Raw genomic sequence first — 136,962 nt, forward strand, 5'->3', positions numbered from 1 at the left:
TGCCCCAGTGAAACCTCCTCCGTTTGGTTGTAATTACAATCCCTTAGTGACTACAGCCCTGATTTCTTACTTACATGTTGGGGGAAGACTATATACATATAGCGCATAACATCTGAACCCCAATCATCTTTAGTGGGCAATATATAGTGTGTAGCTTCACAGTCTAAGAAGGGATTTTTTTGACTCACAGCGTATTACAGAGTTCGGATCTCTGCTTCATTCACCCTGTGGACATCTATAACGTGTGTGCTGTTACATACCTCATATGTTTGAGGGTGAATCCTGTAAGTGTACATCTTTTTGAACTTTTAACAATAAAGTGGAACGTTTTATAATCTGCACTTAGATTGGTCTGTGTCCCCCTGGTTGCGCTCCACCCTTTTTTGTATCTACAGATTCCACTTTTCCTGCTGCCTTTTCACGGAGATCACACCAGTGTTTGGAAAGGAGCTGCATGGTGGACACACAGGATACAAACTTTTCAAGAAATATAAACAAGTATCTGTTCCTCTTTTTACATATTATGTTTTAGAGACTATTTTTATCCACTGTGCTAGTGCACTTTGTACTTGAATTTGACTTTTATTAGCATATTACACATTATTATTTTTTATCTTTGATACACTTGTGATTACAGGTTTTGATTTTTTATATGCATATTTACAACTGTTTTTTTCTTTTTTCTTTGTAATGTGATGTGGCGCTACCTGAATATTGTGTAACAACAATAGTGTGGGTCAATTAAGCTACTGCAATAAAAAATATCTTTGCTAAAATCTATTTAATTGTAAAAACATTAAACCGTTATATATTACAAGTTAACCAATTTGAGAGTTCATCTTTTCCATTTAGAGTTCTTCTATTGTCATAAAATTGAATATATTGCACAATTTGGGAGAGAAGAGAGACCAATAATCTCTTGTCCAGAAAAAGGGTTCCAATAAGGTTTGTCTTACGAAAGACTGTGTCCGCACACTCGCGTCTCTCTGTAAGCAAAATGGTAGCAAAGCAGAGTTGCAACTAGATAGCAAAAAGGGGCAACCACAGGCAAGGCAAGGGTCAGTCAGCAAGCGGGGCTTCACCCTGTGCAAAGAGTTTTATCTGTGACAACTCCACCTCCATTTCTAAATCATTCAATAGAAGACGCTCTGAGTCTGAGCTCTCCTCTCATTGGATATTGGTAATGCATAGGTAATTTTAATCCCCTGACAACCAAAATACCCTTTGGCTGCACTACCTCGTATCGACCAGCGGGGGGCAACAGAAATTGGAACGTAGTCTTATTAGTAAAATTCTTAACTACAGAAAAATATATTCCCTACAAGTTTCCATTTAATACATTCAAATATACCTATGATTTCCTAGTATTGATAAAACAAATGGGTCAATTGCATATGGGCTTATTTAACCCCTTAGTGACCAGAGCACTTTTCCATTTTCTGTCCGTTTGGGACCAAGGCTATTTTTACATTTTTGCGGTGTTTGTGTTTAGCTGTAATTTTCTTCTTACTCATTTACTGTACCCACACATATTATATACCGTTTTTCTCGCCATTAAATGGACTTTCTAAAGATACCATTATTTTCATCATATCTTATAATTTACTATAAAAAAAATGATAAAATATGAGGAAAAATGGAAAAAAACACACTTTTTCTAACTTTGACCCCCAAAATCTGTTACATATCTAAAACCACCAAAAAACACCCATGCTAAATAGTTTCTAAATTTTGTCCTGAGTTTAGAAATACCCAATGTTTACATGTTCTTTGCTTTTTTTGCAAGTTATAGGGCCATAAATATAAGTAGCACTTTGCTATTTCCAAACCATTTTTTTCCAAAATTAGCGCTAGTTACATTAGAACACTGATATCTTTCAGGAATCCCTGAATATCCCTTGACATGTATATATTTTTTTTTTGTAGACATCCCAAAGTATTGATCTAGGCCAATTTTGGTATATTTCATACCACCATTTCACCGCCAAATGCGATCAAATACAAAAAATTGTTCACTTTTTCACAAATTTTTTCACAAACTTTAGGTTTCTCACTGAAATCATTTACAAACAGCTTGTGCAATTATGGCATAAATGGTTGTAAATTCTTCTCTGGGATCCCCTTTGTTCAGAAATAGCACACATATATGGCTTTGGCGTTGCTTTTTGGTAATTAGAAGGCCGCTAAATGCCACTGCGCACCACAAGTGTATCATGCCCAGCAGTTAAGGGGTTAATTAGGGAGCTTTTAGGGAGCTTGTAGGGTTAATTTTAGCTTTAGTGTAGTGTAGTAGACAACCCCAAGTATTGATCTAGGCACATTTTGGTATATTTCATGCCACCATTTCACCGCCAAATGCGATCAAATTAAAAAAAACGTAAAATTTTTCACAATTTTAGGTTTCTCACTGAAATCATTTACAAACAGCTTGTGCAATTATGGCACAAATGGTTGTAAATGCTTGTCTGGGATCCCCTTTGTTCAGAAATAGCAGACATATATGACTTTGGCGTTGCTTTCTGGTAATTAGAAGGCCACTAAATCCTGTTGCGCCTCACACGTGTATTATGGCTAGCAGTGAAAGGGTTAATTAGGGAGTTTGTAGGGAGCTTGCAGGGTTAATTTTAGCTTTAGTGTAGAGATCAGCCTCCCATCTGACACATCCCACCCCCTGATCCCTCCCAAACAGCTCCCTTCCCTCCCCCACCCCACAATTGTCCCCGCCATCTTAAGTACTGGCAGAAAGTCTGCCAGTACTAAAATAAAAGGGTTTTTAAAAAAAAATGAATTTTTTTTTTAGCATATTTACATATGCTACTGTGTAGGATCCCCCCCTTAGCCCCCAACCTCCCTGATCCCCCCCAAAACCGCTCTCTAACCCTCCCCTCTGCCTTATTGGGGGCCATCTTGGGTACTGGCAGCTGTCTGCCAGTACCCAGTTTACAATAAAAAAATGCTTTTTTTTTGTTTTTTTTGGTTTTTTTTCTGTAGTGTAGCTTCCCCCCCCCCCCACCCCCCACAGACTAACCCCCACCACCTTGCTTATTGTTTAACATTTTTTTTTTAATATATTTTTTATTTCCCATTTTCTGTAGTGTAGCGGTTCCCACCCGCTCCCTCCCCGTGCACGCGCCCGCCCCCACCCTCCCGTGCACGCGCGCGCGCGCCCGTGCGCGCCCCCAGCCACCCCCCGCCCACGATCCCGCCCCCCTTCACATCCACATGGCCATCGATGGCCGCCACCCGCCTCCCGGTCCGGCTCCCACCCACCAACGCAGGTAGCCACCGATCTCCGGTGCAGAGAGGGCCACAGAGTGGCTCTCTCTGCACCGGATGACTTAAAAACGTTATTGCAGGATGCCTCCATATCGAGGCATCACTGCAATAACCGGAAAGCAGCTGGAAGCGAGCAGGATCGCTTCCAGCTGCTTTCCACACTGAGGACGTGCAGGGTACGTTCTCAGGCATTAACTGCCTTTTTTCTGAGGACGTACCCTGCACGTCCTCAGTCGTTAAGGGGTTAATTTAACTGAGTATAGACATATATTTAATATTAAAACACATGTCTAATTTTATATCTGATAGTGTATAATACACATATATATTCAGTGTATATCTTAAAGGATGTGCCTTGAAAGTTATATTCATGAAATTTAATAATATTTCATTTCATATTCTGCTGTTATATTGTTACATTTTATTTTAATTTTATATCATACACATGCATGTAATAGAATGATGTAGTAATTAAATCATGACAGATATATATATATATATATATATATATATATATTAGCATTATTATTATTGTTTATTTAATATATATCTTATTTCCTAATTGCACATGTCTAATTTTAGTGCATACAACATAATTATGATATAAATCATAGGACAACTTATTTAGTACGTATGTCATCTCAGAGGTATATCATATTTCTGAAATCGAAGAAAATGTTGTTGGTCAAATGTTTTAAATCAATACAGCTACTTATTTAATTCACTTCATATTTAATATATTGTGCAACATGTGTGAGACATGAGATATATCTTTCAGAATCCATATATATACATTTATACATTACTGAGGTATCAATGAAACATCTGAAAATTATTTAAACAATTTATATTTTAAAATTTAAACTCTTATATGGATTCAACTTACACCAGATTAAGATACTTTCTTTGCTATATTCAATAGAGACGCAACATCTGGATTTTGTGTATTGAGAAGGTTCAAAGAGACTTTATTGCCTTATACTTGTTTATGTTAATTAGCTATTTTGCTGAGATTCTGTTTGTGCTTCCAACACTGACCACTGACGACAGTCTCTATGTCATTACAGGGGATATCCTATCTTTGGTAGGAAGTATCTCTCTTACACAGTGATCAAAAGGTTCTTTTGAAATTACATTATCTCTTACAGCTTGAGATAAATGTTTGCTTTTGGGAGCAAATGCATTACATCTTGATTCCTTAGAAGTATTGGTTAGTGAACATCTGAACAGCAGGATGTCTGAGTAAAGATACTTTCTTTCTGTCAGGGTGCCAGAAATCAGACTGAGACGAGAAGTGCAAAAATAATCACACCTTTATTAATAGCAAAAAATAATAAAAAAGTCCACAAGTCAAATAACAAGCCAGGAGTCAAAACCAGAGCTGGTAGTCAGATGAGCCGAGTCAGGAGCCAAAGCAAATAGTCAGACGAGCCGGAATCAGGAACAAGGAAAACAGCAGAGTCAGGAACAAGCCAGGGATCAGGAACCAGGAAGGACGTCAGGCAGCCAGGTAATACACAGGAACTCTCAAAAACAGGTCTGAGACAACGCAAAGGCAAAGCATACTGAACAGAGGCCCTTTAAATAATAAGTGATGACATCACAATTCTGAGACTGCATCCTGTCTCACACAGATGATGCACACCAGTCTGGCTATAAAAGGAATTGCAGGAGATGAGCATCATTCCCCACAATGCACCATAGTCAGGAAGAGAGGTGAGTAAAATGGCTGCCAGCAGCATATGGCAAACACAACAGGGAAAAAACCCTGACACGTTCTGTGTACTGACATGTCAGATTTGTGATGTCTCTCTGACAACAAGAGGGGGGTTTGGGTCATGTCTGATTCAGAACTTAATGACAATCTGTGACATTACAGTACAGAGATTATATCACAGTTTTATTAATATAAAATGAAATATTAATATGAATAAGATATATATAGTTTTATAGTGTCCCTACCGCTCACCCAACACTGTTAAACCATTGTCCCAAAATTGGAACAGTCAAGATTTTCTAGAGGAGAGGTTTGTGTCAGAGAAATTTTTATAACTTATTCCATACTGTAAACTCTGGACGGAATGAATAAGAATGTCTCCCATGACCTGGAACTGTAACTATGATAAGATACTTGTTTTACAATGGAGCCTTTTTCCATCACTCTGTTCTAGTAACCAGTTGCATTATTATGGCTTTTTGCTTTACAGGTTATCTTATTATGATAGTTTTATTGTTCAATTGTCCAATATACATTTATTATGCAATGATGCTATTGTTCTGATATCTACTATGTTTTCATATATAATGTTCAAATGTTATTCCTACAAGATTGTAATGCATACTCCCATAGATGCTAGTTCATATAGTAGATTTAAATGCCACTTCTGCTACCCCACAAATTTCAGATTAAGCAATGTGGAATGTTATTTTGAATATACCCCATGATAACTTCATGTCATGTCCCTTCTGACATTATAAGCCAGGCTCTGTTTTAGCCTTTAAGTGCAGTTTACATTTTAATGTTTCACTTAAGTGTTATTATATTAAGTTTCTTAGTTTTATTTTCTACTCCACATTATCAGATACTGTTTACCATAGTCACAGTTTTCATTAGTCATGGAGGTTAAGAAACATATTTGAAGTATGTGTGAAAGGGTGGTTGAAGCTGCTTAGTATATTTGAAGGTATAGTTTGGACACAAACAGCTGAGTTATAGTTTGGACACAAACAGCTCCATTATTGAGAGGACACAGAGAAGATGTGCAGATTTAGTGCTCCATGTGTGGAACAAAAGAACTCTGTTACTGGCAGGACCGGTGCTTGTGTAAGGCAGAATAGGCAGCCGCCTTAGGTCATTACCAGCAGGGGTGCACCAAGAATGGGAAATCAGGAGGTGGATATGCCTGGCGCTCACATACAGTGGCAGCCTGTAGTGCTCACATAGGTTAAGCTGTGCCTGCAGCTTCCAAGCTATGTGCATGTGGGGGCGTGGGGCTGGCACTAAGGCTATCTGTACAGTGAGCCTTAGTGGGAAATGACTGATTAAAAATGAGCTATGTCACATGTGTAACGCCCGGACCGGTACTTCTGAATTGAAGAGGCAGCTAGGAGGACTGGGGTCTGGGGGCAGGCAGAGCCCATAAGAACTGGTAACTGCGCTGTCCAGGGTTGCATGTGACATGTGACATGACACAGGGGCCAACGTTGGCAGACTGGCAGACAGTGCGGCACTGAGCAATCCAGTGAACTGCACATGACTGAGTGACACAGCAGGGGCCAATAGCAGTTGTTGGGGGGATGGGGTGGCAGCAAAGCACACAAACTAAAAACACCATTTGAGGTTTCAGGTTTCAGGTTTAGGGCTAGTGTTTTCAGTTAACCATCTGGATGCCAGAAAAGGCTTCAAGCAGAAATGTCACCTGCAAAATGAAAGTACAGCTGATATTACTGTGGTCACATATTGTGAACCAAAACCACTAAAAAAAACCCTGATCTAACATTTAAAAACAGACTATCATGTCTGCAAAACAGGGGTTAATTATAAGTGACAGACAACAGTTTAACACTTGGAACTTCCACATTTATATCCAGTGTTTAGAAATTATTTACATGTTGCAAAATTAAACTTTTAAAGATAACACTTGAACTTTTAATATTTTTTATGTAATTTGTCAACTCAGAAACCTGCTTACTAGGCATATAAGCTGAGGCACCTGAGTAAACATTTGTAACCTGTCCTATAGTTTGTATTATTGCACGGTTGGTAAAGGAATAGTTTTTGCAGTCGTCTCCTAGAGCTCGGCTAACTTTGAGGCACCGGAGCAAACTTTTACCGTCCATTAAACAACTGTAAAAGCCCTGTTATTTGCAGCTAATCCCTAAAGGAAATGCCTTCTGGAGTAGAGAGATGGAACCCAGATGCAAGCACAGCCTGGGAAGGGGGGTGCAACTCTCAGTGCTCAAATCACACTGAGTAACAGAAAGCAGAGCAGACAACAGGTAATCCCAGTCAAATGTTTAGAACCATAACAATGGTTACTACAAACACATTTCTAATAATAATACTTTGGAATTTTTCCATTTACTGTCTGAATTTAGTATAGTCACTGCTTTTAGTTGTTGTTTAATCCAAGTGTCACCTAATCTGTTATCACAGAGATGAGATTCAACAAAGTTTTTTTTTTTTTTCACTGTATCATTTTATTATAGTTTATTTTAAAAAATTTGGCTGTTAGTGATGTCTGTGATGTAATATTATTTATGAAGGATTTTATCTTGTCTGATAATAATATGAAGTTTCTATGATGGGAAGATTTGATAGATATCTACTCAATAAATAATACCATGGGCTGGTCCACTGGAGCCGATATTTCAGCACCTTCTGAAACGTTAGCATTTTTTCTGCACTTTCTGTTTAGCATTTTTTCTAAAAGTACATTATATGGATGGAATTGTAGATACTTAAAGATACAGTGTACCCAGGCAAGTAATAGATAAGTTTATATTATTTTTAAAGGGACAGTATACACTAATTGTCATATAACTGCATGTAATATACACTACTATAAAGAAAAATATGCACAGATACTAATAATAATCCAATATGACACCTTTTAAAAACTTACTTACAAGGTTCCAATTAAGCACTGGTGATAAGGTTAGGCTGGGACACCCACTGAAAAGGGTTTGCGAAAAGCAGGAAGACCATACACTCCCCTGCATATGAAAAGACAGATTGAGCAAACAGGAATCTGTAGACATCAGTATACATCTGAAAATCAGCACAATGTTTAAAAATAAGCAAAATTATAAATTTTTACAAAACCACTCCGAGATGGGCTATATAAATAAAAAATCTACAAAACATTTATGCAAAGAAAATTATAGTTTACAATATCCATTTTAGGCTGGTGCATGAACACCCATTAAAAATGACTGGGACCCATTTCCCACCCCACTGGGTGGTTGATTTCTACTGATACCATTTTGTTTACTTACGCCTAGATTACGAGTTTTGCGGTAACAGGGGTGCGCGGTGCTAACAAGCCTTTTTTTCCCACCGCTCCCTTAAGACAACGCTGGTATTACAGTTTTTTTTAAACCTGGCGTTAGCCGCAAAAAGGTGAGCGTAGAGCAAAATTTAGCTCCACATCTCACCTCAATACCAGCGTTGCTTAAGTCAGCGGTGAGCTGGCTGAACGTGCTCATGCACGATTTCCCCAAAGGAAACAATGGGGCTGAGCTGGCTGAAAAAAAATCTAACACCTGCAAAAAAGCAGCGTCCAGCTTCTAACGCAGCCCCATTGTTTCCTATGGGGAAGTAAAAGTTATGTGTACACCTAACCTAACACCCTAACATGAACCCCGAGTCTAAACACCCCTAATATTACACTTATTAACCCCTAATCTGCCGCCCCAGCTATCGCTGACAACTACATTATATTATTAACCCCTAATCTGCCGCTCCGGACACCGCCGCCACCTACATTATACTTAAGAACCCCTAATCTACTGCCCCCAGCATCGCCGACACCTACATTATATTTATTAACCCCTATTCTGCCCCCCCCCAACGTCGCCGCAACTATATTAAATTTATTAAAGGAAAGAAAACGGACACAGTACCTTAAATAATAATATATCCCAGTGCATGACACATTCCTGGAGTCACAGCTGAGACAGTTTTATTTCTGCCCCCAAATTATTTTGATTATAATCAGTAAATGACTGTCCATTAGTCATACATAACAATACAGTAATAAAATGCTCTAATAACAAAATACATTGTATTCTCTAACAAATGCTTCCATGTAATTATGTGTTTACGTTAACCCCTGCAAAGAGATACAAAAAAAAACTGAGTGTCCAAACAACTATTCACCTGGAGTGGAAACTGCTTGGTTGATTAAATTTAAGTCACTGGAAAAACACACACATATATATATATATATATATATATATATATATATATATATATATATATATATATATATATATATATATATATATAATGTATGTATGGGGGTGGGTGGCATTGTCGGGGGTGTTATGGTGTCGTGGTGGGGGATCGGGGGCGTCAAAATGCACCTTCGCCTGTGTAGGCCAAAATCCTTGCACCGGCCCTTATTATTGGACTGAACCAACACCCGAAACTGTTCTGTAAGACGTGCAGACAAGAAGTTCCCTGGACAGAAGTATTCCTGAGTATTGCTGTAACCTGAATCCACTGGTGTATTGAAACCTGAAGCCATCACTCATAGCTAAGTATAATCTTAGTGTAACATTGTTATCTATAATAGTTGTAATTACACTTTTTGATATATTGCTAATATCACTAGAGATTTAGTAAAAATATATCATTCTATATTACAATTGTGTGTGTGTATTTCTTTCCATATAATCAATCGTAGAACCAAATATTATATATATATATCATTGATTTATCAAGATACCAGATATATATAAAAACAAATATAAATTTAATGGTTTAAGGTTTACCTGATTAATTTAAAGGGACACTGAACCCAAATTTTATCTTTCATGCTTCAGATAGAGCATGCAATTTTAAGCAACTTTCTAATTTACTCCTATTATCAATGTTCATTCATTCTCTTGCTATCTTTATTTGAAAAAGCAAGAATGTAGGTTTAGAAGCTGGCCCATCTTTAGTTCACAACCTAGGTTGTCCTTGCTGTAAAGTGGATAAATGCTGTCCAGGGTCTAAACCAAAAATTGGCTGGCTCCTTAGCTGAGATACCTTCTTTTTTAAATAAAGATAGCAAGAGAACAAAGAAACATTGATAATAGGAGTAAATTAGTCACTGTATTAACCCTTTCATTTTAAGAATCAGGCCATGGTCACAACATATATCATTAAAATTATTCCCTAATGGGCCCCTCACAGCAAAAAATGTTGGCTGCTCAAAAGTCATGTGGTGCACAACAAAACAAATCTTGCAACATCAAAGCAATGTTTCTTCCAATAAAGTGCTTAAGTGGTTGCACTAGAGAAACTGGACTTTACCAATTCATCAAGCAATCCTTAACCCAACATGTAGATAGGCCAATAATCTTTGTATTTTGATTCAAAATATGAAATAGTTCAACTCTAAATGCAAAAGTGCTATCTTTTAAAAGCTTGTATAGGAAAGGCCGATATTCTGTATAAAGAGAATATCGGCCCTTCTTTTCCAAGCTTTTAAAAGAACCTAAATATTTTGGCAATCATTTCACTCAACACTATCATAATTCAGCTAATGTTAAGAAAAGGGGAGTTATCACTTTCATAAAGAAAACAAAAACTTTTAAATTAATTCAGGTAGATTTCTAAGAATAACAGCTCTGATCTTTGGAAGTCCAATAACTTTAGTCAACATCCATGCCCCCAATACAAACCATTTGCATTTTTTTAAATAATCTCTTTCAAAGATAGATATTAGATATTTCCAAAGGCACAATTTTTGTAGGTTGTGATTTTCATTTCCCCAGCCAGCTCTAGATAACTCCAAAGTATAAAACAACAACAACCTCTAACCTCTGGAAGGCACTTAAAGATCATAATTCATATGAAGTATGAAGATTCTTACACCAAATACAAATAATTACACATTTTTATCACATCCCTCATATACTTAATAGGATTGACTACATATTGACAATTGAGGGTGGTCTGTCATAAATAATCAATTTGTTCGTATCTCTGAACTCTTGGTCTGATCATTCTGAAGTGTTATAATCAAATGATCTAATACTCCATCGGGGGCTTTCCCCTTAATACCCCACCTACACACCATGTCCAACAATGCTTATTTTACTAATAATTTCCAGCTTCTATGCTGGAAGCACATATTACTGTATTACCAAAACCCGGGAAAATTCCAGACTCTGGGGCCTATTTATCATGGTGCGAGCGTACATGATCCTATACTGCGGATCATGTCTGCTGCACATCGATAAATGCCGACAGCATACGCTGTCGGCATTTATCATTGCACCAGCAGTTCTTGTGAACTGTTGGTGCAATACCACCCCCTGCAGATTCTCGGCCAATCGGCCACTAGCAGGGGGTGTCAATCAACACAATCGTATTCAATCGGGTTGATTTCTGTCCGCCGCCTCAGAGCAGACGGACAGGTTATGGAGAAGTAGTCTTTAGAACTGAAGGCTCGCCAGAAACATAGGGCATCAAGCTCCATATGAATGAAAATACTTCCACAATTCATGCACACTACCTAAGTAGGATTCACACCTTGTAGAGAGGACAGGGACAACATCCGCATAAATTATCAACCTGATGGAATATGCTACAAATGTTTAAACTCCCCTCCATGTTTATATCCATGGACACAGCAAAAGTTTTTGTCCGGCTTAATTGAAATTTTCTTAAAAAAGCATTAACCAATATTGGATTTGTAGATTAGGAAAATGTTTGCTCTTAATAATATGCCAGGTGCTAGATACATGATTTCCTCTCTTCTACTTTTTTAACATACAACGGCACAAAATTGTATTGTCCATTATCCCCACTATTGTTTGTCCTGCCAGTGGAGATCTTGGCCTCAAGAATTAGGCAAAATGATGAGTGCAGTATAAAATTACACAGACGATATCTTTCAAACAATGACTATGCCAACACTTTCTCTGAAAGAGTTACATAAGGCGTTAAATCTCTATGACCTATACTCTAATTTTAAGGTGAATAGCCTTATCATATACAGACATTTGCCAAATTGAGAGAGAGTATACATTTGCATATCACAAAGACTCTATAAAATACATAGGCATTCAAATATCTCAGGTCTAAAAGTGTTGCTTGTTGATAGCCGCTGGGACCCCAGAGTGACAGACATTTATTGCCTTTTTATTATGCAAGGACTTTGCTTTTTAAAGAATCGTTGTTTTAAACACGTCTGTATTTTTGTTATTAAATATTGGAACCCCCTACAACAAATACAGTCTTAGATCCATTTGTACTGAGCACATAACTTAGAGCTATAGTAGCCTTAAAATCATGTGAGTAGTTTTTCTATTGTGCTTAAAGGGATATTCTCATATTGTTTAACACTATGAAAGTTTCCCCCAATTTTTTTAAATACGAAGAAGATCACCTTTAGAATATTATCCCATGACCTTACAGTGCACGGTGTTGTATGGTACAATTTCCTTCTTTTATCACTTTTATTGTTTGATTATACACACTGTTATAATTTTACTATATATACAGTTTTTATTCAAATATCTCATGACCACCACTTACTATTCTCATTAAATTATATCATTTTGCTGAAGAATATCAAATAAGAGTTAAATAATTGACAAAACAAAATGCTATTGTGGCTTGGCAGAATAAATGCTATCAAAATGTCAGTTTTTTTCAAAGATTCAATATCTCTTTCAAACTGTACCAGTCTTACTTCTAGATTCATTCCTCAATAAACTACAAGTCATTACAAACATATTTAATTAGCAGAACCGATGCCATAGAATAGCAAAAGCAACAATGTATAGAATAAAAGAAAAGGGAGGTCTTGGTGTACCAAACCTAAGATATTATAAACTGGCTGTCTCTTTAGTCCACATAATAGATTGGTGCAAGAATTCCACACACAAAGAATGGGTATTGTGACAGTATTCCTCTTGTTTCCTGTCTTGGGACTTTACACTGTCACACAGTCTTTTAGGGAATAAGTTTCTACACACACAGTCTGCCTGTTTATTTTGCACGTCACAGGCATTTCAAATAAAAACAGCAGCAAAAATATAAAACAAAATCCTGCACGTCTAGGCACTAACTAAACATACAACAACAGTGTCTAACTAGTGACAGGCAGCTAGTCTGGAACTGACAAAACTAACATAAAACAAACACAGTTAAAGGCAAAATATTTTTAACTTAATGTATAGGGCCTTCAAACAGCAGACAGCTACTCCTCTTTCCTGCTGTGAGGAAGTGAAGGCCTTTAACTAACTCAGACTTCAGGCTTTATAGTAACATAATTACACACCTGTGTACTGCTGCAGAGTCTGAGTAACTGATTAGCTGCAAATACTGGACTGGAACCTAAAGTAACTAAACTATGTGACAGAACCCTTTACCTCACATACCTGCCTTCTATGACAAAACCATGGGATCTGTCACATATTCCTCCCCCCTGCTCAGACCTAGAGGGCCAAGCATCTATGGACATCATAGAGTGCATTATAGACAACCCATCCACGTTGCCATGGCTGGACCCAGCTCTGTGCTCAACAGTAAAATTAAAGGGCTGTAAACACAAGAAACACTTAGTGACGCTTGCATTTTTTGCTTTATTTTGGCACATCCAGGTTAAAGGAGCATGATCAGTAACCAGACTGAAGTTTCTACTAAGCAAGTAGTATTGAAAAGTCTCTAAGGCCCACTTAATTGCCTTAATTGCAAGGCACTCCTTTTCCACAATAGAATAATTCTGCTCTCGTGGCAGAAGCTTCCGGCTGAGATAAATGACAGACTGCTCTGCCCCTTGATGTTCCTGGGAAAGGACTGCCCCTAAACCTACTTCTGAAGCATCTGTTTGAACTATAAACTCTTTAGAGAAATCCGGTGCTACCAGAACAGGAGTAGAACAAAGGGACTCTTTTAGCTTCTGAAAGGCTTGCTCTGTCTCTGTAGTCCACTTAACTTTAACTGGTCTTCTTGCCTTAGTTAGATCTGTTAGTGGGGTTGCTATTGTTGAAAATCCAGGAACAAGCCTCCTGTAGTATCCTATAAATCCCAAAAAGCTTATTGTTTTTTGGTTACTGGCCTTGTCCAGTTCTGGATGGCATCTATCTTTGCAGTTTGAGGTTTCACTAAACCCCTTCCAATGAAGATACCTAAATATTTTGTTTCTTTAACCCTGTAAAACATTTAGCTGGGTTGGCAGTAAGACCAGAACTCCTGATGGTATTGAGAACAGCTTGGACTTTTGGGAGATGAGACTCCTAATCCTAACTATGGATGACCATGTCATCTAAATAGGCAGATGCAGGGGGGCGGAGTTTGACCGCAGACGAAGATGGAAGCATAACCGCTTAGCTCCGTGCAGGATAATACAAAAAGGGGATTTTAAACCTGCAAAAGATGACCAACCTGCCATAGGCAGGCAGAGACAGACCTCCAGGATAATCGGAAGGTGATATTGAAACTTTTAGTGGCCGCAATTAAGAATAACCATGAGACACAGTAAAGAGGCCGTTCTGAGAGCAGCTAAAGGCAGCGCCATATTGCCAGACCACGTGGAGTAGCGTGTTGGTAACGAAAGCAGCAATTCAGAGCAAATGTACTACAAACTCCACGGAGGTAATATGTAAAATCCTGGCTAGTTATATATGAAGATAGAGGCGGCAGAGCTGTTTGAAAGCTACCGGGGTAGGGAAAGGGGATTCCCCTTATTAACCACATTATCAGACACGCTGTCACCCTACCCTGATGACAGAGTTACTAAGTAGAATAACGGAATGGAAATAAGTCCCTTTCCTAGCATTAGAAGCTCCCTTATTTGAAGCGGAACCCAAATGGTGATTACATTAACACTGTGATTGCTGTTAGGAGGAAAATATAACAGGATGCAAGGGACCAAAATGGTATATGAGCAAATAAAGCCCACGCTGACTACAACAGAAGTTTGGAATACATTATAACTGCTGAGATCTGACCTTAGGAACTCTGATACAGACACCCCTATTATATTTACACAGCCACTACTTCACGCATTATACTATATAAGGGGACAGTTTGTTTCACTATTGAAGTAAATTCTGGGCCCATACATAATGGCGGCCAGAAAGATGAACAAACCATCTGCAGCAGGAAAATCGGCAGCGGCTAGTTTATTTTTTAAATCTTCCAAGGGGGAGAAAGCAATGGCACCCCAAGATGTAGAACAAGAGGAGGAGTCAGATGTAGAACAAGGGACACAGGTTAGCACTGATGATACCACACCGGTCACGAAAGCAGATATTCTGTCCCTAGTTTCAAAAACGGACATAGACAAGAACTTTGAAAAAATGTGGCATAAGATGGATTCCTTCCAAACCACCATCACCAACAGTCTAGCGGAATTAAAACATGAGATGCTTGACTTAGGCACTAGAGTGTCCGCTTTGGAGGACAATGAAAACAACGTAGAGGAGATGGTGACCACATTAGCACAAAAGTCACAAGATCATCAACAAGAGCTAGATACTCTCCAGGATAAACTGGAGGATCTAGAGAATCGCTCACGCCGAAGCAACCTGAGAATCAAAGGAGTCCCAGAAAGCATACCACAGTCCGATCTGCAGAATTACCTAAAGCAATTATTTAAGGCTATCACAGGATGTACAGAAGAAGACTCTTTTCAGATGGAAAGGGCACACAGGGCCCTTAAGGCAAAGCCGAAGGGAGACTACCCCCCCCGTGATGTAATAGTTAAATTGCTCCGATTCCCGGAAAAAGAAGCAATTCTTCAAGCTTCAAGAAAGAGTCCTACTTTCAAATACCAAGGGGTGGTAGTACAATTCTATCAAGATCTATGCATCCGTACTTTACAAAGGAGAGGTGCACTCAGACCTCTCACCTCACTGCTCAGGAAAAATCAAATAACTTATCGTTGGGGATTCCCTTTTGCATTATACATCCTCCACGAGGGGAAAACTCTGACAATAAAGGACAGACAAGACATCCCAGAAATATGCTCATATATTGGATTAGATACACCAGATCTACCTAAAGAAAATGGCGACCCCGAAGAGGAGCGACACCCCCGAGGTGAAGACAACAATAAAAGAATAAAGTGGACCAAAGTAGCAAAGAAGAAACCAAAATGACATCAGAAAGAAAAGGGGACTGATGCTTAGCCTACTGCCGTATCCGCAGGCCTTTCGGACTGACAAGTAACAGATAAGTACTTAAAGTGATGTTTGGTTAATAATTGTACATGCTTTAAAGACTGCAAAATGGCTACGGGACTCTAGAAAGATCATAAGAGGGATTAAGTAAGCCATGCTGCCATAAGACTGGACACTAAGAAAGGTCTTCAGGACTCACACCATGATAGAGTCAGGTTGAAATAACCTTTGTTATTTTAGCTTAATCTATATAATACTACTATCCTGCACGTAGTATTTAACTGTTTTTTCTTTTTGTTGTGTTTCTCTCTATTATTTTTCATCTTACTTCCTGTGCTAGTAAGATATATAAGGAAACCAAGTGTAGTATACAGGCGTTAAGCCTAGTTAGTTATTGTTATAAGTTCAAAATGTTCAAAATTTCTTTGTGTTGTTCTTTCTATGTGGTCAGCTGGGTTACTGATTTTTCAATGAAACTATGTCAGTCTAAGATAATGAAACATATGGTATGGTTTAAGAGATTGAAAATTTTTACCATTGTATGCAATGTCCTCCACACTTACTATTCTCTCGCATAATGTGAGAGGCCTAAACACAAATGTCAAACGCAAAATAGCCCTTACTCAATATTTACGAATGAAAGCCAAGATTATTTTCCTTCAGGAAACTCATTTCACACAAACATTAACCCCAAACTTCTGGCATAAGTCCTTTCCCACACACTTCCACTCCACCATTGATCAAAAAAAAAGAGGGGTCACTATTCTCATTCACTCATCCCTAGATTTTGTAAAAGAAGAAGTTATAACTGACCCAGAAGGTAGATTTCTTATAGTTAGGGGTAGAATACACAACACGAAGGTTACACTCTGCAATGTCTATGCCCCGAATGAGCAACAACACTCCTTTTTTAAAAAGATCTCTCACCACCTCACTCAATGGTCCCAATCCAGAACAATCATAGCTGGAGACTTTAATATTTCTTTGCCATCACATAAAAGGAACACAGAGCAAACATTTACAAAAAAACAACAGAGACAAAACTCGATTGCCAAATCAGTGAAAGATTCTTTAGACTCACACAACTTAGTGGACACTTGGGAGATACTCTACGGTCAGACGTCAGACCACACTTTCTACTCACATGCACACAAAACGTACACTAGACTGGATTATGTGATGATTAGCCAGATCATGGTCCCCAATCTCATAAGCGCGTTCATACACCCATGTGTATGGTCAGATCATTCGGTGGTGCAGGTAGACCTGACAGACATACTCAACTTTAACAGACAGAGATCGTGGACGTATGACCCAAATACACTTAATAACGAACATACACGTAACCAAACTATTAAATTAATAGGGGAATATTGGCAGCGTAATGAGCATTCCACCAACAATCCACTGTCCTCTTGGGCTGCGCACAAACCTTATGTAAGAGGGATTCTCATACAGGAAAAATCAAAGCTCATTAGAACCTCTCACAAACATATAGATCAGTTACAAGCAGAAATACGCACATTAGAGGCTATGCATAAACAAAATCTGTCAGGAACCACCTTCAGACAACTTCAGACTAAAAGAATGCTTCTTGAAAAGTTATTAAATGATTCGGCGCTGAGAGCAATCCAGAGACTGAAAACAACTTACTTCATACATTCAAACAAGCCTGACAGATATTTAGCCAACAAACTCAGAGAAAGAACTAAAATGCACTCTATCCCATATATACAGATCCAGGGGGGGAAACAGACCTCTAACCCACAAGAAATAGCAGATACGTTTGCAAATTTTTACGAAACATTATACGATGGTAGAAAAGTTATAAGATCAGATCAGACACAGAGACTGTTGACGAGATTTCTACAACAAACCAAAGGTAAGACTCTTGGTGTTACTGATATAGAGGGACTGAATGCAGAGATCTCAGAGCAGGAAATAGTTAACGTGATCAAGGAGATCAAGACAGGCAAAGCAGCAGGACCGGATGGCCTGCCTGGCGAGTATTACAAATTATTCAAGATGGCATTAGTTCCCCATTTTAAGAAATTCTGTAATGACATTATGAAAGGGGCAGAGATCCCAATAGATATTCTAAGAGCCAAGATAATTGTTATCCCAAAGCCAGGGAAAGACCCCACACAGTGCAAAAACTATAGACCGATTTCCTTGATCAATCAAGATGTAAAAATCCTTACGAAAGTATTAGCCAATAGACTCAAATTAGTACTCCCAGACATTATACACCCTGACCAGGTGGGGTTCATTCAGGGGAGAGAGGCCCCGGATAACATCAGAAGGACCATAGATTTAACGGAATACTTGAAGATGACAGGGACGCCTTCTCTGCTCCTATCACTGGACGCGGAGAAGGCGTTCGATAGAATAGATTGGACCTACATGTTTGAAGTTTTATCACATTATGGTTTCAAGGGAGAGTTCATACAGGCAGTGAAGGGAATCTATTCGGCACCCTCAGCAACAGTCAGTGCTGCTGGCTACCAATCCAGATCCATAAGTATTTTAAATGGTACGCGACAGGGCTGCCCCTTATCCCCATTGCTGTTCGCAATTTGCATCGAGCCGTTGGCAGCTCGAATAAGACAGTCAGAGGATATTAAAGGAGTTAGATTAAGTGGTTCTGAATACAAGCTCTCGCTGTTTGCAGATGATGTCTTGCTGACATTAACTAAGCCCTTAGACTCCTTGACACACTTATATCAGATTCTGCAGGAATTCTCGGAAATCTCAGGATACAAGGTTAACCTAGACAAATGCGAGGCCCTGCCATTGTCGATCCCCTCTCATACAAAAAAACTAATAGAAACTAATTTTGAGATCACATGGGCTAAACACTCACTTCCCTATCTGGGAACCAAATTAGCAGACTCAATAGATAAATTATATAAACTAAATTATATTCCACTATATCAAATTATTAGACAGGACCTAAAAAAGTGGAAAACGGGAAAGTTTTCATGGTATGGTCGTCTGTCCATTATTAAAATGAATGTATTCCCCAGGCTGCTGTATTTGTTCAGGGCACTACCTATCACTATACCCCCCCTGGATCTGCAGAAATTACAATCCGACCTTCACTCCTTTCTACGAGGAGATAGAGGGGCGAGAATAGCATCCCATGTCCTGGCCCAGCACAGACAATTGGGAGGAGTTGGGATGCCAAATTTGACAGATTATTACAGAGCCTCAAGGATATCTCAAGCCTCGCTTTTAAGCAAGCAGACACATAATGTTGTCTGGACAATAATAGAGAAAGAACTACTTGGCCAAGACAACTCAGATAGTATACTATGGGACTCTGGACTGAAACTGAAACGAGACAGTAGCGGGACTCCCATTATCTCAGACACAATATCCCTGTGGAAATCCCTCACAAAGACCCAAGAACTTTTGCCTACACATACGTGGGTTAAACCCTTGAGATACCTTCTACCCAAAGAAACAAAGAGACAGATAGGTAAATGGATAAACAAAGGGCTTTATAGAGTAGCAGACTTTATGATAAGTGGTCGTATAATCACCTTCAATCAGCTACAAGAAATCCTACAACCAGATAAATTACACTGGTACATTTATTTACAGATTACATCAGCCCTAACTACATACATTAAACATTATACACGACAACCAAATACAAATCTTGAAAGGGCCTGCAAGTCGACGGATAGGGAAAAACATATGATATCCAAACTCTATATTGACATTCAGGTAGGCAAACATAAACCTAAGCCCGACATAGTCTTAAAATGGGAAGAGGATTTAGGAATTATACTCTCAGAGGAGGAGTGGTGCCAGACTTTTTATGAATCATGTAGAGGCTTGATAAGTGCTGACCTTAAGGAAAATGCTATCAAAACCACATTCAGATGGTACCTGACCCCGTTACATACATCCCATTACTCCAATAATAAAACCAATCTATGTTATAGGGGCTGTGGAGAGAGGGGCACATATAAGCATATGTGGTGGGAATGCAGGTTAATTAGACCCACGTGGAACAAGTTAAATGAGCTACTGAGCCAATTACTAGAAGAAAACATAACTTTGACCATGTTTCAGGCACTTCTAAATAGAGGGCATCCGAAGTTTATACCACCAATTAATAAATTTATTAAAATTATATGTACAATAACTAGAGTCTGCATAGCTCGTTATTGGAAAGAGGGGGCCCCTACATGGAAGGAAGTAAGAGATAAGATCCAAGATGTTTACACAATGTCAGAGGGAGCCTCAAGGATTCAGGGCACAGCAGACCAGTTCCAGAAGATCTGGTATTATTGGAGCTTAAATGGTGCCACAAGGATCAGGTGAACTAGGAATAAGATGGGTAGACATAAAATAGTGGGACAGATGGACGGACGTGTGAATTGAGTTACTTGTTTAGAAACCCAGATGAAGATATTCATAAGAGGCTGTAAAATGAGAGATGACCACATAGAATAGTTGCATTAGTTTATTCTTCCTTTTTTTTTTTTTATTTATTTATTTTCTTTTTTTCAGTGTTGTTAATTTACATAGTTTACCGTTTAATTGGTTAAAATTGGAATAATAATCCTAAGGTATGATCCCGTGTGTATAGAAGGGGCATAAACCCAACTAGATTGTAAGTCACATCAGAAAAGACAGGGTATTAGAAATATTTATGGGTGTTAATCACCAACTAAGATTGAAATGACCCTAAAAGGATAATCAGAAAACTGTTTCAATGTATATGATTATTGTATTGATTTATTATGCATCTGAAATACAACCTGAGCTAGATCAAAAGAAACAATGTGATTGCTCATGAATGTAAACTGTATTTGCCTTATGGATTGAAATAAAAATTCTTTTAACATAAATAGGCAGATGCATAGTGAGAATTGGGTTTTATGACTTTATCCATTAGCCTTTGAAATGTAGCTGGGGCCCGATTCAAGCCAAAAGGCAATTTGTGTATTGGAAGAGTCAATCAGGGGTTGAAAAGGCAGTCTTCTCTTTTGCGCGGTCTGTGAGGGGTAAATGACAATACCCCTTTATCAAACCCAAAGTAGAAATATAGCGAGCCCTTTCAAATTTCTCAATCAATTTATAGACACTTGGCATAGGATAGGTGTCAAATTTTGAAATTACATTTAGTTTTCTGTAATCATTGCAAAACCTTATGGACCCATCAGGTTTAGGAACAAGAAAAGAATTGTGTTATTCCAGTTGCTGTGGGACTCTTTAATCACCCCAAGCTCAAGCATCTTTTTTTTTACCTCTGAGCTAATAGGTTCCTGTTGAGCTTCAGGAATCCAGTAAGGCTTAAGATTCACAATCTTCCCTGAGTCTGTAATTATATCATGTTTTATAAGATCTATTTTCCCAGGCATTTTAGAAAACACATCTTTGTTCCTTATTAAGAATTATTTAACCTCTTGTCTCTGATGGCGGGATAAGCAATTAGGCACATTTACTTCTGAGGACGTCAGTAGAGAGTGTTATTTCCCCTGGCGCTAGCAGGGCATCCCTATCCCTCCAGGATTTAAGTAAATTGACATGGTAAACTTGTTCAGGTTTTCTTCTACCTGGCTGGCTTACCTTGTAATTTACCACTCCCACCCTCTCAATGACTTCATATGGACCTTCACAAACATGGAGATGCAGCAGCCGTAAATAAAATGTCACCTTTATTCTTCCTTATTAAAACATAGGTACAGTAAACCAAAAATAATCCATTAGCATAGTAGAAAGCTTAATGGTTTCGGCTACAGTGCCGTACGCATAGCTTACTAAATTCTACTTCAACATACAGGCTTTAAAAAGGGATTAAAATCATCCTATTCGCTAATAGGCCAAACGGTGAGGGCTAATTATTGGATGCACACTATTTAAAGGTAAATTACCTCTATAGCACACAACCTGTTCCCGTGCTATAGTTACATAGTCTCACATTTGTAATTAAACTGTACATCTATTTCCTATTATTTACATTTCATTTATATATCTTAAAGGATTACTTTCTGTTATAATTTTTAAGCTAAACAACTAACATATTAAAGTTAATAAACATTAATTAAAACCTACTGACCTATATTTTCTCCAAAACAAAGTTTCATAACGTTCTAAAAGTTATATCTTTTATTCGCCGATGATGTCACATTATCCTGCCCACTATTTTCAGCACTGCGTGTTCAAAATACTTAAACCAATAACTTTGTGTTTAAAGCGCCATTTTGAAACCTAGGTATTGTTAACGGATTGGTACAGAGCAAAGGATACCCACGGAGTGGGTTTGGAAAACAATTAAATTTGCAGACAAGATTTCTGATATACGGTAGAGATATGTTAATGAAATGCTATTGATTAAAAGCGTATTTGGGGTAGTTAGTTAGTAACTGGCATAGAAATTATTTACTTACAGTGGCCCTTTAAATTTACCCAAAAGTACCACAATTAATCCGTAGCAGGATATATATACCTATACATTATACGCAATAACCAGGACTGAGGCGGAACTGTAGTACGCAGCAACATTATGAGATACATGCTAATCTTTTGACAGAACGTCTAAAGGACAGAGGGTATAAACCGAGCATGATCCAAGGGGTAAGGAAGGATGTGGGCACAACTAGGAGATAGGATCTATAAATAAAATCAACTAATTAGGGACACGAACAGCCAAAAGACAGAGGAAAAGGGACATTTTTTGTCACCGATTATAGTGAACAGTATCACAAAATTTGTGGTATTGTGGAAAAACACTTAAAATTGCTGGCAGCCAATGATGCCCTGGCAGAAACCATACAACAAAGCTGTAAATGTGCTTTTAGAAGAGTACTCTCCTTAGGCAATATCTTAGCACCCACGCAACTGAAAATAACACAGAGAGAGGATAGGAGCTCCTGGTTAAGATTTAAGGGAGTATATAGATGTAGTAATTCCACCTGTAAAGCATGTGATCACCTCATAATAGGGGAAGGTTTCAAAAGTTATGTTACTATTAAAGAGTATAACCACAAAATATGCATGAATTGTAGAACTATATATGCAGTTTAATTAGCAGGTTGTACCAGGTGTCATTTACAGTATGTAGGTTTGACGACTAGGGAGGTGCATTCTCGTATCAGGGAGCACCTCTCTAATATAAAGGCAGGTACTCTGACCACACCCTTAGTCCAACATTTCAACAGGGTCCACAACAAGGATGCAACAAGTTTTTTTTTTTTTAAATGGTTTTTATTAAGTTATTCAGAAGTAACAAATATACAATCAAAGTGTTACATTAAAGAATAAGGAAAGGGGACTGTCTGTCCCCAAAATACACATTGTGAGGCTTACACATTTAAACCAATCACATAAATAATGCAGAGATTTTACAGTAGCTATTCAAACCATTTTTCAATTTTTTAAACAGTTTTCCATAAGAGAGAACTGGAAAGAGTATAGCAGAAAAGAAAAGGAGGTACATATGATAGAAAAGGTAAAGAAGAAAAAGAAGAGGAGAGAAAAAAAAAAAAAAAAGGGGAGGAATGGGAGAACCAGGGTCAGGGAGTAACATCTCATGATGTTCTAATTGGTGAGTTTTAAGATAATGGTATCTCTCTAACATCAAAAGGTCGTCCACCTGGGTTTTCCAATCGGAGATCGAGGGAATAGTCTGTGTCTTCCAGAATTTTGGGATTAATTTTTTGGCAGCTGTCAGCATTATCAAAAGAAGAGCTTTTTTGCCCATACCCTCGAGTCTGGGCAGTGAGAGAAATAGTATGGTCTTTAGGTCCTTAGGAATCTGTGTTCCAACAGTTTCAGTCATCACTTCAAATACCCTTTCCCAATACTCCCCCAATCTCGGGCAAGACCACCAAATATGGAGAAGACAACCCTCCTCCCCACATCCCCTCCAGCAGGTATTACTCAATGCAGGAAATATTTTATTTAAACGGGATGGAGTTAGGTACCAGCGACTTAACAGTTTTAGGTGGATTTCTTGTACTCTCGCCGAAACCGAGGAATGTTTAGTCATTTTAAAAGCCCTCACCCAGGAGGTTATATCTATGTCCTGTCCTAAGTCCCTATGCAAAGCTAGCGTGTATGACGGGAGATATGTAGGATCAATGCTAACTGTTAGTTTGTAGAGCTTAGATATTAAGTGTTTTGGAGGGGAGGGTTGAATGCAGAGATTTTCGAATAAAGTAGTTTCCCTGCCCAATTCCCTTTTTTGTTTGTGGTGTGAAATGTAATGTTTTAATTGATTGTAATGGAACCATGAGGAGAAAATCTCCCGGTGAGATTCTGCTAACATTGCTTGCGTTTTCATCTTGCCATTAACTGTGACAAACTGTAGGGAACCTGATCTCAAGCTATATGGAACTAAAATATTCGTCCCTTTCTGGTGGTATGGCAGGTCTACGTTTTCTATGAGCGGCGTGAGGGGGGAGATCCTGGAAGAGATATGAGTATTGGTATTTAAGAGTTTATCCCATTCAGATAGTATTTCATGTGTGATAAGATAATTACTTGTGTTTTTAGGTCTCTGATGCGGGGGTGTCCATGCAAGAGTAGCAACATTATTTTGGCCAAAGATGTTTCTGTCTATTTGTATCCATGTCTTATCTTCCTTGTTGTGAGCCCATTCTACTATATGCCTAAGTGTAATTGCTTGTTTATATGCCCTTATATCCAGCATCCCCAGACCTCCTTTGTCTCTGGGCAGGTATAAAGTTTTCTTTGGGATTCGTGGTCTCCCTCCTGCCCAGATAAATTGCTCTAGGATCTTTTGCAGATGGGAAATATAATTGTCATGAAGAGGGATAGGGAGTGTTTGCATTAAGTACAAAATTCTTGGAAGAACATTCATTTTTATTACCCCTATCCTCCCCAGCCAGGATAGGGGCTTGTTCTAAAAAGTGGATTGGTCTCTCATTATGTCATTTTTTAACGTGGTGTAATTTTACTTGAAAAGGTCTTGTGGGGAAACGGTCAAGTATATCCCCAGGTACTTACGTTTTAATCAGCCAGTGGTAAGTTATATTTATCTTTCAGATATTGTAAGATTGGTGTGGGGGTATTAATATTTAATATTTCGGATTTATTTAAGTTCAGTTTAAAGTTAGAAACCTTGCCGTAAGCTTCCAACTCATCCAGAAGTTTAGGGATAGAGTTGTCAGCCTCTGTCAGTGTAAAAAGGATGTCGTCCGCGAATAGTTCCTGTTTATGCTCTACGCCCCCCACTTTGATACCTTTAATTTGGCTATTGTTCCTAATCTTTTGGGCTAGTGTTTCTATGGAAATGGCAAATAGCAAGGGGGAAAGGGGACAGCCCTGCCTTGTGCCATTGCTTATATCAAAGGAGTCCGAGGGTGTATTGTTGACTCTGATTTTAGCATTTGGGTTTGAGTATAGTGCTAATGACATTTTAAGAAAAGATTCTGGGAACCCCATTTCCATCATTGCTCTACGCAGAAAAGACCATCGAACCCTATCGAAGGCCTTCTCTGCGTCCGTTGAGAACAGGACCAACGGCACACCAGTATATTTGGCCTAGTTTGAAAGTTGAATTATCTTAATGGTGTTATCCCGGGCTTCTCTCCCCGGGACAAACCCAACTTGATCACAAAGTATTAAGCTTGGGAGATATTTGTTAAGCCTGTTGGCCAAAATTTTAGCAAATAATTTCATGTCCGAATTAATGAGAGATATCGGCCTGAAGTTTTCTGGGCGTGTGGGTTGTTTTCCTGGCTTGGGGAGAACAGTTATATGAGCCTCGAGTAGGTTTCTGCACAAAAGGGAAGTATCTCTTAAGCCATTAAATAAAGCAAGTAGATGAGGGGACAAAATATCTATACATTTCTTATAATAGCCCACCGAGTACCCGTCTGGGCCTGGGCTTTTTCCCGAAGGGGAATCTTTGATGGCCTTCTGTAGTTCTTCTATTGTGATAGGTGCGCCTAAAAATTCTTGCACCACCGCAGATTTAAGTCACGGAAAAAGTTATCCAACAATTCTCTGGATTCAGACATAAAGTCCTCTGTAGGGGGGGACTTATTATGCCTATCTATATTATATAGGGAATCATAATATTCTCTAAAGGAGGATGCTATTTGTTTGTTGCTCTTAAGAAGAGACCCGTCTGGGGTCTGTAAGGAGTGGACATGAGAGTTCAATTGTCTTCTACGAAGACTTCTAGCTAGTATTTTTCCTGGTCTATTCCCTCCCTCATAGTAATATTGTTTTAAAAATAGGGCGTTACGTTGATGAACTTCTGTTAAGTAACTCTTAAGTTCGGATCTGGACCTAATCAATTCATTTCTAATGTGCACATTAGATAGATCCTGTTTATGGGCTCTTTCCAAGGTCTGAATTTGATCTAGAATTTGTGAATGCTTGAGTTTTGACTGTCTGTTGATCTTAGCTTTAATTTTTATGAAAATCCCACGCATCACAGTTTTATGTGCTTCCCACTCGCATTGTAGTGATGAAGTGGAGTTCTTATTAAGTGTGAAATATTCTGTCATGTCTTTTTTGATTTCGCTAATGTTAACTGGGTTATTTAAGAGGGATTAATCTAGCCTCCAGGATCTGTTTGTAATAGGGAGGTCAGGCCAAATCATAGAGCATGTGATCGGAGCGTGGTCTGACCAGGTTATTTGCCCTATTTCACAGTGGTTTGTCAATGTCAGTCCGTTAGCATCAGTAAAGATATAGTCAAGTCTCGAGTAGCTGTCATGCGGGGATGAATAGAATGAGTAGTCTTTAACACCCGGGTTCAGTGTTCTCCATACGTCATGTAAAGTCAGGTTAGCTAAGGAGGTTCTAACAGTCTTCAAAACGCTCTTAGGAATGCAAGAGGTACCTTTGGAGGAGTCGAGTGCAGGCTCCATCACCAAGTTAAAGTCGCCAGCCATAAGAAGGACACCCTTCGCTTGGTTTTGGAAGTGTTAGGTGCATAAACGTTCAACAATGTCAACTGCTGCCCATAAAGGTGACCTGTCAATAAGAGATAACGTCCCTCAGGGTCCTTGTTAGTGCATGTAATCTGAAAAGGGAGAGATCTGTGAATCAGAATTCCTACCCCTCCTTTTTTTTTTGTCCCGATGCAAAGCACGCTATTGGAAAGTTTGGGGTAGGCCATCTAGGTTCTTTCCCTTTTTGAAAATGTGTTTCTTGTAGCATGTATATTTGACTTTTAAGTCTGGACAGTTCCCTAAGTGTGATTGAACGTTTGCCTGGGCTATTTAAGCCTTTAACATTTATAGATGTTAAAAGGAACGTATGGTCCTGGAATTTACTGAGTCTAGATGTCATTTTCAATAGGAGGGTTGAGGGAGGGGGGAAAAAAAAAAAAAAAAAATAAGAAGAAGGAAAAAGAGAAGAAGAAGGAAAATGAAAAGAAGAAGGATAAAGATAGGGTTAAATACAATAGATTGCTAGATCAGCGTTTGTATCTTTTAGTGCTCTGGCTATCCTTAGCTGGACAGGCTGAAAATTTTGTGATACGCTTTGAGAAGGTATAACTCTTGCAATCAAAAAAATCCAAGAAAAAAAAAACCCAGATAAATAAGTAAGAAAAAACAGTAGGGGAAGTATCTCCTTTCCTGGCGTATTGAAGGATAAATTAACTTTGTATTCTATTAGGGGGAATGTAGTAGGGGAAAATGGGGAGAGGGGAGCAATTGGGGTTAATACTAGATATGCATAAACCTCTGATTGAGTCAGTTTTTAGGTTGTTATAAAATAGTAAGTTCAAAGGAAGCATGTCAAATCCAGTCATGCCTAACACTTCAAAGTTACCCAACAGAACATAATGAACACATATTGAAACTTAAACAGGGGAACAACAAACATACAGTGCATCAATAATAATGAGAAATAAATGAACATGTAAGAGGGGGTCACACCAATATCATGTTGAGCTTACCGCGACCTCGTCAAAGGATGCAGACCGCCCTGATGAATACTGGTATGTATGCCTGTAAGGAAAAAATGTTAAAGGTTGATAAACTAAGAGCATAAAAAATCATACGGACAATCAACTGTGAATTTTATGAGAGCCACAAAACCCTGGCGTTCAAGTCAAATATGATAAACCACAGTTCTCTTCTCTGAATACCACGGTGTATGCCGTGACAATAAAAAGAGGGATAAAGATACTGTTCCTAGCGCATCTTTTAATCCTTATAATAGGGTTATCACGGGTATTTTTCACATATGAGATTGTAGTCCATATTCTGGGAAGGAGTCAGACTGTATTGTCCATATAATATTGCCCAGGGATGATCAGTTCGTGTTGTCAAAGTATGGATATGTGGATATCCTTGCTTGTGAGGTCTGGCTGGGGTATCAGAAAAATAAGGCCCAACGGGGTCTGAATTTCTTAGGAAGAATGATTCCCATGGTTCCACAGGCTCCTCTTTGAAGATGTTTGCGACCCAGAGCAAGGGGTCTTATCTGAGTGGACTCTTGGTCCCTGTATTTTCCGGGTTCAGAAATTATATTATCACTGCGAATCCGGCCTGGTTCTCTTGGTTTGCACCTCAGCGTTGGCCGCAGAGGTACCCGGATCGTTTCTATCCTCATTGTCTTGCGGTGATGGTAAAGAAAGGTCATTATAAAACAAAACAGGATCGCTTCCTGGCCTGTATGTTGCTGTTTTGTTGTTGCATGAAGCTATTAGAGCCACTGGGAAGCCCCACCTGTATGTGACTTTGTGTTTCTTTAGGTGAGCGGTGATGTGAGCCATTTCTTTTCTCTTTTGGAGGGTTACTGATGATAGATCAGAGAATAGGAGGATCTCTTCTCCAGCGTGAGTGATTGGATGTATCTGTCTTGCGCAGCGTAAAAGATCTTCTTTGTCTTTGTACCTTGAGAACTTTACAATGATGTCCCTAGGAGGGGCTTTTGGAGGAGGTCTAGGTCTTATAGCTCTATGAGCTCTTTCTATTTGTATGTCAGCTGCCATAGGGTTCTCCTTAATTACTTTAAATAGAGCCTGTAAATACCCCTCAATCGCAGGGGGAAACACTGACTCTGAAACCCCCTGTATTCTGAGATTATTTCGCCTACATCTGTTTTCTAAGTCCTCCAATTTCTCAGTGAGGACGTTGATTTTATGCTCATGTTCTTGGACAGATGACGAGTTTAACTGGAGCTCTTTTTTGAAAGCATTCTGATTCTCTTCTACAGATGAAACTCTTTTATCCAGTATATTTAAATCCTTGCGTAGGTCTCCAAACAAACTTCTCATCTCCTGCATAACTTCTTTTATGTCAGCCTTAGATGAAAGATGGGAGATATTTTTAGAAATGAACATGCTGGATGTCTCTTCCAATTGTTGTGATTGGCCTGATGTTAATGTATTCCTGTCTGTCATATCTGCGGAGTGGGTAGCAGTCTGGGCTTCAGTAGGTTTCAGATAATGATTTATTGTTTTGCTACTAATGGGTTTATCCGCCTTAGCTTGTCTTTTGCAAGGCATTACATATAAAAGGCAGCTATGTGTATATAAAGAAGTAGAGCCCCTCTTTGTTAGAGCTCAACTCTCCTATTAGCTATGCAGAGAGATTGAGATCTAAAATACTTAACAGTAACCTTCCTTTAACCCTGTCAGATATAGCCTAACAGTATGATACAGTATGATACAGTTCAGATATACCACTGCACCAAAATGCCAGACAAGCCTGGTGGTATGGGAGACAGTAAACAATTCACTTTATCCAGGAGCATATGTATCTCACTGCCCTTTGAATAGACTGATGGCTTTATATTTGAAAGAACCTGACCCCTCCTATACACTCTTCGCAAATACCTGCAACAAGTTTTAAATGGACAATAATTGAATCTGTTGATGTTGGGAAGAGAGGGGGTGACAAAGACCAGGGAAGTATTCTGGATTTTCCAGCTACAGACCAGATACCCCAAAGTCTTAATTCAGAGTATGACCTCACCATTTTTTTGGAATTGAGTAGAGTAAGAAAAAAGTATTTGAGGTCAAGGACAGATTAGATAATAAGCATATAGGGTTTGTACCCCATTCCTGACATTTAGTTAGCTCCAAATAATGAGGACAAATATTCACACGTTATTATGCAAAGGTAGATTAAGGCAATATATACATGCCCCATAGACACTGTGGAAATATGTCATTACATAGGTTCTGTAGAATGTGTATACATATTACTAATGAATTTTAACAATTATAATTGTTACAGCACTCTAGTTAAGTTAGATACAGTTTATATTCTACTAGGTGTTAAAGAGTTTTTAGGTTATCAAGTATAGCCTCCACTATGTACTCTTACTTATTAGAGGTATGTAGGTTATGACTTAAGTCCTGTCACCTGATTATTGTGTATAATGTATAGGTATATTATATATCCTGCTAAGGATTAATTGTGATACTTTTGGGTAAATTTAAGTTATATAAATGAAATGTAAATAATAGGAAATAGATGTACAGCTTTCTACTACGCTTTGGGCTTACTTTTGGTTTACTGTACCTATGTTTTAATAAGGAAGAATAAAGGTGAAATTTTATTTACGGCTGCTGCATCTCCACGTTTGTGAATTTACTACTTTAACGGCCTTGAAGGGAAAGAGACAGCAATGATTGCAGAGAGCTACATGCATCCTGCATTGAGTACCCAAGAATTCGGGAGCTGTTACTAGCCGCAACACTGTTGGATCTTGCACCAGAGAGCAGTGTCCACCTTATCCCCTGAAGTCAGCCACTGACTGAGATGTCATCACCCTGAGCGGTGGATTGCAGAGGTAAACAGCGGTCGATCCGCCCCGGCTGAGTGTGGGAAACGATAGCTTGGCGAGCAAAGCAGCTCCAAGGGCACACCAGCAGAAAAATTCCCGGACAAAGGTGAAGCCTAGGAGAGAGGTCTCCCAATGGCTTTAAAGACATTGTTGTATTTGTGAGCCGTAAAGTGGGGGTAAGTGGAACACTGCTTCCTTATAAACTAGTGATTGCTAGCACTGTTATATCATCACCCAGGGGAGTAGTTGAGTGGCAAACTTTTGGGGAATACCGTACATAGTACGAAAAGGATGTTAACTGGCACAGGTGCATTCGGGGTCTCCTCTAACGAGGATTTCTAACTTCATATGGACCTTGCCAGGTGGCAACAAACTTATTTTCTACAGTTGGGATGAGGACAAGTGCTCTATCACCCTGATGAAAAATTACGATTATAAGTATTTTGCTGGGATTCCTGGGCCTTTTTCATGTATTCCACTACTAAAGGCCTAATGGCAGCTATGCAATCCTGCATTTGAGTAATGAATTCTGTGACACTATGGGGGTGGTCTCCTGTTCCCAGGTTTCTTTAACTATATTGAGTAACCCCCTAGGGTGTCACACATACAACTACTCAAAGGGGGAGAAACCTGTAGCGGACTGAGGAACCTCCCTAATGGCAAGTGGTCCCAATTTTTTCCATCTGTGTCAATTGCACAATGTAGCATGGTCTTAAGGGTCTTATCAAATCTTTCCACCAAGCCATCTGTTTGGAGGGGATACACAGAAGTTTTTAATTGTTTTTTTTTAAGGTGTGTACACAACTCCTTCATAACTCGGGACATAGAAGGGGTTCCCTGATCAGTAAGGATTTCTTTTGGGATTCCCACCTGACTAAATATATATATATATACTAGTTATTTTGCTATGGATTTAGAGGAGGACTTATGAAGAGGTATAGCTTGTGGATAATGTGTAACATAGTCTCAGACCACTAATATATACTGGTGTCCTCTAGATGACTTTGGTAAAGGCCCCACTATATCCATAGCAATCCAGTCAAAGGGAACATCGATTATAGGCAGTGGAATTAACAGACTACGAAACATCTTAAAAAGGGCTCTGTACTGATGTTCAGGACATGTAACACTTTCGTGGTTCCCCTTTGTACCTTTAAGTAGGCGAGACTTCCAATCTTACTCATTCCTAATAAGCATCATTTCCACTCAATACTTTGCTTGGTATTTTGACCTACGCAGGTTAAGCTCCTGCAACCTCCGGTTAAACTTATCCTACCTATGATCCTTGGACTCACATGCAAACTAGTATTGCTGAGGACTTTGATTTCACCTACCTTCACTTTGTCCAGTCTTGCTTAATTCCTGTGAGTATCAGCTGTCAGACTCGAGTAAGGAACTCTCTTCCTCTCGCTCATGCTGTTAGCGCTATGTACTAAATTATACTCCTATCTGTGCACGTATCTATTATGAGCTCTGTATCTCCGAATTGGCTTGTTGTTTATCACTGCCTGAATTTCCTTTGTGAGTCCACACTGGCCATAGTGATTAAAACTAAGTCTGTCTAAAATAAATGCTGTGGTTTATGTCGCAATAGCTGTGCAGCTGGCATTCAGCAAAACACCTTACCATTATCTTTTCTTAAGAATAAATTATAGCTTAAAGATTAGTTCTGCAGTTGTGGTCTTAATCAATTTATTGAAATGTATTGCTAAGTTATAATCTTAGCTATTTAATTTGCAGGAGACCTTCATTGATAAGGATTCTGAAGTAACTATATATTCCTAAATATTAGTTTCCCCCACAGATTATTACATAATACCAAGCCTAAAAGTACGATGGACCCAGCAGAATTAGCTAACCATGTTGTAGGGTTGTCACATAGAGTTGGTTTATTAGCACAGGGCCTTAGAGACCTGCTGTTTGAAACCCAAACCCTTAAAGGCTTAATTAAAGACACACTAACACATAAACCACAAGTTCCTGAGGTTGCACATGAACCACAAGTTAGTCCCCCTGACAAGATCTCAGGGGATAGGACTCAGTACAGGGATTTTCAAAATGGTTTTCACTCTAAAACATGTCTTATCCTACTGACCGCACTAAGGTGCTCACAGTCATTTCATATCTCAGAGGTGAGCTTAGAACTTGGGCGAACTCTTATTATGAAATAAATGATCCTATCTTAGATTCACTGGATGCATTTTTTTCAGCAATGTCCCATTTATACGAAGACCCTCATAAACAAACCACAGCAGAAACCAAATTAAGATCTTTAAAGCAGTTAAAGAGGCCTGTGGAGGATTACGTTTCAGAATTTAAAATTTGGGCAAAAGACACACTCTGGAACGAAATATCATTAAAGAACCAGTACCATTTAGGGTTATATGAGAATCTAAAAGATGAATTGGCAAGATTAGAGATACCCTCCAGTTTAGAGGCTCTAATGACATTAACCATTACGTTAGATTGCAGATTAAGGGAGAGGAAACAAGAGAGATTGCACACTGAGGTACATACAAAGAGGTACACTTATCAAAACCCACCTGCTCCATCCAGATCTGAAGAACCTATGGATATAGGATTTGTCAGAGGACCTCTCAACGCACAAGAGAAACAACGTAGATGCATGAACAACTTGTGCATGTATTGTGCTTCAAAAGATCATATTGTCTCTGAATGTCCTTTACTCAGGAGACAAAAGACTGGTAAGACAACTACCTTTACAGACTGTTTGTTGGTTAAATCAGGAACTATATCTTTTTGTACCCTCCATGTTTCTTTACAGTTGGGACCAACAACGAGTCAAGCATCAATCTGTAATAGACTCTGGGGCTATGGGAATTATTTGGATGTTACACTTGTAAAAAAATAATAAAATAACACTTGTTGAGAAATGCAATCCAGTGTATGTTCATGTTATTGATGGTAATCAAATATCCACAGGTCCAGTAACACATCAAACAATTCCCCTCCTTGTTTACACAGAAGATAATCACCACAAGTATATCTACTTTGATGCCCTACCCTCTCCTATCTTTCCCATTGTATTGGGTTTAAATTGGCTTCACCTTCATGAACCCTTGATACAATGGAAAAATAATGAAATCTCTTTTCAGTCTGACTTTTGTAATACAACTTGTTACCCATCTGTATCTTTACTAAGCACCACTGAGAGTCAACTACCCATAGAATACAGAGATTTCCATGATGTATTTGACAAAACTGAAGCTGAGACCTTACCACCTCATAGGGCTTATGATTGTCCTATAGAGCTCCTTCCTGGTCCTGATACACCCTATGGCCATATCTTCCCTCTTTCCCATTCAGAGCTTCAGCAACTCAAAGTTTACTTAGATGAAAACTTGAGAAAGGGCTTTATAAGACCCTCCACCTCTCCTGCTGGTGCAGGGATCTTCTTTGTCACTAATAAAAATAAGACCTTAAGACCTATAGTTGATTATAGGGAGCTGAACAAGAGAACAGTTAAAAACAGATATCCTCTACCACTCATCCCAGAACTGATTGAGAGACTACAAGGTTCCACCATTTTCACAAAATTAGATCTACGTGGAGCATATAACCTCATCAGAATTCATTCTGGAGATGAGTGGCTTTCAGAATTTAGAACCAGGTATGGGTTATACGAATACACTGTTATGCCCTGTGGACTTTGTAACGCCCCTGCAACTTTTTAGAATTTAATGAACAATGTATTCTGTGACCTCCTAGACTCTTGTCTAGTCATCTATTTGGATGACATTCTCATATACTCAAAAAATATTAATGAGCATAACAAACATGTCAGATTTGTACTCCCAAGGTTGCCCTCCCATCATCTCTATGCTAAGTTAGAAAAAAATATTTTTAACTCAAAAAGTATAACTTTCCTGGGATATAACATCTCGTCCAATGGAATACTTATGCAAAATGACAAAGTACAAGCAATTGAAGATTGGCCTACTCCAAAGAACAAAAAAGATATACAGAGATTCTTGGGGTTTGCAAGTTTCTATAGAAAATGTATCAAGAATTTTGCTTCTCTTACCAAACCTTTGTCAGATTTAACCAAGAACAACACCATATTCAAATGGACAACCTCTACTGAACAAGTCTTTCAGTTACTAAAATGGCGGTTCACTACAGCCCCAATTTTAGTATTTTCAAAACCTAATTTACAATATATACTAGAGGTCGATGCATCTGACTATGCCTTAGGTGCAATATTGTCACAAAGGGAAATAGCAAAGGATCCTATACATGCGGTATCGTTCTATTCCAGATTGTTGACCCCAGCTGAATTAAACTACCCAGTTGGGGAAAAAGAGCTTTTAGCAATTAAATCTGCTTTGGAACAACGGAGACACCTACTAGAAGGAACTGAAGTTCCCATAATGATCTATACCGATCATAGAAATTTACAGTATTTAAAAACGGATCGCACTCTAAGCGCCCGACAAGTCAGACTGAGTCTCTTTTTTCTCAAGATTCAATTACCTAATCACCTACAGACCTGATTCAAAAAAATCATAAAGCAGATGTTCTGTCAAGAATGTTTCCTAAAATCAGTTACAACAATGATCAATCCACAATAATTCCTACCTATCTGATCCTAGGATTCACTACTGGAGTTTCTGACCTTATTCAAGTGGAACAGGATTCAGATAAAACCAAAGATCTCCACTCTCTTATTAGAAAATCTAATGGGTTGTTATATTCCAATGACAAACTCTATATTCCACCTAGTTTGAGAGCAACCATTGTTCATGCTATGCATGACTCCACTTTATCTGGACATCCAGGTATCCAAAAAACTATTAAATTACTAAAAATGATTTTTTTTGGTGGCTCTCTTTGGTACCAGATTCAGTTCAACATGTACAGACCTGTGAAAAATGTAACATAGCACAAATTGATACCAAACCTCCTTACAGATATTTGATATCATTGCCTATGTCAGAGAGACCCTGGAAGGACATAGCACTAGATTTCATTGTAGACCTACACAAGTCTGAAAACAATAATACCATCTTAGTTGCAGTAGATCTCCTCACCAAGATGGCACATTTTATACCATATCACAAATTGCCAACCTCTTTGGAAACAGTCTCATTGTTCATTAAACATATAGTTAAACATCATGGTATACATTCTTCTATAACTACTGACCGTGGGACCCAATTCATGTCTAAATTCTGGCAACAACTTTGCAAGGCTCTACAGATAGATCAGCGATTAAGTACAGTCTAGCATCCCCAGACTAACGGCCAAACAGAATGAACCAACCAATGGTTAGAACAGTATATCAGATGCTACTCCTCTTACCAACAGAATGACTGGACCTCTCTTCTTCCCTTGGCGGAATTCGCCTATAATAGCGGTGAACACAGTACAACTAAGAACACCCCATTTTTTGCCAATTACGGGTTCCATCCAAACTTCGATCTACTGCCCTGTTTTGACAGTACCTGTCTGATAGTAAATTATTTCACCAATACTATCTCTCCAAACTTCTCCATTTAACAAGACAACATCAAGTATGCCCAAACTCATCAAAAACATTATTATGCTCTTAGAAGACGGAACTCTCCTCACTATGTAGTAGGAGACTTGGTTTGGTTGTCTACCCGACATCTCAAACTTTATACCCCTTGTAGGAAGTTCAACAAATTATTTGTGTGACTGTTTCCTATATCTAAGATTGTCAACAATAATGCAGTAACTCTGGAATTACCTCCAACTTACAAGATTCTTTCCCCTTTCCATGTCTCTCTCCTCAATCCTTATAAGTCTGTAAGGACTTTACATGGATCATCTTCTACTATCCTACCAGTTAAACCTGATCTGGAATTCGAAGTACATATTATTCTTTGACTCAAGGAAGGTGTCTGGACACTTACAGTATCTAGTCCATTGAAAGGGTTACCCTCATGAGGACGATTCCTGGGAACCTTCCACTAACTTCCGCTCCTAGACTTGTTTCACTTTTTCATAGAAGGAACCCTCATAGATCACGGCATTGAACCTCTGGGAGGTTCTTTTTTTGGGGGGGTACTCTGTAACACCTTCATGGTTCCACTTATGTACCTTTAAGTAGGTGAGGCTTCCAATCTTACTTATTCCTTATAAGCCTAATTTCCACTCAACAATTTGCTTGGTATCTACACAGGTTAAGCTCCTGGAATCTCCGGTAAAACTTATCCTACCATTGATCCTTGGACTCACATGCAAACTAGTATTGCTGAGGACTTTGATTTCACCTACCTTCACTTTGTCCGGTCTTGCTTAATTCCTGTGAGTATCGGCTGTTCTCCGGCCAAGGCAGCAACACTTCCCTGCAAGTTCCGGTGACGTCACCGTGAAGCAGCAATGCTGAGCCAGCAAGAAACCCTCAGACTCAAGTTGCCTCCTTGTCCGCTCTATGAATCTGTACCAACAAGGGCAAGGAACTCCCTTCCTCTTGCTCATGCTGTTAGCGCTATGTACTAAATTATACTCCTATCGGTGCACGTATCTATTATGAGCTCTGTATCTCTGTATCAGGCTTGACTTGTTGTTTATCACTGCCGGAATTTCCTTTGTAAGTCCACACCGGCTATAGTGACTAAAACTAAGTCTGTCTAAAATAAATGCTGTGTTTTATGTCAACTGCTGTAACTGTTTGTAGTCACAATAGTTGTGTTGCTGACAATCAGCAACACACCTTACTATTATCTTTACTTAAGAATAAATTATAGCTTAAAGATTCGTTCTGCAGTTGTGGTCTTAATCAATTTATTGAAATTTATTGCTAAGTTATAATCTTAGTTATTCAATTTGCAGGAGACCTTCATTGATAAGAATTCTTTAGCAACAGTTAACTATATATTCCTAAATATTAGTTTTTCCCACAGATTATTACAGGACATAAGGAACAATAATTTGTTATATCATTCATTATTCCTGGCCAGTAAAACCTCCTAAGGATTCTTTCTTTTTGTTTTATACTCCTAGGTGTCTTCCTAGAAAATGGCTATGAGAGAGATTTAAGAGAATATTTTGAAACACCATTGCTACAAGTAACTGCCTATTTACATCTGCTCCTTTTTTGTCAATTCAATATAACAATGTAATTAGACACCTCAAAGTCTACCCAAAGTCCTACCTGGGACCTTCTGAAATCCTGATGACTAGTCTGTAGGTGGACCAACTCAGTTTCTTGGTTGTTTCCATCTTAAATTCTCTTCCAATAGAGTAGTCATGGGGAACACAACCTTAGCCTTCTTTTTCTTTTCTACTACTTTACCCACTATTTCAACCTCTGAGAATGGGAAGTCCTTCCAAGACACAACTTCCATTTCAACAATTTTTCTTCCGGACTTTTTTCCGTTTTCTACATAGCCCCCAACTCAATATTTGGACAATCTCTTCCAATAATAACATCATGTGGTAGTCGGGATAATACACCCACATGGAAATTTATAGACCCAAAATGGGTCCCAAACTCAACTTCAGCTGGGGTATTCTCGGGTATCCCCGTGAACACAAACAACTTTCAATTTCTTTGTGTAATCAATTTGGTAGTGTGGTATAAGGCTTTCTAAGACTAAAGTTACTACACTTCATGAATCAAGTAAGACTTTACTCTTCTTTTTTTATCATGACTGTACACAAGAATTAAATATTTAGATACCCCTCAGTATTAGAGAATTCCCCAAGGGTTGATCACAATGAGTAAGGAGTTGCTTCTTTACTAATACTACACTGCATTAGTTCTATCTGTAAAGGACATATTTGTTTGTGACATTTAAAACACTTTATCAAAGAGTTCTGGCCATTTCACAACACATACACCCTCAGGACCCAACACTTTATAAAAAGTTATACCATGTTATGCAGTGTTGTAGAATGGCAATATAAAAACAAAGGTGGACCTTCAGGATATTTATGGTGAAGTCTTTGGTCACTGGTATAGTTATTTACAACTATCCTATTTTACAACCAATCATACTGATAACACAAACATTCATAGATCTCTTACAGTCTTTGAGCTTTCATTCAACACTAATTCTTATATTTGAGGTACACTTTTGCTCACCTATAAACTGACTCTATTATACCACTCCAGAAACATACCATCTCATGTAAAAAAATGTGAAGATGAACTATAAACTCAGAATCCTGGAAATGACTGGTCCATAATATTTAAAAACATGGGTAGATCTTCCTCATCAATAAATTGTGTAGAAATTAATATGAAGCTATTGTGTAGATTAGACCAAACACCATCTAAAATAGCCACAATATATCATGGTACATTGACTGAATGTTGGAAGGGATGTGGAGGTATAGGTACTTTTGTACATATCTGGTGGCTATGCCCCCAAATATTTATATATTGTCTTGTAATAATTAAGGAAATAGAAAGAGTGATAGGGATTAAACTAACTGCTAACCCTGTATTTATAGTGTTCAACAAATTCCCCCATATTCTGTGAAAGTTACAACTTCAATTATTATTTATTTGATTAACTGCGCTAAGTAGCTGATTCTAAAAACTGGAAAACATTAGAAGCCCCTGCTTTATTAGACGGGAGAGATCTTGTCACATCTAAGTTACTCCTGGAAAAATACCACTTTGTATTAACTAAACCTTCAGATGATTTTCTTTTCATGAACTTTCTCTGGGAGGAATATATCTCAACACTTCGGCAGTTATGGATTCCAACAGGAGAGTAATCATATATCTACAACTGTGAAGTAGTAAACCAGTTTATTAAGTTATGTAAAGTATCATAGTTTGATATCTGCTTGTTAAATCTATTAACTTATCAAAGCAATTGAATCCTTAATGCTTGTGCAAAGCTAAATGTAGACAGCATATGCTGCTTGCCCACAGTGTTGTCCAGCGAACATGATTCACTACAGTGAATCATGTCCTCTCAACCATTGTTCAATGGAGCGCTTAGTGTTTACTGTTTAAAATCATTCTGTAGTTGTTTAAACCAACAGATTTAAAAAATATTGTAAAATGTGTTAATCAAGAAAAAGAAGAAAGCCAAAGGAACATTTTAGAAGCATTAAGTTATTTTAATCTACATTTCCTATGCTATCATACTAATGTCCAAAGAATATATTTATGATTTCCTTGTTGTGGCTGATTACTTTTATGGAGAAATTGTCACACCAGGTAATTAAGTAAACCAATTAGGATTCAAGGTAACTTATTAAGTAGCACCATATTACATGACTAAACAGAAGGGAACTAGTGCTGAAAAAATAAATACCTTAAAAGGGATTATAAATTAACTCCAAACTTAAAAAAAGTTTTCCTTTTTTAATATGATAATTTAAAAAAACAAAGAAAAAAACATTATTTAGAGTTGTCATTTGCTAAATCCACAATGTTTCTTATTCAACATATGAACTGAAAATCATATCTTAAAACAAATGATAGCAGAAATTAGTATATCTGTATTTTTTTATTTTTTTATTTATCCAACAAAGAATCTAAACAATGAGTCATTGGACAGCAAGTGTCTTCATGTCTTCTGAATACAAATTACACAGAATTCAGGATTCCATTGCCTGGGCTTAGAAAGATGACTCTGCAATCACTCTGCAATCATCATTCAGTCCTATTAACGTTATTCTCCAGCAGCTGCAGCAAATCAAAAGAACAGTTGATTAAAATGAAGATTAATTTGGTACTCAAAAACTAAGAAATGTCAGAGTGTATTCACTCCCTGTGTCTCCTGGGCTTTGAAGGATATTTCACATATAATCTATTGATGACATCAATGATATAAATAATAGGAAAAACAAAGCAAATGATTCCCTCCTTCAAGTTGAGTAAAAGTAGTACTTTATTAAAAAACAACTTAAAACAAGTAGGAGAATTGGATAAAGGATTATGGCATAGTATAGTGGGTGCAGCACTGGTGGCTTACGCGTTTCGGCTGTCAAGCCGTAGTCATAGCCTATCAGTGTTGTGCCTTACACACTCATTTAAAATACAAGGATTCAGCTTATTGGCTTTTGCTGGAGCCTTGATTAAAAGGAACATACACCCACTAAGAACTGACCTTTTAACTGCCAGTGTAAATCAAGAGTGGGAGCACTTTTACATTGCAAAACAGTTGTAGATATACATGCAATACAGTGTGATAGGCACTAATAAGCTGGAAGAAGCAAAGTGTCCAAGCTATCATACAGTCTATAGTAATCATAGATGAATATATTAATGCATACCTGTGTACCACACTAGTGGAGGAAATAAATAATGTTTTAAATAATAATTTGATTTGAATATTGGGCATATGCTTTTTCAAAGGTACATAATCTACACAATAGAGAACCATATTACCTTTTTACCCCAGCTCTGACTAATGTCTCTATGTATATAATGCACTATCAGTATTGCAAGAATAAATTATTTTGAAAGCATTAGGAAAATTTACAACATTAATGCTATGGTTACCTCTAGTTTTGGCGATGTAGCTCAGTAAAAGCATATCGTATAAAGAAAATGACACTTAGAATAAGACACACCTAAATGATCATATCATATCTGGAGTTAAGTCCTTTGGGCATTCTGGTGTCTAACCTAAATATCCAGTAGTTTTCCCTTTTGGCCAGAAGCTGGTCTAGATTATCGCATCTTTTTGGTAACATCACTTTTTCAATGGCACACCATTGAAACGTATTTAAACTCCCACTGTGTATTTGGAGTGGGTGCTTTGCCTATGTTGATTGTGGACCAGTGTTCCCTGATTCTGGACTTCATGTCCCTAGACGTGAGACCCACGTATTGCAACTTACATGGAGAGCAAGTAATCAAATAGATTACATAGTAAGTAGTACAGTTGAGGCATGATTGAATATCAAAATTTTGGCCATTGGTAGTAGAAACCAAGCTTTTGGTCATATGTACAAATTCACAAGGCCTACATCAGCTACTGCCTCATTTGTACATTCCAACATGTCTCAGCCATGAACTGTTGGCATTAGATAAGTTTTTGAGCTGTGTTGGTGCCAAAATGCTCCCCAAAGTTTTGCTCTTCCTGTATTAACACTTGATGCCCCTATCAACAGTGTTCACTAAGTGATCATCTGCTGCAAGGAGGGAAAAGTGCTTCTTTACTACCCTGCAAATTAGATAGTACTTGGCACTAAACTCAATGACAAAATTGACCCCTTTAAAATTGTCTGTATGTGCAATTTTAGCTTTTTCCTGCAAAAGTGTTTCTCTAGGGGTAGACTCAACTACTTTTTTGGCTCTTAGTATGTCATACTTAGGATACCTTCTCTCTCTCAGTTTAGCGGTGAGATCATTGGCTTCCCTTTCAAAATCAGAGGGACTGGAACAGTTCCATTTTAGTCTTGTGAACTGTCCCTTCACTACAGCTAATCGGATCTGTTTAGGATGACAGCTGTCACCATGTAACAGAGTATTCCGTGTTATTGGCTTGCGAAAAACAAATGTTGATACTTTTTCACCATTATTCTCTTTAAGGGTCAAATCCAAAAAAAATAAAAAATCTCTGTTGAATTCATCTCGAATGTAAAACACAAGTCCATGTTATTACAATTCAGATATTCATGAAATTTCAAGATATCATTGTGGTCCCCTGTCCACACGAACAGGAGATCATCAATCTATCTTTTGCACAGCCTGATGTTGCTCCTAAAGGGATTCCCATCTCCAAAAATGTGGTCCAGCTCCCACCAACCCACCAACCCATCATACGCCATAGGTTGGCGTATGATGGGTCAAACTTTGCTCCCATCGCTGTACCGCACCTCTGGAGATAGAAATCTCCCTCGAACTTGAAAAAATTATGAGTGAGGAGAAAATGAACTGTCCTCACAGCAAAATCTTGGAACCCTAATGAATAATCGCTAAACCTATGGAGTAAAAAGGAAATCGCTTGAATGCCTTTCTCATGCGGAATGCATGCATACTTTTATGATATTGATAACATGTTTAGTGTCCCTTAGAGAAATGCTCCAATAAGGAGTTAATCCCACTTACAATGGGTCTTCCCTGAACATTAACCAGTGTTTTGTGAACTTTTGGAAGATGGTGGAACCAGGGGGTCCTGGGAAATTTCACATCCAAATATTCCACCGTCTGGTCATCCAGGAACCCCTGCTCCCTACCATTGTCCAAAATCTGTCTTAATTTCACACCTGAACCTATTTGTTGGGTCTCTCTCAAGAACTGTATAATCATTTGTATTTTGCAATTGGCTATATGCTTAAGTCATATAATCACTTTTGTTCATGACAACGACCGCACCTCCATTATCGGCAGTGCATATCACCAGTTGATGATTATTTTTCAATTCATCCAGAGCCCTTCTCTCTTTAACTGAAATGTTATTGCTGGTTGTGTGAGCACTTCTCTCTAATTGGACTAGATCAGCTTCTATTCTCTGTTGGAAAGTTTCCAACACACTTCCCCTGCTGTGTATCGGATAAAATCTGGATTTGCTTTTGAAAGACTTGCCCCTTTGTTTGCTGTAGTCAGGGGTTGTGTGTCTGAAGCTTCCAGTGTAGTGTCATTTCCCTTAAAATGCTTCTGCAAAGTTAAATTTCAAATTAGACAATTTACGTCTAAAAGTGTTTGGAATACATTGGTAGTGGGTGAAAAGCCTAGACCCAGAGCCAAAATATCATATTGCTGTCTTTTAGAGGAGAGATTAATCACATTATTTTTTATTATTTGTATTTTGTTTGAGGACGATTGCCTCAGAGTTGGTACCTCCCCTGAGTGTTCTGTGTTTGCTTCCAACTGTCTCTCTGATCTTGGACCGGTGGAAAAACCTGTTCAAGGTCAGAACGTGGGATACCAATAGTGGTAATATCATCACTGAGCATCCTATTTTAATCACAATTATATCTGGCCATATACCCTCTATATCACTGATCTTTCTATGAGGCTTGATTTTTTTATAGCGCTATCTCATCACTGCCATTGCAGGAATCCTGCTGGGGTGGACATAATAGTGCAGGCTTCTGCTGGTGGCAAGGGGTTAATTTGTTTTAAAGCAGCATAGGTCACATAGGTTTTCAATGCTATTCTATTATATCAAGAATTATGTCATTAGATTAGTATTTGTATTTTCTGACAAAGAATTTATTACTAAACTTAATGAGTGTAGTATCCTTGCTAGTATAATGGTAATACATTGTTTTAAAGCACAATGGGCCGGATTACGAGTGAAGTGAAAAATTGCACTTTTGTGAGAGTGATATTTGCGCTCCACTCATAATACCAGCACAATTCTGGAGATAGAAATCTCCCTCGAACTTGAAAAAATTATGAGTGAGGAGAAAATGAACTGTCCTCACATCAAAATCTTGGAACCCTAATGAATAATCGCTAAACCTATGGAGTAAAAAGGAAATCGCTTGAATGCCTTTCTCATGCGGAATGCATGCATACTTTTATGATATTGATAACATGTTTAGTGTCCCTTAGAGAAATGCTCCAATAAGGAGTTAATCCCACTTACAATGGGTCTTCCCTGAACATTAACCAGTGTTTTGTGAACTTTTGGAAGATGGTGGAACCAGGGGGTCCTGGGAAATTTCACATCCAAATATTCCACCGTCTGGTCATCCAGGAACCCCTGCTCCCTACCATTGTCCAAAATCTGTCTTAATTTCACACCTGAACCTATTTGTTGGGTCTCTCTCAAGAACTGTATAATCATTTGTATTTTGCAATTGGCTATATGCTTAAGTCATATAATCACTTTTGTTCATGACAACGACCGCACCTCCATTATCGGCAGTGCATATCACCAGTTGATGATTATTTTTCAATTCATCCAGAGCCCTTCTCTCTTTAACTGAAATGTTATTGCTGGTTGTGTGAGCACTTCTCTCTAATTGGACTAGATCAGCTTCTATTCTCTGTTGGAAAGTTTCCAACACACTTCCCCTGCTGTGTATCGGATAAAATCTGGATTTGCTTTTGAAAGACTTGCCCCTTTGTTTGTTGTAGTCAGGGGTTGTGTGTCTGAAGCTTCCAGTGTAGTGTCATTTCCCTTAAAATGCTTCTGCAAAGTTAAATTTCAAATTAGACAATTTACGTCTAAAAGTGTTTGGAATACATTGGTAGTGGGTGAAAAGCCTAGACCCAGAGCCAAAATATCATATTTCTGTCTTTTAGAGGAGAGATTAATCACATTATTTTTTATTATTTGTATTTTGTTTGAGGACGATTGCCTCAGAGTTGGTACCTCCCCTGAGTGTTCTGTGTTTGCTTCCAACTGTCTCTCTGATCTTGGACCGGTGGAAAAACCTGTTCAAGGTCAGAACGTGGGATACCAATAGTGGTAATATCATCACTGAGCATCCTATTTTAATCACAATTATATCTGGCCATATACCCTCTATATCACTGATCTTTCTATGAGGCTTGATTTTTTTATAGCGCTATCTCATCGCTGCCATTGCAGGAATCCTGCTGGGGTGGACATAATAGTGCAGGCTTCTGCTGGTGGCAAGGGGTTAATTTGTTTTAAAGCAGCATAGGTCACATAGGTTTTCAATGCTATTCTATTATATCAAGAATTATGTCATTAGATTAGTATTTGTATTTTCTGAATTTATTACTAAACTTAATGAGTGTAGTATCCTTGCTAGTATAATGGTAATACATTGTTTTAAAGCACAATGGGCCGGATTACGAGTGAAGTGAAAAATTGCACTTTTGTGAGAGTGATATTTGCGCTCCACTCATAATACCAGCACAATTCTGTGCTGGTGTTTTAAGTGGCCCGCAATGCGAATGCTTACATATGCTAGAGCGTGCTTCCATAGGCTCCAACGAGAGCCTCATTCTCATGCCGTGAGACACTTTAAACTAACTAAAATAGACACACTTTAAAGTAACTAAACTGGATACACATGAACTCCTGTTGTTTTATGTCAAGATCAAGAGTGTTCATACTTTGATTTTAACTCACATGGTGCATAGCCAGCTTAGCTTCAGTTCCTCACACCCTCCTTCCTCCCCTCTTCTTCCTATCCAGAGTGGGCTTAGACCTCCGTGTCTGATACCAACTCCAGCCTCCTCCTCTGTAACAGAGTCTAACCCACTTAAGGTGCAATAGTGAGGGGAGCTAAAAACCTATAGAGCAAACCACACTGAAATGTAAGCACCATGTGTTCCACACAGTGCAAGGGTAATCACACAGCAGGATCACTGACAATCTTGTATTTAGTGTATTAGGAAGTGTTACTGCCCATTACTAGAGGATTTAACTATCCCTGTGTCTCCTGGGCTTTAAGGAGAAGTGTTTCTATTTTCTGTCTAGGGGGAACTTAGTGTCACCTGAAAAAATAGGGCACAAACTCCGTTCACATTCTTTCCCATGGGACTTGACCACTGCTTATACCATATCTCTTTTAAAAACTGTTTATACATTTAATTAAATTAAAAAATAAACATATTTTAAATTTAATATGTATATATAGTGTACATATTGCAGACCTAACACTCTACCTCATGACTAAAGTTGTGCTAACTTTTTTAGCGCTGTTATGTGTTGTGTTCAAACAATATCCATTTACATATACGGCACGCCAAAGCATGCTCTAAACATTCTCTGACAATTCTTCTTTATTTTCGACTTATAACAAAATTTCTGTGCTTTTCCTAGCATGGTCCGGTGATATTGAAAGCATACCCTGGGCTTGCTACTACTTGTTACAAGGGGCTAGATTAAAAGTGGCACCCTAACTTTTGAGCACAAGCGATATCAATTTTTATCAACATTTTGCGTGCAACGGAAAGCGAGCTTGTATTACAAGTTGAAAGTAAATGCAAACATGAGAGCACAACCGCCATTTACGCTATCGGGTTAACACAACTGAAAAGTATGCGTAAAGGGAATTGAGTTAAAAAAAAAGTTGTACTAAACACAACATAATACATTTAAAATTACAGTTACAATCATATAAACACTATCTGATATAATTATTTCAATAAATATTTGAAAAATAAAAGTTATAAGGCTCAAAAGTATATGGTATAGGACAAGGTGACTGCAAAGGGCTATATTGTATATTTACATACACATACAGTACATGTTTAAATATGTGTATGTATGTATGTGTATATGTTCACATTACAATGTTTTTCACATACAGAACAATGTTATTGTAATTTGTAAATACATATTTCTATATATTTCTATATACGGTATACCTTTAACTGTATATCTAATCCTATAGATATATAGGTATAGCTATATATTTTGCATTAACATTATCACACACACACACACACATATATATATATAGGAATGTAAATATGCTTAACGCACTTCAGGTTTCGCGATTTAGGGCTAACACAGTGTCCGGTTAGCGCAGATGAAGAATTAGTGATCTTAAGGTGCATTATGCAAATATTAAACATAAAATATTAATAGTAATTATAACAATCATTATAGATACTGTAAAAAAAGATATATACAGTACATATGTATGTATATACAGTTTAACCGTTCCCATGCACTCACTCCTATTTATTTCTTGTGCCCAGGTGCATCTTTATTCTAAATTCATAAAAATGTATTAAAGGGCACTGGGACTTTATGTAAAAAAATATTTTTATTTCTCATCCATTAAAAGCCAATCAGAAGTTGACGTTTTGACTTAAGCAAAAGCCTTTGTCAAGACATCATTATCAAAGAAATAGAAACCATTACCTAATTGTGAAATATTTTCATATATACACAATACATTCCACAAGTGACCATTGTAAAGATATCATACATACATGTTATATACCACCTCTATTTCTCATTTATTGCATATTGAAGGTATTCTGTATTTCCCAAGAGCTTAAAAAGAAAAACTGGAAATACTATATGATGTATTAAATTTATCTCTTACTAGTGCTTTAACAAACTTTCGCCTAGATTATGAGTTTTGCGTTAGAGGCTGTGCGGTGCTAATGAGCAGATTATGCTCACCGCTCACTTACAGACAGCGCTGGTATTATGGGTTTTTACAAACCCTGCGTTAACCGCCAAAAAGTGAGCGAAGAGCAAAATTTGTCTCCACATCTCACATCAATACCAGCGCTGCTTACGTTAACGGTGAGCTGGTAAAACGTGCTTGTGCACAATTTCCCCATAGGAATCAATGGGGGAGAGCCGGCTGAAAAAAAACTTAACACCTGCAAAAAAGCAGCGTAAAGCTCTTAACACAGCCCCATTGATTCCTAGGGGGAAAATACATTTATGTCTACACCTAACACCTTAATATGAACCCCGAGTCTAAACACCCCTAATCTTACACTTATTAACCCCTAATCTGCCACCCCTGACATCGCCGACACCTACATTAGATTATTAACCCCTAATCTGCCGCTCTGGCACAGCCGCAACCTACATTATACTTATGAACCCCTAATCTGCTGCCCCCAACATTGCCGACACCTACATTATATTTTTTAACCCCTAATCTGCCGCCCCAATGTTGCCGCAACCTAACTACACTTATTAACCCCTAATCTGCCGCCCCCAACGTTGCCACCACTATAATAAACATATTAACCTCTAAACCTAAGTCTAACCCTAACCCCCCTAACTTAAATATAATTTAAATAAGTCTAAATAAAATTACTATCATTAACTAAATAATTCCTATTTAAAACTAAATACTTACCTATAAAATAAACCCTAAGATAGCTGCAATATAACTAATAGTTACATTGTAGCTATCTTAGGGTTTATTTTTATTTTTATTTTATAGGCAAGTTTGTATTTATTTTAAATAGGTAGAATAGTTATGAAATAGTTATTAACTATTTAATAACTACCTAGTTAAAATAAAGACAAATTTACCTGTAAAATAAAACCTAACCTAAGTTACAATCATACCTAAAACTACACTACAATTAAATTAATTACCTAAATTAAATACAATTAATTACAATTAAATAAAATTATCTAAAGTAAAAAAACAAACAAACACTAAATTACAGAAAATAATAAAGAAATTACAAGATTTTTAAAACTAATTACACCTAATCTAATCCCCCTAACAAAATAAAAAAGCCCCCCAAAATAAAAAAGCCTTACCCTACAATAAATTACAAATAGCCCTTAAAAGGGCCTTTTGCGGGGCATTGCCCCAAAGTAATCAGCTCTTTTACCTGAAAAAAAATTACAATCCCCCCCCCAACATTAAAACCCACCACCCACACAACCAACCCTACTCTAAAACCAACCCAATCCCCCCTTAAAAAAACCTAACACTAACCCCTTGAAGATCACCTTACCGGGAGACGTCTTCACCCAACCGGGCAGAAGTGGTCCTCCAGATGGGCAGAAGTCTTCATCCAACCAGGCAGTTTAGTGTTTGGTTTTATTTGTACTTTAGATAATTTTATTTAATTGTAATTAATTGTATTTAATTTAGGTAATTAATTTAATTGTAGTGTAGTGTTAGGTGTAATTGTAACTTAGGTTAGGTTTTATTTTACAGGTAAATTTGTCTTTATTTTAACTAGGTAGTTATTAAATAGTTAATAACTATTTAATAACTATTGTACCTAGTTAAAATAAATACAAAGTTGCCTGTAAAATAAAATTAAACCCTAAGATAGCTACAATGTAAATATTGCAGCTAGCTTAGGGTTTATTTTATAGGTAAGTATTTAGTTTTAAATAGGAATAATTTTGTTAATTGTAGTAATTTTATTTAGATTTATTTAAATTATATTTAAGTTAGGGGGTGTTAGGGTTAGACTTAGGTTTAGGGGTTAATAACTTTATTATAGTGGCAACGACGTTGGGGTCAGCAGATTAGGGGTTAAAAAATGTAGGTAGGTGGGGGCAATGTTAGGGCCGGCAGATTAGAGGTTAATAATATTTAAATAGTGTTTGCGATGCGGGAGTGCGGCAGTTTAAGGGTTAATATATTTATTATAGTGGCGGCGATGTCTGGTTTGGCAGATTAGGGGTTAAAATATTTATTTTAGTGTTTGCGGTGTGGGGGGGGGGCTCGGTTTAGGGGTTAATATGTAGTTTATGGGTGTTAGTGTACTTTTTAGCACTTTAGTTAAGAGTTTTATGCTACGGTGTTGTAGTGTAAAACTCTTAACTACTGACTTTTAAATGCGGTACCAGGCTTGACAGGACAGGGTTTACCGCTCACTTTTGGTCAGACTCGTAATACCGGTGCTATGCAAGTCCCATTGAAAATATAGGATACGCAATTGACGTAAGTGGATTTGTGGTATTTCCGAGTCCAGCCAAAAAAGTGAGCGGTACACCTGTACCTTCAAGACTCGCAATACCAGCGGGCGTTAAAATGCAGCGTTAGGACCTCTTAACGCTGCTTTTTAAGGCTAACGCACAACTCGTAATCTAGGCCTTTGTGTATTCATTTAATTAGGACTTTAAACATTCTCAATCAGTTTCGTATTCATAAGATGCCCAGTTTGAATGCTTTATATCATTTTTCAACAGCTCCTAGATATTTGTGTTAAATTATTTACAATAACTAGTTGTCCATTTTTATTCTCGGCTATTCTAAAATAAGTTGTCTACCACGTAGTAATGTGTGTACCACGTCACTTCCGGTGACGTGAATCAGCTGCTTGAGGTTTGTGGCGCTCACTGCGCATGCGCTAGAGGCCCAACCTCTTTAAAACAGCTGTTTAAGGCACAATAGGTGACTGAGCTGCATCTTCATAACCACAGGGGAGTGTATAGGGACTGCGAGGGCCCCTCACGCGCATGACCCATAAGCAGATCTGTACTCGAATGCAGCATAGTGATTACAGATATTGCATTAGCACATTCTATGTTATTAGTATCGGACTTGCACAGTTTTATAAGTCTGATCTCTAGACTACTCTAAATTCAGCGATCTGCGCAGTGAGCGCCACAAACCTCCAACAGCTGATTCACGTCACTGGAAGTGACGTAGGTCGCGCATTCCTATGGTAGACAACTTATTTTAGAACACTGACATTTCAGCGTTACACGCCAATCTAACAGCTGACACTGGGTCGGGTCTTTTGTCAATGCTGATGCTACCATTAGCGTGTTTACATTGCATACATCGCCGTGTGTATTTAACCACATATATTTAGGTGGGCATAATTACTTTGTGCTTAAAACCAAAGATGCTCTGTTCAATCCATCTAATACAGTTTACATAAATGATTCTAAAGTATATTATTTTCCCCATTTTGTACCTTCTCGTCTCTTAAAGGGGTAGTCCCTAATAGGACATTGTGGATGATGTTAAAATCAATATCCATTACTTTGGTCAGTTTGTACTACTTACTTTAGTAAGCTGCCATATTAGGTGTCTTTTGGTAATTTTTCATACAAAAGGTTATTCTTATGTCACATAATGCTATTATGGCCTGAAAACCCCTAAACAACGTTTACTCTCCCTTTAAAAGCAGGTTTTCTTTTTCATCTAACCATTAAATGGATATGAAACCCAAAAGTTTTCTTTCATGGTTCAGCTAGAGCATGCAACGTTCTAATTTACTTGTATTCTGATTTTTTTCTTCATTCACTTGTTATCTTTTGTTGAAAAGCAGGTACATCTGCCTAGGAGCTGGCCCATTTCTGGAGCGCTTTATGGCAGCAGTTTTGCAAAAAATTTATCTATTTGCAAGAGCATTAAAGGGCAGAACTATTTTCAACCATGTAGTGCTTCAGATGCCTACTTAGGTATCTCTTAAACACAGAATATTGTGGGAATAAAGCAAATTTGATAATAGAAGAACATTGAAAACTATTTAAAAATGTTATGCTCTGTACAAATCACAAAAGAAAAATTTGGGGTTTCAATTCACAAAATGAACTATTAATAATTTCATATCATTTTGATTAACATGTTTAAAGGGGGAGTAAAGTCAACATTAAACATTCATGATTGAGATAGTGCTTACAACTTTAAACAACTTTACTTTGATTATCGAATTTGCTTTGTTCTCTTGGTATCCTCGGTTGAAGAGTAAACCTATGTAGACTGATAGGAGTTAGGAGCGTGCATGTATCTAGTGCAGTCTATGGAAGCAATGTCTGCAACTATGTATAACATTGCTGCATACCATGTTGCAAACACTGCTGCCAGATGGCTACATACATGTACATCCTACTGAGCTCACATATGATTACTCTTTAACAAAGGATTCCAAGAGAACTAAGCAAATTAAAAAATAAATGTAAAATGGTAAGTTGTTTAAACTTTGATGCTCTATTCATCCATTTAAGTCTAATTTTGACCTTACGAAACCTTTCAAATAATTTTATGGCATTTAAAAACCTAGTGGTGAACATAACTGGCACTGTGTTTCATAGTTTAAAAGGGTGAGTTCAGATATACTTTTAACTTTTTTGTATGAAAAAACCCTAAAACATTTTGTACATAAACAAGTGAGCTGTGCATGTGCAATCATTTTGTGAAATTATTGTGTACAGCTAAGAAATTAATGAGTTAACAAAAGGTCTAAAACAGGTTTCCAAAAGGAGAATAATTTGAAAAGTCCAACATGCTTGAAAAGTATGCTTGAAAGGTGTTTGTGATAAAATAGAATACATTTGTCACAAGCTGTGTTATCATTCCAGAAATGTATTTGAAAAGCTTTTGACAAATTGATTATTTTTGAGTTTCCATCCAGAATGGGTCCTAATTAGAAATTCACATAAAAAGCTATGGCATACACTTTGCATGTGAATTTAGAGGGGCATATGTATGAAGGTCTGGCGGACCTGATCCGACACTGCGGATCAGGTCCGCCAGACCTCGCTGAATATGGTGAGCAATACGCTCGCCGTATTCAGCATTGCACCAGCAGCTCACAAGAGCTGCTGGTGCAACGCTGCCCCTTGCAGACTCGCGGCCAATCAGCCGCCAGCAGGGGGGTGTCAATCAACCCGATCGTACTCGATCGGGTTGATTTCCGGCAATGTCTGTCCGCCTGCTCAGATCAGGCGGACAGGGTTATGGAGCAGCGGTCTTTGTGACCACTACTTCATAACTGCTGTTTCTGGCGAGCCTGCAGGCTCGCCAGAAACACGGGGCATCAAGCTCCATACGGAGCTTGATACATATGCCCCAGAGGGTTTAGAATGAGAGGCCATTAGTAGGTAATTGCAGTAACAATCACTTACCTAATGTATTTACTGTATTGGGGAATCAAATGGAGCAATTACCCTCTTTAAAATTATAGGTCTCATGCCCTTATGGGTATTAGAAGATTGTTATAATAACCACAACCTGTCTACTAGGTGACTTTCAGGGTTCTTTGGGTTATAAAAAGGACCATATTACACCCAAATAAGTAGTAACATTTGACTTTTTTTTAAAAAAAAACCCAGAGGCTTCTCTTTCAATGGCTCAGATGGCTATCAGGTAACCATTGTGGTAATTATGATCACATGACCCTATCTGCAAAGCATTATTTTGTGTTACTTTTAAAAACAGAACTTATAGTTCCTTGAATGAACAGTGTAATAAAATGTTTTATTATAGTGGTCATACTTGATGATATACAGTTGTGTATAGAAAAGCCTTTGCTGATATAACAAGAACATACTCACCAGAAATACACTTTGGCAGGTCAGGTTTCCATTTCCTGTAAAAAGAACACACACTGCTGTTTTTCCCTTGCATTACAAAGTCAGACTCGCACTGTAAGTGTACAGTGTGCCTCCAGCCAAAGCCATGTCCAACACGTTCAGGAATATATTCTTCATCATTCTTCAGAACAATGTAGCCATTCTCAATAGCTGGATATGGGCAGTCAAACCCTAATATCAATGTAAAAAAAAATGTTTAGCTAGATGATATTAATAAATAATAGGGTGGTGTATAAATTATTGTATTATTTATATTGCAGAGCATGGTATCATTATAAAGTAATCCCTCTACAAGTAGATATTAGAGCTATATTGGGGCATATCACTGTTTATTTATTAGTTGTCCCAACATCTTTGAGAGTAACTAACTAAAATGTAAGAATGAGTGGGGGCATGTCTGGGCAGTGGCCATACTATGTCACAAATTCAGAAGCTCCCAGGTGGATCGCGATAAACCGACGATTATCCTCTACTAGCTTCAACATCTCCACTTGGAAATACATGATACAACTTCCATATGTTATACTGATCTGTACCATATCAAACTCAATGTATTATTTAGACCTCGGTACTGCCTCCCGCCGTCTATCGGGGTTGAGCAGCTCCTGGTCTGCTATTACCTCTCTTACTACTGCTTACAGTTGACGCATCAATTACTCAGCGCTACAGCCACTTAGTATTCTTTAAGCCTCAATATGGATAGGCAAGCATTCTGTCGAATAGTGAAGGACTTATTAGAGGGCCTTGAATGGAAGATATGTGTACATTTTGACAGCCTCCTCCAATCCCTACATACAGAAGATGCAGCAGATGACCCAAGATCAGGGGGAGATAAGGAAGAAGAAAATCAACAGAAATCTGACCCTAACCATGCCATTTAAGCTTTTACCGCTATACTAACAGGACTCTTGGCTGATTATTATCGGTTATTTGTAGAGCGCCAACAGATTCCGCAGCGCTACAGCGTTGTACCATAAAACTCTTAACTACTGACTTTTAAATGCGTTAGGACTCTTGACAGGGTAGGGTGTACCACTCACTTTTTGGCCTCCCAGGACATACTCATAATACCGGTGCTATGTAAGTCCCATAGAAAAAAGACTTTACGAAGTTAACGTAAGTCATTTTCCGGTAAGGCCAAAGAAGTGTGCGGTGACCCTAAACCTGCAAGATTCGTAATACCAGCGGGCGTAGTGCGGCGACCCCACGGAGCCATAGCCTTTACAACGGCTTTAACATAGCTACTAAGGAGGAGAGTCGAACGCCAGTTCAGCTCCCTCAACAACACGCAGGTGAGTCGCTATTTAGCTACAGATCTGAGTCTGAGAAAGACAGAATGGCCACAAGGGAAGAGCCTACTTGAAACACCTGTGCTCTGTTCATCAGCTGCTAACATATCAAGAGACTATGGACAAGGATCAATACTCTGCAACAGACTCTTCTCAAGTTTTGACTGACTTTCCGAAGACTGGAGTTGGATAATAAACCATTTTTGTTTGGTAGATAACGTGGGGCTGATGTTTCTAGCTATGTCACACACGGAGATCTTTCCGTTACACTGCTGATAATAGACAGTTTTTCTCCAGTTATCTGTCATTATGATATATGGGACCAGCGCTTAGTAGAGATATATTGTTTTAGCCCTGTTTATAGTGAGATATGTTTTAACATGCAGCTTTAAATACCCGCATATACTGCACAAATATCTTATACCCTCTAGGTGTCTTGTTAATAACTCATTAGACAACAAATAATGCTCAACCATATTGTCGGATTGCATTAACATAACTCATGTATTCAGTGTGCTGTCTGTGGCCGGGGCAGCATGCTCTAATCTTACTTTCGAGCTACAATCTACAGTATATTGAGCAATACATTATTAGCACCTATTAACTGGATTCACCTCCTCCTACACTTTATTATCAACTTAGCATGACTTGCTATCGGACACTTAGAGGCCCATTTATCAAGCTCTGTATGGAGATTGTGGGCCCGTGTTTCTAAAGACCGCTGCTCCATAACCCTGTTCACCTGCTCTGAGCAGGCGGACAGGAATCGCCACAATTCAACCCGATCGAGTACAATCGGGTTGATTGACACCCCTTGCTGGCGGCCTGCAGGAGGCGGTGTTGCACCAGCAGCTCTTGTGAGTTGCTGGTGCAATGCTGAATACGGAGAGCGTATTGCTCGCCGTATTCAGCGAGGTCTTGCGGACCTGATCCACACTGTCAGATCAGGTCCGCAAGACCATTGATAAATAGGCCCTCTTAGACTTCAGGAGGCAATATGTCCACCATAGCATTTATACACTCCCAGTCACGTCCTGATTGCTTGCACTCTCATTTATGTCTACCCTATTCAGAGGCTTAGCTAAAATATCTATTGTGGCAGTTTACCTTTTTATACTAGATATTTATTTATTTGGCTGGTGTTTCATCATGGATAGTAAACATTTGTTTGTTCTCATCTTTATTTATTCACATAAGTAAGAGGGCCATATTTGCTATGCCAGCTTCATATAGAAGTATCACATTGTCATACCACATAATTTATAGATTCCTAGATTATCACTATATAACTTACATCGGTGGTTGTGTGTCAGTCACTGTTCAGCAATATTTTCTTCTTTTTAATCACATACACTATATCATAATCTTATTCATATTATGTTCTTTTTGACAAATATATATCACCAGCATATATAAGGTTCTAGTAGTGTATAAAAATCTTTGGCATGAAACTGAACATCTCAGACACGTTAATATGTCATAGCCTTGAGAAGATTAGTTCAAGGTATCACCCTACTAGGCAGCATAACATGATAGAGAGGTTCTATTGTAATATAGATACATAAAATAAAAATCTAAGGTATCAATAAAAGATTTGCAATGTACATATGTGTGACATATTCAAACTATCGGCTAGATTACGAGTTGTGCGTTAAGGTAAAAAAGCAGCGTTAAGAGGTCCTAACGCTGCTTTTTTACCCCCGCTGGTATTACGAGTCTTGCAGGTTTAGGGTCACCGCACACTTCTTTGGCCTTACCGCAAAATGACTTACGTAAACTTCGTAAAGTCTTTTTTCTATGGGACTTCCATAGCGCCGGTATTATGAGTATGTCCTGGGAGGCCAAAAAGTGAGCGGTACACCCTACCCTGTCAAGAGTCCTAACGCATTTAAAAGTCAGTAGTTAAGAGTTTTATGGTACAACGCCGTAGCATAAAACTCATAAATAAAGTGCTATAAAGTACACTAACACCCATAAACTACCTATTAACCCCTCAACCAGGGACCTCCCGCATCGCAAACACTAAAATAAAATTATTAACCCCTAATTTGCCGATCCAGACACCGCCGCCACCTGCATTATATTTATGAACCCCTAATCTGCTGCCCCAACATCGCCGCCACCTACATTATATTTATTAACCCCTAATCTGCCGCCCCCAATGTCGCCGCAACCTACCTACACTTATTAACCCCTAATCTGCCGCCCCAAAGTCGCCGCCACTATAATAAACATATTAACCTCTAAACCGCTGCACCCCCGTCTCGCAAACATTAGTTAAATATTATTAACCCCTAATCTGCCATCCCTAACATCGCCAATCAGCCAATAGGATTGAGCTCGCATTCTATTGGCTGTTCCAATCATGCCCTGTCCTTGAGGATGGATGTCCGGTCTTCAGAACTGTAAGTCGATCTTCAGGGGGTTAGTGTTAAGGTTATTTAAGGGTGTATTGGGTGGGTTTTATTTTTAGGTTCGGTTTCGGGCCAGCAAAAGAGCTAACTGCCCTTTTAAGGGCAATGCCCATCCAAATGCCCTTTTCAGGGCAATGTGGAGCTTAGGTTTTTTTAGATAGTTTTTTATTTTGGGGGTTGTTTGTGTGGGTGGTGGGTTTGACTGTTGGGGGGTTGTTTGTATTTTTTTTACAGGTAAAAGAGCTGATTTCTTTGGGGCAATGCCCCACAAAAGGCCTTTTTAAGGGCTATTGGTAGTTTAGTTTAGGCTAGGTTTTTTTTATTTTGGGGGGGCTTTTTTATTTTGATAGGGCTATTAGATTAGGTGTAATTAGTTTAAATATCTGTAATTTGTTTATTATTTTCTGTAATTTAGTTTTTATTTTTGTACTTTAGCTAATTTAATGTAGGCAATTGTATTTAATTTAGTTAAATTATTTAATTATAGTGTAGTGTTAGGTGTTATTGTAACTTAGGTTAGGTTTTATTTTACAGGTACATTTGTATTTATTTTAGCTAGGTAGTTATTAAATAGTTAATAACTATTTAGTAACTATTCTACCTAGTTAAAATAAATACAAACTTGCCTATAAAATAAAAATAAACCCTAAGCTAGCTACAATGTAACTATTAGTTATATTGTAGCTAGCTTAGAGTTTATTTTATAGGTAAATATTTAGTTTTAAATAGGAATAATGTAGCTAATAATAGTAATTTTATTTAGATTTATTTAAATTATATTTAAGTTAGGGGGTGTTAGGGCTAGGGTTAGACTAAGGTTTAGGGGTTAATACATTTAGTATAGTGGCGGCGACGTTGGGGGCGGCAGATTAGGGGTTAATAAGTGTAGGTAGGTGGTGGCGATGTTAGGGATGGCAGATTAGGGGTTAATAATATTTAACTAATGTTTGCGAGGCGGGTGTGCAGCGATTTAGGGGTTAATATGTTTATTATAGTGGCGGCGACGTTGGGGGTGGCAGATTAGGGGTTAATAAGTGTAGGTAGGTGGCAGCGACATTGGGGGCGACAGATTAGGGGTTAATAAGTATAATGTAGGTGGTGGCGATTTCGGGGGCGGCAGATAAGGGTTAATACATGTAAGATTAGGGGTGTTTAGAGTCGGGGTTCATGTTAGGGTGTTAGGTGTAGACATACATTTTATTTCCCCATAGGAATCAATAGGGCTGCATTAAGGATCTTTACGCTGCTTTTTTGCAGGTGTTAGACTTTTTCTCAGCCGGCTCTCACCGTTGATTCCTATGGAGAAATTGTGCACGAGCACGTACATGCAGCTCACCGCTGACTTAAGCAGCGCTGGTATTGGAGTGCGGTAATAAGCAAAATTTTGCTCAACGCTCACTTCTTGTATTTTAACGCCGGGTTTGTAAAAGCCTGTAATACCAGCGCTGCAGGTAAGTGAGCGGTGAGACAAAACTGCTCGTTAGCACCGCACAGCCTCTAATGCAAAACTCGTAATCTAGCCGTATGGTATTTCATGATTGCCCTAAGTATGTATATGTAACTCAATATCATACTGTATGGACAACCCTTGCATTTACTGCTTGATATGTCCTGTGATAACATCCTACTGTATGAACTAATTATTTATGGAGTTAAGTTCAATTGTATAGCTATAGAAAGATAGATATCACAATTCTTAACACATATTAAGATTTATTTTTTTTATTTCAACTGATAGGTTTATGCCAACTATCAGGAGTTCTATCTCTGTAAATAGACATGGTTAACTGTGAGGACATTCTTGTATTTTTTCTTTCTCATCTTTTTTCAAAAACTTGTCACTGTACCATGGAGATTATATTCATGTTGTCATACTAAGAATGTTGTAATACTAAATGCTTTAATTAAAAAAAAAAATGATTTTAAAAAAAAAATATGTAAGAATGAATTGTGTCTGTTATCAGGGAAATTCAAGCAAAAAATGAAACACTAGAAAAAATAAATGATTAAAATTAGCATAAGTAGCTCACGTAACAGCCAACACCATAATGCTATTAATATGTATTGGGGTAGATTACAATCCATTAGAAAAATAGAATTTATGTTTACATGATAAATTCATTTCTTTCATGGTGATGAGAGTCCATGAACCCTTACTGCAGGGAATTATATACACCTGACCACTAGGAGGAGGCAAAGATTCCCAAAACTCCAAGAGCCGTTTAAACCTCTCCCACCTTATTGGAAACTAGTCTGACATTTAGCCAAGCCAGAAAAAGAAGAAGGTAGGAAAAAAATAAGAGCAAAATAAATAGGAGCAGGGAAAAAAGATTTGCATACTTGAACTGCTGGCAGAAAAAAAAATCTAAATAATTACAGAATGAGCCGGGGCTTGTGGACTCTCTCCACCATGAAAGTAATTAATTTAACAGGTAAACATAAGTTTATATTTTCTTTCACAAAGAGTCCACAATCCATTTCTCCTGGGAATATAATACCCAAGCTCTTTACCCAAGACATAAAGAGTCAGTCCAGGATTATTCTCCACTGCTAGAGTGATAATTGACACACACAAGAGCACACAGAGAGAAAACCAGGGCATGACCCAATCAGGAAAATAAAAAACAGTTAGGCCTAGATTTAGAATTTGGCGGTAGCCGTGAAAACCAGCGTTAGAGGCTCCTAACGCTGGTTTTAGGCTACCGCCGGTATTTGGAGTCAGTCAGGAAAGTGTCTAACGCTCACTTTTCAGCCGCGACTTTTCCATACCGCAGATCCCCTTATGTCATTTGCGTATCCTATCTTTTCAATGGGATCTTTCTAACTCCGGTATTTACAGTCGTGGCTGAAGTGAGCGTTAGAAATCTAACGACAAAACTCCAGCCGCAGAAAAAAAGTCAGGAGTTAAGAGCTTTCTGAGCTAACGCCGGTTTATAAAGCTCTTAACTACTGTGCTCTAAAGTACACTAACACCCATAAACTACCTATGTACCCCTAAACCGAGGTCCCCCCACATCGCCGCCACTCGATTAAATTTTTTTTAACCCCTAATCTGCCGACCGCCACCTACGTTATCCTTATGTACCCCTAATCTGCTGCCCCTAACACCGCCGACCCCTGTATTATATTTATTAACCCCTAACCTGCCCCCCACAACGTCGCCGCCAGCTACCTACAATAATTAACCCCTAATCTGCCGACCGCAAAGCGCCGCTACTTACGTTATCCTTTTGTACCCCTAATCTGCTGCCCCTAACACCGCCAACCCCTATATTATATTTATTAACCCCAAATCTGCCCCCCACAACGTCGCCTCCACCTGCCTACACTTATTAACCCCTAATCTGCCCAGCAGACCGCACCGCTATTATAATAAAGTTATTAACCCCTAATCCGCCTCACTAACCCTATAATAAATAGTATTAACCCCTAATCTGCCCTCCCTAGCATCGCCGACACCTAACTTCAAACATTAACCCCTAATCTGCCGACTGGAGCTCACCGCTAATCTAATAAATGTATTAACCCCTAAAGGTAAGTCTAACCCTAACACTAACACCCCCCTAAATTAAATATAATTTAAATCTAACGAAATTAATTAACTCTTATTAAATAAATTATTCCTATTTAAAGCTAAATACTTACCTGTAAAATAAATCCTAATATAGCTACAATATAAATTATATTTATATTATAGCTATTTTAGGATTTATATTTATTTTACAGGTAACTTTGTATTTATTTTAACCAGGTACAATAGCTAATAAATAGTTAAGAACTATTTAATAGCTAAAATAGTTAAAATAATTACAAAATTACCTGTAAAATAAATCCTAACCTAAGTTACAATTAAACCTAAGACTACACTATCAATAAATAAATTAAATAAACTACCTACAATTATCTACAATTAAAACTAACACTACACTATCAATAAATTAATTAAATACAATATCTACAAATAACTACAATGAAATAAACTAACTAAAGTACAAAAAATAAAAAAGAACTAAGTTACAAAAAATAAAAAAATATTTACAAACATCAGAAAAATATTACAAAATTTTAAACTAATTACACCTACTCTAAGCCCCCTAATAAAATAACAAAGCCCCCCAAAATAAAAAAATGCCCTACCCTATTCTAAATTACTAAAGTTCAAAGCTCTTTTACCTTACCAGCCCTGAACAGGGCCCTTTGCGGGGCATGCCCCAAAGAATTCAGCTCTTTTGCCTGTAAAAAAAACACATACAATACCCCCCCCCCCAACATTACAACCCACCACCCACATACCCCTAATCTAACCCAAACCCCCCTTAAATAAACCTAACACTAAGCCCCTGAAGATCTTCCTACCTTATCTTCACCATACCAGGTTCACTGATCGATCCAGAAGAGCTCCTCCGATGTCTTGATCCAAGCCCAAGCGGGGGGCTGAAGATGTCCATGATCCGGCTGAAGTCTTCATCCAAGTGGGAGCTGAAGAGGTCCATGATCCGGCTGAAGTCTTCTATCAACGGCATCTTCAATCTTCTTTCTTCCGGATCCTTCTTGCAGACCTCCGACGCGGAACATCCTGCTGGCCCCACGGACTACCGACGAATGAAGGCTCCTTTAAGGGACGTCATCCAAGATGGCGTCCCTCGAATTCCGATTGGCTGATAGGATTCTATCAGCCAATCGGAATTAAGGTAGGAATATTCTGATTGGCTGATGGAATCAGCCAATCAGAATCAAGTTCAATCTGATTGGCCGATCCGATCAGCCAATCAGATTGAGCTTGCATTCTATTGGCTGATCGGAACCGCCAATAGAATGCGAGCTCAATCTGATTGGCTGATCGGATCAGCCAATCAGATTGAACTTGATTCTGATTGGCTGATTCCATCAGCCAATCAGAATATTCCTACCTTAATTCCGATTGGCTGATAGAATCCTATCAGCCAATCGGAATTCGAGGGACACCATCTTGGATGACATCCCTTAAAGGAGCCTTCATTCGTCGGTAGTCCGTCAGGCCAGCAGGATGTTCCGCGTCGGAGGTCTGCAAGATGGATCCGGAAGAAAGAACATTGAAGACGCCGTTGATAGAAGACTTCAGCCGGATCATGGACCTCTTCAGCTCCCGCTTGGATGAAGACTTCAGCCGGATCATGGACATCTTCAGCCCCCCGCTTGGGCTTGGATCAAGACATCGGAGGAGCTCTTCTGGATCGATCGGTGAACCTGGTATGGTGAAGATAAGGTAGGAAGATCTTCAGGGGCTTAGTGTTAGGTTTATTTAAGGGGGGTTTGGGTTAGATTAGGGGTATGTGGGTGGTGGGTTGTAATGTTGGGGGGGTATTGTATGTGTTTTTTTTACAGGCAAAAGAGCTGAATTCGTTGGGGCATGCCCAGCAAAGGGAACTGTTCAGGGCTGGTAAGGTAAAAGAGCTTTGAACTTTAGTAATTTAGAATAGGGTAGGGCATTTTTTTATTTTGGGGGGCTTTGTTATTTTATTAGGGGGCTTAGAGTAGGTGTAATTAGTTTAAAATTGTTGTAATATTTTTCTGATGTTTGTAAATATTTTTTTATTTTTTGTAACTTAGTTCTTTTTTACTTTTTGTACTTTAGTTAGTTTATTTCATTGTATTTATTTGTAGATATTGTATTTAATTAATTTATTGATAGTGTAGTGTTAGGTTTAATTGTAACTTAGGTTAGTAATTATTTTAACTATTTTAGCTATTAAATAGTTCTTAACTATTTAATAGCTATTGTACCTGGTTAAAATAAATACAAAGTTACCTGTAAAATAAATATAAATCCTAAAATAGCTATAATATAAATATAATTTATATTGTAGCTATATTAGGATTTATTTTACAGGTAAGTATTTAGCTTTAAATAGGAATAATTTATTTAATAAGAGTTAATTAATTTCGTTAGATTTAAATTATATTTAACTTAGGGAGGTGTTAGTGTTAGGGTTAGACTTAGCTTTAGGGGTTAATACATTTATTAGAATAGCGGTGAGCTCCAGTCGGCAGATTAGGGGTTAATGTTTGAAGTTAGGTGTCGGCGATGTTAGGCAGGGCAGATTAGGGGTTAATACTATTTATTATAGGGTTAGTGAGGCGGATTAGGGGTTAATAACTTTATTATAATAGCGGTGCGGTCCGCTCGGCAGATTAGGGGTTAATAAGTGTAGGCAGGTGGAGGCGACATTGTGGGGAGCAGATTAGGGGTTAATAAATATAATATAGGGGTCGGCGGTGTTAGGGGCAGCAGTTTAGGGGTACATAGGGATAATGTAAGTAGCGGCGGTTTACGGAGCGGCAGATTAGGGGTTAATAATAATATGCAGGGGTCAGCGATAGCGGGGGCGGCAGATTAGGGGTTAATAAGTGTAAGGTTAGGGGTGTTTAGACTCGGGGTACATGTTAGAGTATTAGGTGCAGCCGTAGGAAGTGTTTCCCCATAGGAAACAATGGGGCTGCGTTAGGAGCTGAACGCGGCTTTTTTGCAGGTGTTAGGTTTTTTTTCAGCTCAAACAGCCCCATTGTTTTCTATGGGGGAATCGTGCACGAGCACGTTTTTGAAGCTGGCCGCGTCCGTAAGCAACTCTGGTATCGAGAGTTTTAGTGGCGTTAAATATGCTCTACGCTCCTTTTTTGGAGCCTAACGCAGCCATTCTGTGAACTCTCAATACCAGAGGTATTTAAAAGGTGCGGCCAGAAAAAAGCCAGCGTTAGCTACACGGGTCGTTACCGACAAAACTCTAAATCTAGGCCTTAGTATGCAGGAAAAGAAAACTGAGTACTCACAGATGATGCAGGGCTATGGGAACAGGTACCTGATGAGAAGTAGGAGTACAAAGTACTGAAACTTAAAAGCAGGCTGAGGATGTTTCCAAGAGGTTTCTCGTAAAACCGGTATTGTTATATTAATTTCCTCTTCTCTGAATTGTGATTTTTAATTATTCATTTCAGTAAATTGTGTGTCTTGTATTTTACATGCAGGTTTGTGACAATATCAGAAAATACTTTTGAATGTTATAATAATAATTAACAATTCAGAGAAGAGGAAATTTATATAACATTGCCGGTTATACGAGAAACCTCTTGCAAAATGAATTCAATTCAATGCGCACCTGGAAATTGATGACATCCACACTTTTCCAAGTTAATAATTTCATGGTGACACAAGAATTAAAAGGTTAAATTACTATGTGAGGGCAGTGATCTGGCAGAGTATGAGAGAAGCCCACAGCCTGCAATCTGCATCCATAGAGGCATTTGTCATCATTAGATGTAGTGACAGCTGGCACCTTTGGGGGAAAAATAAATAAAAAAACAGACCCCAGAAGTACATTATATTTTTAGGAAGAATCATGCAATTGCATTTTTTATAGTAATCATTTAAATTTTTTTTTTTAAGAAAATACTTACATCCCTACTTGCATTGTATATGTGTAAATATTCCACTATATTTTGAACAGCATCGTACTTCTAGAAAAATCAGGGTGTACTGAAGTATACAAGCAGTGGCAGAAACGATCAGCCCAGTATTGTACAGTATACAATGCACTAAATTACACATATTATATAGCAAAGTTCATTAAATAAATGTATTCAGTGTTCAGACACAGCAATTCCAACTCATCGAGCTACAGAATGTGGTATGTTTGTAAAGCAGGTTGCTTTAAAAATTCTCTATAGTTCAGAGACAAACTGTCAAAATAAAAACGATCTATTATAATGTCAGAAATCATGACATTAATAATACCCTGGAAAGAGGAGAGACTGTCTTGCATACTTCTCTTATAATGGAAAGAAAATATGGCTACATTTCTATCTCAGATAATCATTGCAGAAAGTGATGAGTGAGTTCTGATACAATATGCCGTAAATAGACAGAATGGTTTATTATAATCAATGACAACCAGAGGCTTCATATTGTAGTCGTATTCATGGATCTGATGTAATGTTTGGTATTCTCAGTAATTTATTAAATGGAGTAGCTGGGATTTTACAGATGTTCAGAACCACTTTCAGCAATTTCTTTATATTCCCCTTACATTCTCGCTTTACCTATTAGGCATGGTTTAGAAAGGAGACATACTGTACATACAAAATAAAGCAATAACAAATTACATTTTTGTAGGGATAATTTATCTTTGCCATGTGTAAATAGCATTTTCATTCTATATAAAGGTTATTTTAGTGATTCTTAAAAAGAAAATATGGCTACATTTGTATCTTAGATAATCATTGCAGAAAGTGATGAGTGAGTTTGGATACAAAATGCTGTAAATAGACAGAATGGTTTATTATAATCAATGACAACCAGAGGCTTCATATTCTAGTCGTATACATGGATCAGATTCCGATCAATATACACACCATATAGTCAGTGAACTAAACTGCAGTGGTATGTGCTTTTTTTTCTACAGCTCCGCGCCTTTTATATAGTAAACCCAGACACCACACGCTGTGACAGCACTACTGCCTCATTATTATATCATTTTGCAAGGAAGTGTAGGAGAATGTTGTCCTCTCCGCCAGCACATACCGTTATTACAACAAGGGTTTCCACTAGAGTTCAATAAACCAGACACTGATAAGTGAAAGAATGTATTAAATCATATGTGACATGACAAATTGGCAGAACTCAGGATCATCAGTACCGCTCAGTATCCTAGCGGTTTCTAAATGCGGCGGTAGATGAAGAGAAGCCAACTGGTCCACCGCATATAGGAACTGCCAGGATACTGAGCGGTTATTTTTAGTTCCTGCTTCAAAAGGCCCCTTAACTAAAATCGGTGCATTGCGCATGCACACAAAATGGGAATACGGAGGCACAAAACGTTTCTTGCAGAAGCGGAAGGAAGGAAAAAGGGTTATGACGAAATAGAGGAGGGGCTGGCGACCATTTCAAAACTCCAGAGGAACATGTAGTAAGTATTTTTTCTTGAAAAACTATATATTTAGCAAAATTGGGCTACATTTTTAAATATTTATCCTAGTAAACTTTATCTGTAGGAGTAAGGACATTTTTTGGGTTGACTGTCCCTTTAAGGATAGGCACTCATGGTCAGAATACGAGCCAGGAAGCAGGAAGCGAAATCCTACAAACGAACACCAGAGAGAAGTCCCGCTGGAGATTTAAAGGGCCGTAACGACTTAGGCAACGTGACGAAGAAAGAGAGAGATAGATCCAGGAGCCGTGGTGACACAGCAATGATGGGATCATGACAGCACCTCCTTCTCAAAGACCCCTCCGGAGGATAGGACCGGCTTGGAAGGATGAGCCTTATGAAAAGCCTTAATCAAAGCAGGAGCATGAACTAGACAAGCTGGTTCCCTAGAATGTTCTGTGACAGGATAACCTTTCCAGTGGATAAGATAGTACAAAATCTTGCCACGAAGTTTGGAATCCATGATATGACTGACTTCAAACTCAGGTTGTCCATCGACCAGAAGAGGTGGAGGATTGGCCTTAGGTTTGGAATATCTATTAAAAGTGACTGGTTTAAGAAGAGAGACGTGGAAAACTGGATGGGCTTTAAGAGTCTTAGGTAGAGCAATACAATAAGCAGTTAAGCAAACCTGACTCAAGATTTGGAAAGGACCCACATAGCGGGGTCCGAGTTTAGTAGAAGGTTGCTTGAGACAAAGATCACATGTAGAAAACCAAACTTTGTCTCCAGGATGGTACGTGGGGGGCTTCTTCCGTTTACTATCAGCATAGTATTTATATTGGTTAGAAGCTTTAGAGAGGAGAAGGCGGATCTTTTGCCAATGATGACAAAGTCTAAGGACAGAGAGATCAGCAGCAGGAAATTTAGTAGATGAGGTGAGAAGAGGAAATGTTCTTGGCTGGAATCTGTATGCTGTTTTAAGGGTGAGGTCTTAGGAGAAATATTGTAGCGGGCATTATGAGCCAATTCAGCAAGAGGCAAGAAGTGGTTCCAGTTAGAGTGGTGAAGATCCACATAATGCCTGAGATATGTTTCCAAGCACTGGTTGACCCTCTTGGTTTGGCCATTGGACTGTGGGTGATGAGATGTAGACAATGAAATGGTAGTACCAAATTGTTTTTAACGAGATTTCCAAAACTGTGAAACAAACTGAACCCCTCTATCAGAGACGATATCAAGTGAAGAACTATGCAATCTCACTACATGCTGAATAAAAAGTTCGGTAAGGGTTTTAGCAGAGTGTAAGCCAGACAATGGAACAAAATGGGTTGATTTATTGAATCTGTTGACTATAACCCAAACAGTATTGTTTCCTGCTGAGAGAGGGAGATCAGTAATGAAGGCAAGGAATAGGTAGAGGTTGGAGCAAGCCATAAGGTAGAGGACGTGGTATCTTGTTGGATGCACATACAGTGCAAGCAGAAACATAATCTTTGACGTCTCGAGTTAAAGAGGGCCACCAGACATTTTTCTTAAGGTTCCATATAGCATTGCTGACACGAGGATGCCCGGAAAGGGGATTGCCATGAGCCCATTGTAACAATTTAGAGCGGAGGTGCTCAGGAACAAAAAGTAGACGAGCAGGGGGTTTGCAAGTTGAAGGAAGATCCTTTTGTGCAGCTTGTAAATCTTGTAAGGTAGCGACTGATAGTTGAGCTATGATCTCATGAGAATGGAGAATATTGCCAGATTCTGGAGAATTAGTGGATTGGATTGTCTTGACAAAGCCTTGATATTCTTTGTGCCGGGTATGTAGGATAAAACATAAGGGAAATGAGAGAAATACAAGGACCATCAAGCTTGCCGAGAGTTTAAACATTTGGCAGTCTGGAGGTAAAGTAGGTTCTTATGATCAGTAAGAATCGAGAAGGGTTGAGTGGTACCCTCCAATCAATGTCTCCATTCGCCTAAGGCCATTTTAATAGCCAACAACTCCTTGTTGCCCACATCATAATTTAATTCAGAAGAAGTGAACTTCTTGGAGAAGAAACCGATGGGATGAATCTTGCCAGACTCAGGAATACGTTGAGAAAGGAATGCTCCTGTAGCTACTGAGGAAGCATCCACTTTCAGGATAAACTGGAATTCAGGATTAGCATGGCGAAGAATGGGTGCTGAAGCAAAAGCCTTTTTTAGAGAATCAAAAGCCTGAATAGCATCTGAGGACCACTGTTTTCAGTTTTGCCCCTTTCTAGTCAGGGAAGTAAGGGGTGCCGTAATGGTGGCAAAACCTTTGATAAACTTCCTGTAGTAACTGTGAAAGCCCAGGAAACATTGGAGAGCCTTAAGGGAGTCAGGTCTAGGCCATTAGATAATGGCCAAAAGTTTAGTTGGATCCATTTCAAAGCCTGTCTTGGATATTACGTATCCTAGGAAGGGAACAGAATCCTGGTGAAAGGAACATTTTTCTATCTTGGCAAAAAGATGATTGTCTCTGAGATGTTAAAGTACTTTCCTGACATGGGATACATGATCTTGGTAGGTTTGCAAAAGGTGAGGATATATTAAAATAATCCCGAAAAATCTCATTCACAAAGTGTTGGAACACTGTGGGGGCATTGCAGAGCCCGAAAGGCATGAGCAGATATTTATAATGCCAAAAGTGGGTATTAAAAGCTGTCCCTTGTGCATTCGGATGAGGTTGTATGCGCCTTGAAGATCCAATTTGGTAAATATTGTAGATCCTTGCAGATAAGTGAATAATTCAGGAATTACTGGTAATAGGTAACTGTTCTTTACAGTTATCTGATTTTGACCTCTAAAGTCCCGCCGGAGATTTAAAGGGCCGTGATGACTTAGGGGGCGTGACACAGGAAAGCCTTGTCATGTTACTAGGCAACATGACACTGCGAAGAATGAGAGATCGAGATTCGGGAGCCGCAGCAACATGGCAATGATCGGATCATGACATTCCAGTTTAGATTGGATGAATTGTTTTTGTTGTTTTGTTTTTTTCTTCAGAAAACATATATATATATACAATCATATTTAATGACAGATCACAACTGCCTGAAGGACTTCCCTACCAAAAGCTGCTTTAAACTGGTAGAATTTAGTAAAAGTAAGTAAGGAAGACTAAGTAGCTGCTGTGCAAATTTGATCAACAGCAACCTCATTCTTAAAAGCCCATGAAATAGCAACTGATAGTTTAGAATGGGCAGTCATCCATTAAGGATGAGACTGACCTGCCTCCATGTAAGCTTTATGAGCCATAAGCTTTAACCAAGAGGCTAACACCAGCAATCATATCACTGAGTTCTGTTTCTAGCCAGAAATGCATCTAAACCCTGTTTAAATTTATCCAAGGTATTGACATTTACTACCTCCTGAGGTTCCAAAATGTAATTGCTCTTACAGTGAAAAAAATATTTACGTTGCTGGAGATTAAATCTCCTTTCCTCCAGCCTTAATTTGTGACCTCTTGTCACAAACAATTTTCTTGGAATAAACAGAGCCTTGGTTCACCCTCTCTGTATTTGGGCCTTGAATGTATTTATTTATTTAAAGTAACCATGTCACCTCTCAAGCCCCTTTTTTTGTTGACCTTCTCTGAACTTTTTCTAAGTCTGCAATGTCTTTTTTAGAGATTGGTCCCCAGTACTGCACTCCATACTCAAGGTTAGGTCTTACCAGGAATTTATATAGTGACAAAAATATGATTTCCTCCCTTGCATCAATGCCTCTTTTAATACATGCTGGTATATTATTAGCCTTAGAAGCAACTGCCCTGCATTGTGCACAAATCTTTAGCTTGTTATGTATAAGTATTGCCAAATCCATTTCCTCCTCTGTTTTGCTAAGTGTAGTCCCATTTAAAAAAAAAATAGGTTGCTTGCTTATTTTTACTTCCAAAATGTAGAACCTTATATTTTCCAGTATTGTCTATTTTTGTAAAGCCTCTTGGAAAGCCATTTCACCCTGAACTGATCTAATAACCTTACACATCTTTGTATCACCTGCAAAAATAGAGATGTTGCTATTTAATCCTTGCTCCATGTCATTAATAAAAATATTAAAAAGAACACTGCACAGTGCTGATCCCTTGGTGACTCCACAGATTACTTTTGTTCAATCTGAGTATGATCCGTTTAAAAATACTTGCTGCTCCCGGTCTTTTATTCAGCTATTTATCAATGAGCTAACATTTTCAGCTATTCCTAGTCCCATAATTTTGAACATTAATCTCTCATGTGGCACTGTATCAAATGCCTTTGTCAAATCCAAGTATATCACGTGATTCCCTTTTATCTATATATTTATTACTTCCACATCAAATCTAATTAGATTAGTTTGACATGATCTATTTCTCATAAAACCATGCTGATTTGAACTCACAATTTTATTTACACAAATATTCTTATCAATATAATCTTTTATAACTACTTCAAGTATCTTCCCCACTATCAATGTCCGACTAACTGGTCTATAACTTCCTTGATTAGCCCTGTTTCCCTTTTAAAAAGTGGCACCACATCAGCTTTATGCCAGTCCTAGGGTACTATGCCTGAGGATAATGAGTCTTGAAAAACTTAGAGTAGAAGTTTGGCTTAAACAGTGCTAAGCTCCCGTAAAATCCTTGGGTGTATTCCATCTGGACCTGGAGTTTTATTTATCTTATATTATTTTTTTCTTGATACATTCTTTATATATTTGGATTGTTGACCCTGCACTGTTTTTTTGAATAATTGAAATGCCCTCATTTTTTTTCCTAATTTCTCTTAACACATTTTTATTTAGCCACATTGGCTTGGATTTCTTTATTTTACTGTTATAACCATGTGGTATGTGTTCATGTGTATAATATTTTCCAGTATTTAATAAAGTTTTAAAAGTTATCCCTTTATCCTCTGTATACCTTATTTAACTATTTCCTTAAATCATTGAATTTTGCTTTCTTAAAATTAAAAGTCTTAGTTTAACCTTTATAACACACAGTCATTCTAGAAAGGAAGAAAAGTTTTGGTTAGTACACACACAGAGACACACCCTGCAATAACTGATAGATAGGACACATTGTATGTTTGGGAGTATGACTGAAAACCTCTTTATGTAACTGTCTTTGTAGCATTTATGTAATTTGGGCAGATTCTAATTAAAGCTTAAAGGTTAGAATTAAAACCCTGACCCTGTTCTGATTCTGGAACTGGAACTATTACACCAATTGATTCCAGATCTAAAAAAAAAAAAAAGTCTGTTGCCTTCACATAATTCTTTGGAACATGATACAGAATAAACCTTTCCCTTGGAGGTCTTGATCTGAAACCTATTCTGTATCCTTGGGAATCATGTTCAGAACCCAGGGAACAAAATAAAACCAAGCACCCTGAAAAAAAGGTGTAATCTACTCCCTACCAGAAGACATGGATTGGGGGCTGCACCTACATGCAGACTTGGAAGTATAGAAAGATTTGGGCCTGTTCAAATTAAGGTTTGGCTTCCAGGAAAAAAAACTGTTTCTGGAATGAAGAAGAAATTCTTAGATTGACAAAAGTAACAAAAACAATTAGAAGCCCTAGATTTACCCTTAGACTTCTTATCCTGAGGGAGAAAGGTTTCCCCCCAGTCACTGTAGAGATAATGTTATCCGGACCAGACTCAAACAACATCTTCCCTTTAAAAAGAAGAGACAGGGTGGGTGGAGCCGGCCCTCCTGAGAGATGGCCGCCCTTTAGCTGAGCTCTGTAGTTCCAGCACATCACAAATAAAATAAAGCACCTAAGAATGCATTGATCCCTTATAAAAGTCATGGACCTGAACTAATATAGCTAAGTTTACAACAGCTGATGTTCTGATCGCTCGGATGCTCCTTACACGGAGCGCTGACTGCCTTAGTTGCCGGACATACACTGCAGCCTATAAAGTTGCTGGGACGTGTACTAAAGAACATAGTACAGATTTGACTGAGCGAATAAGCAAATGAATAAGTATGCTGACGGGAGGTAAGTCAGCCAAAATATATTGATATTGATATGCAACCACCTTGGGAAAGCACAAAATTGCCAATCACTAGCACAGACAAATGGTGGTCGCCATTTTGTGATCCAGCTAAACGCATCAAAGGGAGTGCAAACAGGAAGAGACACGGACAACAGCAGTGATATTAAATATATTATCAAAAGGGTATACAGATCCTATTATTGCAAATAGAGCAGTTACTAAACACTTATTTCTTCAACCCCCAGAGTTTCAACAGGAGAAGTGAATAAGAATATCCCGGGCTTTACAATTAAAGAGACACTAAGGCCTCTAGTTATCAATGTCTGTCGGACCTGATCCGACAGTGCGGATCAGGTCTGACAGACATCGCTGAATACGGCGAGCAATACGCTCGCCGTATTCAGCATTGCACCAGCAGCTCACAAGAGCTGCTGGTGCCACGCCACCCCCTGCAGACTTGCGGCCAATAGGCCGCCAGCAGGGAGATGTCAATCAACCCGATCGTACTTGATCCGGTTGATTTCCGGCGATGTCTGTCCGCCTGCTCAGAGCAGGTGGACAGGTTATGGAGCAGCGGTCTTTGTGATTGCTGCTTTATAACTGCTGTTTCTGGCGAGCCTGCAGGCTCGCCAGAAACACGGGGCATCAAGCTCCATTCGGAGCTTGATACATATGCCCCTAATACTGCACTGTTACTGTGAATCCAGCTTCCTAGATTTTGGGAAATAAACCCAACTTTATATATTTGCATCTACATTACAGTTTAAGCTGTGAAGTGGGTTTGATAACAAAATTCACATCCTAGAATTCACATTGGCAGACTTTCTCATCATAAGTTGTTGGAATATCTCCTATAACGTATAGTACAGTATTATACCCATTACTCTGCAATATAAACTGCCAAATATTTAGAGATAAAACATGTCTCCATGAAAAAATACCCAGAAAGAAAAGGCCACTAAATCTGGAAATTCTGCAAATCCCTCAGTGGACAGCTATTTTAAGCCTTCTAACACACAAGTACTGGCAGACACTCCTGCAGCTTCTCCCAGAAGGAGATTGACACCATCTTCCTCAGACTCAGAATCAGATGGGGAAAAATATATGATTACTGTTCCCAAGTCTATATTATCCTCAATCCCTTCTAAGCAAGATTTCACCTCACTTATCACACAAGTTAAACAGTGTATAAAAGATGAAATATCAGAATTGAAAAAGGGCATCCAAGAAATTGGCAATAGACTCGACAAATTTAAGAAGATTGAGACACACATCTCACAGAAACCACAAAAATTAGAATTAGAAACCATGTAGAGGACCTTGGCGATTCTACACAAAAACTAGAAGATAAAATAGAGAATTTGGAGAACAGATCCAGAAGACACAATATCAGAATAAGGGGCATCCCAGAAATCGTAACAACTGCAAATTTGCCTATGTACTTGCAATCTCTTTTCACAGCTATAACAAATACAGAAGACACCACTCCAATTGGTATAGATAGAGCACACAGAGCTCTGCGACCACCACCACCAAAGGGAGCTCCTCCCAGAAACATTATAGTCAAGATATCAAACTACCAAATAAAAGAAGAAATAATGAAAGGAGCCAGGGAGAAAAGCCCCATACAAAAAGATGGGTCTGTCCTACAATTCTATGCCGATCAAGTTAAAAGGATGTGTGAGCTGTTAATAAGCTAAACCAGAATGGCCTATCTCCTAATTGCACTTCTCACAATTTGTGCAATTCAATCTAGGGGAAATTTAAACAAGGGTTGGAGATGGTGCCAAAGGCTATCTGGTGGAGAATAATAGAATGTGGAATTCACCAAAACAATATAGAAAAATTATATAAAAAAATATTATATAAAAAATATTATATAAAAAAAATATATATATATATTGGACCATATACATATATAGATGTGACCAAAATGTGTAGTAGATCACTTGCGTGATAATAAGGCAATCCACTGCTTAGAATAAATAAATAAATTAAATTTATTAGAACAATCAATAAAACAGTTAATACACTTCTCTTAATCATAAAACAGTTAATACGCTTCTCTTCATTCATAAAAAACCATATGGCATTGGTATCACAAAATAAAAAATGCACTAGTATTTTAGTTAACCATTCAGTGACGATCAAATACTTATGTGGATAAAAAGCTAAACACAAGGCTGATTAAATGCACAATATGCTACTCTGGAACCGGGTTGAATAAACCTGAACACCGTCTTTAGCTGTTAATCAATAAAAAATAGACTTTGATAGGCACAGTCTCTAAAGCTTCAGTGGACAGGATTCAAAATAGAACAATAGTCTTTCGATTAAGGAAATTGGTGAGTTACACAATAGTCCTTAAGGTGCAGATAGAACTAGAAACTTAGAGTCTTCACCCTCACTCCTGAGGGTCTTTCAAATTAGACAGTCAGTAGTAGGCACTTACCCGGTGCTCCGGTGTTATGGGCGGACCTCCTCACTCCGCTCACCTGTAACGCACCTTTTACACCTATTCCATCGGTAGTGGCCTTACATGTATTTTCAAACAGATTGCAGCTTCATGTCCCAATATATCGACTACTTCTTGCAAAACTATGTGAAAGAACTCCCCTCGTATTTATCAGACTCTGCACATTTTTTAAGAGTACTAAGAGAGATCCAATGGGAAACCAATTTTGTGCTGGTCACCTGTGATGTCAGCTCACTTTATACAAACATAGAACATAATTTAGGAATACAAGCTATAGATTATTTTTTGAGACATGACCCTGAGATGACCAGCGCGCAAAGGGAGTTTTTATTGCAATGTATTAAATTTATCTTGAATAATAATTATTTCAAATTCGAGAACAGTTATTTTTTACAGATAAAGGGTACGGCTATGGGCACAAGGTTCGCACCGAGTTATGCCAACTTGTTCATGGGGGACTTTGAAAGAGAGTTGATAGAAAGATCCCCATGGGGTGCGAACCTTGTGCTCTATAGACGTTACATTGATGATCTATTCTTATATGGAAGGGGGACACAGAATTATTGGATATTTTCATTGATGACCTTAATTCCAACAGCTTTGGCCTACAATTCATGCACGAGTCTAGTAGAGAAAGAATTGATTATCTGGATATAGAAATTGAGATAAGTAATAATGAAATTAAAACAAAGACCTTTTTCAAAAAGGTCGATTCTAATAATTATATTGACTCTGAGAGTTGTCACCATAGTCAATGGAAAAAGAACATACCAAAGGGTCAATTAATGCGTGTAAGGAGGAATTGTACAGATTTAGTGGATTTTGAAAAACAGAAGTATATATAAATATCAGAAATATATTTAAATATCAGAAGTATTAATAAAAATATCAGAAGTATTAATAAAGAGATTCGAACAGAAGGGATACGATACTCATAAGATCCTAGAGACAGTGAATGAAGTTAAAAAGATGGATAGTGAGGAATTACTACGAAAAAAGGAAAACCCTATGAGGGGGAGTTAAAAGAGACAATGGACATACCCCTAATTACAACCTATTCTGCCCATCACAAACAATTCCAAAAAGTAGTTAAAAAACACTGGCATCTTTTATTGAAAGACCCTTTAATAGGCCCAAACTTAGGAAGAAACCCCAAATTTATTTATAGAAAAGCTAGGAATTTAAAAACGATATTAGCCCCGAGCGAATATAAAGGGGGGAATAAAATGTGCAGTAGAGGGTATAGAACTCTTGAGGGCAATAAGATAGAGGGGTTCTTCCCTTGCCACCAATGTAAGTCCTGCAAACACAGTACAAAATTAAAACAGATTAAGTCGGAGAAAGATGGGAGAATTATCAATATAACGGACATTATAAGGTGTACCGACATAAATATTATTTATCTGCTACAATGTGATTGCAACTTAAGGTATTTTGGTCAGACAGGACGGAAATTGAAAGACCGTATACGTGAACATCTGTTAGCAATAGAGCATGAGAGAGAAGATACTATTCTGTATAAACATTTTAAAGAGGTCCATAAAGGTAATACAGAAACACTAAAATTCTGGGGCATTAAGAAAATAGTACAGGATGGAAGAAGAGGGAATACTAGTAAGAAATTGCTCAGACAGGAAGCAGAATTCATCTACAACTTCGGTACACTCCACCCTAAAGGATTAAATAGTGAAATGGACTTGAATGCCCTCATATAAGTAGAAAGGTTTATTGTTTCTAACATAACGAACTTGAACAAGCATACTGTATTTATGTAATTTAGATGGTACATTGGTTAGGAGAGATTTATTATATATATTCTGGGCTGTGAGAACTTAGGGGTCCGAGATTTGATCTCCCCATGACATTGATTTTATATACTGGTTATCTAAAAAAAAATTAAAACTTGAAATAGTTAATTATTTATATTTTTAATTTTACTGAGTACCTTTCAATTACTGGGGTGAGTCCCCCTGCTCACTAATTAGTATTGAATCTGGATTGACATAAAAATATTTTTACCCCGCATAAAGAGTTAAATAGATTTAGAATTGAGAAATCAATAACTAGCCTAATAGATAAAATAAATACCTTATACCCTTTATTTTGGGGTTTAATTCACTTAGTTACTAAGAATAACGTTTAATAAATAGTTTTTTTGTGGTCCTAGCTTATATCTATATATATGATTGTCTAAACTGTTATATATATATAAATATATGTCCAATGAAAATGCCCATCAATAAAAGATTCTGTTCTTCTAAAGACCTAAATAGAATCAGAATTGACCAATTAGCCAATAGCCGAATGGCTAGTGTTTAGGCTTTACACACTTGAGGCCTGGGGATCGAATCCACCCAGTCATTAAGAAATATGCTCAATTTTATTCCAGAGACTATCCTTTCTATCTAAATAGTTTTAGTCAAAGGCCGAATACAAGGGTTGAGCATGTTTCATTGGAACATCCATTATAGCATATTGGTATAGCAGCTAGACTCCCACCGCAAGGGTTGTGCGTTTGAATCCAAGCCAGGGTGAAAAATCTTTTTTCACAAAAATCTTTTTTTACACAATCTTTTCTAACAAGTTTATTTCACTAAAGATTTTTTTCAAACCATTCAGTTATTAAGGAATAAGCCTAATACATATTTTGAGATTACTTATCAGATTGAGTATAGGTTAGCTAAAGGTCAAATACTAATATTGAAGTCCTATAAAGAAAACACCAAACATAGCATAATGGTTAGGTGGTTAGACTTCAGACGCAAGGGTTGTGAGTTTGAATCCAAGCAGGGACAAACTTTTCATTTTTCATTCCAATTAAATAAACAATTTTTTTAAGTGATCAAAACTACAATTTCGGGTCAAATGTACATATGGAGCTGTGTCCTTTTGTGGTGATTGTGAGGCAATGAACTGTTGGGGTGAAAAATTGGAACAATAAACGTAGTAATAGGAGAAAGTTGTTTTTAACGGTAAAATATTGGCATGTTGAATATTGTAGCGACCAGGGCATTTTTATTAATTTTACAACCGGTTGAATAATAAACCTGTTTCAAAATTGGTAACATATAATGCACAAGATATGAGGCACATTAAATAATAAAAATAAAATGAAGGAACCAATTGATTACTTGAAAGGCACGTATAGGGTTAATTGAGGAATCCTTTAAAAAAGGGATCACAGCTGGAGGATGGTATCTTGACAAAGGCTCCCTGGTGAGCTGAAACGCGTAGACCATACCAGTATCTGGCTTGTTTTGGAAAAGACACAGACTCAATAAGCTCCCAGGACCGCAACGCCAGAACTAAGTTGATTGACCTAAAGTACTGAGCAAAAACGGTAGGAGCATTATTCTAAGGAGGATCCGAAGTGTGCACACTTTGAAGCTGCAATCTGTTTGAAAATACATGTAAGGCCACTACCGACGGAATAGGTGTACAAGGTGCGTTACAGGTGAGCGGAGTGAGGAGGTCCGCCCATAACACCGGAGCACCGGGTAAGTGCCTACTACTGACTGTCTAATTTGAAAGACCCTCAGGAGTGAGGGTGAAGACTCTAAGTTTCTAGTTCTATCTGCACCTTAAGGACTATTGTGTAACTCACCAATTTCCTTAATCGAAAGACTATTGTTCTATTTTGAATCCTGTCCACTGAAGCTTTAGAGACTGTGCCTATCAAAGTCTATTTTTTATTGATTAACAGTTAAAGATGGTGTTCAGGTTTATTCAACCCGGTTCCAGAGTAGCATATTGTGCATTTAATCAGCCTTGTGTTTAGCTTTTTATCCACATAAGTATTTGATCGTCACTGAATGGTTAACTAAAATACTAGTGCATTTTTTATTTTGAGATACCAATGCAATATGGTTTTTTATGAATAAAGAGAAGTGTATTAACTGTTTTATTGATTGTTCGAATAAATTTAATTTATTTATTCTAAGCAGTGGATTGCCTTATTATCACGCAAGTGTTCTACTACACATTTTGGTCACATCTATATATGTATATGGTCCTATATATTTTATATATTTTTTATATAATATTTTTTATATAATATTTTTTTATATAATTTTTCTATATTGTTTTGGTGAATCCTACATTCTATTATTCTCCACCAGATAGCCTTTGGCGCCATCTCCAACCCTTGTTTAAATTTCCCCTACAATTCTATGCCGACTTATCAGCAAGGACACTATTCCGGAGGAAGGAACTCCCACCACTAACACAGCACCTTAGAGAGATGCATATCAATTATAGATGGGGCCATCCTTTCCAATTGATCATAATATGGAAAAATAAAAGGCAATATGTACTTCACCAGCTGAAATCACAGACTGTTGTCGCAAACTAGAAATTCCACCTCTAAATCTCACGCTTGACACTGACACAGAGATGGCAGCAAGCAAGAAGATGTCCACAACACCATTACTGCAACTCAAAAAATGGCGAATAGTTTAACGCAAGCAACTTAAATCATACACCCCAGGAGGCTCAAGAGATCCAGTAAATGAAAAAAAAAAGTGCATAGCTAATTTGGACTACTTACCTACCTTTTTGTAAAGATGGTCATGGACTGTCAGGTATTGTCTCACAAGAGACAACTAAAACATTTTTTCTTATAACCCTATTTTTTTATTTTCTTTTAGATGCTTATTCAGTGATACTAACACTCACATACATTCAATATGGGTTGGTTAAATTCCAGATAGGAATTATATTTTGAACCATATCCCCCCTTTTACTGCATGCACATTGTTGTTTTGCTCTATTTATTGTTATAAATTGTTGTCACAAAAAACAAAATCCCAAACAAGGTACCTACACTTTTATTTTAAAGGAATAGAGACTAGAGAAACTCCAAAACAAATTTCCAAATAAACGATATCTAAATAATAATATTTCTGACCTAACCTGTCGCCCTTTTGCCATTTCAGAACTTCCTCACCTGGTCACCTATAATATTAATGCAACAGCTAAACCCACCTCTCCATCCTGATTCCTGCCCCCATACCTCCAGAAATCAACACGCTAAATACATGTCAGCAGCAGACTTATTTATGTGAGTCAGAGGTTCAGAACAGAAAGGTAGCTGAAAACCTGAATGTACAGTGCTGAGCCAAAATGCAACCAGAACTAAGCTCAATCTGATGAGCAAAGAGTTAACAGTGTCTAACGCTGAGCCAGCACTGAGCGGTATTAGCATATTGCAAGCAGCGGCTTGTGTCCGTGGACCCTGTGCCAGAGATGTTACTAGAGCGGCTATGCCAGGAGCAGCTGAGTTAAGCTGTGTCGCAGATTGCCGATGAGACGGCGTGAGGAAAGGAGATTCCGCTGTATTGAACAGCTGATGGTAGATGCTGCGCCTCCTTGAAATGGCTGCCGGGCAAAGCTGTAGGTAACTCAAACCAAAGATGCTGAGCTGACAGCGTAGTTAACACCAAAGTCCCGTAGCAGAAAAGGGCTAATAAGATAGAGAGAATCTCCTAGAAAAAGGGAGCTTAGGTTGATACTTCAGTTTAGGCAAACATAGGTATAGGGGGAACACACACAGAGAAATGTAATGGCGCTAACTCTCTTAGGAACAATGAATAAAATTAAAGAATAAGGGATCAATAAATAAAAATGAAACACTGGTATATACCGATATAAAATAAAAAGAGGGTAGTAAGACTTACCCAAATATATGCAAGATATAAGAACAATATATGAGAAATGTATAAGTATATATATATATATATATATATATATATATATATATATTACCACCTCCAGATGAGATAATGTATAACCCACTTGAGACCTCTGCTGCTTGTTTGCCAAATATATGCTTTGTACCGCTTGTAGTAGAGCAGGAACTTTCCAACTAAAAGAAAAAAGCGCAAACAGGACTCAAGTGCAATAATACACACAGTGGCACCAGCGCTCTAAAATTTCACACTTACAATGTTTATTAATAAAAACAGCATTTAAAAACAGTCATCAGTGAACGACTTTCGTCCTCAATACTCAGCTCTTCAAGACCGCTCTCCCTTCTGTGATAATGCAGTTCGTTTTCCGCATCCACCGGAACTTAGAAAGTTTTAAGGGGAGGTTTGCTGTGCAAAATACGGAAGCCCTGTGAGTCCAAGAAAAGTAAGCATATTCCTCTTAGGACTAGGGACTACGGATCTTCCAAAAGGTCACAACTCCTCGGCAATTACCCCAACGCGTTTCATCTGCTACCGTGCAGACTTCCTCAGGGAGAATGATAGGTATCGTAATACCGGTTAACCTAGAAACCTTTCAATATAAACCCTCCATTATTATCCTATTGGTTGAATGTCTTTCTGATCAAAATGTTAACGGATACCTCAGGGTCCTAAAAACCCCTAAATCCTAAAACACATATAGGAGAAATCTCAATAATTAAAATACATACTAGTATATTTGTAAACGTCAAATCAAACATATTTCATATGACGACAAAATACATATACAATTAATCACACATATTTAATATGACGACTAAACAATTGATCCACATTTTAAAAAATATATAAATACATATGTCTACAATCAACATATACCATTGTTGATAAAAAATAATTAATACACTACGCCCTATACACTTTAGACTGAATTATAACTTTATGAGAAATGATCCAAAAGTATAAATTTCCATTCAGATGCATTTAACATAGTTCATATGATTTTTAAAAAACAGACAGAAGTATGAACATTATACATTCCTATATATTCATCATCAGGGAAAAATATATCCCACAATAAAATCAGGAATAATTGGTCACTGGTAAAAACTGATTAGAAACGAGGAAAAATAGGGGAAGAATTTTATACTATTTAAATAAATAAATAAAATTTACTAAACTAGTGATGGAGGAGATCTTTGAGTTGTTTCATAAGAAAAGAAATTACATGATGAACAAATATACAGACAATTTAACATCCCAAGAGAGACATTCATTAAAGAAACTTATGGGTAATAAAAACATTGTTTTTAGGGCTGCAGATAAGGGGGGTGGGATTGTCATACAAAAGAGGGAGGATTACCTATCAGAAGCGTACAATTTGTTAAATGATATAGATACGTATTGAATTATGCAAGGGAACCCCATGAAGGAATACCAATTACAGATTAATAAAATATTAGCGGTAGCGAAAACGGAAGGAATTCTTAATAATGATGAGTTTAGATATTTGCAGGAAAATGAACCAAGAGTCCCAATATTCTATCACCTACCAAAGGTGCATAAGAATATACAGAAGCCACCAGGAAGGCCCATAATCTCAGGGATCAATTCCCTGAGTGATAAGGTCTCAAAGTATATCGATTTTTACCTGCAACCTATCGTTAAAGAGACCAGGTCATACATTAAAGACACTACGCAAACTATTAATTTATTTGAGGGTTTAGAATGGAAGGAAAGCTACTACTGGGTAACCTGTGATGTGTCAGCCCTCTACACTTCAATACCACATGAAAAGGGACTGAGGGCCCTAGAGGTTGAACTAATGAATTGGAATTTTCAGGTTGATCAACTAAATTCTATTCTAAAGTGTACTAAATTTATTTGGAGCATAATTATTTTATATTTGAAGATGTGTTTTATAGGCAAGTAAAAGGAACGGCGATGGGGACTACATTTGCCCCATCGTACACGAATATTTATATGCACAGGTTCGAGAATGAAAAAATTTGGAACAATAATCCGTTTGAAAATAATATTATTAAGTATCATCGCTACATAGATGATGTGATCATCCTGTTGGACGGAGATGACTCTTCTGTTAATAATTTTTTAATGTATATTAATAATAATGATTTTAATTTGAGCTTTACTGGGAAACATTCTAGGACAAAAATTGAATTCCTTGACTTATGTTTATATATTGATGAAAGTTTTAAAACAGCAGTTGTTAATTATAGGAAACAAACAGATAGGAACAGTTACATTGATAATAAGAGTGCACACCTCAATAGATGGAAGGAGAATGTACCCTATGGATAGTTTTTGAGATTAAGGCGAAACTGTACTCACATTAAAACCTTTGAAGAAGAAGCTAAAAGTATGTGCTCTAAATTCCAGGAGAAGGGTTATAAAAAAGAAATAATAGAACATGCATACGACAGAGCTTATAAAATAGATATAGATTCAGTATTGAAACCTAGTAATAAGAAGTTAGCCTCTGCTAATAATGATACTTTAAGGTTTATTACCTCTTATAATGAGGGACATAAAATTATTAAAAATGTTATTAAAAAACATTGGGGAGTCCTAAAGACGGACCCTGTCCTTGCACCAACTTTAACAGAGACACCAGTGTTTACGTTTAAAAAAGGAAAGAATCTTAAAAACCTTCTGGCTCCCAGTAAGTTGAGGAAAATAGAAATCAGTAAATCAATAAGTGTATTAATTATTTTTATCAACAATGGTATATGTTGATTGTAGACATATGTATTTATATATTTTTTAAAATGTGGATCAATTGTTTAGTCGTCATATGAAATATGTGTGATTAATTGTATATGTATTTTGTCATCATATGAAATATGTTTGATTTGACGTTTACAAATATACTAGTATGTATTTTAATTATTGAGATTTCTCCTATATGTGTTTTAGGATTTGGTTTTTTTTAGGACCCTGAGGTATCCGTTAACATTTTGATCAGAAAGACATTCAACCAATAGGATAATAATGGAGGGTTTATATTGAAAGGTTTATAGGTTAACCGGTATTATGATACCTATCATTCTCCCTGAGGAAGTCTGCACGGTAGCAGATGAAACGCGTTGGGGTAATTGCCGAGGAGTTGTGACCTTTTGGAGGATCCGTAGTCCCTAGTCCTAAGAGGAATACGCTTACTTTTCTTGGACTCACAGGGCTTCCGTATTTTGCACAGCAAACCTCCCCTTAAAACTTTCTAAGTTCCGGTAGACGCGGAAAACGAACTGCATAATCACAGAAGGGAGAGCGGTCTTGAAGAGCTGAGTATTGAGGACGAAATTCGTTCACAGATGACTGTTTTTAAATGCTGTTTTTATTAATAAACATTGTAAGTGTGAAATTTTAGAGCGCTGGTGCCACTGTGTGTATTATTGCACTTGAGTCCTGTTTGCGCTTTTTCTTTTAGTTGGAAAGTTCCTGCTCTACTACAAGCGGTACGAAGGATACATTTGGCAAACAAGCAGCAGAGGTCTCAAGTGGGTTATACATTATCTCATCTGGAGGTGGTAATATATATATATATATATATATATATACTTATACATTTCTCATATATTGTTCTTATATCTTGCATATATTTGGGTAAGTCTTACTACCCTCTTTTTATTTTATATTGGTATATACCAGTGTTTTATTTTTATTTATTGATCCCTTATTCCTTAATTTTATTCATTGTTCCTAAGAGAGTTAGCGCCATTACATTTCTCTGTGTGTGTTCTCTCTGTATCTTTCTACGTAAGGCAGCATGACTACTCAGGAAGATCATACAGAGTTTTTTGGGGATTATAGTGCTAGAAACAATAGAAAACCTGAATTTGATTTGATTAATGATTTTCAGGGACCCACTAATAATGTGGAGTCCCCAGATATCTTGTTTAAAAAAACTAGAGAAATTGTTACAACAGGATACCCGTGAGTGGCAGGATTTAATACTGCTAGACAATTATGTGCTCCATAATATTATCCCTAGGGGTCTCCGCATTTTTAAATACCCAGCATTTGATCTGGAAGATGTGGAATACACCAGTGAGTGGGAAGAGGCTTTACATGAATGCTCACTTAAATTAATTAAAGTACTCATCAAATATATGGAGTTTAAACTAAATAAGATCAAGAAAGATTTAGAAGAGGTTCTCCCTAAAGTACAAGGGTTTAAAAATGAGGAAAATGGGTCACTAGAAACAATAGTATCCAATATAGGATTAAAGAATTGGAAATAGATCTTAAGAGGAGTAAACAGCAAAAATTAACACGTGATATCCAAGATTTTAAAGAGGATAAGGTTTATAATTTTAGAAAAAAGACAGAAAATATGCGTTTGATTAATAAAGGAAAAAGTTTACAGGGAAATATTTCTAGACAAGGGGGTGGAAATACCCAAACAAGTACTTATTCCCAACATGAAGATAACAAACATGAAGGATCTAAAAATAATATAAATGGTTTTCACTATTATAGTCAGAGGCCTAATAGGAGTTATAATGATAATAATCATTATAATAGATCTGATCAGAGAAATGGTAACTATGAGAGAGGATATAATCACAATTTTAATAAACAGAACCCTGGGGGGAACATAAAACAATCCTATACCAATCAAGGTAATCGGGGGCAACCTAAGGAGAGAAGGGAAGAGAAGATTGGACCACAAAATTCTAACAGGAGAGAGTATTTTAGAGAGAAAAATCCCAATAGCCCTATGACTAGTACATCAAATAGATTTGAAGTTCTAAACCAGTTTCAAAATGAAGCTATTTGGTCTACCTTAGGGGCAAACCCCAAATTAAATAATCATAATAACCATAGAACAGATAATAATGACTGGAGAGGTAGCCATAGACAGGAGGGCGGTGCTAGTAACCGAGATCATTTTGTAGGGAGGGGTACTTCACCTCACAATCACAGATTAGAGTAGGATCAGAGGAACACATATCAGGGAACTTGGGAAACCAGACAGAGATTGAACAAAAGAACCCTAGAACAAGGAGAGGAAAGAGGGGAGGAGTTAGAGTTGCAACAGCCAAACAGAAGGCAGAGACGAAAGGAAGACAGGAATTAGAAATTTTTAATTTAGCTAATTTAGAGCTTGATAATAATGATATTAGACTTTTATGCAAAGGTTTGAATTTTTCGCCAAAAACATTACCAAATGATTTTGAAGTTTTTATTGATATTCAAAAATTTGTAAGAAAATTAGTTTTAAAAAGGTTTCATAATAAGAAGGAAGCCAGCTCCAAAATACAGTTTAATAAGGATTATCTAGAAGGAAAAGACATTGAAACTTTAACTATTTTAAAGTCTTTAGAGGATTTATGAGTTAAGGCTCAGGATTTTAGTGAAAGTTTTAATACAATTGAGGAACTTTTTAATATTTCAGCACATGAGGAAGAGTCAAAAATACGCCACAGCAATCTTAAAAGACCATCTACATTTTATCCAGTAAGTGCACAGGGAGATCAAATCCCAGTTTTTACTAAACTAGTGATGGAGGAGATCTTTGAGTTGTTTCATAAGAAAATAAATAACATGATGAACAAATATACAGACAATTTAACATCCCAAGAGAGACATTCATTAAAGAAACTTATGGGTAATAAAAACATTGTTTTTAGGGCTGCAGATAAGGGGGGTGGGATTGTCATACAAAAGAGGGAGGATTACCTAGCAGAAGCGTACAATTTGTTAAAAGATGCAGATACGTATTGTATTATGCAAAGGAACCCCACGAAGGAATACCAATTTAAGTTTAATAAAATATTAGTGGTAGCGAAAACGGAAGGAATTCTTAATAATGATGAGTTTAGATATTTGCAGGAAAATGAGCCAAGAGTCCCAATATTCTATCACCTACCAAAGGTGCATAAGAATATACAGAAGCCACCAGGAAGGCCCATAATCTCAGGGATCAATTCCCTGAGTGATAAGGTCTCAAAGTATATCGATTTTTACCTGCAACCTATCGTTAAAGAGACCAGGTCATACATTAAAGACACTACGCAAACTATTAATTTATTTGAGGGTTTAGAATGGAAGGAAAGCTACTGCTGGGTAACCTGTGATGTGTCAGCCCTCTACACTTCAATACCACATGAAAAGGGACTGAGGGCCCTAGAGGTTGAACTAATGAATTGGAATTTTCAGGTTGATCAACTAAATTCTATTCTAAAGTGCACTAAATTTATTTTGGAGCATAATTATTTTATATTTGAAGATGTGTTTTATAGGCAAGTGAAAGGAACGGCGATGGGGACTACATTTGCCCCATCGTACACGAATATTTATATGCACAGGTTCGAGAATGAAAAAATTTGGAACAATAATCCGTTTGAAAATAATATTATTAAGTATCATCGCTACATAGATGATGTGATCATCCTGTTGGACGGAGATGACTCTTCTGTTAATAATTTTTTAATGTATATTAATAATAATGATTTTAATTTGAGCTTTACTGGGAAACATTCTAGGACAAAAATTGAATTCCTTGACTTATGTTTATATATTGATGAAAGTTTTAAAACAGCAGTTGTTAATTATAGGAAACAAACAGATAGGAACAGTTACATTGATAATAAGAGTGCACACCTCAATAGATGGAAGGAGAATGTACCCTATGGATAGTTTTTGAGATTAAGGCGAAACTGTACTCACATTAAAACCTTTGAAGAAGAAGCTAAAAGTATGTCCTCTAAATTCCAGGAGAAGGGTTATAAAAAAGAAATAATAGAACATGCATATGACAGAGCTTATAAAATAGATAGAGATTCAGTATTGAAACCTAGTAATAAGAAGTTAGCCTCTGCTAATAATGATACTTTAAGGTTTATTACCTCTTATAATGAGGGACATAAAATTATTAAAAATGTTATTAAAAAACATTGGGGAGTCCTAAAGACGGACCCTGTCCTTGCACCAACTTTAACAGAGACACCAGTGTTTACGTTTAAAAAAGGAAAGAATCTTAAAAACCTTCTGGCTCCCAGTAAGTTGAGGAAAATAGAAATCAGTAAATCAATAAGAAGCAATTGGCTAAGTCTGAAACCAGGTACATATAAATGTGGTAAGAAGGTCTGCAGTATGTGCAAGCACATTAACAAGGAAACTAAATTCAAAGATAGTGAGGGTCTGAGGTGTTTTGACATTAAATGTAGATGTACTTGTGATACCACGTATGTGGTATATCTACTGTCTTGTGGTTGTGACAAAATTTACATAGGGCGTACTAAAAGGAAAATCAGACGTAGTTTCTCAGAACATTTATATAACATAAAAGAAAAAAGTGACAAACACAGTGTACCCCTACATTTTGCAGAGTTTCATGGGGGTGACTCAAGGTCTCTCAAAGTACAGGTCATTGATTGGATACCAAGTAGCTGTAGTAATAGGTTAATAAGCTTAAGGAAATAGGAAACCTTCTGGATCCAAAAACTAAAAAGCTTGCAGCCAAAAGGATTAAACATAGATATTGACATTGCTGCCTTTATGTAGATTTTATGTAAAGTTTCAAACTTTTAATCTTTTAAAGTTTTAATAGTCCCTTGGGGTCTTTTACCAATTCTTAAATATATATGTATATATATTAATTTAGAAGTGATTTATTATTTTTTGTATTTATTTAAATAGTATAAAATTCTTCCCCTATTTTTCCTCATTTCTAATCAGTTTTTACCAGTGACCAATTATTCCTGATTTTATTGTGGGATATATTTTTCCCTGATGATGAATATATGGGAATGTATAATGTTCATACTTCTGTCTGTTTTTTAAAAATCATATGAACTATGTTAAATGCATCTGAATGGAAATTTATATCTTTGGATCATTTCTCATAAAGTTATAATTCAGTCTAAAGTGTATAGGGCGTAGTGTATTAATTATATTTATCAACAATGGTATATGTTGATTGTAGACATATGTATTTATATATTTTTTAAAATGTGGATCAATTGTTTAGTCGTCATATGAAATATGTGTGATTAATTGTATATGTATTTTGTCATCATATGAAATATGTTTGATTTGACGTTTACAAATATACTAGTATGTATTTTAATTATTGAGATTTCTCCTATATGTGTTTTAGGATTTGGGTTTTTTTAGGACCTTGAGGTATCCGTTAACATTTTGATCAGAAAGACATTCAACCAATAGGATAATAATGGAGGGTTTATATTGAAAGGTTTCTAGGTTAACCGGTATTACGATACCTATCATTCTCCCTGAGGAAGTCTGCACGGTAGCAGATGAAACGCGTTGGGGTAATTGCCGAGGAGTTGTGTCCTTTTGGAGGATCCGTAGTCCCTAGTCCTAAGAGGAATACGCTTACTTTTCTTGGACTCACAGGGCTTCCGTATTTTGCACAGCAAACCTCCCCTTAAAACTTTCTAAGTTCCGGTGGACGCGGAAAACGAACTGCATAATCACAGAAGGGAGAGAGGTCTTGAAGAGCTGAGTATTGAGGACGAAAGTCGTTCACTGATGACTGTTTTTAAATGCTGTTTTTATTTATAAACATTGTAAGTGTGAAATTTTAGAGCGCTGGTGCCACTGTGTGTATTATTGCACTTGAGTCCTGTTTGCGCTTTTTTCTTTTAGTTTGATAGGTATAGGGGGAGCGTCCTTCTCTTGCAATACAACAAAATAGTGAAGCAAGGAAAAAGGGGCGTGTCAGGTTTAAATAACCTTGCATATGAGTCAACGTAGAATTAAAGTGGCAGTAGGTGTAGCAGAAGCTTAGGAAACAAGAGTATCAATTACACAGACTTACTTCTCTCATATCTACTCTTTCCACAAACCATAAATGGATACTTGTAAAGCATGTCTAATCACCCGTAAGGGTCTCAAGGTGCTGCTTATTTTATCGACCTCGGAAGGATGAAAGGCTGAGTGGACCTCACCGGGGATCGAACCGGCAACCCTTGGTTAGCTACAGAGCTCAGCCACAGTGCCTTAGCATGCTGAGTTATCTGACTCTTCTCCACCTTTAACTCTCTCCTCTACCCACCTACTCCACCCCCTCCATCTGTCTTTAGTGCTCAATACCTGGCTGACTACTTTCTAAACAAAACACATACTAACCGAAGCAACATCCTAACACCAACCTGCAATCTTCCAACTCCAGGCCCAGTTACTCCCTCTGCCACCCTCCACATCTTCCATTCAGTCACTGAGCATGAAGTTTCTTTACTACTATCTTCCTCACGTCTCACTACCTGCCTGCTCGACCCTATCCCTTACCATCTAATACCCTCCCTGTCTTCCACCCTCACTCCTCCTTCTGCTCACATCTTCAACCTAGCTCTCTCTACTGCTTCATTCCCATCATCTTTCAAATATGCAAAGGTCACTCCCATACTCAAAAACCTTCCCTTGATCTTAATTCTCCTGAAAGCTACCGCCCCATATCACTGCTTCCACTAACATCAAAACTCCATGAAAAACTAGTTTACAATCACCTTACCCACTTCTTGTCCACCATCTCCTTGCTTGACCCCCTGCAATCTGGATTACTCCCCAAACAATCAAGTGAGACTGCCCTTACCAAGGTTACTAACGATCTTCTTTCTGATAAAAGCAAAGGCCACTACTCTATACTTATCTTACTTGACCTCTCAACTGCCTTTGACATGGTTGACCACCCCGTCCTCCTACAGACCCTTAGTTCTTTTGGCCTCTTTAACACTGCTCTTTCTTGGATTAACTCTTATCTTTCTCACAGGTCTTTTTCTGTGTCATTTGCTGGTGACTCCTCATCTCCAATACCTCTGTCTGTTGGAGTACCTCAAGGATCAGTTCTGGGTCTTCTACTCTTCTCCATTTATACTTCTTCACTGGGTAAACTTATCAACAGTTATGGCTTCAAATATCACCTCTATGCTGACGACACCTAGCTTTACCTCTCCACCCCTGCTCTCTTTTCCTTTGTTCTTTCTCATGTCAGCAACTGTTTATCTGGTATTTCTTCCTGGATGGCCTCTCACCACCTAAAGATTAATATGTCCAAGACTGAGCTTCTTCTAATCCCCCCTCTAGCTCTATGCTGACTTCTGACTTTTCTATCCCTGTCGACGACATCACCATCTTCCCATCGCCCCAAGTTTGCTGCCTCGGAGTTACACTTGACTCTAATCTATCCTTCATCCCCCCACATCCAATTGCTTTCCTCATCCTGCCGCAACCACCTATGCAATATTTCCAAGATTTGTCCTTTTCTGAGTGCTAACACCACAAAGCAATTAATCCACTACCTTGTTATTTCCTGACTTGACTACTGCAATAACCTATTTACTGGCCTTCCTCTCTCCCACCTCTCCCCTTTTCAATCCATCCTAAATGTCTCTGCAAGGATAATCCACCTTTCCCATCACTCTGTATCTGCTGCACCTCTCTGTGAGTCCCTTCATTGGCTCCCCATTCACAGCAGAATTAAATTAAAAATCCTTACCCTTACATACAAAGCTCTCACCAATGCCGCTCCCCACTACCTATCTTCTCTAGTCAACAAGTATACTCCAGCCTGCCCACTAAGATTCAACAATGACTTTCTCCTTGCATCTTCGACTATCACCTCTTCCCATGCTAGACTACAGGACTTCTGTCATGCAGCACCTACCCTCTGGAACACTCTACGTTGCACTGTCAGGCTTTCCCCTAATATTTCTTCATTTAAATGCTCCCTGAAGACTTTTTTGTTCAGAGAAGCCTACCACCCAACTCAGTAATAAATTAATTCCAATCACCTAATAGTTCCCTCATCTAACTCTGTATTAACATCTTGCTCACTCTTGCAGTACTCATCTCCTGTTTCTCAATCTCCTACCCTTCTAGCTTGTAAGTTCCCATGGGAATAGGGACCTCAATTCCTCCTGTATGTGTTTGTAAAATTGTGTCTTGTCTCTTACAAGTTTTATATCATTGCCTTATCTAAATGAATAGTACTCATGGACAGAGCTGCAGAATATGTTGGCGCTTTATAAATTAAGTATAATAATAATAATAATACTACCACTGAATGATATCGTCAAGTATACATTTTATAACCCAAAAAAGGACTACAAGAAACTCACTTCCGAAGAGGCTTAGTCCCAAAAGCATCCTCCAATTCAGTAAACCCATAACAATAATAAATATATATGCCCGAAATAAAAAAGAAGCTTCCTTTTTCAGATCCATTATTCCCCTGATCCAGGACATTCAGAAAGGCCCACTGATAGTGCTGGGCCAATAAATCCTAAACTAGATAGCTCTAATCCCAATCCATGCATAGCACAAAAAACTCTTAAAGCAATTTTTCAATTTATTAAAGTATTTGGATTACATGAGAATAGCTAACCCAGAGAAAAAAGACTTCACATTTTTCTCAGCCCCTAATAAAACCTATTCAAGACTTGACCATGTACTGGTAGACCATTTAGTATTAATACACATTAGAGAAATGGTTATATCCCACACAGCCTGGTCGGACCATTCAATGGTGAAATGTAGCATTCAATGGCCATCATCCCCTCTCAGAGATTACAATTGGAGATTAGATGAAACCATCCTAACAGATCCCAATGTATTTAACACACTGATGTTGAAAAAAAAGAATTATTTTCTATTAATACCCAGGGAGATATACCACCCACTACAGTTTGGGAACCCCACAATAGCTTCATAAGAGGAATACTAATTAAAGCTAAGGCCACTGGAGATAAAGCTCAAAGGGAAGAATATGATCACATCACTAAGGAATGATCCCATTTAGATTACTTACACAAAATGCAACCATCAAATGACAAACTGACACAACAATTAAAGTTTTACAAATACAAGATGAATACACATCTACACCTCAAAGCACAAAAAATAGCACTTAGACTAAAACAAAAATACTACTCTAAGGCAAATAAGCCAGTAAGACAGTTAGCAAGATCACTTAAGACCAAGCAGGCTAAAACATATATACATGCTATAACTAAACAAGAAGGTAAAAAAGTAGAAGATACAAAACAAATAGCAGAGGTTTTTTTAAATTACTATCATTCATTATACAACCTATTTCAAAATAGGACTCACATATCACATACGGTAGATTGTAATAATTATTTAGATAAGGTCCAATTACCATCTGTAACAGATGATGAGAGCAAAATGCTAAATTCACCAATTAGGGCTTCAGAAATATCAGAGGCCATTAAGAAACTAGAATTAGACAAATCACCAGGGTCTGGCAGTTTTTCCGGCCAATATTATAAATTATACAAGCTTATACTTACTCCGCATATGTTAAAAGCTTTTCTCCAAATAGACAAGACGGGATACTTGCCAGAAACAATGCTCCAGTCTTATATCACAGTACTCCCTAAACCAGGAAAAATGGAAGACAAACCAGCCATTTATAGACCTATATCCCTTCTGAATATTGACATAAAGATTTATACTAAAATCCTTGCCGCAAGACTCAACAGAATTCTAACCTCGCTGGTTTGTACCACATAGAAAGGCAAGGGATAACACTGTAAAAATCCTCAACTTACTAGAATATACTAAAAAGTTTAATACACCAACCATATTACTATCTACAGATGCTGAAAAAGCATTTGATAGATTAGATCGGTCCTTTCTAGAAACCACATTAAAAAAATTTAAATTCCCAACACTATTTGTGCAGAGAATAATGGCATTATATTCCTATTCGTCGGCACAGATACAAGTTAATGGTACACTATCGGATCAATTCAAAATCAGAAATGGTACTAGGCAGGAATGTCCCCTATCCCCTTTATTATTCATATTGTCCTTAGAATTGTTAGCCACTAAAATTAGAATGAACGAGAATATCAAAGGAATCAGTTTTAAGCAAAACACATATAAACTTTTGATGTTTGTCAATGATATCCTTATGACATTACCCTCTCCCCTCTGCTCTCCGCGGTAATGAATGAACTTTAGGAATATGGACAAATTTCAAACTTTCTGGTAAATATGACCAAATCTGAACTACTCCCCATAAATATATCTCACCAACTTCTTATCAAAGACAATTGCAAATTTACATTACAATCCCAATATCTCTAATATCTAGGAGTACAAATTACAGCACAAATTACACATGTAAGCATAACTACTCTTATTATATTACAGAAATATCTAAACTAACATCATTACATACTTCTTGGATAGGTAGGATAAATACTGTGAAAATGATTATATCAACTAAAGTGTTACATGTTTTACAGACACTCCCATTACCAAATACAGAAGTATTTCTACTTAAACTACAAAAAACTATCTATAAATATGTTTGGAGAAATAAACCTCCTAGAATAAGCAAATCTACTATGTGTACACCAAAGGAGAAAGGAGGATTAGGGGTGCCAAATCTCATATTATATAAGAAAGCAGTTTAATTACAAAAAATCATAGAATGGAGTAGACATAGCATACAACAAGCAAAACACTGGATTAAAATTGAACATGACATAACTGACGCCACTCAACTAGGAGGAGCATGCTGGACTCCCAGAGCGCTTCCCATTATTCAAGATAAGGGGACATCAAAAGGAGCAGAGACTCTAGAAGACTGGGCATATATATGTAAATCATGTAAGGGCATCTCTAGCTTGATTTCTCCGCTAAAACCACTTTTATCTAATCCAGACTTCTCAGAAGGTATAAAGTATTCACCTGAACTTGAATTAAACATAAATAGAAATATACCATTATATCTATAAACTCACAGAAAATAAAGTCTTAACAAGAGATAGAACACTTGGGACAGGGATTCTTGAGACCATGGTTGAAATATTAACAAGTTAACCACTATATAGCTACGTAAAGGGAAAAACAGAACATGTTAAGACCTCTTATCAACTTTGAAAGAATGTGTTGTACAGAACAACCACAAAGAAGATATATTTCCTATATGTACAAAATGCTACTTAAAGCCACATCTCCTAATCCACATAAATATGTAAAAGTCTGGGAATCAGAACTAGGAATAACATACACTAAAAAAGAATGGAACAGTATGTTTAGCGATACAGCATATTCAGCAAATTCTATTCAAGCGTGAGAAACAAATTATAAGGGACTGATGTGTTGGTACTTGACACCACAAAGATTAAAACATCTGTTCAAAGGTGCTTCTGATAGATGTTGGTAGTGCCACAAAATAAAGGATTATTGGAAAAAAATCTTAAAAGAAATTAATGTAATCCTAGGACTCTAGTAACCTCACACTAACACCTCAGACTTGCTTATTGAATGGTTTAACAAAAGGTAACGTGCAATAAAGAAAAAACTAGGATTTCTGTTGTTTAATGCAGCTAAACTAATAGCATCTAATTGGAAAACAGCAGTGAGCCCTAATGTAGAAACATGGAGGGATAAAGTACAAAACACACAGGCCTAGATTTAGAGTTCGGCGGTAGCCGTCAAAACCAGCGTTAGAGGCTCCTAACGCTGGTTTTGGGCGCCCGCTGGTATTTGGAGTCAGTGATTAAAGGGTCTAACGCTCACTTTTCAGCCGCGACTTTTCCATACCGCAGATCCCCCTACGCCATTTGCGTAGCCTATCTTTTCAATGGGATCTTTCTAACGCTGGTATTTAGAGTCGTTTCTGCAGTGAGCGTTAGAGCTCTAACGACAAGATTCCAGCCGCCTGAAAATAGCAGGAGTTAAGAGCTTTCTGGCTAACGCCGGTTTATAAAGCTCTTAACTACTGTACCCTAAAGTACACTAACACCCATAAACTACCTATGTACCCCTAAACCGAGGTCCCCCCACATCGCCGCCACTCGATTAAAATTTTTAACCCCTAATCTGCCGACCGCCACCTACGTTATACTTATGTACCCCTAATCTGCTGCCCCTAACACCGCCGACCCCTGTATTATATCTATTAACCCCTAACTTGCCCCCCACAACGTCGCCGCAAGCTACTTAAAATAATTAACCCCTAATCTTCCGACCGCAAATCGCCGCCACCTACGTTATCCCTATGTACCCCTAATCTGCTACCCCTAACATCGCCGACCCCTATGTTATATTTATTAACCCCTAATCTGCCCCCCACAACGTCGCCGACACCTACCTACACTTATTAACCCCTAATCTGCCGAGCGGACCTGAGCGCTACTATAATAAAGTTATTAACCCCTAATCCGCCTCACTAACCCTATCATAAATAGTATTAACCCCTAATCTGCCCTCCCTAACATCGCCGACACCTACCTTCAATTATTAACCCCTAATCTGCCGACCGGAGCTCACCGCTATTCTAATAAATGTATTAACCCCTAAAGCTAAGTCTAACCCTAACACTAACACCCCCCTAAGTTAAATATAATTTTTATCTAACGAAATAAATTAACTCTTATTAAATAAATAATTCCTATTTAAAGCTAAATACTTACCTGTAAAATACATCCTAATATAGCTACAATATAAATTATAATTATATTATAGCTATTTTAGGATTAATATTTATTTTACAGGCAACTTTGTAATTATTTTAACCAGGTACAATAGCTATTAAATAGTTAAGAACTATTTAATAGTTACCTAGTTAAAATAATTACAAATTTACCTGTAAAATAAATCCTAACCTAAGATATAATTAAACCTAACACTACCCTATCAATAAAATAATTAAATAAACTACCTACAATTACCTACAATTAACCTAACACTACACTATCAATAAATTAATTAAACACAATTGCTACAAATAAATAACATTAAATAAACTATCTAAAGTACAAAAAATAAAAAAGAACTAAGTTACAGAAAATAATAAAATATTTACAAACATAAGAAAAATATTACAACAATTTTAAACTAATTACACCTACTCTAAGCCCCCTAATAAAATAACAAAGCCCCCCAAAATAAAAAATTCCCTACCCTATTCTAAAATACAAATATTACAAGCTCTTTTACCTTACCAGCCCTGAACAGGGCCCTTTGCGGGGCATGCCCCAAGAATTTCAGCTCTTTTGCCTGTAAAAAAAAACATACTATACCCCCCCCCCAACATTACAACCCACCACCCACATACCCCTAATCTAACCCAAACCCCCCTTAAATAAACCTAACACTACCCCCCTGATGATCTTCCTACCTTGTCTTCACCATGCCAGGTTCACCGATCCGTCCTGGCTCCAAGATCTTCATCCAACCCAAGCGGGGGCTAGACATCCACTGAAGAAGTCCAGAAGAGGGTCCAAAGTCTTCCTCCTATCCGGCAAGAAGAGGACATCCGGACCGGCAAACATCTTCTCCAAGCGGCATCTTCTATCTTCTTCCATCCGATGACGACCGGCTCCATCTTGAAGACCTCCAGCGCGGATCCATCCTCTTCTTCCGACGACTAGACGACGAATGACGGTTCCTTTAAGGGACGTCATCCAAGATGGCGTCCCTCGAATTCCGATTGGCTGATAGGATTCTATCAGCCAATCGGAATTAAGGTAGGAATTTTCTGATTGGCTGATGGAATCAGCCAATCAGAATATAGTTCAATCCGATTGGCTGATCCAATCAGCCAATCAGATTGAGCTCGCATTCTATTGGCTGTTCCGATCAGCCAATAGAATGCAAGCTCAATCTGATTGGCTGATTGGATCAGCCAATCGGATTGAACTATATTCTGATTGGCTGATTCCATCAGCCAATCAGAAAATTCCTACCTTAATTCCGATTGGCTGATAGAATCCTATCAGCCAATCGGAATTCGAGGGACGCCATCTTGGATGACGTCCCTTAAAGGAACCGTCATTCGTAGTCTAGTCGTCGGAAGAAGAGGATGGATCCGCGCTGGAGGTCTTCAAGATGGAGCCGGTCGTCATCGGATGGAAGAAGATAGAAGATGCCGCTTGGAGAAGATGTTTGCCGGTCCGGATGTCCTCTTCTTGCCGGATAGGAGGAAGACTTTGGACCCTCTTCTGGACTTCTTCAGTGGATGTCTAGCCCCCGCTTGGGTTGGATGAAGATCTTGGAGCCAGGACGGATCGGTGAACCTGGCATGGTGAAGACAAGGTAGGAAGATCATCAGGGGGGTAGTGTTAGGTTTATTTAAGGGGGGTTTGGGTTAGATTAGGGGTATGTGGGTGGTGGGTTGTAATGTTGGGGGGGGGGGTATAGTATGTTTTTTTTTACAGGCAAAAGAGCTGAAATTCTTGGGGCATGCCCCGCAAAGGGCCCTGTACAGGGCTGGTAAGGTAAAAGAGCTTGTAATATTTGTATTTTAGAATAGGGTAGGGAATTTTTTATTTTGGGGGGCTTTGTTATTTTATTAGGGGGCTTAGAGTAGGTGTAATTAGTTTAAAATTGTTGTAATATTTTTCTTATGTTTGTAAATATTTTATTATTTTCTGTAACTTAGTTCTTTTTTATTTTTTGTACTTTAGATAGTTTATTTAATGTTATTTATTTGTAGCAATTGTGTTTAATTAATTTATTGATAGTGTAGTGTTAGGTTAATTGTAGGTAATTGTAGGTAGTTTATTTAATTATTTTATTGATAGGGTAGTGTTAGGTTTAATTATATCTTAGGTTAGGATTTATTTTACAGGTAAATTTGTAATTATTTTAACTAGGTAACTATTAAATAGTTCTTAACTATTTAATAGCTATTGTACCTGGTTAAAATAATTACAAAGTTGCCTGTAAAATAAATATTAATCCTAAAATAGCTATAATATAATTATAATTTATATTGTAGCTATATTAGGATTTATTTTACAGGTAAGTATTTAGCTTTAAATAGGAATTATTTATTTAATAAGAGTTAATTTATTTCGTTAGATAAAAATTATATTTAACTTAGGGGGGTGTTAGTGTTAGGGTTAGACTTAGCTTTAGGGGTTAATACATTTATTAGAATAGCGGTGAGCTCCGGTCGGCAGATTAGGGGTTAATAATTGAAGGTAGGTGTCGGCGATGTTAGGGAGGGCAGATTAGGGGTTAATACTATTTATGATAGGGTTAGTGAGGCGGATTAGGGGTTAATAACTTTATTATAGTAGCGCTCAGGTCCGCTCGGCAGATTAGGGGTTAATAAGTGTAGGTAGGTGTCGGCGACGTTGTGGGGGGCAGATTAGGGGTTAATAAATATAACATAGGGGTCGGCGATGTTAGGGCAGCAGATTAGGGGTACATAGGGATAACGTAGGTGGCGGCGGTTTACGGAGCGGCAGATTAGGGGTTAAAAGTGTAATGCAGGGGTCAGCGATAGCGGGGGGCGGCAGATTAGGGGTTAATAAGTGTAAGGTTAGGGGTGTTTAGACTCGGGGTACATGTTAGGGTGTTAGGTGCAGACTTAGGAGGTGTTTCCCCATAGGAAACAATGGGGCTGCGTTAGGAGCTGAACGCTGCTTTTTTGCAGGTGTTAGGTTTTTTTTCAGCTCAAACAGCCCCATTGTTTCCTATGGGAGAATCGTGCACGAGCACGTTTTTGATGCCGGCCGCGTCCGTAAGCAACTCTGGTATCGAGAGTTGCATTTGCGGTAAAAATGCTCTACGCTCCTTTTTTGGAGCCTAACGCAGCATTTGTTTGAACTCTCGATACCAGAGTTAAATTTATGGTGCGGCCAGAAAAAAACCCGCGGAGCGTTAACAGCCCTTTTACCGCCGAACTCTAAATCTAGGCCACTGTGTGTTAGGAAGATACCATTAGTTTAAAACTAACCGTATACAAATGTATTCTGATATGATATTTTATTGGGACTCATATATTGGTGGCTGAAATTTGCATACAAAATAATTTTAATAAATATTAGTATTCCAATCAGGTTTATCTATCTTCAATTTACTCAAGGTATCCAGTTTGAAATGAATAAGATTAAGTGAGAACATACAGTATGTTAATGGTTAATTATTTGTTCTGTTGCTAATTGTATTTGTTGTTTTTTCTTTTTTTTCTTTGTTACTGAGCTATGTTACATGCTCCAAGAGCAAATCTTTCATATAGGATTAACTATACAGACCATTTAAGAATTACCCCAATATGGAGAACTATGCTGGACTATAGACAATGGCCTAGATTTAGAGTTCGGGGGTAGCCGTGAAAACCAGCATTAGAGGCTCCTAACGCTGGTTTTGGCCGCCCGCTGGTATTTGGAGTCAGTGATTAAAGGGTCTAACGCTCACTTTTCAGCCGCGACTTTTCCATACCGCAGATCCCCTTACGTCAATTGCGTATCCTATCTTTTCAATGGGATCTTTCTAACGCCGGTATTTAGAGTCGTTTCTGAAGTGAGCGTTAGACATCTAACGACAAAACTCCAGCCGCCGGAAAATAGCAGGAGTTAAGAGCTTTCTGGGCTAACGCCGGTTTATAAAGCTCTTAACTACTGTGCTCTAAAGTACACTAACACCCATAAACTACCTATGTACCCCTAAACCGAGCTCCCCCCACATCGCCGCCACTCGATTAAAATTTTTTAACCCCTAATCTGCCGACCGCCACCTACGTTATACTTATGTACCCCTAATCTGCTGCCCCTAACCCCGCCGACCCCTGTATTACATTTATTAACCCCTAACCTGCCCCCCACAACGTAGCCGCCAGCTACTTACAATAATTAACCCCTAATCTTCCGACCGCAAAGCGCCGCCACCTACGTTATCCTTATGTACCCCTAATCTGCTGCCCCTAACACCGCCGACCCCTATATTATATTTATTAACCCCTAATCTGCCCCCCTCAACGTCGCCGACACCTGCCTACATTTATTAACCCCTAATCTGCCGAGCGGACCTGAGCGCTACTATAATAAATGTATTAACCCCTAATCCGCCTCACTAACCCTATAATAAATAGTATTAACCCCTAATCTGCCCTCCCTAACATCGTCGACACCTAACTTCAATTATTAACCCCTAATCTGACGACCGTAGCTCACCGCTACTATAATAAATGGATTAACCCCTAAAGCTAAGTCTAACCCTAACTCTAACACCCCCCTAAGTTAAATATAATTTAAATCTAACGAAATAAATTAACTCTTATTAAATAAATTATTCCTATTTAAAGCTAAATACTTACCTGTAAAATACATCCTAATATAGCTACAATATAAATTATAATTATATAATAGCTATTTTAGGATTTATATTTATTTTACAGGCAACTTGGTAATTATTTTAACCAGGTACAATAGCTATTTAATAGTTATCTAGTTAAAATAATAACAAATTTACCTGTAAAATAAATCCTAACCAAAGATATAATTAAACCTAACACTACCCTATCAATAAATTAATTAAATAAACTACCTACAATTACCTACAATTAACCTAACACTACACTATCAATAAATTAATTAAACACAATTCCTACAAATAAATACAATTAAATAAACTAGCTAAAGTACAAAAAATAAAAAAGAACTAAGTTACAAAAAATAAAAAAATATTTACAAACATAAGAAAAATATTACAACAATTTTAAACTAATTACACCTACTCTAAGCCCCCTAATAAAATAACAAAGCCCCCCAAAATAAAAAATTCCCTACCCTATTCTAAATTAAAAAAGGTAAAAGCTCTTTTACCTTACCAGCCCTGAACAGGGCTCTTTGCGGGGCATGCCCCAAGAATTTCAGCTCTTTTGCCTGTAAAAAAAAACATACAATACCCCCCCCCCCAACATTACAACCCACCACCCACATACCCCTAATCTAACCCAAACCCCCCTTAAATAAACCTAACACTAAGCCCCTGAAGATCTTCCTACCTTGTCTTCACCATCCAGGTTCACCGATCCGTCCTGAAGAGCTCCTCCGATGTCCTGATCCAAGCCCAAGCGGGGGGCTGAAGAGGTCCATGATCCGGTCAAAGTCTTCATCCAAGCGGGGCAGAAGAGGATCTTCCATCCGATTGAAGTCTTCATCCAGGCGGCATCTTCTATGGTCTTCCATCCGGAGCGAAGCGGCAGGATCCTGAAGACCTCCAGCGCGGAACATCCATCCGGCCCGACGACTGAACGACGAATGACTGTTCCTTTAAGGGACGTCATCCAAGATGGCGTCCCTCGAATTCCGATTGGCTGATAGGATTCTATCAGCCAATCGGAATTAAGGTAGGAATTTTCTGATTGGCTGATGGAATCAGCCAATCAGAATCAAGTTCAATCCGATTGGCTGATCCAATCAGCCTATCAGATTGAGCTCGCATTCTATTGGCTGATCGGAACATCCAATAGAATGCGAGCTCAATCTGATAGGCTGATTGGATTAATTATATTTTAGGTTAGGATTTATTTTACAGGTAAATTTGTTATTATTTTAACTAGGTAACTATTAAATAGCTATTGTACCTGGTTAAAATAATTACCAAGTTGCCTGTAAAATAAATATAAATCCTAAAATAGCTATAATATAATTATAATTTATATTGTAGCTATATTAGGATGTATTTTACAGGTAAGTATTTAGCTTTAAATAGGAATAATTTATTTAATAAGAGTTAATTTATTTCGTTAGATTTAAATTATATTTAACTTAGGGGGGTGTTAGTGTTAGGGTTAGACTTAGCTTTAGGGGTTAATCCATTTATTATAGTAGCGGTGAGCTACGGTCGTCAGATTAGGGGTTAATAATTGAAGTTAGGTGTCGGCGATGTTAGGGAGGGCAGATTAGGGGTTAATACTATTTATGATAGGGTTAGTGAGGCAGATTAGGGGTTAATACATTTATTATAGTAGCGCTCAGGTCTGCTCGGCAGATTAGGGGTTAATAAGTGTAGGCAGGTGTCGGCGACGTTGTGGGGGGCAGATTAGGGGTTAATAAATATAATCTAGGGGTCGGCGGTGTTAGGGGCAGCAGATTAGGGGTACATAGGGATAACGTAGGTTGCGGCGGTTTACGGAGCGGCAGATTAGGGGTTAAAAAAAATATGCAGGGGTCAGCGATAGCGGGAGCGGCAGATTAGGGGTTAATAAGTGTAAGGTTAGGGGTGTTTAGACTCGGGGTACATGTTAGAGTGTTAGGTGCAGACGTAGGAAGTGTTTCCCCATAGGAAACAATGGGGCTGCGTTAGGAGCTGAACGCTGCTTTTTTGCAGGTGTTAGGTTTTTTTTCAGCTCAAACAGCCCCATTGTTTTCTATGGGGGAATCGTGCACGAGCACGTTTTTGAGGCTGGCCGCGTCCGTAAGCAACTCTGGTATCGAGAGTTGCATTTGCAGTAAAAATGCTCTACGCTCCTTTTTTGGAGCCTAACGCAGCATTTGTTTGAACTCTCGATACCAGAGTTAAATTTATGGTGCGGCCAGAAAAAAGCCAGCGGAGCGTTAACAGCCCTTCTACCGCCAAACTCCAAATCTAGGCCTAAGTAAATAAGGGGTCAACACAGAATATAACATCCATTTTGATATTCCTGGACTTCTTGCTTATTTTTTCATCATAATCAAAGTGGAGATTTGCACTATAGATACGTCTTGAAATGCTTAATTTTTCATGTACGTTTTTTGGAAATTCAATAAAAAAAAAAAAAAGAGACAGAAGTCTAGATTTATAAGTCAGAAGACCATGATTTCAACCACAAAGCCTTCTAAGTCAGAAATGCTAGTGCCATTTTCTTAGCATTGATCTTAGTATCATCATCAACAACAACATCACAACTTAAAGTATTAGCTGTCTTCAAGAGTTTTAATTGATTAGAAATCTATTAACAAGCAGACCTCCTTAGCGATAAACCTGCACACCTAAGTGTAGAGGCAATATCAATGAAAGACATTCTAATCACTGGTCTAAAAGGAAAACCTGCTTGCAAAAAAGACTTTCTATGCAAATACTCTAATTTCCTATCTATAGGGTCTCTAAAAGAGTTATTATCCTCAAGAGAAATAGTGGTACGTTCAGCCAAAGTAGAAATAGCACCAACCACCTTAGAAGTGGCCAAAGGAAACAAACTTTCAAATCTTTAAGCAGGATCAAAAGGGATAAAAGGTTTAGATCAGTCTTCAGAAATTATCTCAAAGATAGCAACAAGAACCAAAAATACTGAATCCCTAAAGTACATAATACTTCTCGTAAAAGAGAATGAAGGTGTTTAAGCTTAAACAAAAAAGAGGACTTTCAGTTTCCTCCTCGTGAACGTCTGAAAACACTTCACTTTCAAAAGATAAATCAGAAGAACCAGGACTAGAAATATTTATCTTAACAGACTTAAATTTACTCAAATTAGGTAAAATAGTTGAGGGATTATCAGTAACCACCTTTTTATGCTTACTTGGGGGAGGCATGGCCACCAACATCTTAGATATAGTAAAGCATACACAAAAATTTAAATCCTGGAGAAAAATCTGAAGAACTGCCCTGTGTAGAACAAAGAGACAGAGGATAAATACCCTTAGAAGCAAAAGCAGCATTGAACTTATTAGAATACATAAGATTATCCCTACATGATTTGCAAAGATGAGAAGGGGGGAATATATCAACCAGCTTGCAAAAAATACACTTGCTATTAGTAAGAAAGTGTTCAGAGAATCTAGCTTCTAAAGGACTAGGGGACAGGATCAGTATGCTCCATAATAAAAAAATGAATATATTAACAGGCAGATGAGTAAATTAAAAGACAGATAATGATATCAACATCACAAAAACAATAAAGGCAGGATAAGTAAATGTAACCATATACCCAAATAAAGCAGCTCATGGAAGTAATGAAAATCGTACCCCCTCAACAGAGGTTTAAGCAAACTTAAGGAGCATTAAATATTCATATAGCATTAATAAAGGCTAACATCAGGCCGAACAAGCAAACACATTCAAAGAGACTGTGCACATAAAAAATGAAGCCTACTGAAAAACTGCATGTAAACGTTAAATACCGTACCTACTAGTATGTCCGTGCATGACAAGCATAGATGAATAAAGGTGCAAAAATAGTCACTGTGTGCATAAGCTGATGTGCACTAAAAACAAAGGCGTGAAATAAATACTGACATGCACATTAGCCAACATATGCTAAAAAAGCGCAAACAAGAAAGCTGTGTGCAAAAAAAAAAGTGCACACTAATAAGCCGATGCATGCTAAGAAGAAACAAGCATGAAAGAAAGCCAGTGCATGAATACACCAACGCACTAATAATACAAAATACTTAAAGCACCTCTAACATACATAGGGAAATAAGGTTTCTGAATACTCATGCCTAAATGTCTGACATAATGTTCCTCAAGCTATGCTATATCTATAGGTGAGTATCTACTAATAGCTTAAAGGCTAAGCAGGTGCCAAACAACAACCCCCACTCTTGCCTGATAGGCTCCCGCACTACTGGATTTAACATACTGCTTCTAGTAGATAGCCAATCTAGTGCTGTAAGTGTGACAGCAAAGGATCTAAATACAAGGAGTATAATGCTGAACCAACAAGAGGAGGCTAGGGACTGGTCCCTGCAACACCTGTGGCAGGCCTTTGTCAAACTCCCTTAGGATGTTTTTGTGGTACATATACACAGGGGGGCAAAAAAGTATTTAGTCAGCCACCAATTGTGCAAGTTCTCCCACTTAAGAAAATGAGAGAGGCCTGTAATTTTCATCATAGGTATACCTCAACTATGAGAGGCAAAATGTGGAAACAAACCCAGACAATCACATTGTCTGATTTGGAAAGAATTTATTTGCATATTATGGTGGAAAATAAGTATTTGGTCAATATCAAAAGTTCATCTCAATACTTTGTTAAACTGTATATCCTTTGTTGGCAATGACAGAAGTCAAACGTTTTCTGTAAGTCTTCCCAAGGTTGTCACACACTGTTGCTGGTATGTTGGCCCATTCCTGCATGCAGATCTCCTCTAGAGCAGTGATGTTTTGGGGCTGTCACTGGGCAACACGGACTTTCAACTCCCTCCAAAGGTTTTCGATGGGGTTGAGATCTGGAGACTGGCTAGGCCACTCCAGGACCTTGAAATGCTTCTTACGAAGCCACTCCTTCGTTGCCCGGGCGGTGTGTTTGCGATCATTGTCATGCTGAAAGACCCAGTCACGTTTCATCTTCAATGCCCTTGCTGATGGAAGGAGGTTTGCACTCAAAATCTCACGATACATGGCCACATTCATTCTTTCATGTACACGGATCAGTCGTCCTGTTCCCTTTGCAGAGAAACAGCCCCAAAGCATGATGTTGCCACCCCCAATCATCACAGTAGGTATGGTGTTCTTTGGTTGCAACTCAGCATTCTCTCTCCTCCAAACATGACGAGTTGTGTTTCTACCAAACAGTTTTACTTTGGTTTCATCTGACCATATGACATTCTCCCAATCCGCTTCTGGATCATCCAAATGCTCTCTAGCATACTTCAAACGGGCCCGTACATGTACTTACTTAAGCAGGGGGACACGTCTGGCACTGCAGGATCTGAGTCCCTGGCGGCGTAGTCTGTTACTGATGTTAGCCTTTGTTATGTTGGTCCCAGCTCTCTGCAGGTCATTTACTAGGTCCCCCGTGTGGTTCTGGGATATTTGCTCACCGTTCTTGTGATCATTTTGACCCCATGGGGTGAGATCTTGTGTGGAGCCCCAGATCGAGGGAGATTATTAGTGGTCTGGTATGTCTTCCATTTTCTAAGTATTGCTCCCACAGCTGCTTGCCTATTGCAGATTCAGTCTTTCCAGCCTGGTGCAGGTCTACAATTTTGTTTCTGGTGTCCTTCGACAGCTCTTTGGTCTTCACCATAGTGGAGTTTGGAGTGTGACTGTTTGAGGTTGTGGACAGGTTTCTTTTATACTGATTGAAGTTGGCCCACTGCTCTATTACCAAAAGGCAAAGAACTTTGTTTTCCCAAGCGTGAATTAAAATACGTTTGGTGAGCCCTGCATCGGAATCGGACACTTCTTGGATACAGTCCAAACCTGAGCCCAGCTGTTGACGACCGCACGTAAACCCCTATCACGTAAGCGGATACGTCACTCACACAGCCAAGGGAACCGGAACAGTTCCAGCAATCTGCACTGCACTCGCTGTCAGAGAGTACAGCGGTAAAGCAAGCGGTCTGCGATAGGAGGAAAAAGACCCAGAGGATTAGAGTTCCAACAAGGGGATTTCCACAGCACTCGATTACTGTTGAGAGTGCACGGCTCCTGGTAGCCGCCCCCCACCAACGGATATTACGCCGGCCATCTACAGGTACCCCTCTCATATGCTTGATTGATCCAATACTCGCAGAGCAAGATCAACAGCATACGAGAGTGAACTGTTTACATTTTCCAGCAACTCTCGCTTGATAGTATACTACTTGCCTTATAACCGGATAATCGTTTGGTTATCCCCAGTCTTTCAGAAAGACTCTTATTCAATGTGCAGCTACTACTTGTGTAAAAATTGGTTTAAACTGTGTCTATTTCACTATTTTAACTGGACGTCCAGTCTGCTAGTAATTTTATGTATTTTTATCTGTATTAATATTATTCATAGCTCTAGTAGAGCTCTGTGACCACACTGTTACTACTGTCATTATTGCTCTTATCTATAATTTAGCAGTCACCAGTGTATAGGATAGTTTTATTACACTTACCTATTGTAATTTGCTTGTTCGAGCTCTTCTTTAGAGCTAGGTTATCTAAAATTATCCATTACACACCAGACACCTCTTGTGCAGTCCTATTTAGGTTTTATCTCTTTTCTAAATAAACATTGAAGTTTTATTAATATTTTGACATCTGTCTCTTTTATTATCACCTGTGGAAAAATCAATATTATATACACTATTGCTATTGACTTGTGAAAAATTCCATTTTATATACTTTATTGTTACCTTTTAATTTTTACTTGGAAAGTATATACTTTCCCTTTCATTTTTTGGGTGTAACCACTCTCTCATGTCTATTCTGAGAATTACTCATTTATTTGTTTGATCACTGACCTAGCTGTTAGCGCCAGTACTTTTTTTTCTCTTCAATTTCTAACTACCTATTGTTCTCTGTGAGAGGGACCATTCTATATTTGGCTGGTAGAAATAAGCGCTGATTCATACATCTATCCTAGTCTTTTATACTGATAACAAGTTCAAACAGGTGCCATTAATACAGGTAATGCGTGGAGTACAGTGGAGCCTCTTAAAGAAGAAGATACAGGTCTGTGAGAGCCAGAAATCTTGATTGTTTGTAGGTGACCTTATTTTCCACCATAATATGCAAATAAATTCTTTCCAAATCAGAATGTGATTGTCTGGATTTGTTTCCACATTTTGTCTCTCATAGTTGATTTATACCTATGATGAAAATTACAGGCCTCTCTCATCTTCTTAAGTGGGAGAACTTGCACAATTGGTGGCTGACTAAATACTTTTTTGTCCCACTGTATGTATATATATATTAATATATATATATATATATATATATATATATATATATATATATATATATATATATATATATACACACATGTCTAAATATGTGTGTGTGTGTATGAGTGCGTGTGTACAGATGTATTTATATGTGTATATATGTATTTAGGGATATATATACGCATTTAAACACAAATATATATGTATACATTTATAGACATATATATATATATATATATATATATATATATATATATATATATATGCATTGGAGCCCTTTGCAGTCAAGAAGCTAAAAACATGTAAAATCTTATTTATGCAATATTCATATTTAATAAAGTGTTATGTATTTACTATAAATATTTCTAATTCCAATCTTCTTCACATAGGAGAGTATTTTTAAATAGATATTTCTATATATATATATCTATATATATCCATACCTATATATAATAGTATAATATGGTGCAGAATAATTAAAACGTTAAAAATATCAATGGAATTGTAACAGTAAATATTAAATAGCATGAAGCACCCTATCATGTTCCTATTAATTTTTTATTTTCTAATTATTTGAATGTATATTTAAATATTAGATTTACCAGTTATTCTACTTCTTTATTATTATGAAGAACTCAAGGAGGATTTCAGGTAATAGAAGTAGTTGATTTAAAGGGATACTAAACACAATTTTTTTCTTTAATGATATAGATAGAGCATGCACTTTTAAGCAACTTTCTAATTTACTCCTATTATCAATTTTTCTTCATTCTCTTGGTATCTTTATTTGAAAGGCCGGTATGTACGTTCTGCACCTTGGTAGGGCTCGCTGATTGGTGGCTAAATGCATCCAGGGTGCTGAACCTAAGTTTTACATTCCTGCTTTTTAAATAAAGATAGCAAGAAAACTATAAAAAATGCAAATTGGAGTAAATTAGAAAGTTGTTTAAAATTACATGCTCGATCTTAATAATAAAAGAAAAAAATTGTGTTTAGTATCCCTTTAAGTTTAACCACCAAGTCAACAATCAAAAGGTTGTTATATTAGTTTTGAAAACAATTTTTACATACATAATACTGTTAGATCGAAGATTAACATCTTAATACATGTGAGGGAAGACAGGTAAACACTTACAACTCTGACAGATGGGAATGCTGGGATGCCACTTCAAGTCATAGCCACAAACTATTGTATCTGCTCCTTTTAAACTGTAAAAAGTATTGCATTCCACTTTCACTAAATCCATCACTTTGTATCCCCTTTCTAAACCCTCATGGAAGGAGGATGGTGTTCCCTCTTTGATTTCTCCATTAAACACTTTAGGTTCAGGACAAATGACCCCTAAAACAAAGCAAAGATTGTAAGTAAAATATGAAGATCACAAAAAATTCAGTAGTATTTAAAAAAAAAAAAAAAAACAGAAATCATGTGCTGAAAAGTTTAACTTTTAAATTCCAGTACATGATTAGTAATTTAAATTTATAGCATGTGCTTTAGATGTCTTGGGTGTATTCAAGACTTAGCAGTTTTTTACATTGGGAATCTTTACAATAAGGTTGCCAAGGGTGTCCCTTGGATAGGGAATAATTTGGGTAATTAATAATGATTGTCTTGCAATGGAGGTCATACAGCTTTTAGACCTTGCACAGATTGTAAATGTTTTGACCCTTGGGAGCTACAAATGTGTTAGATGTTAGGGTCAACTTGTGCTAGGTCTCTGTTTCTCTAATTTTGGTTTCACTACCTTTCTGATTGAGGAAGAAAGGCAGTAGGGGTCTAGGTAATTATGGATTTATTTTAGAAGATTTATTTTAACTAGGTAGCTAGTAAATAGTTAACAACTATTTACTAACTAGTCTACCTAGCTAAAACAAATACAAACGTAGCTGTGAAATAAAAATAAAACCTAAGATATATACAATGTAACTATTAGTTATATTGTAGCTAAAACAAAATGGAGACAGACAGTATAGATAGGTGTATTGGAAACGCCTCTATACCACCAGCTCCTATAGGAGGCACTAGAAGGATATATGAGGCACTTTAGGAATACATTAATGGAATCTGCTATAGTTAAACAGTACAGAGCTAAAAAAATAAATGAGTATAATACCATACAAACAATATATATGAATCAGTCTTTAGGTGTTTTGTAGAGATCCTCAAAATGTGAAGGAAAGGCAGCACTCTGACTTCACCATATATGATGATCGAACTCTGCAACAAAAACACAAAAATGGAGACAGAGGCGCCACATGTGTAGAAAAGTCAAACACCAGAGAATCAATGATGTAGTATAACAGGATACTCACAAACGGGATGGCACTCTCTTGTGCCAATAGAGACAGGCTGGTGTTCAAACAGCAAACCAGCTAGCTGTTTCAAGGCAATTATTGCCACTACCAAACATCATTCCAGGAATTGGATCACTGGAAATACAGCTGGCTGCAAGGAAGATGGAAGGCAGGGCAATCTAGCCCCTTCTGGTAGCTGAAGGAGAATCTCAAAAAGACACCATGTGCCAGGTTGGAATTTAAAAATATATTTATTAAAAGTCTAAAACAATTAGATGGCTGGGTGAATATGAGATCTCCACAATGAGATAGACAGAAAAAGTGACGCGTTTCTCAGGGATAGACCCCGTTTCCTCAGGCTTGTATACATACATCTCAAAAAATGCCCTTGTAATAGGGCTCAGCTACCAAACAATGTTTAAGCCCCTCCCCTTCCTGTGTACAAAATAAAAATATTTTTATTATAATCTAAATTTCACGCTCCTGGTATAAGCTATATCTGCACTCCGAGTTACATATTGTCCTATATGTCTTTTTCAAATGCTTTTAACATAGTGGGATCTTTTTTTCAATATTTTAAACCACATTGTTTACACAGGCACTAATTAATAAAGTGTTACACCTGACAATGGAATGTACTGAAGAGAAAGGGGTTTTATTGGTCCAATTTATACACAGGAAGGGGAGGGGCTTAAACATTGTTTGGTAGCTGAGCCCTATTTAAAGGGCATTTTTTGAGATGTATGTATACAAGCCTGAGGAAATGGGGTCTATCCCTGAGAAACGCGTCGCTTTTTCTGTCTATCTCATTGTGGAGATCTCATATTCACCCAGCCATCTAATTGTTTTAGACTTTTAATAAATATATTTTTAAGTTCCAACCTGGCACATGGTGTCTTTTTGAGATTCTCCTTCAGCTACCAGAAGGGGCTAGATTGCCTTGCCTTCCATCTTCCTTGCAGCCAGCTGTATTTACAGTGATCCAGTTCCTGGGATGATACTCGGTAGTGACAAGAATTGCCTTAAAACAGCTAGCTGGTTTGCTGTTTGAACACCAGCCTGCCTCTATTGGCACAAGAGAGTGCCATCCCGTTTGTGAGTATCCTGTTATACTACATCATTGATTCTTTGGTGTTTGACGTTTCTACAAATGTCGCGCCTCTGTCTCCATTTTTGTGTTTTTGCTGTAGAGTTATATTGTAGCTATCTTAGGGTTTATTTTACAGGTAAGTTTGTATTTAGTTTTAAATAGGAATTAGTTAGTTATTAATAGTAAGTTTTATTTAGAATTATTTTAATTATATTAAAGTTAGGGGGTGTTAGGGTTACGTTAGGGTTAGGATTACACTTAGGGTTACATTAGGGGTTAATATATTTATTTAGTGTTAGGGATGTGGGAGGCCAGATGTTTAATAACTTTAGTATAGTGGCGGTGGCGACATTGAGGACAGCAGATTAGGGGTTAAAAAATGTATGTAGGTGGCGGCGACATTGGGGGCGGCAGATTAGGGGTTAATAAGTGTAGGTAGGTGGCGGCAACATTGGGGGCGGCAGATTAGGGGTTAATAAGTGTAATGTAGGTGTTGGCGATGTCGGGGGCTGCAGATTAGGGGTGTTTAGACTTGGGGTTTATGTTAGGGTGTTAGGTTTAAACATAATTTTTTCTCCCCATAGACATCAATGGGGCTGCGTTACAGAGCTTTACGCTCCACGACTGCAGGTGTTAGGCTTTTTTTAGCTGGCTCTCCCCATTGATGTCTATGGGGAACTCGTGCACGAGCACGTCAAAACACCGCTTGTATTTGGGTGTAGTGATGTCGCGAACTGTTCGCCGGAGAACAGTTCCCGGCGAACATAGCTTGTTCGCGTTCGCCGCTGCTGGCGAATATATGCGATGTTCGATCCGCCCCCTATGTGTCATCATTGAGGAAACTTTGATCCTGTATCTCACAGCCTTCTGACACATTTGAGCCAATCAGCAGCAGACACTCCCTCACAGACCCTCCCAGCTCCTTGGCAGCAGCCATTTTAGATTCATTACGATCTTGCTTAGTGAGCCTCTTAGTGAGAGGAGCTTTAGTGTTGCTGCTGCTGACATTATAGGGAAATAGATAGCTAGGCTAGTGTATTTAGTGTCCACTACAGTCCTGAAGGACTCATCTCATCTCTGCTGCAAGGACAGCACCCCAAAAAGCCCTTTTTAGGGCTATAACTTCAGTCGTTTTTTTTTTTTATTTGTAATTTTATTTGCATTTGCCTGGCTTTCAGAATGTGTGTGAGGCTCACAGCATATACTGTGATTAGTGCCACCACTGATATCTGCTTAACATTAGTGTAAATTTAACCAACAAAACTTTTAAATCATTTTGCTAGTGTAATCTAATTTAATTTTCTATCAGGCCTGTGTCTCAGGCTCACACAGCATATACTGTGTTTAATTGCTCTGTGCCAGCCACCACTCATATCTGCTTAACATTAGTGTAAATTTAAACAACAAAACTTTTAAATCATTTTGCTAGTGTAATCTAATTTCATTTTCTATCAGGCCTGTGTGTCAGGGTTACACAGCATATACTGAGGTTAATTGCTGTGCCAGCCACCACTCATATCTGCTTAACATTATTGTACATTTAAAAAAAAAAACACTTTTAAATCATTTTGCTAGTGTAATCTAATTTCATTTTCAATCAGGCCTGTGTGTCAGGCCCACATCATATAGTGTGATTAATAGCTCTTTTTTCCACCACTTATATCTGCTGTAACATTAGTGTAAAAAAAATTAAATTTTTTTTTACATCAGTCCTCTTCTAGTGTTATTTAATTTTAGTTGCCAGGCCAGCCTGGCTGCCATTAGTGCCAGCCTGTGTGTCAGGCTGCCAGCATATACTGCGCCTACTTCCATCCTCAGTGCCAGTCCACCACTCCTATCTGGTGTAACATTAGTTTAAATTTTGTAAAGAAAAACTTTTACATCAGTCTTCTAGTGTTATTTAATTTTAGTTGCCAGGCCAGCCTGCCACTAGTGCCAGCTGCGGGCGAATATATGCGATGTTCGATCCGCCCCCTATGTGTCATCATTGAGGAAACTTTGATCCTGTATCTCACAGCCTTCTGACACATTTGAGCCAATCAGCAGCAGACACTCCCTCACAGACCCTCCCAGCTCCTTGGCAGCAGCCATTTTAGATTCATTACGATCTTGCTTAGTGAGCCTCTTAGTGAGAGGAGCTTTAGTGTTGCTGCTGCTGACATTATAGGGAAATAGATAGCTAGGCTAGTGTATTTAGTGTCCACTACAGTCCTGAAGGACTCATCTCATCTCTGCTGCAAGGACAGCACCCCAAAAAGCCCTTTTTAGGGCTATAACTTCAGTCGTTTTTTTTTTTATTTGTAAATTTATTTGCATTTGCCTGGCTTTCAGAATGTGTGTGAGGCTCACAGCATATACTGTGATTAGTGCCACCACTGATATCTGCTTAACATTAGTGTAAATTTAACCAACAAAACTTTTAAATCATTTTGCTAGTGTAATCTAATTTAATTTTATATCAGGCCTGTGTCTCAGGCTCACACAGCATATACTGTGTTTAATTGCTCTGTGCCAGCCACCACTCATATCTGCTTAACATTAGTGTAAATTTAAACAACAAAACTTTTAAATCATTTTGCTAGTGTAATCTAATTTCATTTTCTATCAGGCCTGTGTGTCAGGGTTACACAGCATATACTGAGGTTAATTGCTGTGCCAGCCACCACTCATATCTGCTTAACATTATTGTACATTTAAAAAAAAAAACACTTTTAAATCATTTTGCTAGTGTAATCTAATTTCATTTTCAATCAGGCCTGTGTGTCAGGCCCACATCATATAGTGTGATAAATAGCTCTTTTTTCCACCACTTATATCTGCTGTAACATTAGTGTAAAAAAAATTAATTTTTTTTTTTACATCAGTCCTCTTCTAGTGTTATTTAATTTTAGTTGCCAGGCCAGCCTGGCTGCCATTAGTGCCAGCCTGTGTGTCAGGCTGCCAGCATATACTGCGCCTACTTCCATCCTCAGTGCCAGTCCACCACTCCTATCTGGTGTAACATTAGTTTAAATTTTGTAAAGAAAAACTTTTACATCAGTCTTATAGTGTTATTTAATTTTAGTTGCCAGGCCAGCCTGCCACTAGTGCCAGCCTGTGTGTCAGGCTGCCAGCACATACTGTGCCTACTTTTATCCTGAGTGCCATCACTCCTATCTGTTGTAACATTAGTGTAACTTTTTTTAAAAAAAAAAAACACTTTTACATCAGTCTGCTATTGTTATTTAATTGCAGTTGCCTGTCTGCCAGCGTATGTGCCAGGCCCACTTTCCAACTAGTGCCACCAATCATATTTGTTATAACAGTAGTGTAAATATTTTAAATAAAAACTTTTTTGACTGTGAATCATCAGTCTGCTAGTGCAATTGAATTGCAGTTGCCTGCCTGCCAGCGTGTGTGCCAGGCCCACTTGCCAACTAGTGCCACCAATCATATTTGTTATAACAGTATTGTAAATATTTAAAATAAAAACTTTTTTGACTGAGAAACATCAGTCATCTAGTGTAATCTAATTGCAGTTGCCTGCCTGCCAGCGTGTGTGCCAGGCCCACTTGCCAACTAGTGCGACCAATCATATTTGTTATAACAGTATTGTAAATATTTAAAATAAAAACTTTTTTGACTGAGAAACATCAGTCATCTATTGTAATCTAATTGCAGTTGCCTTCCTCCCAGCATGTGTGCCAGGCCCACTTGCTAACTAGTGCCACCAATCATATTTGTTATAACAGTAGTGTAAATATTTTAAAAAAATATTTTTGGACTGTGAAACATCAGTCTGCTAGTGTAATCTAATTGAAGTTGCCTTCAATGTATCTATCTATCTATCTATCAAATCTATCTATCTCGTGGTTGTGCAAATGGACTGTTTGCGGTTGTTTGCGGTGTGTTACACGGGGAGTTTGGTCTGTCACTGTGAAGCGGGCGTAACCCTTACACTACCTGATCGATAAAACATCATACCTGATGTTTTAAAGCATGTTATTCCAAACAATTTAGGAATGTTAGGTGATTTAGGCCCTTTATGGGTTAAAACCAGACTCTGCATCAACTATGTAATTTTCCGTGGGAGTTTTGCCATGGATCCCCCTCCGGCATGCCCCAGTCCAGGTGTTAGTCCCCTTGAAACAACTTTTCCATCACTATTGTGGCCAGAAAGAGTCCTTGTGGGTTTTAAAGTTCGCCTGCCTATTGAAGTCAATGAAGTCAAATTTTTAGGTTTGCGACATCACTATTTGGGTGCGGTATGGAGCTCAACGCAACCATTTCGCCCGCACAAGACGTTTTTTTGCAAACCTGTAAAAGCAGCGCTATTAAAGGTGAGCGGTGAAAATAACTTGCAAGTTATTAGCGAGCCAGCCATAACACAAAACCTGTAATCTGGCTGAGTGTGTGTTACACTAAGAAACAAACAAATCATTGTGCAGTGTATTACAAATTACACATTGTTTTTATTTGATTGGAATACATTTACCGCTAATGGTTGTGTTTTTCTAAGATATTTGTATTTGTTACTTATTTTTATACTAAAATAAAGCAAAGATTAAACGTTCAGCAAAAATTTGCTTTGAGGAAGATCCAGGGCCGTCTTTAATATTGACTGGACCCTGGGCAAACATTTTCTTGGGGCCCCCCTCATGGAATTTCGCTCTCCACCCCAACATCCCAAAAAAACAACTAAATCAATTTATTTTATAATTTTTTTAAATTATTAGCCCAGCAGTGGATCATCCACTGCTGCGCTAATCATTTTAAAAAAATTAAATTAATTGCAATATGTGAAACTGGACCTAAGCAGTACTAATAAGTAAATAAATATATAAATTCCTCCACTGTGGATTAATTGAATATGCTTTTGAATGTGATTCTTGTGTGAGGTTAGCTGGTTATAGAGATTTAGGGCAGCCAACAGGAGGAAGTATGGAGGTGCCGACAACAGGAGGAAGCATGGAGGTGCAGACAAATATAAGTTTACTAACTGGAACAGCAGAACTACTATGGGAACCTATAAAATCTGAGACAAAGAGAAAAAAATACCTATAAAAATATACCTTACCTTAATGTGTGAAGTATTAGCATGACACTATACATCAGCCACAGCAGCAGATGTCACTTCTTTGCTAGGAACAGGTTCCCTCTCATCCTGCACTAGATGCTGCTGCTGCATGGGGGAGGGGCGTGTGTGCACTCACTTATTCTTCCCACTAACACCTTTCTACAAATACTGTTCCCCTAACAAACTTCAGTTAGTTGATCTTAGGACCACAGCAGAAAGAGCAGGGTTAAGGGGACCAGCAGACTGGATACTGTTTGCCTAAGGCGGCATGGATACAGTGTGAGATGAGTCACACAGCCTCAAGACTGAATAGAGAAGTGTGCAGCTGAACAGATGCTCAAATCCTCACATGTCTGCCGCTCCAGCTTTATGCTGCATGCGCCTACAGTCAGCCCTACCCTGAAACAATCCCCACCACCAGAGCAGTTACCTGGTAAAAGTGGTAACCCCAGCAGGACCTTTTCTGTTGCAGTGGGATTGGCTGAATGCCGAGTTAGAGCTTAGCATTTAGTGCTGCACAGTGCACATCTAAAACAGCACATGGCACTAGCTTGGCATGTCACATGACACCTGCACGATCTGGCACAGTTTCTCGCAAATAAATATAAGCAGAGAACTTTTGACTGTGACAGTATTAGGACTGACTGTGTGTGTCCCCCATATCATATAACATCAGCAGTCTGGCATGAACCAAAAAAAAAATAATTTTTTTTTTAGGACTCTTGGGCCCCTCAACAAAGACTGGGCCCTGGGCAGCTGCCCCTTTTACCCTATGTTAAAGATGGCCCTGGGAAGATCCTGTTGCATCAGCCAATCGGAATAAAGGTAGAAAAAATCCTATTGGCTGATACAATCAGCCAATAGGATTGAAGTTCAATCCTATTGGCTGATCCAATCAGGCAATAGGATTGAGCTGGCATTCTATTGGCTGATTGGATCAGCCAATAGAATGCAAGCTCAATCCTATTGGCTGATTGCATCAGCCAATAGGATTTTTTCTATCTTAATTCCGATTGACTGATAGAATTCTATCAGCCAATAGGAATTGAAGGGATGCCATCTTGGATGACATCATTTAAAGGAACCTTCATTCTTCAGTTGGACGTCGTTTGAAGAGGATGCTCCATGTCGGATGTCTTGAAGATGGAGCCGCTCTGCGCCGGATGGATGAAGATAGAAGATGTCGCCTGGATGAAGACTTCTGCCCGTCTGGAGGACCTCTTCTGCCCGGCTTGGATGAAGAATTCCGCCCATCTGGAGGACCACTTCACCCGGCTTCATTGACGACTTCGGCCCGGTTGGGTGAAGACTTCTCTAGATAGGGTGATCTTCAAGGGGTTAGTGTTAGCTTTTATTAAGGGGAGATTGGGTGGGTTTTAGAGTAGGGTTGGGTGTGTGGGTGGTGGGTTTTAATGTTAGGGGGGATATTGTAGTTTTTTTTACAGGTAAAAGAGCTGATTACTTTGGGGCAATGACCGACAAAAGGCCCTTTTAAGGGCTATTTGTAATTTAGTGTAGGGTAGGGCTTTTTATTATTTTGGGGGGCTTTTTTATTTTATTAGGGGGATTAGATTAGATGTAATTAGTTTAAAAAAATTGTAATTATTTTATTTTAGGTAATTTAGTGTTTGTTTGTTTTCGTATTTTAGATAATTTTATTTTATTGTAATTAATAGTATTTAGTTTAGGTAATTAATTTAATTATAGTGTAGTGTTAGGTGTAATTGTAACTTAGTTTAGGTTTTATTTTACAGGTCAGTTTGTCTTTATTTTAACTAGGTAGCTATTAAATAGTTAATAACTATTTAATTACTATTGTACCTAGTTAAAATAAATACAAAGTTGCCTATAAAATAAAAATAAATCCTAAAATAGCTACAATGTAACTATTAGTTATATTGTGCCTATCTTAGGGTTTATTTTATAGGTAAGTATTTAGTTTTAAATAGGAATAATTTAGTTAATTGTAGTAATTTTATTTAGATTTATTTAAAAAATATATAAGTTAGGGGGGTGTTAGGGTTAGGGTTAGATTTAGGTTTAGGGGTTAAGAACTTTAATATAGTTGCAGCGACGTTGGGGGCGGCAGATCAGGGGTTAATAAATATAATGTAGGTGTTGGCGATGTTGGGGGCAGCAGATTAGGGGTTAATACATATAATGTAGGTGTCCGGAGCAGAAGATTAGGGGTTAATAATAAAATGCAGGTGTCTGCGATGTCGGGGGCATAAGATTAGGGGTTAATAAGTGTAAGATTAGGGTTGTTTAGACTCAGGGTTCATGTTAGGGTGTTAGGTGTAGACATAAAATGTATTTCCCCATAGGAATCAAGGGGCTGCGTTAGGAGCTTTATGCTGCTTTTTTGCAGGTGTTAGGTTTTTTTTCAGCAGGCTCTCCCCCATTGATTCCTATGGGGAAATCGTGCATGAGCACGTTTTGCCAGCTCACCGCTACCGTAAGCAGTGCTGGTATTGAGGTGAGATGTGGAGCTAAATTTTCCTCTCCGCTCACTTTTCTGCGGCTAAAAACCCTTAATACCAGCGTTGTCTGTAGGTGAGCGGTGAGGGAAAACTGCTCGTTAGCACCGCACAGCATTACCGACAAAACTCGTAATCTAGGCGATAGGTTTTGATCACAATCTATGGGTAGTGATAATTTTGGCACTTTATCTTGCTTTTAACAAAATATTAGCACATTTTTGGCTTTATCTTACACTAGCAAATGTATTTTCGAAAAATCTCTGCTAAAAGCCCTAATTTTCCAATGGGGCTGAAAAGCTTTTTGAGCCCAATTTAGGTTTTCAAATTCAACACCTCTAGACACTTGATAAGTCCTTAAAAGATCATTTAAGACATTTTAAAAACTATTTTCACGGCTATTTGCAAACATTCTATTTGCTTGCACCTATGTTAAATTACCACAGGGTATATTCTAGTGGTTTATTAACATATCTGTTATCAATTCATTAAAGCTCCATTTATCCCTATTGGAGGGGCTGTATACAGGGAACAGGGTACTCATTTACATATGCATATACAAATGTATATGTGTTGACTTCATGATATCCTGAACAGCTAAAGTGATCTGTAGGAAAAGTCACTTCAAGACCCTAACATCTACAATTGTGTTTTTAAATTAAATTGTTAATATTTGAGTAAGTCACACTTGCACTGCCATGATTATCATTAACAGTACTAGAGTCTGTTTAAGTGTGTTCTTAAAGGAGATTGCTTAGGTGTAATCTGTTTCCATCTGAATACATCTTTTAGGTTGTCAGGATGGACAGACTTTGTGGAAGGGCAGACTCTATTAATCTCTTTAGCCCATTTGGTGTTTAAGTGATCAATATCCATTATCGGCAGTTCAGAATATGTATTTTGAATTTTGAGCAAACTTCACCTGCATACAGCTGGTGAGATAAATCAGTGAGACCAGCTTGTTTAAAATTCTTACAAAATTTCACAGGAATTGTGAAAGACCTTCAAACATACCCTGTGAACTTCCCTGTTCAGTCCAGTGAACTGCCCTGTCCCTCTCACTTTCTGAAACTGTCAGTTTTAGTTTTACAATGGAGCAAATACCAAGTGCAATGTATTTTGTAAAAGATACACAGAAAAATACAAAGTATGATCCTAATTTGTTAAAGTAACACAGAAATTTTCAAAACATAATCAGAATTTGTAAAATCACGGATGGATCTAAATCTAAATGTAATAAAATATAAAATAGGAAGTGAAAATCTTAATACAATAATACTAAAAGTTCCAATCTGAAGTGTAAAGTAATATTAAATACAAAGCACAAAGTGTAAGTGTAACAAAACTCTCATATCATGCAGTGCTACAGGTATACTGCACTGACCTCGCCTGACCTTCATATACAGAAATGAGAGAGATCTGCCCTTTTCCTTTTGAGCATTCAGTGGGTTTAACCCCTGTTAAGTCTGCACTACAATTTCTCTACAAGCTGGAGAATCATTTGATCATCAGGCCATAGGTGAGCTATTTTGTTGCTGTCTGCTGTCAAGTTACACAATTTTTGGATCAAGTTATTTGACAGGAGCCAAAATAAATATGACAATTGTTAACCTGTGCTATCTATTTAAGCTAATAAGTACTTTGTTAGGTAAATGATTGATAGCTGAACATAATGTTTAATTAATTCTTCTGTTGTTTTTGAGGCTGAGTTCTGAGAGCAAACAGTATTATGCGTCATTATGTATTTCAACATTCTAACTCTAGAACTAAATGTTTTTTTAAATCATTTTTAAAGTGGCTAGTTTTAGATCTTACCATGAACGGAGGTAATGAAGATGTGAAACAGAGTTAGGTAAAATATGGCTGTGATGTAAAAGTTCCATGCATTGGATTTTGGGATCTTCATCATTCTGCAGATCATTTTATTTTTTTCAGCATCTACAACCAAATTATTTTTGGAGAAAAAAACATCTTATCAATTATATATACATTAACATATATTACATTTAAATAACACCATCATAATTGATGGAGTCCCTAAATAAGAGCTAACAAAACTATATCAGAAGTGATATAAAAACAGACATATGTATTTTATGACTTTATTTTATTTTACCCTGTATTTACATTTTGTCTGGAAATGTAACTAAAAATTGACCTTTCATTGCAAACAATTGGTCTATTAGATAAACATTTTAAACACTTAAATCATACTATTTTATGATAACAAAACACGATAAAGTGTTATTACATTACAATTTGTTCAATCATCTGAAATCTTTAACATTTTTAAACAATCAGAATGAGTAAAGTCATGCATTTACTCCAGTTGTATTTGTTTAATCTAATACTAATATATGTAATATTTGCTTTTGTTGTCACTGTCTCTATTATATCTGACATGCTTTATTCGCCAATGTTTCCATGTTGCTTTACATATGGAAAATGTATTAGCTAATATAGAATCTTCTATTAAAATCATCAAAAATATTCAGTCAAATTAACTTAGGCGCCTTGTACAAATGAGCCTTCAGACAATAAAAGTAATGTAGCAGGTAGAATTGCTTGAAACTTACCAGCTTAGATGAAAAAGTGGAATGAGAATTAGCAGAACCTACTATCTTTATAGAATCCTAAATCAAGGTCCCATGAGTTTAAAGTTGTTTATTCATTTAACTGACTTTTCAGTTAATTTTTATCTACTGCAAGCATTAGTGTTTTGGAGGGGAAGAGGGTGGAGAAGAGTTATAGATACAAAATGTATTAACCATTTTAATAGCACCTGCCAACCCTGCAAGCAGCCACTTCATACTTTTAAAGTTTGGAGTAGCTACCAAGCCCTTCATGTCCCTATACAAAAAGGGCTAGATTACTCTGCCTCAATTCTACATATATCAAAAAATGCGCTATTGGGTATTAGAAGTCAGTGGTTAAAATGATTGCTAATTAATTTTTAAGCAAAATGTTTAACTAAAGCATATTTAATGTAGCCAAAACTTTCGATGGCAAGTGGTAGAAGTGCGTTCATTGCTCTCATATTACAAGTCCAAAATACTGGCTTCACATTTAGCGATTTTAAAAAAATATTCAAAAACATAGAAAGTGTATAGCAGAGAACCTAACCAAAAATCTCACTACTTGAGCAGAACTCACCTGGGCAACCCAACATGAATGTTGTAGTGTGCAGTTACGTTTTAGAATTTAGCAAAATATAAAAACAATTCTAATAAAAAAGCACTAAACAGTGGGTTAGACTTAATAGAAGTCATGTATTATTCATAATGTTTAAAGGATTTTATCTTTTACTGCAAAAATCACGTGACAGTAGAACTTAACTTGTATAATGGTGGCTTCATTATCTAGAGCAGGCAGAAGCTATTTATATCTTTAAAGGGACAGTCAGGTTAAAATTAAACTTTCATGATTTAGATAGAGCACACAATTTTAAACATCTTTACAATTTACATCTATTATGTAAATATGCACAATCTTTTTACATGCACACTTATTGAGGGCCCAGCTCCTACTGAGCATGTGAGAGATTAACAGGATATACATATATGCATTTTGTGATTGGCTGATGGCTGTCACATGATGCATTAGGAAGGAAAATGCAAATAACTAACTAACAAAAATATACTACTAAAATTTAAACTAAGGGCTAGAGGAAAGTTGTGTGTTAATGTGTGCACATTATACAAGTGGAAAGTAAAAAGAACACAGCTTTGTGGTCCATCCTTGTGCTCAAAAGGGCGCAATAATCGCATTTCCCCTTAGACTTTAAAGGGACATTCAACACCAGAATTGTTGTTGTTTAAAAAGAAAGATAATCCCTTTATTACCCATTTCCCAATTTTGCATAACGAACACAGTTTTAATAATACACATTTTACTTCTGTAATTACCTTGTATCTAAGCTTCTGCTGAATGCCCCCTTATTTCAGTTCTTTTGACAGACTTGCATTTCAGCCAATCAGTGCTCATTCCTAGGTCACTTCATGTGCATGAGCTTAATTTTATTTATATGAAACACATGAACTAATGCCCTCTAGTGGTCAAAATGCATTCAGATTAGAGGCAGTCTTCAAGGTCTAAGGCCTAGATTTAGAGTTCGGCGGTAGCCGTCAAAACCAGCGTTAGAGGCTCCTAACGCTGGTTTTGGGCGCCCGCTGGTATTTGGAGTCAGTGATTAAAGGGTCTAACTCTCACTTTTCAGCCGCGACTTTTCCATACCGCAGATCCCCCTACGCCATTTGCGTAGCCTATCTTTTCAATGGGATCTTTCTAACGCTGGTATTTAGAGTCGTTTCTGCAGTGAGCGTTAGAGCTCTAACGACAAGATTCCAGCCGCCTGAAAATAGCAGGAGTTAAGAGCTTTCTGGCTAACGCCGGTTTATAAAGCTCTTAACTACTGTACCCTAAAGTACACTAACACCCATAAACTACCTATGTACCCCTAAACCGAGGTCCCCCCACATCGCCGCCACTCGATTAAAATTTTTAACCCCTAATCTGCCGACCGCCACCTACGTTATACTTATGTACCCCTAATCTGCTGCCCCTAACACCGCCGACCCCTGTATTATATCTATTAACCCCTAACTTGCCCCCCACAACGTCGCCGCAAGCTACTTAAAATAATTAACCCCTAATCTTCCGACCGCAAATCGCCGCCACCTACGTTATCCCTATGTACCCCTAATCTGCTACCCCTAACATCGCCGACCCCTATGTTATATTTATTAACCCCTAATCTGCCCCCCACAACGTCGCCGACACCTACCTACACTTATTAACCCCTAATCTGCCGAGCGGACCTGAGCGCTACTATAATAAAGTTATTAACCCCTAATCCGCCTCACTAACCCTATCATAAATAGTATTAACCCCTAATCTGCCCTCCCTAACATCGCCGACACCTACCTTCAATTATTAACCCCTAATCTGCCGACCGGAGCTCACCGCTATTCTAATAAATGTATTAACCCCTAAAGCTAAGTCTAACCCTAACACTAACACCCCCCTAAGTTAAATATAATTTTTATCTAACGAAATAAATTAACTCTTATTAAATAAATAATTCCTATTTAAAGCTAAATACTTACCTGTAAAATAAATCCTAATATAGCTACAATATAAATTATAATTATATTATAGCTATTTTAGGATTAATATTTATTTTACAGGCAACTTTGTAATTATTTTAACCAGGTACAATAGCTATTAAATAGTTAAGAACTATTTAATAGTTACCTAGTTAAAATAATTACAAATTTACCTGTAAAATAAATCCTAACCTAAGATATAATTAAACCTAACACTACCCTATCAATAAAATAATTAAATAAACTACCTACAATTACCTACAATTAACCTAACACTACACTATCAATAAATTAATTAAACACAATTGCTACAAATAAATAACATTAAATAAACTATCTAAAGTACAAAAAATAAAAAAGAACTAAGTTACAGAAAATAATAAAATATTTACAAACATAAGAAAAATATTACAACAATTTTAAACTAATTACACCTACTCTAAGCCCCCTAATAAAATAACAAAGCCCCCCAAAATAAAAAATTCCCTACCCTATTCTAAAATACAAATATTACAAGCTCTTTTACCTTACCAGCCCTGAACAGGGCCCTTTGCGGGGCATGCCCCAAGAATTTCAGCTCTTTTGCCTGTAAAAAAAAACATACTATACCCCCCCCCCAACATTACAACCCACCACCCACATACCCCTAATCTAACCCAAACCCCCCTTAAATAAACCTAACACTACCCCCCTGATGATCTTCCTACCTTGTCTTCACCATGCCAGGTTCACCGATCCGTCCTGGCTCCAAGATCTTCATCCAACCCAAGCGGGGGCTAGACATCCACTGAAGAAGTCCAGAAGAGGGTCCAAAGTCTTCCTCCTATCCGGCAAGAAGAGGACATCCGGACCGGCAAACATCTTCTCCAAGCGGCATCTTCTATCTTCTTCCATCCGATGACGACCGGCTCCATCTTGAAGACCTCCAGCGCGGATCCATCCTCTTCTTCCGACGACTAGACGACGAATGACGGTTCCTTTAAGGGACGTCATCCAAGATGGCGTCCCTCGAATTCCGATTGGCTGATAGGATTCTATCAGCCAATCGGAATTAAGGTAGGAATTTTCTGATTGGCTGATGGAATCAGCCAATCAGAATATAGTTCAATCCGATTGGCTGATCCAATCAGCCAATCAGATTGAGCTCGCATTCTATTGGCTGTTCCGATCAGCCAATAGAATGCGAGCTCAATCTGATTGGCTGATTGGATCAGCCAATCGGATTGAACTATATTCTGATTGGCTGATTCCATCAGCCAATCAGAAAATTCCTACCTTAATTCCGATTGGCTGATAGAATCCTATCAGCCAATCGGAATTCGAGGGACGCCATCTTGGATGACGTCCCTTAAAGGAACCGTCATTCGTCGTCTAGTCGTCGGAAGAAGAGGATGGATCCGCGCTGGAGGTCTTCAAGATGGAGCCGGTCGTCATCGGATGGAAGAAGATAGAAGATGCCGCTTGGAGAAGATGTTTGCCGGTCCGGATGTCCTCTTCTTGCCGGATAGGAGGAAGACTTTGGACCCTCTTCTGGACTTCTTCAGTGGATGTCTAGCCCCCGCTTGGGTTGGATGAAGATCTTGGAGCCAGGACGGATCGGTGAACCTGGCATGGTGAAGACAAGGTAGGAAGATCATCAGGGGGGTAGTGTTAGGTTTATTTAAGGGGGGTTTGGGTTAGATTAGGGGTATGTGGGTGGTGGGTTGTAATGTTGGGGGGGGGGTATAGTATGTTTTTTTTTACAGGCAAAAGAGCTGAAATTCTTGGGGCATGCCCCGCAAAGGGCCCTGTTCAGGGCTGGTAAGGTAAAAGAGCTTGTAATATTTGTATTTTAGAATAGGGTAGGGAATTTTTTATTTTGGGGGGCTTTGTTATTTTATTAGGGGGCTTAGAGTAGGTGTAATTAGTTTAAAATTGTTGTAATATTTTTCTTATGTTTGTAAATATTTTATTATTTTCTGTAACTTAGTTCTTTTTTATTTTTTGTACTTTAGATAGTTTATTTAATGTTATTTATTTGTAGCAATTGTGTTTAATTAATTTATTGATAGTGTAGTGTTAGGTTAATTGTAGGTAATTGTAGGTAGTTTATTTAATTATTTTATTGATAGGGTAGTGTTAGGTTTAATTATATCTTAGGTTAGGATTTATTTTACAGGTAAATTTGTAATTATTTTAACTAGGTAACTATTAAATAGTTCTTAACTATTTAATAGCTATTGTACCTGGTTAAAATAATTACAAAGTTGCCTGTAAAATAAATATTAATCCTAAAATAGCTATAATATAATTATAATTTATATTGTAGCTATATTAGGATTTATTTTACAGGTAAGTATTTAGCTTTAAATAGGAATTATTTATTTAATAAGAGTTAATTTATTTCGTTAGATAAAAATTATATTTAAGTTAGGGGGGTGTTAGTGTTAGGGTTAGACTTAGCTTTAGGGGTTAATACATTTATTAGAATAGCGGTGAGCTCCGGTCGGCAGATTAGGGGTTAATAATTGAAGGTAGGTGTCGGCGATGTTAGGGAGGGCAGATTAGGGGTTAATACTATTTATGATAGGGTTAGTGAGGCGGATTAGGGGTTAATAACTTTATTATAGTAGCGCTCAGGTCCGCTCGGCAGATTAGGGGTTAATAAGTGTAGGTAGGTGTCGGCGACGTTGTGGGGGGCAGATTAGGGGTTAATAAATATAACATAGGGGTCGGCGATGTTAGGGCAGCAGATTAGGGGTACATAGGGATAACGTAGGTGGCGGCGGTTTACGGAGCGGCAGATTAGGGGTTAAAAGTGTAATGCAGGGGTCAGCGATAGCGGGGGCGGCAGATTAGGGGTTAATAAGTGTAAGGTTAGGGGTGTTTAGACTCGGGGTACATGTTAGGGTGTTAGGTGCAGACTTAGGAGGTGTTTCCCCATAGGAAACAATGGGGCTGCGTTAGGAGCTGAACGCTGCTTTTTTGCAGGTGTTAGGTTTTTTTTCAGCTCAAACAGCCCCATTGTTTCCTATGGGAGAATCGTGCACGAGCACGTTTTTGATGCCGGCCGCGTCCGTAAGCAACTCTGGTATCGAGAGTTGCATTTGCGGTAAAAATGCTCTACGCTCCTTTTTTGGAGCCTAACGCAGCATTTGTTTGAACTCTCGATACCAGAGTTAAATTTATGGTGCGGCCAGAAAAAAACCCGCGGAGCGTTAACAGCCCTTTTACCGCCGAACTCTAAATCTAGGCCTAAGAAATTAGCATATGAACCTCCTAGGTTTAGCTTTCAACTAAGAATACCAAGAGAACAAAACAAAATTGGTGATAAAAGTAAATTGGGAAGTTGTTTAAAATTACATGCCCTATTTAAATCATTAAAGGTTTTTTTGGACTAAAAACCATCAGTCACAGCTCCTTCAACGCTGATTGCAACAACACATTAATATATATGTATATTATTATTATTATTATCAGGTATTTGTAGAGCGCCAACAGATTCCGCAGCGCTGTAAACATAGTCAGTATACAGGATAGCTTTTGTAGGGATCAAGTGGGTAGAGGGCCCTGCCGAAAGTTTCACTGTTGCAGTCGGCTCTTATGAAGGCGATCTGCAAACAGCTGGGCTCATAGGCTTACATTCTAATGGGTTCAAGGGGAAAGCAATGGAGTTAGGAAAGGTTAGTGTTGGTTGTAAGCATCCCTGAATAGTAGAGTTTTTAGGCATATATATTACGTGTTTATATATGTATATATGTTTTGAAATACATATATAAACATAAAAATACATAAATACTGTATGACGTGCAGTAATAGGGGGCAAGGGAGGCAGAAAAATAAGTTTTAATTTATGATTTAAAAAAAAATAGTTGTGTTTTTTGTTTAATTTTTTTGACCATGCCCACCCCACAACCCTTCTCCTCCCCACCACCAGCGCTACAGATGCGATCCCATTTATTTTCCCATCACCGCCTATCCATGTTGCGCAATTAAGAGGCAGTGAGCCATTCCGCTGCACTTCATTAATTTGCGCAACATGGATGCTGACTACTGTTCTTAGCTCACTATGAGCTAGTGCCACCCAGTGGTGTCTCAAAACCGCCTCTATGAGATAGGCTGACCACAGCCAATCAGCATCAGCGCTGCTGGAGAGGCGTGGCATGATTGGCTGCTGGTGGGAACTTAGAAGAGGGAAGTGAAGTCTCACAGCCCGAGCCAGGTGTGTTGTTGTGTGAGCGAGCTGCTGAGGAGAGGAGAAGAAGAGGGACTTGAAGAAGTAGAAAAGCCGCTGCTAACTGATTGCTGTGTGGCTGGGAGAACAGAACACTACTACAGACCTGCTGGTTTAACGGTAAGTAATAATAGCTTTTTTTTTATTGTTGTTTTGGGCATCGAGGTCTATTCCCTCCCCCCCCCCATGCTATGCACTCACATACCCTGCCAGCCAGCAGAGAACATACTCTACACAGTGCCCACCGGCTGCAATATACTTTATTTCAGGATCATCTCTCCTACTGCACACTCCGTGTTGTTAAGCAAGTTTTCACTGCAGCAGTATGACTATGTGATTATCGCAACGTGAAGTTAATTTTTCCTGATCTAAGGGACTGAAGATTCAGAATAATTAGCAATCATCAGCATTTCCCAATGGGAAACGCTAATTATTCTGAATCTTCAGTCCCTTAGATCAGGAAAAAAATAACTTCATGTTGCGATCATCACATAGTCATACTGCTGCAGTGAAAACTTGCTTAACAACACGGAGTGTGCAGGAGGAGAGATGATCCTAAAATAAAGTATATTGCAGCCGGTGGGCACTCACACTGTGTTGTGTGTGGATATTGTGAGGTCAGTAGGGGCCTCCTGCACTTCCATCTGCAGAAATCTTTCCCTTATCGTTTGCCTTCTGTTTTAAGGCATTTCTACCATGCTGGCTATATGTAGCAGTCTTTGATTTGATAATCTCACACAGGTAACCTGGCAATTAAAGTGTGCACTTTGATTCTGTGCAAATGCAGAAATAAACACGTTTGGCACACTTTAATTGCCAGATCCCTGTGGTGCCTGTATCTGTAAAAAAAAAAAGAGCTTTTATCATCTCAGGGTGAATTGGTGTCCCTGACTTCCCCTGCCGAACGCTGTATGCTGCTGACAGCCACACCAGAAATTTAGCACATAGCTCAGTGCTCACTAAACTGATAACCGTGTCTAATTTACTACTTCCCCCACTATACTGGTCAGATCTCCCCATCCTGTTGAGTAACTTGAGTTCAAAGAGTTACATTCTGTGAGGAAAGGTCCCTGGGAGTGAGCCGCTTAATTGACTGACTGCTATGTATGCGATTCATGTGCAGAGCAGTCCATCCATGCTGCATGTTCCCAGTGAGTACCATTCTGCTGCATAGTGTTAAATGATTTGTACTCATTTTTATTCAGGTCAGCTCTCTTGTCAGCTTGAACATACTTCAGTTTGCAGGGAAATGTAAAGATGGGGTCCTGTCAGTATTATTTATAACATTTGTGCATTCAAGAGCAGAGGCAGGGCTAAATAAACTGCATACCTAAATGTTAGTGCAAGTTGACAGCATGTGTTTGTATTTTGCTCTAGATCTCTATGCTGCATGAAATGTAATATATAGCAAAATGTACATGTATGTATGTGTTTGTATGTATACATCATTTGTGTGTTCCTGTCTATATGTGTATGCCTTTGTGAATATGTGTGAATGTTACGTTCCATATGTATGTGTCTGTATATATTCGTATGTGTCTGTGTGTGTATGTGCCTTAATGTAAGTGTAGTGTGTGTGTGTATTTCTATGTATATATCTTTGTGTATATATATATATGTGTGTGTTGTGTACAGTAGGTAGTGCAGTATGTGTGTGCAACCTGGATCTCTGTGAGGGAAGGCTGCCTGATACCAAAGATGCATTCTGCAGTGGGCACAAGCTGGGGACATTTAAAATGACACTGCAGGGATCCAGAAAGGGAAAAAAAAGCAGCATGAAAGACATATTTCAGCTATAGTGTGTTTTTAATGATTATATATACAAATATATATATTTGTATGTAATATATATATATATGTCAAGGTATTTGAAATATTATTAAATAATATATATAAGTATATTTGTCTTTATTTAATAAGTCTGTGGATGTGCACATTGTTTGTAGAACAAAGGATTGTTTCAAAGAGATCTCCCACACTCAATATGCTAAATTATGCAATTGTATAAACACAAGGAACTGAAAATTAACACAGGTAAAATTCTGAATACACATCTCCAGGATATCTCCAAAGGCTTGACACTAAGGCATTTGTTTTAATTAAAATGTAGCCACAGTTTCAGAAACCATATGTGTGATTGCTTGGGAATGTGAGATAAAATCTATTTACCCCTCACAATGTACCTAAGAATCTAGCTCAGGTGACAAGTCGTGTGAGAGTTTCAGCATTTGCACATAGGTACAGAGGACCCCATGTGGTGAGTAAGAGACAAAAAGTCTGGAAACTGAGTACTGAAAGGGCAGTGAAGATGTTAGGATAACAGCACATGGTTTTAAAACAACTATGTTATAGGCAAGTAAAATACATTTCAGCATTATAAGAAAATATATATATTTTTAATGGATATGTGACGGTCTTTTATATGATAATAAATATGAACACATTGTATTAATAGATAATTGCTGCATGGGATATTTATATAGGAAATAAATTCAAAATTAGTATAGATTGAATAACCATTTTAATAATCCCATATTTGAAGTGCATATATATAACATAAATTTTCTATTTTTCAGATGGATCGTAGAGAACACAATGCAGACAGAACTATTGGAAATATAAAAATAAGCTGTTATTTGTATAGAAATGCCAGGATACTGATAAAATTATAATGCATTTTAAGCTAATAATTAGCAGTATTAAATTGCCTTAATATAATAAAATGTTAATAATATAAAACATATATAAGTAAGCAAGAGAGAGATAGAAAAAAAGGCTGTTTAACTTTGGATGATATCTGCTGCTGGGCATTTTGAAACCATTCTGAACAAGCTGACTACCTCTTTCTCATTGATTGCAAAAGTTACTTATCTGTCTTCTGAGATGAAACAAGAAATTTCTGGTAACTGAATTATCGATTTCGATCATTTTGGTAAAGTATAAGAAAAGGGCTGCTAATTACATATGATATTTTAAAGTCACTGCAGTTTAAATTACAGTTGATAGATTAAGAGAGCAGTTGGTATTTTAATTAATGTCTCATAGTCCTATATGGTGTTAAGTTTGTTTTTGTAGGCTAAGTGATTTATCTATGAAAGTTCTGGTGTTTTAAATCAATATTGTATTAGGATAAATTACAGTTAAATAGCAGAATATATATATATTATCCTATTGTTTATAAGCACAGTTTAGAATTGTACTGCTTGGATGTTAAAGGTTTTTAGTCCCATTGTGTTAACCAAATAAAAGGCTATTTGTAAATAAGGCTGACTTGTGAAGGTATATTTTTCTGGGTTTTGTAAAAGGGATAGCATATCTAAATAGTTGGTTTTAACTTTATCATTTATTTTATATTCCTTTTATTGCAAATATATTTCAAAAATGTTCATGGATATTAACTAAATAAAAGAGTTCAGGTATTTATATTAATTGTATTGTTTCTAGTAGATGCATGTTTATTAAGGGCTTCTATTTTTAAGGAAAATGAATATTTGTATTGTGTTATAACCCTGCCATAAGCTGATATATTATTTGGAAAGCACTACTAAGATTTTCATAAATATACTGACATAATATATGGAGGCACTGTTTGAGACTTATTAATTCCATCATCTTTGATATTATATATTTGTAGTAAATAGAAATTATTATAAAAGAGAAAAAAAAAAAAAATTTCAATATTAATATTTTGAAGGTATCATTTTTGAAAGGTTGAAATATTGATTTTCATATTTCGAGATTGATATTAATATCTTGAAATATTATTAAAGATTAATTTTTGAAAAATTAATAAAAATATTAATTTTTCATATTTAAAAATTAATCAAAAATATTAGTTTTTCATATTTTCAAGGTTAATCAAAAATATAAATTTTTCATATTTCGAAATATTAATTTTTCATTTTTCAAAATTAATATTTTTTTGAAATATAAATTTCTTTTCTCTCTTTTTATTGGCAAAAATTGTATTAGCGTTTTAATTTAACTGAATACTAATGGCTAGATTTAGAGTTTTGTCTGTAACGACCCGCGTAGCTAACGCATGCTTTTTTTCCCCTGCACCTTTTAAATACCGCTGGTATTTAGAGTTCACAGAATGGCTGCGTTTTCAGTGCGTTAGGCTCCAAAAAGGGAGCGTAGAGCATAATTTACCGCCACTGCAACTCAAAATACCAGCTTTGCTTACGGACGCGGCCAGCTTAAAAAACGGGCTCGTGCACGATTCCCCCATAGGAAACAATGGGGCTGTTTGAGCTGAAAAAAACCTAACACCTGCAAAAAAGCAGCGTTCAGCTCCTAACGCAGCCCCATTGTTTCCTATGGGGAAACACTTCCTAAGTTTGCACCTTACACCCTAACATGTACCCCGAGTCTAAACACCCCTAACCTTACACTTATTAACCCCTAATCTGCCGCCCCCGCTATCGCTTACCCCTGCATATTATTATTAACCCCTAATCTGCCGCTCCGTACACCGCCGCAACCTACGTTATCCCTATGTACCCCTAATATGCTGCCCCTAACACCACTGACCCCTATATTATATTTATTAACCCCTAATCTTCCGCCCCCAACGTCGCCTCCACCTACCTACAATAATTAACCCCTAATCTGCCGACCGGACCGCACCGCTACTCTAATAAATGTATTAACCCCTAAAGCTAAGTCTAACCCTAACATTAACACCCCCTAAGTTAAATATAATTTAAATCTAATGAAATAAATTAACTCTTATTAAATAAATTATTCCTATTTAAAGCTAAATACTTACCTGTAAAATAAATCCTAATATAGCTACAATATAAATTATAATTATATTGTAGCTATTTTATGATTAATATTTATTTTACAGTCAACTTTGTATTTATTTTAACCAGGTACAATAGCTATTAAATAGTTAATAACTATTTAATAGTTACCTAGTTAAAATAATTACAAAATTACCTGTAAAATAAATCCTAACCTAAGTTACAATTAAACCTAACACTACACTATCAATAAATAAATTAAATAAACTACCTACAATTATCTACAATTAAACCTAACACTACACTATCAATAAATTAATTAAATACAATACCTACAAATAAATACAATGAAATAAACTAACTAAAGTACAAAAAATAAAAAAGAACTAAGTTACAAAAAATAAAAATATATTTACAAACATTAGAAAAATATTACAACAATTTTAAACTAATTACACCTACTCTAAGCCCCCTAATAAAATAACAAAGACCCCCAAAATAAAAAAATGCCCTACCCTATTCTAAAATTAAAATAGAAAAGCTCTTTTACCTTACCAGCCCTGAAAAGGGCCCTTTGCGGGGCATGCCCCAAAGAATTCAGCTCTTTTGCCTGTAAAAAAAAACCATACAATACCCCCCCCCAACATTACAACCCACCACCCACATACCCCTAATCTAACCCAAACCCCCCTTAAATAAACCTAACACTAAGCCCCTGAAGATCTCCCTACCTTGTCTTCACCACGCCGGATTCACCGATCGATCCAGAAGAGCCTCCGATGTCTTGATCCAAGCCCAAGCGGGGGGCTGAAGATGTCCATGATCCGGCTGAAGTCTTCATCCAAGCGGGAGCTGAAGAGGTCCATGATCCGACTGAAGTCTTCTATCAAGCGGCATCTTCAATCTTCTTTCTTCCGGATCCATGTAGTTCATCCCGCCGACGCGGAACATCCATCTTCACCGACGACTTCCCGACGAATGACGGTTCCTTTAAGGGACGTCATCCAAGATGGCGTCCCTCAAATTCCGATTGGCTGATAGGATTCTATCAGCCAATCGGAATTAAGGTAGGAAAATTCTGATTGGCTGATGGAATCAGCCAATCAGATTCAAATTCAATACGATTGGCTGATCCGATCAGCCAATCAGATTGAGCTCGCATTCTATTGGCTGTTCCGATCAGCCAATAGAATGCGAGCTCAATCTGATTGGCTGATCGGATCAGCCAATCGGATTGAACTTGAATCTGATTGGCTGATTCCATCAGCCAATCAGAATTTTCCTACCTTAATTCCGATTGGCTGATAGAATCCTATCAGCCAATCGGAATTCGAGGGACGCCATCTTGGATGACGTCCCTTAAAGGAACCGTCATTCGTCGGGAAGTCGTCGGTGAAGATGAATGTTCCGCGTCGGCGGGATGAACTACATGGATCCGGAAGAAAGAAGATTGAAGATGCCGCTTGATAGAAGACTTCAGTCGGATCATGGACCTCTTCAGCTCCCGCTTGGATGAAGACTTCAGCCTGATCATGGACATCTTCAGCCCCCCGCTTGGGCTTGGATCAAGACATCGGAGGCTCTTCTGGATCGATCGGTGAACCCGGCGTGGTGAAGACAAGGTAGGGAGATCTTTAGGGGCTTAGTGTTAGGTTTATTTAAGGGGGGTTTGGGTTAGATTAGGGGTATGTGGGTGGTGGGTTGTAATGTTGGGGGGGTATTGTATGTTTTTTTTTTACAGGCAAAAGAGCTGAATTCTTTGGGGCATGCCCCGCAAAGGGCCCTTTTAAGGGCTGGTAAGGTAAAAGAGCTTTTCTATTTTAATTTTAGAATAGGGTAGGGCATTTTTTTTATTTTGGGGTCTTTGTTATTTTATTAGGGGGCTTAGAGTAGGTGTAATTAGTTTAAAATTGTTGTAATATTTTTCTAATGTTTGTAAATATTTTTTTATTTTTTGTAACAGTTCTTTTTTATTTTTTGTACTTTAGTTAGTTTATTTAATTGTATTTATTTGTAGGTATTTTATTTAATTAATTTATTGATAGTGTAGTGTTAGGTTTAATTGTAGATAATTGTAGGTAGTTTATTTAATTTATTTATTGATAGTGTAGTGTTAGGTTTAATTGTAACTTAGGTTAGGATTTATTTTACAGGTAATTTTGTAATTATTTTAACTAGGTAACTATTAAATAGTTATTAAATATTTAATAGCTATTGTACCTGGTTAAAATAATTACAAAGTTGCTTGTAAAATAAATATTAATCCTAAAATAGCTACAATATAATTATAATTTATATTGTAGCTATATTAGGGTTTATTTTACAGGTAAGTATTTAGCTTTTAATAGGAATAATTTATTTAATAAGAGTTAATTTATTTCGTTAGATTTAAATTATATTTAAGTTAGGGGGGTGTTAGTGTTAGGGTTAGACTTAGCTTTAGGGGTTAATACATTTATTATAGTAGCGGTGTGGTCCGGTCGGCAGATTAGGGGTTAATAATTGTAGGTAGGTGGAGGCGACGTTGGGGGCGGCAGATTAGGGGTTAATAAATATAATATAGGGGTCGGCTGTGTTAGGGGCAGCAGATTAGGGGTACATAGGTATAATGTAGGTTGCGGCGGTGTACGGAGCGGCAGATTAGGGGTTAAAAAATATGCAGGTGTCAGCGATAGCGGGGGCGGCAGATTAGGGGTTAATAAATATTATGTAGGTGTCGGCGGTATTAGGGGCAGCAGATTAGGGGTACATAGGTATAACGTAGGTGGCGGCGGTGTGCGGTCGGCAGATTAGGGGTTAAAAAATTTTAATAGAGTGGCGGCGATGTGGGGGGCCTCGGTTTAGGGGTACATAGGTAGTTTATGGGTGTTAGTGTACTTTAGAGCACAGTAGTTAAGAGCTTTATGAACCGGCGTTAGCCCAGAAAGCTCTTAACTCCTGGTTTTTTTCTGCGGCTGGAGTTTTGTCGTTAGATTTCTAACGCTCACTTCAGCCACGACTCTAAATACCGGCATTAGAAAGATCCCATTGAAAAGATAGGATACGCAATTGACGTAAGGGGATCTGCGGTATGGAAAAGTCGCGGCTGCAAAGTGAGCGTTAGACCCTTTCCTGACTGACTCTAAATACCAGCGGTAGCCCAAAACCAGCGTTAGGAGCCTCTAACGCTGGTTTTGACGGCTAACGCCAAACTCTAAATCTAGCCGTAAGCCAATATAATAATGTCTGTAGCCAGAAGCGACTCATTTAATTCCGTACATAGCGTTGAAAATGGTCCCATAACAATACCCATTATTAAAGGTCAGGTCCTTAAGAAAGATATCTTAAGTTACATTAAAGGGAAGTTTAATATTGCGGGTGAATTAAATGATTTTATGGATATGCTTGAAACTAGAGCTAAAAATATTACCATTAATAATAATATGTGGAATGAAGAGAATGAATTCTTCCAAGAATTATTAATGATTAATCAATGCAAAACTCCCAAAAAGCGAGAGGAACTAATACTAAAATCTTGGCCCCTTTTAATATGCATTATTGACGAAATGTCGTTTTGTGTCATAGACAAACGATTGCAAATACAGGAGCTAGAAAATAGTATTTGTTCCTCACGCAGACGCGAAGAGGATTTAAAAATAGCCAAAAATAAAATGGATGAATTTGCCCAAAACCTAACCGCCTTAGATAAGCATAATATAGACTTACTCGCACAGATACAAGATTTAAATAAACAGCTTGCGCAAAGCCAGAGAGAATTAAGCGATTTAAAAAGTCATATTGCCATAATGAAAACCCTTATATTAACAGTGAGAATAATACAGATAATGCTAACTCCTTTAGCGAACGCGTCAGGGACGAGGTACAAAAATATATGGAACAGTATAGACAAATGACCCCTAATGGGTCAGACATAGATTTCCCAAATAGGCAGTCACCTCATGATACAAATCCAGAGGAAGGGAAACTCTAACAGAGAATCCCAAAATAATTCTAATAAAGTATATGATTCCAATAAAATAATCACCTTCGTGCAACGTGCAGTACCTATATTCTCCAATAAGGGAACAACATCTGTAATTGATCATTTAGAGGCTTTTGAAAATGCGTTAGCTATAATGAATGTTACAAGTGAGAAATTGAAAATTGAATTTCTGCCCTGGGTATTTGACAGTAAGCATCACAAATTCTTTGCTTCACTAAAGGATATGAATATCCATTCCTGGAATGGGATAAAACGACAATGCAGAAAAGAATTCGGGCAATATCGCACTAAAACTGCCGCGAAAATAGCGGTATATGGTTTAAAGTGTCGTACGAATCAGAGTCTAATCGAATTCCTTTCTGTATTGAAAAATGCATACAGTATGGCTGAAGATAACCCCAGATTTGATGGCTCAGAATTTGTAAAT

The 136,962-nt window shown here is 37.8% G+C and overlaps 1 protein-coding gene across 1 annotated transcript; it reads right to left on the reverse strand.

Moving 5' to 3' along the window:
* Nucleotides 1-40,309: 40,309 nt before the first annotated feature.
* Nucleotides 40,310-121,152, reverse strand: LOC128653350 (complement component receptor 1-like protein). Its single transcript, XM_053706576.1, has 5 exons — nt 121,064-121,152; nt 120,303-120,425; nt 108,705-108,911; nt 53,445-53,654; nt 40,310-40,507 (listed from the first exon to the last, which is right to left on the reverse strand). Exons 2-5 carry the CDS (start codon nt 120,406-120,408, stop codon nt 40,494-40,496), a joined length of 537 nt encoding a protein of 178 aa, XP_053562551.1. The 5' UTR covers nt 120,409-120,425; nt 121,064-121,152; the 3' UTR covers nt 40,310-40,493.
* Nucleotides 121,153-136,962: the final 15,810 nt, after the last annotated feature.

Source organism: Bombina bombina, chromosome 3, assembly GCF_027579735.1.
Source record: "Bombina bombina isolate aBomBom1 chromosome 3, aBomBom1.pri, whole genome shotgun sequence".
Taxonomy (NCBI): Eukaryota; Metazoa; Chordata; class Amphibia; order Anura; family Bombinatoridae; genus Bombina; species Bombina bombina.

Excerpts from the sequence above, each read along its gene's own strand:
- LOC128653350 (XM_053706576.1), bottom strand. The coding sequence starts at position 120,408 with ATGATCTGCAGAATGATGAAGATCCCAAAATCCAATGCATGGAACTTT. Across the intron at positions 108,912-120,302 it reads CTTCATTACCTCCGTTCATG|GGGTCATTTGTCCTGAACCT; the intron begins GTAAGATCTAAA and ends GCTTTGTTTTAG. Across the intron at positions 53,655-108,704 it reads CATTCCCATCTGTCAGAGTT|GGTTTGACTGCCCATATCCA; the intron begins GTAAGTGTTTAC and ends CATTGATATTAG.